Source organism: Scardinius erythrophthalmus, assembly GCF_964197995.2.
Source record: "Scardinius erythrophthalmus genome assembly, chromosome: 23".
Lineage (NCBI taxonomy): Eukaryota > Metazoa > Chordata > Actinopteri > Cypriniformes > Leuciscidae > Scardinius > Scardinius erythrophthalmus.
This window is the reverse complement of record NC_138243.1, coordinates 27,278,348-27,400,243: the sequence shown is the minus strand read 5'-3', so window position 1 is coordinate 27,400,243 and position 121,896 is coordinate 27,278,348. Positions and strand designations below refer to the sequence as shown.

The following is a 121,896-nucleotide window of genomic DNA, read 5'->3' as shown; positions in this document are numbered from 1 at the left end:
TGTGGACAGGATTTGTTAATGGCCTAAATATGATCGCCAAATATGAAGCGCTCTATTTGAAAAACTCATAAATCAGTGAAATATTCTGATATCAACAGGTTCAAGATTATTGAGATTCATTCTAATGGACAACACACAGATTTAACTCTACACTGAGGACAGTTGAAGCAATTGCAGTGTGCAGTGATTATTTCTATCACATGGGGGCGCTCAAGTTTCATGTCCTAATTCTGGTGATGCATACCCTATGTTTTTAAGTGATTAAAATGTATGCTTGGAAAAACAACTGGCGTCATCTTTCCCTACATGTTTGGAAGGGAACAAGTTATCAACCTTTATCATGTGTGTGTTTTTTATATGTTGATAAGACATCCTGTTCAATTGAAGGTCTAATGATCTGATCAACTCGACAACATGTAACGGTTTAACTCATAGGTTTATTTCGTAACAAAAATCAAGTACAAAACAAGTTTGATTTAAATACATTTAAAATACTTTTAAAATAAATATTAAATATCGTTTCAATTTATGGATGTAGTCAAAAATAAATATTAAATATCGTTACAATTTATGGATATAGTCAATCATAATACTTTTAAGAATTCAATGTGAATTTTCTATTTCCAAAATAAAATCTCCACATAGTGCAAAAACTAAAACCAGACATCGAGTCTAATAGGTTTGGACCAATAAATAAATCCAGATTATAAACTGTACTTGGTACATACTCTCTGAAGATATTTACGGAATCAAATTAGATCCTTAACTCTGGATTAGTTTTTGCTTCTCAGCGTGAAGGTTGTGCATCGGTCCTTTGACGCGATCTGGCTCATTTCCACTGCCTTGGATTCATTATAATCCGTGCTGATAAACCATCCAGGATACTTCACGGATTCAAACATGTTATTGGCCACACCGGTCTCTTTCCTGAAGAACAGGAGGTTGTCATGCTGGTCACCAACTTTAATGGTGTTTAGGGATTCAGTGATCTCCTGGAATAAAAATCTTTAGTTTACAATGTGGATCAAATAAAAAAAGCAATAATATGGTTGTGAAACTTGGAGTGGGGAACAAACCTTCAAGACCAGTTGGGGGGAAGAATTGTCCGGCTTGGTACAAGCAAGGTAGAGATTGGTCTCGGAGATTCCCAAGCACAAAGGCTGGGATGAATTGGAGGTGGCGCTCGGTGATGAATACAGCGACAGATTGAAATCAACTGGAAATAAAGAAATGTGGAGGTTAAGAGAGAATCATATAGAACATTTTGGATTTAGATTTCATTCATGCTTTAATCCATCATTCTCAGATTTTTAGGAATTTAGCAGTTCGTAAACACTATCAATATTAAAAGACTCTTCTGCTTACATAAAACCTTTTTGACATAAATTGAGTCAACAGTTGGATTTAGATCCACTTTTTTGTAAGAGTGATGAGATTTACCTTTGTATTGAGCGGCTCCGTCTCTCAGCGTGACGGCCAGCAGACGAGGAGATCCGCTGCTTTTCACCAGAGTCTTCTTGAACTGATCACAAATGTTGCACTGCAACATCTGGTTGATGCTTTTGTAAGATGGTGTCATCTCAACCCGTTCCATCCGACGCTCTGTGGAGGTAAAAAAACATTAGTGAATGTCAGCAACCAAAAAAGCAATGCAAATGCTTAATGTCTGGTCAGTTATTTTAGGTCAAGTCACATGCATTTATTTATATAGTGCTTTATACAATACAGATGATTATAATGAGATTTAGGAAATATTGTGATTGAGCTTTACCTCATGAAAACACAATGCTTTGATCAAATTCAATACGCCCATAGAAATGTGTAAAAACAGTGGCCAGTAACACACACAAAAATAACCAGAATACTTATAATTGCTTCTAAATGGGAGTGAAGGTTATCTTACTCTGGTTATTGGAAATAATCACATTTTCAGAGCACATGCAAACATAGTCACTGATGCAAACTACAGCAAATATTAAACAAATTCAAATTTTGCTGTCGTGATTCAGCTCTGTTCAGTTTGGGCTCATTACTATTCTTTGGTACGGTATTGCAAATGCATAATATTATAGTGGTTTCACTGGACAAACTAGGTCATATGGTAACTGGAACACAGTAACTGGTTTGCTGTAGCCCACCAGCTCTAACCATCTCAACCAATGTGGTTTACCAGTCGTTCAATGCACAATCAAACCGCCAGAAGCTAGTTTCAGCTGCATGAAAGTTTGGTGGTAGTACCTTCAATCACACTATCCATGATGATGTTGAGCACCTCTTCTTCACCAAACTCTGAAGACTTTGTTTTGATGTGCTTCATCCTCCTCAGGGCGATGATGATGTTCACCACCTGCTTCATGCTGGAAGAATGCTTCCACATTTCCAAATTGACACCCTCATCCATGTTGCACTGGCAGGTCTGGAGAGAAATGATTTTTAGAGCTATGTTTTAGATGACTTAAATGAATTAGTCCACATTTATGAGCATATTTAAAAGCAACCCACCTTGGATGGTTGATCTGCGCAGTCCATCTCGTCAGATTCGGCACTGTCAGAGTAAATTGCACTGTCTGTCTCAGATAAACTGTTCAGGAAACAAATCAAATCTTGAATCAGACGAGTTTTAGGCATACTATTTCAAATAAAACCAGAGCAAATTCAAGAAGTAGGCTAACAGACGCATCATTCCGTCTTCGAGAGCCGTTTCATAATGCAGTAATAATATGAAAACGTTTAATGTGGTAATACTTACTCATCATAAGAAAAAGTTATGTCATATCCATCGTATGCCATCGTTCTAAAATAAAGCAGAAAACGGGTTAAACACTGAGAAAATAAAAATCTTTCTGTTTTGAAAATCGGAATTTTAAAGATGCCAAGATTCAATTGCATGCCACATAGGCTACCTGTCGTTTGGTTCAGTTCCTTCTCTAGAATTAGTGAGTTGGTTCTTTCTCTTGTGAGATTCTTTGGTTGATGCCTTAGTGAGAGTAGACGTTTGGCTTTTATAGATCCTCCTTGAAATGGGAATTTCCCCTGAATAAGGAAGTAAAATGACGTTTTTCGTCATTTCGGACTAGACAGCAGGTGCGCCACGCGGGGAATCCTGTAAAGACCCAAAGGAACTCAATTAAACTTACTTTTCTTTGTTAGACTTTAAACTATTAAACATAATTATTTAAATGTTCTCCTAATAAAACAATGTCAGGACGCTAGCGCTAGGATGTGCTCAAACTCCCGTGCACTCACAATGACGCAATGCTCATGTTTTTATTTTAATTATTATTATTATATATTTTTATTGAATTTTCTAAATTACAGAATTCAATATCAAGTTTTTGACAAATTTCTTTTACACATTTTCAAATTTCACAGTATCGCAATGCATATTATTAAATTTTGTAAGTAGCCTATCGCAATGCTCATGTTGCTGTCCGGATCTAATCATTTATTACAAAATGTATATGAAAAATGCTGTTTAAACAGAATAACTTAAACAACACTTCTTTTATGATCATGTTTTCACCTAATTAAAAGTCAGTTTGACAGATTAAGTAGGCTAGTTTGGCATTATATTTTATTATTATTTCTTTAAAGTAAGCAGAGAGAAGCATTTGTTTTAATAGTAAAAAGTAATTACAAAATGAAAACATTCATTTAAAAAAATTGTTTTGAAAGTAGCATTTTTTTATGTGACATGAAAACCATAAAAGAAAGTTTTTTTTTTTTATAAACCCATTGTTTTGATCAGCAATTCAAATTGTAATTACGCCAGCTGGTTTTTTTTTCTTTTGGTCACTTGTTTCTTTAACAGCTTTTGCAATAATATGATGTAACTTAAGTTGTAGCTTGTAGGGAAAAAAAAATAAATAAAAAAAAAATATCCTAATTTGCAACAGTTTTGAACTGTTCATAAAAAAAAGTACTTATGAAACTGAAAACATTAAGATAGTCTAACCTATGTGACAACTAGCCCCGGTCTCCTCTGAGTGCATGGCTGCTGTGACAAAATGAGCAAACAATTTTACACTCATCTTTGAGATTTACTTCTATGTAAAAAAAAAATAGGATTTCAGCAGGGTCCAAAGGTTTCGAATGTTTCTACAAATTATATCATGTGCATAACAATATGAGTGAAAAGTTGAACTGAAACATTTACAAGAAAATCTGGCTTTTAGTTAAAAGGAATTCACATGATTTTCACATGACCACACATTTGACTAAAATGTCAATAAATTCCAAACTTTGCATTACTGCATTGCTATTTACTTTCTAAATCTCATATCAATAAAAAGATAGACATGCAACTGCTCTTTCAAATAAATAAATAAATAAAAACTGCATTAAATAAATCCACTATGGTTTAGTAAGTAATCCCTATTACTTGTAATGCATTACACCCAACACTGTTCCAGTGCACGTTTGACCATGAGTACGGATGGACGTGTTCAGCGCATGCATGTTCACTATCTAGTGGACATATTTTTGAACATTCAAATCACTTGTGCAGATGAAAAATCACTTGTGCAGATGATGAAAAATATGCGGACAGGATGCTTTTTAAGATTAAAAGCTTTTATTTAAAGTCATAAAAATACAAAACCCCTTTTAGTTTCTCAAACGCCCCCTAAATAACTGTGCAGATGAAACCATGGCATCAGTCGGCATCATGCAGTGGTTTGCCTCTGACCTCAAAGACAGAACCTTCTCAGTGAGCATTGGGAAGTTTTCTTCGTCATTTTCCCTATTACCCACAGGTCCATTCTAGGCCCTCTTCTCTTTTACTTTATATGCTACCATTGGGTGCCTTTAAGAAATATAAGATAGCATTGCTATGCTGACGATACACAGTTTTATCTACCAGCTAAAACTGACATGTTTTTATCCTTTGGACGTGCTCTGCAACTGTTTTGAGGAGATCAAATGTTGGATGGCTAATCATTTTTTGCAATTAGGCTAAATGAAAGCAAAAGGGAAATTCTCATCCATCTTCATCTTTTTAATATAGATCCTATTGCCGCCAGTGTTCAACCTCATGTAAGGAATCTTGGGGTTACATTTGAGTCATCACTAAATTGAGAAACAAATTAGTACAGTGGTAAAGATCATTAGAGATCAGTAGCAAAATTAAAACAGTTTCTACCTCCAAAAGATTTGGAGACCGTAATCCATGCTCTTGTGGCAGCTTCAAATAGTGGTACACTAAAAGGTTTAGTCAATTCTTCTTAACCTGCACGTTAGCATGGATAAACAGGCCACATAATATGGTGGGCTGCTACAAAGTTACCGACTACTACGCCACCCCGGGGCCTATTTCTGGGGAACTAAGAACAAGGCTCTCAGGTTCGTTGCGGCTGAGTCAGGTATCAGACATGGGTCGAGTACAAAATTAGAAAACTTTTATTCTCAATAAGGATATCCAACTTAATTTAACATACAAAAATCTTTGAAAAGTTACCACTTCAGAATTGGGTACTGGCACTCCTTGACAGGAAGGACACAGCAATCATAGGAGCACACTCAGACCATGGCACAACACTGTGAGCACAGCATTCAGGCAAAGAACCACAACACTTCTCCTCTGCAGCTGGCCACCCCCAATTCTGAAGGAAAATACAGAAAAGAAAAAAAAAACCCTTAAACCAATTAAAACACAGTAACAGGGCTACATGCGTCTTACAACAGTAAGAAGTTAACAATGTCAGTTCGGCCCATCTGATCGAGGTACCGCGTCAGGCAACGACAAATTTCTTGACTGATAGACAAAAAAAAAAAAAGTTTACAAAAATCACCGGTCCAGCTGATCCTGCATGTTAAACACTGCAAACGCAAACAGTTAGGAAGGGAACAGCCTACACACGTGGAAACAAACGAGTTAATAGCGCTTGTCTGCCAGTCTAATCCAACAGCGAATCGTACCATCCAGCCTCAGTCACACAGTCTCAGTCACAGATCAAGTGAAGCAGACAGCTAAACAGGCATCCAGACAGAAGTTTAGACACAAACCAAAGCCCACTGTAACGTCCCTTGCACGTTGACCCACACCCTAAAAATAAAATAGAAACACATAAGATATGAATTTAACCAACCAGGCTGCTAACGATTATGGTTATAAGCAGTGTTGGGTAAGTTACTTTAAAAAAGTAATTAGTTATAGTTACTAGTTACTTCTCACAAAAAGTAACTGCGTTAGTAACTGAATTACATCATTACAAAAGTAACTAATTACCAGGGAAAGTAACTATTGCGTTACTTAAAAAAAAAAAAAAAGTTTAAACATAAGAAATTTCTTGGATACCCCCAATATGAAAATGTTAAATGAATTAAATTGACACAAAATAGAACATTTTATTATTATAAAACATTGTACACTAATCTATTTTAATGTTGATGTGGGACAATGGGAGAGACTAACTTAAATATTAAAATATTATCACTACTATAGTGGAACAACAATGGTTTAGAACTTTTAATATTTATTGCACAGACCACAACTGGCCAACAAAAAGTCTAAAAATAAATCATGCTTCTTGAGAAATGTACCAAAAATAAATAAATATCATTAAAAAATATACATACACTAGTGCATATAATTAAAATTATAAAACTCACACACCTTTACAACTGGTAGACATTCTGTATAGCCTACTTGAAGTATTTTCTTCCTCACAATAGTTTAACAAAAAGTGCTCTCAATATAATACTGAACAATGTACCAACATAAATAATAATAATAAAATATAATCTTTTGGGGGTTTATTTTTATAACTTACAGAGAACGTCATCATCAGAGGTTATTTTAGCCAAATTCTAGTCATGTTTGCAGCACGTGTGTTTGAACGTTCGAATGTGTTTGAATGTTTGAACGTTCGAATGTGTTTGAATGTTTGAACGTTCGAATGTGTTTGAATGTTTGAACGTTCCCTGCAGGTTATTTTGGAGTTTATGTTATAAACTAATTAAAACATTTAATATGATACCATCATACCAATATGCTACAGAGACGTTCTAATGTTGAAATGTGTAATTTATTTATAAATAAAGTATTTATGCTCGGACACACTCGGTCTCTCTCGGGCAGAGTCGAGCGCGCTCTCGGCGTTCGCCTCGGTTATGTCCAGTCCGGCGCCTCATAAACACACACAGAAAAAACTGTGCAGCTCATATGGCTGAGAGAGAGCCTACTCGGATTAAAACCGCTTCAGTGAGCTCAATCATAACGCCGCATTTTTATTGACAGTAACGGTAACGGCGTTAGCGGAGGAAATAGTAGTTTGATTACTCGTTACTGAAAAAAATAACGCCGTTAGTAACGCCGTATATTTATAACGCCGTTATTCCCATCACTGGTTATAAGCTCAGTCAAAACAGGCCTACCTGTAATGCGTCTCACGCGGCACCGAAACTGTTGTATGAACGCATATCCACTGGAACGGATGGAACTGAAGGCATCCCGCAAAGCTCCTCGCTCCCCTTTTGACAACAACTGACTCATGAAACCTGGGACGACAAACCAAAAATTGAACAGCTCTCTGAACAGCATGACTCGCTCTCTGACCAGGCGAAGACGCACACACACACAGCGTCACTGGCCACTACCACCTAAAGGGCACAATTAAACCCCCCTTTCTTATTAAGGGATTACGTCAGAGGTAGAAAGTACTGCTATACTCTCATAACATCAAGTCTGGCCTACTGTAATTCCATGTACTGTTGCCTGCCTCAAACTGCAATCTCTCACCTGAAACTAACTTATTACCGGCGCAAAAAAAGAGATATCACGATATCATAATTTTAGCAACTTTACATTGGCTTCCTGTAAAGTTTAGAATTGATTTTAAAATAGCTGTACAAGGCTTTATCTGGCATTGCACCAAAATGTCCTTATGCCCTTAAATGTGAGGTCTTCTCCTTCATTAGCCAGTTTTAAAGCTCTTAAATCTTATTTGTTCTCTCTGGCTTTTGATTAGATTAGATTAGTTCAAGGTTTTTAATTTGATTTGTATTGCATTTTGTTTCATGCTGCATGGTTTCTTTTTTATGCTTTCTTTTTAAATGCTCAATGATTTATTGTACAGCACTTCAGTGCAACTCCTGTACCTGGAAGTTGCATCTTTTCTTCCATATTGTGACGCATATCCAGGTGAAACAGCTTCTCTAACAAGAAAAAATGTAGATTTTGTGCATGGGGAATTGATTGGATGTGGGTTGCAATTGGTCAATGTCATGTGAGTGACAGATTGCCCCGCCCACCAGTAAACACATCATCAGAGAAGTGATGTCACTGCAAGAGAGAGGGGAAATTATTCCGAGTAAAGATTATGACCACACATGAATTAAAAATAATAATAATGATGATAAATCATAATTAATACTGAAATTTTCCATAACAAATGATACATTTTTGATTTCATGGTGACTTTAATTAGGCCTACTTGTGAAATCTCTGATTCACCAATGGACTATGAGAATAGAAGAGATACGTAAACTTATTAACTTTCGTTTTCACATTGGTAAAATACAGAAAAATTTTACGATTAATTAATTGGCTATTCCAGTGAAAGAATATCCACAATTGGGTTATTAGGAAATATGTTGTTCAAAAGTGAGGATTTTTGTAATCTCCATTCATTCACAACCAGTGAGTGTACAGCAGAACTTCTGCACTTATGCAACTTCCTCATCTATAGGTCCTGTTTAGGTACGCAGGTCCTGTCCCCATGAAAGCAGCTGATGTAGTATAAGATGACTCACTATAATTCGTGTCAGAGTATGTAAACAGTAGTAAAGTACAGGATGTGACAAAATTAAGACCAGTGTCCACACCTGTTTTACCCAGTCTATCCAGTTTGTTAGTGTAATTGCTTCCTGTGATGTAATCTTCAATAGGCATGTTGTATCGGAAGCATAACCGGTGTTGCATCATGCTAGATAACCTCAAGCTTTATAGTAGCATCATACAACCAGTATTACAGGGATCTGAATGGGTGTGTGAAGGAAAAAATAGGGATAAAATAACATGAAAATAACAGGTTTAGTATAAGCTATAACATTTTATATTGGCTAAATTGCTGCCATTCAAAAGTTTGGGGTCAGGAAAATGTTTATTATTTTATTTAGTGAGAAATTAAAACTTTTGTTCAGCAAGGATGCATTCAATTGAAAAAAAGTGACAGTAATGACATTTGAAAATGTTTCAAAAAATGTAGGCTATGTCAAATAAAAGCTGTTTAAAAAAAAACAAAAACAATTATTCATCAAAGAGTCCTGGAAAAAATGTATATGGTTTCCACAACAGCAGCACAAATGTTTTCCACATTAAAATTTAGAAATGTTTCATGAGCAGCAAATCCGATTTCTGAAAGAATCTGGGACACGGAAGACTGGAGTAAAGATGCTGAAAATTCAGCTTTGATCACAGAAATAAATTACATTTTAAAGTCTATTTTCAACATTAATAATATTTCACAACGTTTTAATCAAATATGCAGCCTTGGTGAACTTTTCAGGCGGTTGTATTTCCACTTCCAAATATGGTCTTCTGCCATTCGCCTGCCGGTAGAAGGAAGTTCATTGGCCACAAGGATGTAAAAAACAACATCAAAAAAACCAGCCACACCACAACTACTCATAGATAAATAACCATTAATAGCCTTACATTTAAGCCTTAAATGCTTACAGATTAAAGAATCGTTCAAAAAATTCTCAAATGTTTTTGTTTTCACATAATTATTTCAAATATTGTAATATTTTGACTGCATGCATCTTCCTTGAAATTGATACTAAAAGTGTATTAATGTTCAGAAATATTGTAACAAAAACACCCCAAACATTTATTATGCTTTAAATAAATCATGCTTAATGTTATGTGCAGCAACTCATGTGCTTGATCAAAAATATTACAACAGAGGCATGACAACCACAAATGAGCAATGTAGTGGCTTTTTGAGCAAATTCCTTAGAAATGTAACTTACAATACAATACAATAGAATATTTATTTTATAAAGCACATTTAAAAACAACCAAGGCTGACCAAAGTGCTGTACAGAACAGAAAAAATAAAACCAATAAAGAAACACAAAACAATAGATAAACAATAATCATACCTAAATCAAGGAGTATCAAAAAGCCAAAGAAAATAAATAAGTAGATTTGAAGGTGGAAACAAATCTAAAGAAGAGAGGAAAACTGTTCAAAAGTTTTGGGCCTGCAGTCGCAAAAGCGCATTCGCCTCGTTTTCTAGAAGGAGTGTGTAGATCGGTCAGGTACTGAGAGGCCAATTTGTTGAGAGCTTTATAAACGAATAATATTTTTTTTATTCTAATAAAATTTTTCATAGGGAGAGGGAAGACTGAGAGACACCAATATAAAGTGATTCACGATATAGACGAGTTGTTACGAAAGCATGAATCACTGTTTGAAAGTTACTCTAGGTTAAAAAAAGTTTCAGTTCAGTTGGTCGAAAATAAAAAAAAGCATGATTTTACAACAGTACTGATCTGTTTATCAAATTTTAGGTTGTGATCAAACAGAAAACCCGGATGAGTTTCATATGCGGCAAGAGAACCACGGTCAACATCAAGCACACAGGTTTCCTTGGGCCCAAATAGAATTATTATTTGCGTTTAAATTTAGACAATTACTTGAAAGCCAAAGCTTAAGCTCATTTAAACAGGCCAACAGGAGTTGCAAACCACGTTTATCATTATGTTTAAAGGAAAATAGATCTGAGTATCATCAGCGTATAGATGAAAGGATACTCCGTATTTATTAAAAATGGAAGCCAGAGGTAACATGTACAGGGTAAACAATACCGGCCCGAGGACTGAGCCCTGTGGGACACCACAGTTTAGAGGTACACTAAAACATCTGTTGGTCAGATAAGAACAAAACCAATGTAAGACTACGCCACGAAAGCCCACAGGTATCTCCAGACGTCTCAACAGGACCTCATGGTCAACTAAAGCACTCAGATCTAATAAACTAAAGCCATAGATTTCCCAGAATCAGTTTCTGTGAAAATATCGCTTGAAACTCTTAAAAGGGCAGATTTAGTACTGCATGTGTAAAGCTTAAAAACCAGATTGAAACGTTTCATGGAGAGAATTTACAGGCAAGTATGAGTGAGTCAGTGCAACTCTCTCAACCCAGTAAACAATTACTGTCTTTCAACGTTGAAATATGGTTGAAAATAAGTCGGCCCGTCTTGGACTGGTTTACTACGTGATTTCAACTAAGTAGTTTCGGCCGGACTGTTTGACTACGTGTTTTCAACTCATAATCTAAGACAGGATAAGTCTGTTATACATGCTAAAATAATGGAAAAAAACCAAACTACCAAAGAGTTTTACATATTTCATCAAGACGTTGAAGATCGACCTGTTTTCAATGTTGAAAAGTCGTAATTAGACGTTTAAGATTTACGTCTATTCAACGTCTAATACGACTTTTTGCAAGCTGGGAAGGATCTTCGAAATAAAAGGCAGATTAGAAATAGGTCGGAAGTTAGAAAGAGAGAAAGTCTTTATCAGTAAGTGTGATTCTTATAAACATTGCAAGACATGAGCCGTCATTTTTCTAACAAATAGCCGTAACAGAGAGCATTTGGACAATTAAATCACACTTAGAAATAATGTCTGTATCTGCTCAAACGATGCAGCATCTATCCTCAGAACGATCTTCATTGACATTAAGACACTGTACTGTACGTGTCCACCGTATATTGAAGCTGCTGAGAGGTTCAAAGCCAGAATTCAGATTGCATTTTCATTTATGTTTCCACTGATTATGAACTTATTCAAGGGGCTAAAAGTCTCATTAATTAATAGACAATGTTTGAGACCAAAGACCTTCCATGATTTCGCAATAGCGTCTGGCTCCATACAAATTTTAATCTATGATATATAATATGTTTATCTACTTATGCACAGCTTACTCTTTGTATTAGGCCTAACATTAACTTTATAGTCTAACTAGACAACCATGAAACCACTCACTGTCTTGAATACATAAACTAAACTGTTTGATAAAGTGGTATAAACTGCCTTATATAGGCCTATGTCTTACCATGGCTTACACACCGCAACGTTTACTGTTACTAACAAAAGTTGTTTTAGGTGCATTACACTTTTTAGCTGACTAATAGGGGCACAAACACATTCATATTTTTCCTTCAAATAAACATTAGAAAGTACTGTTTTGAAATAATTTGTGCTCAGAAAACCACTATAAGTTGATGATGCCAAAAAGATTTGCATGCACAGGATAAGATTTGTGTATACATAAGATTTTAAGTGTAAATTAAATTTGCATGTGCAAGAGAAGCTTTGTAAATGGGGAAATCTCGTTAACTTGTTGCCACATACGTATCCAAGTTATTTAGACATTTGCACATAGTTGATGTCATGAATCTAAAAGTATTCTGTCAAACTGAAGCAGAAGAACGTACACAATGTGTAGACCTGATCATTTCCTTGTATCCTTGATGATCGTTAGCTTTGCTGTGATATTAACAGTCGTTGCCTACTTGAATGCTAAATAAATGATATAACATAGCCTAATATTTGATATAACATATAACATAATGATACAACACAAGCTGCAAAAAATAACTTTTAGGGGAACTTATGTAACTGAGTGTGCAAGTCTGAGTGCAATTTCCTTTTCTTTCTTGTTAAGTGTGATATGTTCTTCTGATGTAATATGGAAGTTATCCCTGTCCATGCTATTTGTAAAAATAAAATAAAAATAAAGTCTGAGTGCAAGTCCGAGCGTGCAAGTGCAAGTCTGCAGCCAGATTTAGGTTGTCTGTGAAAGCCTCAGGAGTGTTTTATTTGTATTTTTATTACAGACAGAACAAGTATTACAAAACAAAGTGTGGCATTAATTGGTAACGGGAAATCCAAAAATGGTATGCCTCAGGAATGTTTGCTAGAGAAACTAAAGGATGTGACGTTTGTGCGCGCTCCCGAGAAACTCCCTTCCGTTCAGTGACATATGAAATGAATGACAGGATAATGTAATGATGATGTCACGCAAAAAGAAAAAAAGAAGGGATCAAGTCAAACTAGTCTCGCATAGCCAGATATAGTTTCAAATAGGCTACTTTATACTAGTCTACTTTTATACTATAACAGTGTCATTTTTAATACATCACCTGTCGACATGAGGCCGGTGAATTGCAGAGCGGGTGTAAACATATCCACATAGCTATGATCAGATGCTTTCTTAACGTTGTTTTCTCAACGCCCTTTTCACAAGATGTAAAATAAGTCTCTGATGTCCCCAGAGTGTGTATGTGAAGTTTTAGCTCAAAATACCCCACAGATATTTGTATATCGCATGTTAAAGTTGTCACTTTTTGAGGGTGAGCAAAAACGCACCGTTTTGTGTCTGTTCCTTTAAATGCAAATGGCTCCCGGCACAGGGGGCGGAGCTTTAACAGCTTGCACTCACACAGACATGCACTGAAAATTTCAAAAACTTTTAGCCTTTTATGTTCAAACCGGAGTCAGACAATGATGGGGAGACTCAAGAAGTGACAACATGTAGAAGCAACAGGACATTTCTGAATGGTTAGTTGATGAATTTATGTTGCTGATATGTAGTTATCTTCTAGTCATTGATTAGCATATTCTGTCATGATAATCTATAAATCGTGTTTAGGGGGCGGGGTTTATGTAAATTCTAGGGTTGGTGATGTCACTAACCCGGGAGGAATGTGGTGTAGTCTCTACCAGCCGTTTGTTGAAGTCCTTAAAAAGTGATTTCTTTAAAAGCAAATATCTCCCTTTGCTCTGAGCTTCATAACTTTGCAGGTGTTGTTTATGCTCAAACAGCAACATTACACACTAACTAAAGTCAGAAAAGTGAAATCATAATCAACCACGCCTTTAAGTTGTCTTGAGAAAGCCGGGCCACGCCAGATAGTTTGAAGAAGTGATTCTAGTCAGCACCGGATTGTTGTTGTCAGCGCGAAACACGTCAATGCTGATTCTAGTCAGCGCTGGTATGACTGGAAAAATAATAGAGTCGTTGCAAAAGAAATAATAGCTTAGGCTATATGTTGCATTAAACCGGCAGATTTTAGAATGTTGTAGGCAATTATTTTGCAAGTAATTACATGTTTAATCTAGTCTTGCCTGGATCTTTGGTGTAAACCGTGTAAACTCCCCCCTTTCAAAAATCTTGCCTGTTGTTCTCTGTTCGCCCGTTGAGAACCGCTTCTCTAGATCTATTAAATGTTTAATCTACAAGTCATTACCATGTACGGAGCTCAGCAACACGCACTGGAAACAGAATACAAAATGAAAGACAATCATTTTAGCAGTAGTTTGTGTTTATTTCCTATGAAACAGCTGATATCAAGAGGATTCGACGGCTCATATACAATAATACAGAGAAGATCTGAATCTCAAAAATGGCTGGTCAGAAGTAAAAGTGTGTTCGAGTCCCCGGTAACATGTTTGTACCTGAAGAATTGTCATTGCCAGGAACTGTTCCAATTTAACCTCTGTCTCAGAAGCTTCATATTAATTTACAGTCATCTCAACCTATACAAAAACCCAGCTTTTCTCTCAATAGAATAAGACAAGAAAGGTATTTTTAATATGTGTTTGTGTATACATTATTTATATATATATATATATATATATATATATATATATACACACACATTCATTATTTTGTGACCATATACTTTTACAACAGAAAAAACAATACAAGATTTTTAACAGCAGAAAAATATTTACTTCGGTGCAGTCAGTTTTTAGCAGATGGGTTATAATGAAGACAACATAAATATGCACACTTGTAAAATACTACTAAAAATAGCATCATAACATCATGATTATTTGCATCAGTAAAACTGAACAAGGCTGAATGAAGGCTTGAATTTCTTGAACACAAAAGAAGGTCTTTCCTTTCACTCAGTTCCTCAAATCTCACGACTTTCTTTGCACAACAAAACCCAAAGTTCACACTTAAACCATTCAAATGTTTGGGGTCAGTAAGACTTTAAGAAATCAAAAATAATAATTAAATTGATCAAAAAGGACAGTAAAGACATTTATGATGTTACAAAAATGCTGTTCTTTTGAACATTCTATTTTTCAAAGATTTTATCCTGAGAAAAGAAAAAAGGAAAACATTAGAAACAATTATCAACATTGATAATAATAAGAAATTCTTGAACAGCAAATTAGCATATTAGAATGATTTCTGAAGGATCATGACACTGAAGACTGGAGTAATGATGATAAATTACATTTTTAAAAAATATTACAATAAAAAACAGCTATTATAAGTTATAATGTTATTTTACAATATTACTGTATTTTTGATCAAATAAATGCAGCCTTGGTGAGCCGAAGAGACATTGAAATCTTTCCAACCCCAGACTTTTGAATGGTTCGCTGGAATGTCATAAAGAGTGTTTAAAAACTCGATTTCCAAGCATCTTCTCTGACAAGCAGATGGAACGGATATAGAATTCATTACAACAGAAAACCATGGAATGAAAAAATAAATAAAAAATGTAATAGATGAAAAAAATTATAGAATCATTAATAAAAACAGTTTAGTTTAATTAACCATCTACACAATGTTTCTATGTTTCAAAATTGGGATTTTTAATATTGCTAAGATCTATTTTTCCGGTTATTCCGATGGAATGGTCATTATAGCTCCAGTTTGGGAAATGTTCGATATTTTTCATTTATAGTTAGCTATATCACTACAGTCAAGCAAGGCATCTAGTCACCTAATATTATTCAAATGTTTCTGAGATGCAGAGTTGAAAGGCAGCCGAATGCAGGCATGCAGAGGAGAATGGGTCGGGATCACACAGAAATCAGCGCGGCGAGTTTCAATGTCACTCTCCAAATGATGTTTTTCAGCAAATAATCAGAAAGTACCAAGTATAGACATTTCTAAAACCTCGGCATCTAACATCTTATATATATGATCTAAAGACACTCCAAACCTTTGTTTGGAAAACATTAATTTTGTAATCATGATTAATCTTTCCCTAGGTATGAAATCATATTCATGTTCAGATTTGATGACATTATGCCATGGTTTCCAGTTCAAATATGTATGGAGAATGATATTTGATTGTGTCAATGAAGTAGTTACAAAATTATTTAAACTTAAAAAAATTAAGTTTAGTCAACTTGAAATATGTATTAGAGATACATTGGATATTTGGGTTCTCAAGTTTAAATGACTGTGATAGCTAAAGGCAACAATCTTCAGAGCTTCAGATTTACAATCTTGACAGCTGTAGCCACTATGAAATGCCATTGTATGGTGAGAGAGCTGCGAAAATATGTTGTTCATTGAAAACACAAGCTCGTGTGTTTGGAACGAGGGTGAGAAAATGAGTATTTTCTGTCGCTCTGAACTCATTTTGGCACATTAGGGCTTGACAATATGGAGACGTTGGGCTGTAATACTGCTATGATATGACAGGAATAGTAAGATCTTGGCACAACACCATTTAATTTAGTAGTACATATGCACACATATACATCTTAAGAAAATAAGTGAACTCAAACAGAGCGTACAGAGGAAGTGACATCAGAGGCGACGGCTGAATAAGCAGGAGAGCGAGAACTGATCCCATCTGACCAGAAAGACACGTCTCCTCATGTTTTCCTCAACAGTCCCTCCATCTGGCTCAATCGCTGCATTCCAGGAGTAAAAGATTCATATGAGAAGGCAACAAACAAATTAGTTGTCATAATAAAATCCTTGTGAGTTCTCGAGGAAGGTTAGGTAGAAGGTCAAAACGCTCCTCTCTGGCTGTGAAGCTCCTCGTCTGTGCTAGATTCCTGGCTCTTGCTCACACCTGCAGATCCCAGGAAACCAGAACGAAAACCATCCGTCAAAAACACGCATTCATCTCTCATGTTCTGACATCATTCACTGGAGCGTGTCCAAAGTGACCAAAATACTGTGGTTGAGGTTTCAAAAGTGTTTGCAAATTGTAGATTGAGAAACAACTTCCATTTAATTTTAAGACCAGTGAATGATTGTAACTTTGAGACATCTGTCATATATTAGTAGCTTATTTATTATCGGAAGACAACATTACAGAGATGCAATGAGGTTTCCTGTGAAAGAAAAAAGTTCAACAAAAAAATAAAGCTTTAGATGCATCAATTTAGACACTTTGTCTGATACTGATTATTACATTATGATATTATTCACAGCCAATTTTTCCCAATCTAAAATGACTGTTTATAACAGACTTTTCTAACCTGACAAAGAGAGTACTGGTGACCACAAAAACATATTTCATACCCGAAATTGAAATAAATGTTAATTTGATCTATTTACCTTTTATTTTATATATAATAAAAATATATATTTTGCAGAAAAATTAAGAAAATGAGGCATATTTTGGGGCCATTTAGTTTTTTTGTAATTTTTCACATTATTTTTATGACAATTTAGCCCTTGTGAAATTATATTAAGTGTAAAAATGACTTTATTACAGTAATGAGAATCTAATGAGAATAGAAAATAACTCAAAAGTAAGTTATTTTCTATTCTCATTAGATTCTCATTACTGTAATAAAGTCATTTTACATTACTTAATGTTGCTGCTTTTAGGTGAATACTAATACTAATCTGATGTTTACATATTTTACAATTGAAATATGTATATCAGTTTTTTTATAGTATTATTATAGTAATTAGAATGGCAAGATAATGTGCATAAGCTGTAACTGTTGCAACTTTATTTACACTAATATAATTTCTTATTTATTTCATTTGATTTTGGAGTGAAATATGGTCACATATTCCTTTACAGGTTTTGTGAGATTCACCCATTTACTATTTGAATTGTAAATAGTTATGTAAGTAAATAAATACTGTTAATATAGGCTTCCAATATATGCCTACTATATTAAAAGGGAATTGTACAAAGCATCTTTGGCCAAACTTTATTTATTAATTGGCTCAAAAACAGCTGTAATTAGTTGCCAGTTTGCTAGAGTAAAGGAAAATTCATAAGAAGACTTACCTGGACATTTATATCCTGTCTGAGAGTTTAATGTGGGGGTGCCAACAGACAGCATTAATATAGAAGAGGGTTATTAGGGGAAAAGTTAGGGGAAAAAAGACTGACATAAGCTCATATCAGTGATGCGTTCAAATGTAACCGCTATCCGTATCATTTGGCATGCACTGATGTATCATACCAACCACCTGGTGGCGCTCTGTGAAGCCTCGAGTGCTGATGGGATACACGTTTCAAACTTAACGTATCATGCTTATCACTTGCATTTACCTCATGCAAAGTACACTAACAGTAGTTGTCAATAGCGTCAAAGAATGAATAGTGGAGCTGAAAGTCTAATGGAGACAAAAAGAAGGAGAAAATGAAGGGAAGGAGAAATGAAGGGAAGGAGAGAAAAAGACAGAGAGAGAGAACACAGTCTTAGTTCAGCAGAAGAGAGGGATTTAGACTGAAGCCTCTCGTTTAACACACTTTTATAGAGATTCCCGGCTGACTTGTTCTTGCATGTTTAGACGCCGCAACATTCCAGTGCTAGCCAATTACAGCGCAGAATACAAAGCACAGAGTCACACAATGTTGTGGTGTGTTTCGTGCACGTGTGCTGCTGTGTTCCTGCCACGCACCTTGAGTAGTGTTTTTCTCGTTCAGGAGTTTGGTTTGACTGTTGGGCAGGATCTTAATTTCAGGAGGGTCGGGGCTCTGGGCGACCCGGGACGCCATCAAGGCGTTGAGGTACTGCAGACGGGTCACCTGTGGGACACGGGACGGATTTAACAGCAGGAAAAGAAAGGTCACGCAAGAACATTAGCCATGTGCGACGAAAAAGTCAAATAATCTTCCTAAAAAATTCTTCAATGACAAGTTCCAAAGTAAAAACCTCACTTCACAACATTACAAACTTTGATTTGAAGCAAAAAATGTCTGAGAAAACAATGCAACGCTGTGCACGTCAAATCTTTCATGAGGGAAATGAACTACAATTACATACATCAAATCAAAAAATAAAACAGTACAATATAAAACTGTTGACTTATATTCCAAGGTTATATGTACAATAATAATATTTCATGTGTACTGCAAAATATTCAAATAGTTAAGCAAATTATCTGAGGTTGTAAGAGACTCAATTATGTAATTTGCACACATCAGAGCTAATGGTAGGTCTGTCTCGAAAAACCTTTATCTATAAAAAAACTACTCTAATTGCTATTTTTTTTGTATTTAATATATAATTTTAAATGTTAAAATATCAACAAATCAAAAATAGTAATGAAATTACCAATGTTTGAGCATTTAAATATATTTAAAAATATTTTTAAATGTTAAAATTATAATAATACAAATAACTATTTAATATAATATATAATCTTATATTAATATATTAAATATTCAATTTTAAATGTTAAAATAACATTATCAACAACAATAGTAATTCAATTAGCAATGTTTGAGTATTTAAAAAATGTAAAATACTTATTTTTTTTAAATACTTACATTTTATTTAATAATAAATATAAATATTTAACATAATATTTAATTATATTAATATGTTATTATATATATTTATTTAACATTACATTTTAAATGTCAAAATAACAACATCAACAATAGTAATTACATTATTAATGTTTGAGTATTTAATCATATAATCTTTTTTTTTATTATATTTTACCAGAAAATAAAAAAATCTATTTCTATATTGAGAAAAATAGAAAAACACATCAGCTGAAAAGATGGAGCAAGATTTTTTTTATTAAAATGAGGGAGAAACATTTTAATTTTTTTTTAAAATGCATTGAGGAATCATGCACAATTAAGACTTGGAACATGTATTATGAAAGTAAATAGGGTCAATTTGATTCATAATCAATGCTCAGTGATTGATCAACTACATACTAATGTCAACTTATTGCAAAAAAAAAAAAAAAAAAAAAAAGGAAGCACAAAAGAAGTAAAAGGAACGTTGTGCGCTCACCTTGATGAACTGCAGGTCTGTGAGGGCTCGCACTGTGTAGTCGGGACAGTAGCTGGACGGGCTGGTGGCTTCTCCCAGCTCAAAGGGGTCTCTGGGGGACTGATGCTGCGTGGACACCGGAGACTGGTGGACTGAACACACCCACACTCTTTACGGTCAATATATCACGACATGGACTGCTGACATTCATGGTGGAGCAATAACACTGTGGACCTAATCAGGCGTTACGCAATAAAACAACAGGTGATAAATCTTATCACTTACTCTGATGTTTATCTGGGTTTGTGTCTTAACCAACCGCTACTGCTAAAATTTATCAATTGTCACATGGGTCAATTTTTTGCAACTGAGATTTATACATCATCTGAAAGCTGAAGAAATAAGCTTTCCATTGATGTATGGTTTGTTAGGATAGGACAATATTTGGCAAACTATTTGAAAAATAGGTGCAAAAAAATCGAAACATTGAGAAAATCACCTTTAAAGTTGTTCATTTATGTTCACGATTGTGCAGCATTCACTCACAAAAATACATGTTTTATATATTTACGGTAGGAAATTTACAAAATATCTTCATGGAACATGATCTTTACTTAATATCCTAATGATTTTTGGCATGAAAGAAAAATCGATCATTTTGACCCATACAATGTATTGTTGGCTATTGCCACAGATACACCCGTGTGACTCGTGACTGGTTTTGTGATCCAGGGTCACATTTTTGCTGTTAAGTTGGTAGCCCCGCCCACAGTAAAATCTCATTGGTTTAAAATTCCAATCCACTGAACTGTGCATTAATCAACAAATATGTTCTAATTGGATGCAAACTTGCCACTTGGTGCAGCATGTTACTCTCAGCGAGGACAGAACAACGCTAAGTTTGTGGCATGACTGGTTAGGTGAAACATCAACATTTAAACAATAGTCCCATATGGCTGTTTTGCTTCCAAAACACAAAAGGCTTGCAGAATCAGCCGTTTTTTGTTTTGCTGCCCTCCAGCTTACAGAATGTCTTTGACTATCATGAATTTTGAAGCCAGCATTCTTGAGTCAGCGTTCTTTGTTTTTGTTAAGCAGCATTATAAGTAGATGATCAGAATGATGGATTTATTCTCATAAATCCCGTACCTGAGGAGGGAGCTGTGAGCGCTGAGACGCCGTAGTAAGTGAACGCGCCGTTTTCAAACTTTAATCCCTCTTTTCCGATCTCCACCTCCACACGGCCCTACACACACACAAAAACATGCACACAAATATATGTCACACAAATATCTTGCCCAAAAAAATACAAACTTGTATCTTATATATTAATTTCAATTAATATAAATAAGCTATTTAATATTTTGTCATAAAAATTATGATATATTATCATTATTTTACGTTTGCATGACCTATTTTTTTATTTTAGGCTGAAATATGGCCAGACAAACTCTCCCTTGTATAAATGGATCAAGAATGTGTTCTTATAATAAGAAATTTAGCTCTTCTAAAGCTACTACTACTAACACATTCCAACAGATTATAAATCATAAATAATTCATTTTTCAATGTTTAAATATTTATTTAAGGTAAAATGTAATGTAACATGTAATACATTAAATATAATTTAAATAGTTAAAATATAGTAATTATTAGTGAATTTTAGCATTATTGTTATGATTCATTATTATTAATTATTAATATTAGGGCCCATTCACACCAAGAACTATAACTACATTAGTGTCCACAGCAGCAGACGATATCGCTCTGTTTACTCGAAGCGCGCGCTGTAGTTTTGTCGTCTGTCTCTTTAAATGCTCGAGCTCTTTAAAGCAGGATGGATTCTGATTGGCTGTCAGTGTTTTTAATCGTTCATCAGCGGGAAAATATCGTTCTGAAAGCGATTCCAACAGTATAATTTCTCTGTCATTATCGCTATAGTTGTGTTGTGCACAATTTTTTTTTTTTACATACATGTATATATTTTTAGAACTATATCCTTATAATTATCCTTGGTGTGAAGGGGCGTTTATTATTAAATTAGCAATGTTAAAATGATCAAATATTGAAATTTCAAATGTTGTTTTAAATAATATTTTAATAATAAAAAATACTACAACTACTACTAATATCATATTTAGATATTGTATATTTATTAACAATATTATTTACACCCGTGCTTATAAAGTGCCTTACATACACTATGATCAAGAATGTGAATTTATCTTAAGAAATTTTATTTAAAAAACACCATTTACAAATTCTGACAGGTTAATACTAATACATAATTTAAATATTTACTTATTTGTAAAATATTTTAAATATAACTATAATTTTCAAAATAATATTAATAATAATAACAGAAATTATAATCAATGTCAAACACTGACGAAGGCAGACAGCCGAAACCTTTGCACTGTTTTTATCTCATGCTTTAACCTAATAAAAATATTTTTAGAGTGCAGACATTTTTGCATTTTCATCTACTGATATATATGTCTAAGCAAAATATAATTACTAATTACTACTACTAATACTATAATATCATATTTAGATATTGTATTTATGAGCATTACCAGCTTATAAAGTGCCTAACATGGAACACATGTCCATGAACGAGTGTGTGTGTCCTGTGATGTGTGTGTCTCGCACCTGCAGCAGCAGAATGAAGTAATCCACAGGGTGGTTCCGCGTGTACAGGTAGTGATCAGGACTGAGCCGGTTCCCGGGGTCAAACTTCACTTCTTGGTTGACGCTGGGGTGCCGCAGCAGATGAAATAAGACTCTCTCTGACACGCGCTGAGGGCTGAAATGTTCCACCTCTGAAACAGACAGAGAGACGCAGTGTTTACTGGCGGATGAAATCACCTCCATTAACCGGCACATAACAAGCACAAACCGTCCCGCCACTGATCCGAGAGACTGGGAATGTCCTTTAAAAGTGGAGCACTTCCTTCTTGTCAGGCTAACAAATATACCGTTTGGGGCCTGTAAGATATGTTTTTGAAAGGCTTGCATCAACACTGAAAAAAATTATTCGTTGAATTTAAAGGGTAAGTTCGGTATTTTACACTTAAAGCCCTGTTTACAGATCGTTTCTGATGAAATAGAACGGTTAAGATTAAAATTTGGACACATGCTGCTGTCCCGAGAATTTTAGGTTTCTTTCGCTTTCCCCAAAACCTCTAGAATGGGTGTATAGGTGCAATGGAACAATCCTTCCTAAAACGCATTAAACTTTCGATTACAAAGACCTGAAACTCACCGAGTGGTCAGGGGTGTTCACTGATATGCTCACACAAAAATCGCTGCAAAAGATGCTTTCCAACAGGTTTTATCGGAGTTTTTGTCCAAATCCATTGACTTGTATTGAAAGAGCTGTGTGCGGTACGGTATTACTCCACCGCTTCTTCTTCTGCTTCTTCTGTGTATTCAATCATAGACAGTAAAAGAAATGGACACAGCGACCCCATTGGGACTCAATTGAGACAAGTGAAGCCCATTTTTAGCGATTTCTTAGCACTTCCTTTCCTGACGCGCAGACTCAAATCGAGCAAAGCGTTACACGGACCACGTGAGCAACCCGTCTGTCTTCTAGTAGCTGTGCCAAGAGAAATCTGAATCATTCCCTTCCGAATCTTGCAGAGACGGAGAGTGTAAGTAGGAATTGTCCATGAGCATGGAGCAGGATCAACTTTTGCTAGGTATTCTCATTAATTATATTGTCATTTTGCCTCTACGTCCCCCCGATTGCCCGCGAGCTTCTCCTCCCGTCCATACGGTAATCTCTCTAATGTGCGACAAAGAGTCGCTTGGTTATGACGCAATCGTTAGCCTACTTTTACAAAAACTGCTTCTACGGGGCCATAACATAAGCTACAAGGTAATGGAGCATTTTATACATTGTCGTGTTTCTTTAGAAATAAAAAAGGTACAAATGGAGTCTTCAAACGCCTCAGATGTAAAGTTATTCGCTGTCAAAGTGACGCCAAAATGAATGGAAGTCAATGGGATTGCTAACGCAAGTGAAGTTCCGCTCAAGATGGCGGCACCCGGCCGACTTCAACTTCCGGTCGACTTCCTTTCCGCTTGTATTCAATGAAATACCAGTGGTTTGCTTGCAATTGGCAAAGGTGCATTATCGCCACCAACTGGGCTGGAGTGTCTATTATTCAAGCTCTCAACAGAAGAATCTACGGGTGTGAGACGTTTGGAAAAATAGATCCACAGTTTTACAACGAATGGTAAAACACCTGTTGGAAAGCAAGTTTTGCAGTGATTTTTGTGTGAGCATATCAGTGAACACCCCTGACCACTCGGTGAGTTTCACGTCTTTGTAAACGAAAGTTTAATGCGCTTTATGAATGATTTTTGCAGTGCACCAATACACCCATTCTAGAGGTTTTGGGGAAAGCGAAAGAAACCTAAAATTCTCGGGACAGCAGCATTTGTCCAAATTTTAATCTTAACCGTTCTATTTCATCAGAAACGATCTGTAAACAGGGCTTTAAGTGTAAAATACCGAACTTACCCTTTAATAGAAAAAATGTATGGTAAGTGGTTGCACACAATTGATTTTAGCTACATTTAAACAAATGCATTAAGTTGAACTAAAATTGATTAAGTTCAACTTAATGCATTTGTTTAAATGTAGCTAAAATCAATTGTGTGCACCCACTTACCATACATTTTTTTTATTAAATTCAACAAATACTTTTTTTCAGTGAAATACAGTACATTAAAAATTAAAATTTAGTTTTCTATTTGAATATATTTTAACGTGCGATTTATTCCTGTGATCAAAGCTGAATTTTCAGCATCATTACTCCAGTCTTCAGTGTCACATGATCCTTCAGAAATCATTCTGATATGATGATTTGCTGCTCATGAAACATTTCTGATTACTCTCAATAAAAACAGTTGTGCTGCTTAATATTTTGTAGAAACTGTGATATATTTTTTGTTACATTATAAATGTCTTTACAGAAACTTTTGATCAATTAAATGCATCCTTGGAGAATAAAAGTACCATTTTGACATTTTGAACAGTAGTGTATATTGTATATAAACATAACAGTAGATAAAGAGAGTGATTTAAAAGTGATTCAGCTCCAACATCGGATGACCCACGCTTGAAGATCTGACCACACATCAGTAGAATTATATAAATATGACAAGTTGCTTTGACAGTGTTAAAGGGATAGTGTATGTATGCATTTGTTTACTGATTAATTTTATTGATTATTTGCTCAATGGCTATGTAATGGCCAATGCTTTGGCAATACTGTACAAGTCATGCCAATAAAGCTCATTTGAATTGAATTGAATTGAATATAGTGTCATCATTTACTCAGCCTCAAGTTGAACCAAACCTGTGTGAGTTTCTTTCTTCTGTTGAACACAAAAGAAGATATTTTGAAGAATGTCTATTATTGCCCTGTTACACACACATCTTTATTTAAATGTTATATTCCCTTACCCCTATTCAACCCTAAAAGGGACGTAACAGTAACCAAACAGTTGATTTGGTTGAACCAATGAGTTTTTTTTTCTCCATCCTATGAAAATCAATGGAGTCCATCAACTGTTTGGCTTCTAACATTCTTCAAAATATCTTCTTTTGTGTTCAACAGAAGAAAGAAACTCATACAGGTTTGGAACAATTTCAGGATGAGTAAACAATGACAGAATTTTCATTTGTGGGTGAACAATCGCTTTAACTAACGATAGTGTGATTTTTGTTGTTGAGATTATGATTATTATTAAAGCATTTTTTAGAATGGCTATCTTTTATCTGTTATACGATTTATAAAATAATTTTTGTTATTTTACATTTTACCCTAGCCTGGGAAAACCCAGACAACTTCCGGCAAATTTAGATTTGCTCTGCAAGTAAGTCTGGCAAAGAGCTCATTCAAGTCCATTTCCCCATGCCGAGAAATCAAGGCACCAATCAAAAACGTTGAGGTGGGCTTTACACATGACGATCGCTCTGATTGGTTTTAGGTCTAGCCTATCGCGCCCAGAGGCATTTGAGTGACGTCCGTTGGTGAAGCGCACCAACTTTTAAATGCATTATTATATTCAAATTGCAAACACATGAGGACAGTCTCCATGAAAGACCCACTGGCAGATGAACGTGCTACTACATTTCTCTCCGAAACTGTAGGAAATTAAATTAGATTTAATAGAGGATTTTAACTGTGACAAGATGATTGACAGGGCAGTTTACATGACGGGATGCACGCGACAGATCCGTCCGATAAAGATGACGAAGTAGTATGTCCCAAAGTTGCCTACTTTTTTGCTACACATTCAAAAGTAAATACCTTTTCTTCACAAAAAGAGTACATATGGCGTAGTGTAACATAGGCGAATTGGGACGCAGCATTTGGCTTTACACATGACGATCTCTGATTGGTTTTAGGAGTTTTAGGTCTATCCAATTGCACCCAGAGGCATTTGAGCGACGTCCGTTGGTGACGCCCCTTTGGAAATGAGTTATTAAAGGAGCTTTGCCAGACCATAACTCAGTTACTACTGAGAATGGTCTGGTTTTAACCAGGCTAATTTTACCCTTGAGAAGAATAAGAATAAGAATGAGTACTAATGATTTTACCATCCAAAAGCACTGAAGGGTTCCCTTCTGACCAATGCATTTCCATTATTTTGTTGTTGTTCATGAATACTGGATAAGGATTGTAAAAGTAATTTTACACAGATCACACAAAGAACAATTTCTAGTTATTTTATAGCGGAGATCAACTAGAAAATTAAAAACCTTAAAGGGTTACTTCAGGATTTAGCATTAAGCTTTGTATTAGTAGAAAACCTGTAGTATTTTCGAACTACCATGCTTTCCCCCCTCATATCCCCCTGAGAGGAGAGATTTATGTATTTTTTGTCTGGAAAAAATCCTCCGATGACGCAAAAATCGTCTTTTTGCGTCATCGGAGGATTTTCTGTCCAGAGGCTAAAGACTACAGCCAGTAGATGGCGTTGTTCCGCATGTTTTCAGCCCGCCCATAGAGGGTGGGATCTCACTCACAGAATGTACACAGTATCAGCCGTCTTTCTTTGGAAGCTAAGCTAGCATGCTCTTGTTCTGTGGAGAAAGCTGAATAATAGGAGAAAGCTGAGTAAGTAGGGGTTACCATCTTCCTTTTCCCGGACTTGTCCGGCGGGTGAGACTGTTAAAAATGTCCGGGATTCGGCTTTTGCGTTCTGCGGTCGCCATTCATTGTTTACATGCACACCTCTCGTTTCAATCTAACTGAATTAATTCCGATCGGTGAATCTGACTGTACTGTTTACATGAACGCTAAACAAGTGATCGGTTGATGTGCGCTTTACCATTGCTAAGAAAATTTCCGCTCCTCCGTGAGAGATGCGAGACCCGGCGCGTCTCAGTAATGACGCCACCGGCCTCGCGCCGTTCTCCCGCGGCCCTCAGCCTCGTCCTGCTCGCCAGAGTAAACATGATGAATGGCGACTGTAGAACGCAAAAGCCGAATCCCGGACATTTTGGGTCTCTAAATCCCTGAAAACTCATCACTTACTTAGGCTAGCCTTGTTGTTTTCAACTGTGCTCTCTAACCGGTAGGCGTGGCCTCCTAAGGCAGCGAAGCAAGTGCATTCTGGGAGTTGTTGTCTTTCATCCACATAAGCCAAAAATACATTTTCTGGCTTTTCTCAGTCTAGAAAGCTCCAAATTCAAAAATTTCTCCACATTTCTTCTACTTAAATGACCTATTTTTAAATACACATTCATCTTCCCAGAGGTGAAGTATCCCTTTAATGATAAACAGGTTCATATTGCAGCAGACAGACCTCGGGATAGGAAGCGGTGGGTGGCCAGCAACAGTTGAGGAGAGGTGCGGATCTTCGGTTCGCCCTCTGGAGGTTTAAAGATGGAGAACTCGTCATGAACGCTGCGCGGCTCCAGGGGAATCTCCAACGGGGCCATCGGACGCTTCACCTTCATGTCCACTGTGGAATGAGACCAAACACATTATAATTCAGATCAAATGATGCAACAGGTATCACCTCAGAAACCCAGCATGCAGCTACTCACTGTAACCATCAGACTCGTCCAGGATCTCAGATTTGATGATCTCCTCAATAACGTCCTCCAGCGTGACCAGCCCCAGAACCTCGTAGAACGGATCTCCTTCGCCCTCATTATTCACCTTCTGAACGATGGCCAGGTGTGAGTTTCCTGTGAGGACAGACAGAGAACATCTGCTTTAGAGGAAGCAGCTTTGCAATGACTTTGTTTTACTCTTTAAGTTTCTAAAATTGCATTGTTTTGGTAATACAGGGCTTGAAATTCAGCGTGGGATTGAGCATAATTTTACTAATACCCGCAGATTTTGTGCTCTCACCCAAAGTGCATTCACATAAAGCCACCTCTCAGTACTAAATTGAGTTCTTTCTCGCTGCTTATTGCACTTAAACAATCAAATACACACAAAAAAATGTAAAAATGCAGATCTTGGCGAGTATTAATGTTAAATTAGTATTAGTATTAATTAACACAGTCAGTTATGTTTTAAGTGAATGTAAAGAAAACGCATGTGTAACAGTATAACGGATCCGTGCATCAGGTCTTAAAGTGACAGCAGCCTAATATTCCTGCTGCCAATTTATGAGATAATATTAAAAATATCTATATGCCAGTTTTTTTCCATGGTATCAGTCAAAATTGTCGCCAGTGAAAATGCTGAGTGACTAGTAACTTTGGAAAACCACTAGCCATAGTGGCGTTAATGTTAAGTATACAATAAATATGAATTGTCACAGTTTTTTTGAAAAAATAAATAAATAAATGCAGTGATCTGAATCAACTATTAAAGAAAGATGTGCAATAAACACTGATATTATAAACACTTTTATATATGTATTATGAAAAAGAACAATAAGATATAAAATAAAATATTTAATAAAAAGTTTTGCGAAAATAAAAGCCTGAATATTTAATGCAATCAATAACGTCCTAATCATGCCAAACAAAAATACTTGCAGATAATTGTTAAAATATAGGTTGCACACCCATACACCTTGTTTTAAGGCATCTGATTATGATTATCAAATTATCAAGACACTACTAACCCATTATGACAGATTAATAACAATAATAAAAACATACACATTAAAATATATTATTTACTATATTATTATACACTGTCCGGACAAAAATAAGTCACTGTTTGGATTTAAAGAGTAAATGATTGGATCATTATTTCAGTGATTAATGTTTCTAGCATGTTATATGTTTGGCAACAGTTCTTCTAACCCTCATTGATGGAGTGTGTAGCTTTTCATTTCTTAAACAACCATGTAGGAAAAATGAATGCACCTCTTGATGGTAGTAGCATCACAACATTTATTGCCATTAAGAGGTGCATTAATTTTTGGTCAAGACCTTGAATTGTCAATGCAAGAGTCCAGCACTGTGTAAAGTCTCCTCCAGCACATCCCAAAGACTTTCAGTGAATTTAAGCTCTGGACTCAGAGGAGAAGATTCATGTGTGAAAATGATTCTTCATGATCCTCACAACCATTCTTTCACAATCTGAGCCTGATGAATCTTGACATTGTCACCCTGGAATATGGCCATGAAGTGTCTCATACATGGCTGTTTAAGAAATGAAAAGCTACACACTCCATCAATGAGGGTTAGAAGAACTGTTGCCAAACACATAACATGCTAGAAACATAATAATCACAGAAATACTGATCTAATCATTGACACATTGGCCTATTTAAATCCAAATAGTGACTTTTTTTTGTCCGGGCAGTGTAAAATAATAAGTATTAATACTTGAATAAATAAAAAATAAAATGTTTGATGAAAATAAAACCCCAAATATTACATGCATTCAATATGGGCCAAAGTCAAATAAAGGTCGAACACCGCTACATGTAGCTTGAAGGCATCTGCTTAGGATTTGACATGCCTTTTTTGAATTCTTCCAGCATTGCATCCAGCTTGGTGTCATTAAAAACATAATGCAGAGGATGGTTGTAGAACTTCGTGATGGTGGTCATGGGAGTGCGGTCCTCTGGATCAACCAACGCCAAGTCTTTCACGTACAGGATCTCAATGATATTGGACCTCTCCTCTTCGTACACAGGGACGCGAGTGTATCCGCTCTGCATGATCTCAGACATGGTGCTGAAGTCCAGATTGGCCGTGGAAGGCAGCATGAAGCAATCTTTCAGAGGGGTCAAGATATCCTCCACGGTTTTGGTCCTGAGAGCGCCCTTACTGAACTCCACCTTGACAAACTCATTATACGGATCGTTCACACTAGTCCGAATCATTTCCATGGTTTTCTCGCGGATGCCGCAGGTGCTCACGTCCCGGTGGAGGATCAAGTCCAGCAGGAGTCCGAGAGGACAGGAAAGCGGACACGTCAGGATGAGACAGATCTGGGCCAGCCATATCAAACCCGGTGCCATCTGGAACCCATAGCCCGAACACACAATGTGAGGAACCAACTCAGCCAGGAGGAATATGAGGAAGCCGCTAGTGAACACGGCGGGGAGGATGGACCCATAGAGGCGGTACAACAGAACACCGAGCACAGAGTGACCCAATGCACAAATGAACAGGAGCGAGCACACCAAAACGTTTCCTCTCCTCCGGATGGGCTTGAGGCGCTTGGCCGCCCGCTTCTCATCCTCTGAACCACAGCTGTGCAGAACATACAGCTCCAGTGGGTCCAGCCACAGCAAACTCAGATTCAAGCATCTGACCACACAGCAAATCAAAACCAGGAGTACAAGCACCAAAACCAAACCCCATAACGGAATGAAATCAGATGGTAACGTTACACCCGGGTCCTTAATGAGAAACTTGTCCGACCCGAATGACACCCACGTCTGGCCCTTTAAGACGCAGATGTGATGGAAAACAGGCTCTGCATCTTTATTCGTCGTCTCGGATGCTGCAGGCTTGGTATAGACTTCTATAAGCCTGCTGTTTTCCTCCTGTGTCTCAACCAAGCGGTGCACCTTGAACGCAGCGGAACCGCGACTATTCTCCGACGCGCACGGGTCAACCGAACCGTCTCCAGGCGCGGCGAACTCGACCCACGGCCAGGTCTCATTGGACAGGTAGGACCCAAACAACCTGAGCGTGAAATTGGTCCCGTGTGGAGCTACGATGACCCGTTCGCGCAGGTACACCAGCTCGCTGGCGTCCTCCAGGCGCAGCCCGAAAACCTGCACTTCTTGAGGACTGCAGGCTCCGAACCCGCACAGGAACGATATGATCAACGGGAGACGCAGCTCCGCCAAGCTGACCACCATATTGGAACTGGACAGCCTGGCTTTATGTATCATGTGACGCTGCTGATGTTGTTGCTGCTACCCTCCTACTTTTTCTCTTGTTTTCATATAAAACGGTGAGGGAAACTGGCTAGGTCCGGCCGCCATGTTGGCTCGGAGATTCTTAAGAAACAGGCACAGACGTGGCCCCGAACTGTGGAGCCACAATGAACACAGTTTCTTTTTCGAACGGACGCTACGTCGTGTCACTGATGGACCAATGGCAGAACGGGAAGTTCGCGCTTGACCAATCGGAGAACGGACTGGCATGGGAAACCACGCCTACAACGGCACTGAGGAGCGTCAGCCTGTGAGATTAGCATCTTCTCAAGGCTCTTCGAAAAAATAAATAAACGCCTTTATCTGGTTGTGCAGTCGAAAACAGAGAGGGTTTATTTAAACATTTACAGGTTTTAAACGATTCTAGCATAGAGTAGCAAAGAAACAGTTTATAAATTAAAAACTGACCGCAATGTTTTACAGCTCGCAAAATGTTTTTGCCACTGGAATAAATGCACTGCACAGACAGACTGAGCAAGAGGTGTTTATTAGAGAAATATCTCTTCTTAGATATACATCATAAGAATTCAAATAGAAATACAAAATACTATATACACATTGCTTTAAATACGATTGTGTTCTTGGGAGGTACAGTACATTTACGTTTTGCATTTCCCTTTAAAGAGGAGCAACTTGAGGATAGGAAAAAGCGTCGGGAAAATCATTAATAGTTTGTTTTTTAAAAAATAAATATGAAAAAACTCATACCTCATTCTTTTTCATTATTTCACTTGTGTAATGGAAGACAAGAGTGTTCTCACACTTTAGTGAACCCAAAACAAAGTGTGCTTAGTATGCAATACAACAGCCTGAACTGTTTGAAAGGTCAATATAGGTCATGACCCCGAAAAGTAAATAAATGCAGAGTTGAAAATCCAACCATGCATCCTGAAAACTCACATTTGTAATCTTTAACCTCCACAGTGGTCTAATGATCAAACAAGGGGAACTTGCACAGCATCTCTACCGTACAGTTCCTCAGCAGAAACTACGGAGAACATTAAAAGCAGATTACGGAGCTGGGATGGAAATCCCAGCAGCACGCTCAAAGGAATTTCATTAGTTTCAAGCAGCAACAGCATCCCCACCCCCACAAAACAGAGTCTCTGTGCAATAAGAGAGGAACATGAGAATTAAACAGACAAATCAAAGTGCAAAAGGCTTTGGCCAATGTGTTCACTCACAAATTTAATTCCATGTGTTGCAACTTTGGTTATGATACAACATCTTACGGCGCAGTACAAAGCTCGCAATGCCCATGTTTTGGTTTCAGTTGAAGTATATACTAGTCAAATATCATATACAAGAATGTCAGTTGAGGTAAAATTAGTGCTGTCAAATCGATTAATCGCGATTAATCGCATCTAACATAAAAGTTTTTGTTTATATATGTGTATATATGTATATATATATATGTGTGTGTGTGTGTGTGTGTGTGTACAGTATCGGTCAAGTTTGGAAACATATATAAACAAAAACTTATGTTAGATGAGATTAATCGCGATTAATCGATTTGACGGCACTAGGTAAAATGCAACTTATTTCTTCTCTCAAGTGTGTAATTGTACATTAAACATTGTAAAAAAGAAACAAAGAACTATTTATTGCTTTAGATTTAAATCTCTTGTAAAGGCAACAAAACATTTATAAATAATATTATTATAATATGAATAATCATCATACACAAGTTAATTTAATACTCTTCAATGAGTAAAACAATTATAACAACAATCCAATGCTATTCTTCAGAGTAATTCGTTCTAATACTTTTTACTCAGTAACTCACTGGGATATTCATACAATTTATGAAATAAAAGAACACTTTAACGCTGAAACCTTTATGCATGCACTGCATAGCGTACTTACAGCATGCCATGAATACACCAGAATAAGGTTTTTAAATAGTTTCTAATGTCAGCTCAGCATGAGGAACACAATGGAAAAATCACTGTGATCTCCGAAACGTGATCTCAGGACAGAACTGGCTTTATGGTCACTGCAAGAAGATCTAGAAAATCTTAATATAGTGCAAGGAAAGAGGCTTTAGTTTGTTAACTGCTCACTTTGAACTCTAGAGGCTTATAACAAACCAAACCGTACTGGTTACCTCAGGAAGAGATGCTGAAGATCCAATAGTGTACAAGTATGAAAATGATTGTATGGTTTCACTTCAGTTCACAGTGAATTCTGTTTAAGCATCTCTGTATCCGAGGACAGGAATGTTGGTGGAAACATCATTTGAGTTGTTTAATGGACCTTTGAGATAAGAACGATACACCAAGAACGATAACTATATTAGTTACCAGCAGACGATATCGTTCTGTTTACTCTAGCGCGTGACAGTTTTGTCGTCTGTCACTTTAAATGCTCGAGCTCTTTAAAGCAGGATGGATTCTGATTGGCTGTCAATGTTTTTAATCGTTCATATGCGGGAAAATCGTTCTGAAAGCGATTCCAACGATATTGTTTTTCTGTGTCGTTACAGTTGTGGTGTGGACTCTGATATTCTTTTATATTTAGAATGATATTTAGAACTATCTTTTTCGATATACATTATCGTTATAGTTATTGTTCTTGGTGGGCCTTAAATCTCACAAAATTTCAGATCATATTTCACCCCAAAATGAAAATTAATAAAGACCATGAAGATTTTTTGCATTCTGATATTTCTTAGTATTTTCATTACTGTGAGGTGAAAAAAAATTAAGTATTGCTACATTATGAGTGCATTAGCTGTACTGACTTAATAAAAAAAACAATTAAAATTAACAATTGTAGTACAGAAACACGACTCTAACGAGAATCATTGAGAATGAGAATTACAAAACCTCCAGAAAAGTACAGTAATGAGAATTTGTCAAGAAAATCAGCGTAATTGCCATGAAAATAACGCATAACATCATGCAAAAAATCTTAATGGTATATATAGGCTTTATTTCTTCGAATAAATGTTGTGAAATATAACTCTTGTGAGATTCATCCAGGGGACGAATTACAATTAGGTAAAAAAAAAAAAAAAAAGATTATACAAAATACTGATGAAATATACATACATAATTTAGACAAAAAAAATAAATACATTAATCTTTAAATAAACTATTTTATCATAATTAGAATTTCATAATCACAGGTCTGGGTTTTTCAGTGGTAAAAGCTCAATGGTTTTTTTTGCTATAAAAGTCACCACGTTGGGTTCTCCAAACCACATCTGTGTCAGCAAATTTCATATCTTCAAACTATATTTACAAAGTTTTCCTTCACGTTTGTCACGTAGAGCTACAATTTCATCACGGCTACATCACGCAGCCACTCGAAACCCTGGCAAATAACCAAATAAACTAGACCAGTCTCTCTGAAAGGTTAGTTGTACACAAACAAGTCCAATAATAGCTTATGAGACTCAAAGTGCTCTTATGCTCATAATCTCAGAAAACTACAGCACACAAATGTATGCTGCTGGTCAGAGACATCATAAGAAGTGCATATCGTACAATAACTTTGTTATATACTGATGAATTATTCTATAATGCCTATAAACAGGCATATTTGTAGCATTAACATAATTTACAGAAAACATTAAGATAGTGTCTACGTGATTACATGTCTACATGATTAGCATGCAACACAGGTCATAAGTAACTTGTCATAAAGACTTCAACGTCGGACCGAACCCGCAGCCCCTAAAATCACAGTGAGATCACGTCCAACATTGAAGACGATGCACCTTTTTTTTGGAGTTCTATAAAACACCTTTGGCCTCTCGAAATGAGAGATCAGGCCATAGATGTAGTGTAGTTTCTAGCAGGTTTTGAGAAAGACATCGTCAAGTGTAAATGTGCTTGTGCGATCGCATTCGTTCAACTCTGGAGCTGCGCAAGGGCCCCAGATTAGTGTCGTCAAATGGTGCTCTCGGTGTGCGCGTGCGTGAACATGTGCACATGATGCGCGTGAGGGTTGGGGAAAGGCGTCGGGCTGCTGTTGCCGTGGGGATGAGGGGTGGGGCTGCTGTTGCCGTGGGGATGGGGGGCAGGGCTGGAGTTGGAGTTGATGTTGGTGTTCAGGTGCGACTGGTTTTGAGGGTGGCCGTGGCTCGGCTGGCGTTTGGACAGGCTGTTCTTGTCGTTGAGCAGCGAGGTGGTCTCATCCGGCCCGTTCTCTCTGGGAGCCGTGGGCGCCGTGGTGTGGTTCGCGCTGACGGCAGGGGTAGGGGTAGGAGGAGGCGGGAGAGGGCCGGTATCCAGACGCGTATGGCTGCTTTCAGGGGACTGAGGAGTGCTGTCCAGCTTTGAAGCCAGGAGGCCGTTTTGGTACTGAGAACGAGTGATCTGAAAAAGACAATAAAAAACGGATAAAAAAGGTATCCGTACTTTTATTCAGCAAGGTTGCATGACATTGATCATAACTGACAATAAAGACATTTATAATGTTACAAAAGATTCCGTTTCAAATTATTTTAAAACTAACTTTATAACTAAAATCTAAAATATATATATATGAAGAGTTCAGATGCAAAAGCCTCTAAGTGCCATCAGAAATTTTCTTCTAGAATGATAATTTTTATCAAGCTTGTATATTTGAAGTTAAATAATTTCACTTAAATGACAATTAATAGGTAATCTTCATTGCCATTTAAGTGAAATTACTGAACTTAAATATACGAGCTTGATAAAAATTATCATTCTAGAAGAAAATTTCAAATGGCACTTAGAGGCTTTTGCATCTGAACTCTTCATATATATATATATATATATATATATATATATATATATATATATATATATATATATATATATATAAAAATTGAGATATATATGCTGCACCCGAAATCGAATACTTCCCTACTATATAGTATACAAAAACCAGTGGGCAAAAAGTACCCGGATGACCTTTCTAAAGTGAGCATTCAATATACACTTTACTATCCCATGAGGCCACGGGAGATGATTTGTGATTGGAAGTGAAGCGAAGCAACTGACGCCGTAGGTCACATGATAATGACAACATGGCTGATGTAGTACGTTCGAATTTCATACATACTACACACACGCACACTATCTAGAACATACTTTTTTAACGGTCGCTAATTCAAATGTTGAATGCAATTTTGGACGCACCGATAGTATTTTTATGTTGTGTTGCTGGTCAGTAAGGATAGAAACATGACTTAAACTCATTAGACATGCTGATGAGACCCCTCAGACAACTTCGATGATATTGGAAAATGACCTTAGTATTTGGACTATGTAATAGCCATAAAGGGACAAGATGAAGAGAAAAAAATATGAGATGGGAGGAAAAATTACGTCAATGAATTTGTGCTCTCCCGCAAATGTTTTGCGTTCCCCTGAGAGGAGGAGCATGACTTCAAATTTCTAAGGAGGAGCGCAAAGGTTTTGCAAGCGAACGCAAAGGTTTTGCAAGCGAACGGAAAAGCATCGAAATACATTTTCTTCATCACCACATCCCTTTGAGGCTCTGCAATACACCGAATATCTGCTGAAAATAGTCTGAGACTGGACAGGCTGGTCAAAATATTTGAATATAAATAAATATATATTTTTTAAATATTAAAGATATTAAAATAATTATGTGTGTGTATATATATATACACATACATACATATGTATATATACATATACACAGTATATATATATATATATATATATATATATATATATATATATATATATATATATATATATATATATATAATTAATATTATATATTATTATATTATACACATATATAAAAATATTATGTGTATATATATAAAGTGTGTATGTTTTTTATATATATATATATATATATATATGTGTGTATATGTATATATGTATGTATGTTTGTATGCATGTATGTGTGTGTGTATATATATGTATATGTATGTGTGTGTGGGTGTATATATATACATATATATATATATATATAGTAAATTTAAATCGTATTTATATATTAATAATATTATTACAGTTTTTACTGTATTTTTCAGTAAGGTTTTGCAAGCGAACGCAAAGGTTTTGCAAGTGAATGGAAAAACATCGAAATACATTTTCTTCATCACCACATCCCTTTGAGGCTCTGCAATACACCGAATATCTGCTGAAAAAAGTCTGAGACTGGACAGGCTGGTCAAAATATTTGAACATAAATAAATATATATTTTTTTAAATATTAAAGATATTAAAATAATTAGATGTGTGTATATATACACATACATACATACATATATATATACATATATATATATATATACATACAGTATATAAACTTCTGTTAAACATGAAGAAGTCCTGCTGCATGGTGTTTTCCACGATACAAAATCGCCGTTGTGCTTCCTGTTTTGAAATAAAGTTTTTAGATGGGTCCCTTATGCAGATTGTGGAGGAATTTAAATATTTGGGCCTCTGGCTCGATTCCAACCTTACCTTTAAGATACACATTGATAATATCATTAGGAAAGTATATGGATGTCTTAACACTCTGTACAGATCAACTAATTGTTTTTCGACTCAAGTCAGGAAAAAAATTATTTCTCAACTGGTAATACTAGGGGTGTAACGATACACCAATGCCACGGTTCGGTTCATATCACGGTTTTGGAGCCACGGTTCGGTTCGGTTCGGTTCGGTTCTGTTTGCTGTGGGGGCAGGGTTCATGGCAGGGAACCAGCAATAATAACACTAGATTAGCTTTTAACTTAATAAAAACAACAACAAAAATAATTTAACTTATTAACTTTAACTTTATTAACTTAACTTTATACAGTGGCTTCACGTTTTCTTTAGAGCAGTTAGCACACCTGAGTTAACTAAAATGAAATAAATGCCTCCACTGACTAGTCAGAAATAAACTGCACACCTGAGTAGGGTTGCCAACTTCAGAAAAGTCAAATGCAGGACAATCATGGTTCTTTATAGGAAAACAAGGGACCCTCAAAATATTTGTACTGTATCGCACAATGTACATCATTTCAGTGTCTGCAGACAGTTAAGTATGTTTAAAAGGTTATCAGACAAACACATTTGTATTGCTTAACCTATTTATGTAGGTTACAATTTAATTCCAAAAATAATTGTAATGTCATACAAACAAAATGTCACATTACAAACAAACCACCATTCAAAATAACAGCATTTATCTGAAATAGAAAGCTTTTTTAACATTATACATAGGCCTACAGTTCAAAAGTTTGAGGTTAGTAAGATTTTTTTTTTGGGAAAGAAATTAAAGAAAGTAATTGACTACTTTTATTCAGCAAGGATGCTTTACATTAATCAAAAGTGACAGTACATTTATAGTGTTACACAAGCTTTCTATTTCAAATAAATCTCTTAAGATCTTTATACATTCTTCAAAGAATCCTGGGGCAAAAAAACAAAACAGTTTTAAACATTAATAATAATCAGAAATGTTTTGTGAGCATATTATTCGCTCAGGTAGATCACATGTTTTCTTGCGTGGCTGGAATGTTGAACAATAATCACATTGTTTGCATTCGCCAAAATTGATTTGCCGAAATCAAAACGTGGACAGTGAAAAGGAATTACCGTTAGCGCGAGAGCGGCGAGACGAGTCCGGCTTGAAGCGAAAGCGACGAGATGGCAGAGGATTATGTTCGCAAAACAAACAATGATTTGTCTCAAAACGATGATTAAAAAAAGCTGTGATATGTCATCATATTGGATGATGACAGGTGTCGGTGATCATTCTCAAGTGTCGTGATAAGCACTGCTGCTGCTGTTGCTGTTGTATCAGTCAGTGGTTGTGACCGGAGGGTCTTCAATCTCAATATGCCGCGGAGTTGCCATCCTGAAGTGCGTATGTAAACTCCCGAGCATGATCGATCACCCAAATCACTTGACATGCACTTTATTTAGTAAATAATATTATAATAATATTTAGTAAAACTACAGCTCTTATTAGTTGTTAAAAGTGTACTCATTAATAACTATTTAATCAAATGTCAAGGAAGAAAAAAATATTTTTGTGACAAAGTGATGTGAGAGTTGGGCCGGGGCAGCAGGGGGCGGGGCGCGTTCAGTTCGACATGAGAGTATCGCGGTTCGAACCGTGGCTGTTGTATCGCGGTTTTTCGGTCCGGTTTGAATATCGTTACACCCCTAGGTAATACCAATTATTGATTATGCAGACATAGTTTACACTAATACCTTTGAGTCCAATCTTAAACCCCTTAATGTTGTATTCAATTCTCTTTGCAGATTTATATTGAACTGTCCATTTAAAACTCATCATTGTTTTATGTATGATTCACTACACTGGTTGCAACCGAAACCACGTAGGGATTACCACTGGATTCTGTTTATTTTTAAACGTGTTCATTCCAATTGTCCTGCATACCTTAAACAGCACTTAATACCCTATTGCTCAACATACTCACTTAGACACCTCCAATGTCCAACATTTTTTTTGGTACCAAGGTTACTTTCTGTAGCTGGTAGGAGAGCATTCCGATGTAAAGCCCCTTATGACTGGAATAACCTTCCTCTTTTTTTAAGGTCTATTTCTACATTTGGGTTATTCAAATCGTTTCTTTTTTCTTTTCTTAAAACTACATGTTCTTGTAATTAGGGACACCAATGGTATTACATATAATTAAAACATTTAGTAATATGTGTACAATTATGACTTTCTTTGTTATTTTCTTTATCTTGATTTTCTTTTACATTTCCATGTGAGATGTGACGTTATCCTGTATGTTACATTTTGTCATAAGGCATATTGATAATTGATTTATTATTATTATTATTATTTTTTATTTTTTTATGTATTTGGTTGATTATTTGTGAATATACTTTAATATGTGTGCTATATAAAAAAAATAAAAAATTAAATAATATATATATATATGTGTGTGTGTGTGTACATATATGTGTATGTATGTATGTATATATATATATATATATATACACACACACACACACACACACGCACACACATACATGCATACAAACATACATACACATATACATACATATGTACATATAAACATACACACTTTATATATATATATATATATATATATATATATATATATATATATACATACATAAAATGTATATTATATATATATATAAAAATATTATGTGTATATATATATAAAGTGTGTATGTTTATATATATATTTTTATATATATATATATATATATATATATATAAAGTGTGTATGTTTATATGTACATATGTATGTATATGTGTATGTATGTATGTGTATATATATGTGTGTATATATATATATATATATATATATATATATATATATATATATATATATATATATATATATATATATACACATATATATATATAGTAAATTTAAATCGTATTTATATATTAATAATATTATTATAGTTTTTACTGTATTTTTCAAAAATGAATGCAGCATAAGAGACTTCTTTTGAAAAACATTTAAAAATATTACCAATCCCGAACCTTTAATCGTTAGTGTCTGATGTACACACTCATTGCTAAAATGTTCCAACAAATATGTTTTTTTTCTTTAAGTGCTAATGCCAAAATCTAGAGAGCAGGGTGACTGATACAATGCAGATAAGCATTTATAATACAGTTGCCATTAGACATACAATAACAGCTCAAATTAAAAATATAGTTGATACAACCCATGTCTTCTGAAGTCATACACAGGAGCATGACTTCAAATTTCAGGAGCAGACCGGCTCACAAGCCACAAGAACATTTATGGACATGACATACCTTCACAAACTGTACGTCAGTGATGGCCCGCACATTAAAATCAGGGACGTACTGTGCGACGGGGCTGTGATTGAGCTGACTGCTACTGCCGCCGATGGACAGAGAATCCACTCTCTCCGCGCAGCTCAGAGACACAGAGCGGTTCAAGCCGCTTACGTGAGACGGCGAGCGAAACTCTGGAATGCACATGAAATCCATCAGTTCATGTCGTGGCACGTCTGCTTACACACACATACACACACAGACACAGATGAAACAGTTTCAGTGAAAATACACACTAACACAAATGGGGCACTACAACAGTGAGATAATGTCATCGATGAGAGGGAAAGCACAACAACTGACAAGGAGCAACAAAGAAACACATATGACTTTGAAATGAATGGAAAGACTATTGCAAATGATTGGATGGTCGTTTCAGGCTTGTGTATGAGCAGCATTAGTTCAGTTATATTGGAGAACAATAGATTATACTATACGGAAGTATTATATTAGTATGTGATTATAAAGAGAAGAGGATGTACATAACCTGGATGACTATACTGTCAAAACAAAACCATGTGTGATGAGCACTAGATGTTCTGACTGTAATAATATTAACACACTAGCGCCATCTAGAGGTGTTATGAACTACCTTCAGTGGTCACTGCAGTGACAGGTTTTACTGCGACAAATAACAGACAATGCATGAATGCTGAATGATGCGGATAAAAGCACACAAACATTTCACTTCATCCCATTGACTCAGAAGCGCATGGTTACTAATAAAAGCATTGGAGATCTTTCTCTGTGTTAACAGGGTTAATAACTATGGCAAGCCATTTTGACTTTTATTCAGTCGCAGGATATGAAATCTTGATATCAACAATTCTATTTTCGCTTGATATCAGGAATAAGATTTCAACTAGTAATAACTTTAATTCTTGATATCTGTAAATGTATTTTCACTAGTTAAATGTCACCATAGGCTGCCAATTCAGTTATTGATATCAATAATTGATTTCTTAATAGTTGAAATTCCAATTTCACATATCAGAAGTACAATTCTTACTAGTAAAAATCATTATTTTTCAAATCAATAACTAGGTGGTTACTAGTGCAAATGTCTTCTTGAAATCAACAATTGAATTGCTACTAGTAAAAGTTATTATTTATATCAATAATTTGATTGACACTATTGCGACAATGTTAATTTTTGATATCATGAACGTGATTGTTATATTACTAGTAAGACGCCATTTTAGATATCTGAAAGTACTCTGCTAATTATTGATATCAGAAACACATCAAATACCAGAAATAACATATGTAGGATAGCACGTTGAAATACATTTACAGATATCAAGAAGTAACATTTCAACCAGTGACAATTAAGTTATTGATATTAGAATTATATTTCTACTATAGTAACCACGTAATTATTGATTAAAAAAGTATGACTTTTACTAGTAAGAATTGTATATCTGATATGTGAAATTACAATTACAGACGTCAAGAATTAGTTTTTTACTAGTTGAAAATTAATTCTTGATACCAAGAATTTGCATTTCTCCAAGTGATTATGTCATTGTTGATATCAAGAATTAAAATTTGAGTTAGTGGAAATGTAATTCCTGATATAAAAAAAAGGACCAGTTCCAAGTAGAAATCGAATTCCTGATATCTAGAATTTGCATTTTAACTAGTGAAAATGTAATTGTTGATATCAATATAAGCTACTGAATTGAATAAAAGTCAAAACTGCTTGCCATACATTCGTTGAAGCGTTATATTGTTTACTCTGTGAGCGACGCGACGTGATAAACTACAACTCTCCTGTTATAATCAATGAAATCACCCACACTGCAAAACATGCAAAGTTTGTAGATAATAACAGAATCGATGTAGTATTTCCGTCTCGTGTCGCTCACGTGCTCTCGGTGTAGTATTCATGACGGAACCAATCATCACAGCGATATCAGAGAATTGATGATATCGGAAAATTGCCTTAGTATTTGACTATACATTGCACTCCAGCCAGAAGCGTCTGAGAACGTACAGGTTGGTCAAAGTATCTTAACATTTTTATTCAGAAAATAACTAACACGCTACTAGATGGGCAAACACCACTTTACATAATTAATATTCATAACCCAAACCACGCCTTAACGGTCTCTGTTCCTGAGGAGAATAGACGTAAACATTGTTAGAAAAACAAATGAGTCCATCACCAAATTATCTTAGTGTTTAATAATATATTAATTCGTTTTTTATTACGTTTTCATTTTCGTTTGTTAAAGATTTTTTTGCATTTGACGGTTTTTAAATGTCTACTTAGTTTTTATCATTTTAGAACTTTTACTGAAATGTTTAATTTATTTCAATGAACATATTTATTTTTAGTTTAAGTTTTAGTTAATGGTAGCAAGACTGCACTGCACTTACGTACACTTAGTATGATTGATCCTGTACATAGTATAATTTACTGTATAAAGTATATTTTATCCAAACAACGACGTAGTTCATCATGACGTCATGAACCAATCTTCAATGATCATGTCAGAAGCAGAGCACGTGTGCTGGTATATTCTGATACTAAGGCAGGACTGTATTTTCAGGGTGGTGTTCAAATGCATGAGGTCAGGTGTGATGGACAGGAAGTGATGTGGGCAGCGGGGTGAGTGTGTTAGTGGTTAGAAAAGAAGAGCTCTCCAAAGATTGAACTCATGAGGTCAATGCCAGAACCAACTATCCAGCAAGCTTCCATTTTACTAACAGTCATTTACATCAACGTACAGTGTATATGTCTTATGCCATGTTGCGCATATAAGTTAATGCTTACAGTAGTTAGTGCTAAGCTAATAAATCAAAACTAGGGCTGCGTCTGAAATCGCATTCTTAAGTAGGTCTCGCTATAGTATTAATATTACATAAATAAATTCAGCATGTTTTCACACTTTTATAGTGATCGTCACATCCTGTTTGTAACTTGAAAGGACTAAAAAGTAAAAGTGGTTCATACACTATATGTCAGTTCTTTTGAATGCTAATTCAAATTTAGATTTTTTTTAAATATTTGAATTTAAAATTATTTCTTAAAATTCTCTGTAGCTTACGAATCTCAATTATGCTTGCATACATTCAAACCTGCCACCTCGAGACTTGTTGCGCTAAGTGTGAAGTCAATGGCGTCAAACATTTTGTTCTTGCGCGTCTTGTGGATAATTGCATCAATTTTGAATGTCTTGAATGAATGCAAGCACAAACTTGATTTGAAAATATAGTGAATATAAATAGTGAATGTTTCATAAAAACCACAAAAAAAATCTATCAATGCAGTACTGAAATTGCTGAATAGGCTTTTGGAACAGAGTTTTAAAATAAAATTAAATAAAATTTGCTGGACACCGGTTCATGACATGATAAAAGGTTATTTTTTTAATTTTAAACTAGTTCTTGTCCCGCACCACCCCCATGTTAGCTCCCCTTCATTGCAGAGTTAGCCCCCCACATGCAGGGGATTTTACCTGGGAAACGCGAGAACAGAGAAAACCTCTTAAGCGAAAGGCGGCGCGGACGAGGCGACACCACGGCAGGAGAGAGAGGGGGGGTGACAGCTGGGGGGGGGGGGGGGAGCCAGAGCAGAGGAGAGACAGAGAAGCTCTTTAAACACGGCACACATTAACATCCTGTGGAAAGCTGCTGAAGGTGAAGATCCCTCATTATGATGCACTATGGGAACTTTGTATTTTCCTTGAAGGGGTAATTTTAAGCTACTAGTCTTGCTTTTCTAAGTTAAACATTTTCTGGTGACATTAAAGGCATGTTTCACCTAAAACCCGTCGCTATCGTTCCAAACCTGCATGACTTCAGTGGAAATCAAATGTAGATATTTAGCAGAATGTCCAAGCTGTACAAGGAAAGGACTCCATTATAAAAGGTAATTTATGCCTGTGTTCAAAGCTGAATTTTCAGCATCATTACTCCAGTCTTCAGTGTCACATGATCCTTCAGAAATCATTCTAATATGCAATGTAGAAAAAATGGAAATTAATACTTTTATGCAGCAAGGACATTAAATGACTGTAAAGACCTTCGATTTAAAATAAATGCTGTTCTTTTGAACTTTATATTCATCAAAGAATAATGAAAAAAAATGTTTTACAATTTCCACAAAAAAATACCAAGCAGCAAAAACGGTTTTCAACACTGATAATAATAATAATAACCATTATTAATAAGAACGGAGAACATATAACAATTGATAATAGCAAATCAGCATATTAGAATGATTTCTGAAAGATCATGTGACACTGAAGACTGGAGTAATTGATCACAGGAATAAATACATCTTCAAATATATTCATATAGAAAAATAGTTATTTCAAATTGCAATAATATATTTTACAATATTATTTTAATAAAATAAATGCAGCCTCAGTCAATATATGGGACTACTTCCACAATATTTAATATATTCACAAGATTTACAACATTTTTGTTTGAGTAACAGTCCGAAAATTAAGTCGTCATTTAATTATTATAAATTTAATTAAATTAGCCAACAGTGGGCTGAACTGCATCAAATTATTGCATGCAATGTTTTGGAAGCTAATTTTAAGTCTGTTCATTGCAAAAAACATAATTGTCTTCAGAATTACCAACCAATAGTGTTGTGCTGAGAAAATCAGCTTGGACATTCTGCTAAATATCTCCTTTTGGGTTTCAAGGCTTAAAAAAAATACAGGCTTTGGAAGGAGCAGAGGACAAGTAAAATACCAATGGATCAGTCACATGACCTTTGGTCTCTTATACAGTGTTTCTCAAAGCACATGCAGGCACACATTCAGACACATGCTAAGCACATAAATGTGACGTTTGGCACATGGATGGACTGCGGCACAGCTGGAGGTGAAGGAACAGAATCAGACAGCATCATTACACATAGTGACACTCGGCCAGCAGATGTCCCTGCGGTCAAATGTGTCCGTACAGTCCCCTACCGGCAGCGTCAGTGTTGTTACGTAACGCCAGACTAAACTTACAATGACAGATCATGAGAAAGTGCTTGTGTCTGCGCTTGGAGACTAAAAAAAAAACACAACGCTGGCCATTGATGGCTGGGAAGCAAACATTAACAGACACATCATCTTTACCATAAATCAACCTGATTTACACATAATTTCAGTCGGTTTCTTGCAATTATTATAGTATTGCTGTATTATATGGCGCTTTTTGCATCCTTTGTGAAACTTGAAAAGTTCAGTCCAGATTTATTGATATTCCATCCAAAAGATCATGGAACATCTTTAACTCGTCTCAGTTCTTGTTCTGTAATTCATTCGGGTTTGGGACAGCATAAGGGTGAGTAAATGATGACCGTTTTCATCTTTAAAGAGATTGTTCAGTAATACAATAATAATTCTGTCATCATTTAATCACACTAGTCTAGAACAAAGTAAGATAAGATAACTGAGTGTTTTTGTCAATAGGCTCCAAGATTTTTCAAAATATCTTATTTTTTGTTGCACAGAAGAAGAAAAAAGGAACATCATGAGGGCGAGTAAATTATGACAAAACTTTCATTTATGGATTGAGTAATCCTGTAAGTGGGAATATATCACACTCTTCGATTAGAGAATAAGTAATAAATAAATACTCACCCAGGCATGGTGTGTTCAGTGCCATGACTCCGTAATAAGAGAAAGGACCGGCCTCAAACTTCATATTCTCGTTTCCAGCCTCAACTTCCACTCGGCCCTGAAGGACAGAGGTGGGTTTAATAGTTAAAGTGCCCCTATTATGATTTTTCAAATATTACCTTTTATGCAACGTGTAATATAGCTGTTTGTGAATGTAAAAGGTCTGCAAAGTTACAAATAAACGACAAATAAAGTTATATTCTCCTAAAAGAAAGAATCAATTCTGAACTGCCGAAATGAGTCATCAGAAATTACAGTCTCACTTTCTGTTACAAACCTACACAACAATGAAACAAATTTGCATAATGCCAGCCTATGCTCTTCATTGGCTGCCTGCAAACAACGTCTTCTTTGCCCCGCCCTCAAACACTGTAGTTGTAGCTGAGACTGGAAGAGTTTGGTTCGTGTTGTTGTCATGTAGAAAAGACGCTGATTTCTGCGCTGTGAAAGCAAATCCTCTTTGCTAGACTTCCAAAGGATGACGACTCATGCTGGAATTTAATTCAGCTATGGTAATGGGCTTTTCGTTTTGACATGCGCTGTAGGCGGTAGACCAGTCACAACAGACTGGGCCAACCAATCAGAGCAGAGGAGACCAATCACAACAGACTGGGCCGACCAATCAGAGCAGAGCAGACCAATCACAACAGACTGGGCCGACCAATCAGAGCAGAGTAGACCAATCACAACAGACTGGGCCGTCTGACCAATAAGAGCAGAGTAGACCAATCACAACAGACTGGGCCGACCAATCAGAGCTGAGTAAACCAAACACAACAGACTGGGCCGACCAATCAGAGCTAAGTAAACCAAACAACAGAACAGACTGGGCCATCTGACCAATCGGAGCAGAGTAGACCAATCACAACAGACTGGGCCGACCAATCAGAGCTGAGTAAACCAAACACAACAGACTGGGCCGACCAATCAGAGCTAAGTAAACCAAACAACAGACTGGGCCATCTGACCAATCAGAGCAGAGTAGATCAATCACAACAGACTGGGCCGTCTGACCAATCAGAGCAGAGTAGACCAAACAACAGACTGGGCAATCTGACCAATCGGAGCAGAGTAGACCAATCACAACAGACTGGGCCGACCAATCAGAGCAGAGTAGACAAAACAACAGACTGGGCCGTCTGACCAATCAGAGCAGAGTAGCTCTTTTCCAATAGTGTCAGTGCAGTCAAATCACGACAATCATAAAGATACAACCACAAAAACACAAACTGCTTAATATCAAATAAATACATTGGCAATAAAAAGCATTGTGTGATTTCTTCAAGATACTGAAACCAAAAATTAAACAGCGTTTTTAAAAACACTTTTATGTCAAACGCGACTTATTTTGAAATCTTAACCGGCTTCCTTGAAGAACAACCAGTTGCGTCTCCATTATTAAAGACAGAACGACACACAACCCAACCAAAACTCCCACGAGGACGGTGAGGTTTGCACATTTAATACTTTGAAACCAGGACACGTCATGTGCTAAACTACATTCGAGAGGACACACAAATTTTCCAAACTCTCAGGCGTCATATTTGCCCCATTTTCTGCCCCAATGGAGAGGACAACCATTCCTCTCATTCTCAGAAAAACGTTACCAGATCTGTGGCGCTCGGATTGCATGAACACGGACCCTGTCACTCTATCTGAGTCTCCTCTGCTCTGGTGTCTATATTCAGGTGGACACTAAATACAAACAGAGCTGGACTAGTTATACCAGCAAATAAGCTTTCATAAAATAAAACAAAACTACTACTAAACAAATATTTACATTTACACTCTACAATGATACACTATCATTCAAAAGTTGTTGTTTTTTTATTTTGGAAAGTTGAAAATAATTATTTTATTGAGGAAGAACACATTATATTGATGAAAAAAATGCTGAATATTTTTTGAATATAGAATTTTGAATATTCTATTCATCAAAGAAAAATGTATCATGGTTTCCACAAAAATATTAAGCAGCACAACTGTTTTCATCACTGAATATAATAAGAAATGTTTCTATTTGGGGATATTTAATTTAATTAATCAACCAACGATACTATTGATCAGCATTACCAAACGTGGACGTTCCACTAGAAACATTGATGTATTGTTTTAATTTATTAATGTGAAGCTGCTTTGATACAATCCGTGTTGTGAAAAGCGCTATATAAATAAACTTGACTTGAGCAGCAAAACATCATATTAGAATGATTTCTGAATGATCATGTGACACTGAAGACTGGAGCAATGCATCACAGGAATAAATTACATTTTAAAATATATTCAAATAGAAAACAGTTATTTTAAATTGTAATAATATTCAACAATATAATGTTTTACTGTATTTTTTAGTCAAATAAATGCAGTCTTGTTTGAGCATAAGAGACTTATCAATCAGTAACAATTTACAGGTTCAGTTAATTAACATTAGGTATTATAAAGCAACAAAGACAACTTTTACATAATTTTATAATCTAGGTTATCTAGAATGTGCAAAGTTAAAATCATTAGTTAATGAATTATGAATAAACATTAATTGTCAATGAGCAATGGTATATTTAATAATTAACCTACATTAATGTGTAAATGCTAAACAAGTTTGTTGTTTATGTTAGCATTATTGTTAATGCTTTCTTGTAAAGTACTACCAACAAATCATCACTCATCGATTGCTAAAACTTACTAAATTCCTAAACTACTAAAATAATAATAAATTATTAATATATTTAATACATTTAAATTAAAGTTTATTTTCTAATAATTTAATTTAAATATATTTAAATACTCTATTAAATATGTATTTATCTAATAGACTGAATATATTTAAATAAAAGTGTAAGAACATACATATATACACATACATACATATTATATATATATATATATGTATGAAATATATGATTAAATACAATTAAGTATAAAACAAACAAAACAATAAACCCTTATTGTTATAATGGTTGCACTTTATTTTACAGTACCTGCACTTACATCATTTATACCCAAGAGAGTACTGGGTAATATAAGGTAACTAAACGGGTTAAGGTTAGGTTTAGGGGTAGGTTCAGGGTTAGTAAGTAGTTTTTACCTAGTTATTGTATTTACTATAATAAGTACATACATAGTATGTACATTTGGAACAGGACTGTAAAATAAAGTGATACCATTATAGTTTATATTTGTTATCTAATTTATTTGATCATTTTGAAAATTAATTTATACTATTATATTTTAAATGATTTTAAAACTCAGGCAGATTCAGTCTGCAAATTAGCAGATGAGAGGAGTTTGGTGAATTTAAGCAGACATGCGTTTTGATGGCCAGTGTGACATAACGCTCCATGACACACGGCGTTCATGCTTCGTATGACAATGTGCCGCGGGGATGATTACGACTGTGATAAACACGGTCACACTGACGTTCTGAAAGAGTTAACCTTGTCCTGGCTGACCCCCCCGTCGAGAACACAACAAATCCAGGATGTGATTTACTGATCCCGAGGGGGGCCCCGTGCGCCAATTCAGCCCTGTCCCGACACGGCTCGCCCTACCATGACCATCTTCAAACTTAAGCCACGCTAAGTAAGCAGTGGCACAGATATTCATTCAGATGACTGGAAAGTGTGCATAAGGTCGCGCTGATATGTTGATCCCCGTATGAGTTCACATACAAGTCAATATCTATATATGTAACGTGTGCATGGACATCCAAGAGTCTTTCCATCAATCTCACTTCTGATTGGACTGTTTTTTAAAACAGGGTCATGGACAGCTTTGATTGGTTGTGTATACGATCGTGTGTGTGTGTGAGCTGGCAGAAAGAGGGTGGGATTAGAGCTGCTATGCTCAGGATCCCTTTCTTATGTAAGAGGGATCAATTAGTGAAGGACAGGCCTACCCGATGCTGGCCTCTTCTGGTTAAACCAACAGTGAGGTCACAGACGCTCCGAACAGACCAGGACGCCTCAACTGAGGGGCACGAACGAGACACAATGTACACGCCAAGCACAAAAGAGCTTGAAAATGTTAACCAGCATCACTTTAACTCCTGAGTAATTCATGAATTACCTCTGTGTGTAACTCATCCTGTGCTCGGAGTGTTACGGGCAAGAATGACACCTCAAAATTGTGCAGAGAGGTGTGCTGTTACTTCGCCAAGTGATCTGGCTTGGGATTTTGACTCGGCAGACAGAAAAAACAGACTTAAGTTCTTCCTTTGAAAGTTTTCTCCTTTGACAAGTACGATCACGGCGAACATTCAGATCTGTATTGGCGCTGCCGCTGATACAGAGTGAGCCGTTGGCATGGATAGGTATGAAACAGCTTCACAAACTCTTTTCAACCACATAGTATCATTTTTCTGTTTTATAATAATTCAAAATATCACAGAAGTACTGAGATACAAACACTGATGTCTATGGTAGGGATCAAAATAGAGTAAATTACCTTTTGCACATATACATGCTTTAAATAACAATTGTATCAATTGCATGATTACACCAGTAGGTGGCGACAAGTGACTTTTTTTTTGGCTGCATCCGAAAACACAAACTTCCCTACTATATGGTAGGCAAAAAACAGTGTGTGACAATGTCCAAATTCACAGCACTCATAGGCAAAAATTACCCGGATGACCTACATCTTCTGGCGAGATACTGAAGTGTGCATACGATAGACATTTTACAATCCCATGAGGCCAAGGGACAGGATTTGTGAATGGAAGAGACTGACACTGGTAGGTCACGTGACAATGACAGCATGGCAACATGTAGTATGCCCAGATTACATTTATACTACACACACTCATACTATATAGAACATACTTTTTAGCGGCCGAATTACTTATTCAAAATAAGTAACTACTCAAGAGAGTGATTTCAGACGCAGCCCTAGTCATTGAATCATTCAATTAAAGGGATGGTTCAGAGTAAAATCAACCTAGGGTCCTTTGCACCATGACATCGAGTCAAACGCCCCCCCCCCAGAAGTCTTTTTTCCCCTTGGTCGAACATTATTAAAGTTAGAGCTTATTTAGAGATATCAGCCGAATGGCTTAGTGCAGGCGCTAATGGATCCAAATTTGTATCTCGTAAATTACCCCACTAATAATGCCCAGAATGGTACCAAACTTCTACAGTAGTACAAATAGGTTCTGTACTTATAAAAGTCCTGGCAGAAAGTGATGCATAAGGATGTAGTGTAACGACGCCCAGTTCCAGGAATGCACTGATATTTTGCTGGTAGTGGCAGTTTATAACAATTATTATTAGTTAACACTAAGATGTCAACACTTCGGAAAAAATAATAATTTGTTGTTACACTACATCCTTATGCATCGCTTTCAGTCAGGACTTTTACATGCTTTTCTCAACTCACTGAAGTGACGTCGGTGTCCACGTTAGCGGTAGCATGAGCCGTCAGGCAAGTGTTTTTTAAATAAACTCCTGATGTACTTACAAACTTTCCAATGCCTCGTTTTATGAGTACAGAACCTATTTGTACGACTGTAGAAGTTTGGTGCCATTCTGGGCATTATTAGTGGGGTAATTTATGAGATACAACCTTGGATCCATTAGCGCCTGCACTAAGCCATTCGGCTGATATCTCTAAATAAGCTCTAACTAGGGGTGTGCGATATGACGATTTTTAATCGTGGACGATTAAAATGTCTCCACGATCTGCTTTTTAAGAAATATCGTAGTATCGTGCATCTATCAATTGCAGTTCTGGCGCCTTTGTCCCACTGAACAACGCGACGTATATTCACATAAAAAGTTTACGCAGTGGAACGGGACACAGCAGTTAACAAAAGTTCATAATTTGCATGTGCAATAATGACTTGTCGGTTAAACATTTAATTCGCGTGCTGATGCGCGTTTCTCAGTGCTTACGTTAAGTTACATGTGAAGCTCACATGCACTAAAAGCCTGTCTACCAGCGCCTGGATACTGGACTAAAAGTTATCTTTCGAGTCTTATTATGCTAATACTGTCAAATACACACAAGGTTTACATAAACAACGTCGGTTATGTCTAAAGTGAAAGCAAACTTGAGAAAATTGAGAGAAAATCTGCTTGTCAAATGGGTGTATATTACACGCGTCGCGCGCAGCTCTTAAAGAGACAGTAGCAATAGTAAACACGCTGCCGCTTGTCCTTAAAGGGATAGTTCACCCAAAAATAAAAAAATATCACATTATTTACGCACTTGTTGTTCCAAACCTGTATTCATTTCCTTCTAATATTTTTCTAATATTAATATTTTGAAGAATGTGGCTCAGTAACTTTTATTTTCAACAGAAGAAAGAAACTTATTCGAGTTTAAAACAACTTGAAAGTAAATTATGACAATTTGAATTTATAGAAGAACTATCCCTTTAATGTTAATAAAACAACAAAATGCAAAGAGAAAATCACTCACTGCTCTTGACTGATAACTTTAATAGTAGCTTTAATAAGTATCAATGTATAATTTATACAGTGAACTCTTTTGTTTTATGTTCATATTTGTTCATTTAATTACTTTCTGCAATGCTACTGTTAAATACACCCACTGTAGCTGAAAACAAAGCACTGTTTATTTAATTTGTATATTAAGTTGTGTATGTGTAATGTGTATCTTTGATCTTAATATTTAATAACAAAGAAAATAATGACAAATATTTTTTATCTTCGCCCCTGTCTGCCATTCTTTTTTTATTTTATATTTTGTTACCTAAGGCTTTGTTTTTAAAATATGGACATTAGTTTGGCTGTAATGCTGTCACAAAATAGTAAAACCAACATAAAAAAAAAAGAATCGTGATAAAATCGTTAATCGTGATTTTTCTGAAAAAAATCGTGATATGATATTTTTCCCATATCGCCCACCCCTAGCTCTAACTTTAATAATATTCGACCGTTTGACTCGATGTCATGGTGCAAAGGACCCTAGATTGATTTTACTCTGAACCATCCCTTTAAGAGACTTGTTCAAAAACACTGATTCATCTAGTACTAAAACAAGTTAAGTCATTACAAGCGAGTCATTGAATCATTCACTCAAACTGTTTTTTTTTTATAATTACAATTAATTAAGTTTTATAGTTTAAATATTTGTTTATTTTGTTTAGCCATCTTTTCAGAATTGTGGGAGAACCGTGATCTCAGTTTCAAACCAAAAAATCGTGATTCTCAATTTATCCAGAATCGCACAGCTCTACAGTAGAGTGCACACTTTTAACATGGAAAGTAAAAACCACCTAGCAACCACCCAGAGCACCCTAGTAACAGCATAGCAATGCCCTGGAAACCACCTACAACACCTTAGCAAACATCCACCAAATACACCTTAGCAACTGCATAACAAACACCATGGAAACCACCTAAAACACCTTAGCAACTACATAGCAATACCCTGGCAACCATTTAAAAAGCAACACATAGCAATGCGATGGCAAACCACCTAGAGCAGTTTTAGTGGGTTGCTATGTGATTGCTAGGGTGTTCTGGTTTGTTGCCAGTGCATTGCAGTGTGGTTACTAGAGCCTTCTGTGTTGTTGCCAGGGCTAGTTCTCAGCAACTGCATAGCAACACCTTAACAACCACATAGCAATACCTTTAAAAACATCTAGAAGTTAGCCTGCTCTAGGTAGCTAGACTTGTTCTATATGCCTTAGCAACCACTTAAAACATCCTAGCAACCACATAGCAATGCCCTAGTCACAACATCCCAGCATCATGGCAGTAAGTTTTGCACAGGCAAGCATCCCTCATATTTTCCTCAGAAAAATCCAGTCTATTTTGGGATACATCTAATCCTGTAAGTACTAAGAATTCTGACAGACAGAGAGAGATATTTGTGGATGGTTACAGCTGACGTCCCTGGAGCAATGTCATGGGGACTCCACAAGGTCAAATGGTGAGGAATTATATGGGATGCAATCATGGGGTGAATCACATGGTACCAGCCATGGGGAACAGGCAACTTCTCTGACCTTTTCTCCTTCTCTCAGACCAAACCATCCCTCAAAACAAACTCTAATGCAATAAAACGCTATGTTTTATAATCTATGTAAGAGTGTTTGTCTTGAGTAGAAATGAATACAAGGCAATTCAGTTGGCCTTTAAGCAATAGTAATAATGATATTCGCTTTAGCAAGCCCCGCTAACAGGAGACTATGGAAGCTTGTTTCCGCCACTGAATAATAAATAAATAGCGACTTTTTATCTCACAACTCTGACTTTTTTTCTCACAATTGCGATATATCAAGTCAGAATTGTGACTTTTTTTCCTCAGAATTGCAAGATATGAAGTCAGAATTCTGAGAAAGAGTCGCAATTCTGAGAAATAAGTTGCAATTCTGAGAAATAAAGTCGCAATTGGGAGATAAGTCAGAATTGCATGATATCAAGTCGCAATTATGTGTTATAAAGTCAGAATTGCGTGATATAAAGTCGCAATTGCGAGAAAAAAAGTCAGAATTCTTTCTGTTTTGATTTAAAGGCACTTTTTCAAACTAGCCTAAATATTTAATAAACACAAACGCAGTGTAGACATTAGTGGGCATCAAGTCTACAGAGCTTTCTGCTGAATTGTCATTACAGGCCCACCGATCAGTTTCACTTACCTGAAGGATGAGGATGAAGAAGTCGACAGGCTTTCCACGTTGATATAAATGGTGCAGTAGCGAACGCTTGTCGCTCTCGTTGAACTTGATCTCCTGAATGACATCCGGATGCCTGAGGATTCGCAGTAACACCTTGTCTTTGATCTGAAGTGGACTGAAAATGCTCACCTCTATGGAAAGATGGGTCAGCAAAAATTGCCTGTTATTTGCAAAAAGCGTGAGAAGATAATCAGTGTCTTATAAACGCAACAGCTCACCAGTAGCGAGGAAACGATGCGCTGCTAGCATTAGTTGCGGGGATATCTTGACTTTAGATTCGCTCTCATGTTTGAACGCAGAAAAGTCCCTCTTGTTCTTGTTGGGATCCACTTTCTTTTTGTTACGATTGTCAGCTAGCAGACAAAAAAAAAAAAACACAAAATCATTAATCACTCAACCAATCACTCATCTTGTTTCCCAAAAGCATCTTAAGCCTAAGTTGATCATAGAAGCCACTGGCACCAATAGTCTCTATGATCTACTTAGGCTTACAATGCTTTTAGGAAATGCAGCCCAGATCTATAAATCAATAATTGAACCAATTAATCAATTATTAGACCATTAGATTAGACTGGATAAGATTTAACCCTCTGTTGCTCCTCATTTAGTTATCACACTCACACTCCTCCCGGTCAAAAGTGGCCGAACTTTCTTTTTCAGTAAAATCTATGTAATATATTTTTGTTCAATAATATTTTTTATTTAATATTTTGTATTTGAGAGAATTTTATGGTACTAAGTAATAGTTATTTATGCAATAATTATAATACATTTGTTTCCACAATTTGTACAATACAATACAATACAATACAATACAATACAATGAATTAACCCATACATTTTTAGGCCCTGTTTTTTCTAATTTCTAAGTAACCCCTTCATTGCTGTGTGTTTTTTTTTTCTGTATCGTGACTGATTTGTAGGTTTTTGTCATTTTAAATGTTTTTTTTATGTCCTATTAATTTCTATGTTGGTCATTTTTATCCGCTAGGAGTACAAGTGTGACTATTTTTAGGATGATTTTTTCACTTTTTTGAAGTGCCATAAGTCACCAAGTGTCCTACCATTCTTATGAAGTCAAATTTTCAGTCAAAAGTGACCGAAGTACAATGTGTAGGACTTGTACTTATAACATCTACTAATGAGGGCAGGGGGGAGGTTTTGTTTCTGACACTTATTGTAGAACATATTGTGATTGTTATTAATGTTTCCTTGTTTACGAAAAGCTAAATAAAAATATAAAAAATAAAAGTGACCGAAAAGCATCAGAGGGTTTTAAAAATCCATGATATTTCCATGAAAAATGAGAAAACAAATCACTATCTTGAACATACTGTAGAGATCAGACTCGTCCAGGATCTCAGATTTGATGATCTCCTCAATAACGTCCTCCAGCGTGACCAGCCCCAGAACCTCGTAGAACGGATCTCCTTCGCCCTCACTATTCACCTTCTGAACGATGGCCAGGTGGGATTTACCTGTGGACAAAAACACCCAAGCCAAAAATAATTAAATGCACTTTATTTTAGTTTTTATACTTAAGTCTTCTAATTCCAATTAGAATGGCTGTTTAACCCTTAAAGCAACACTAAGGAACTTTTCCTCTTCGGTCGCCCTACAGGTTGGAAGCGGAATTGTCCATTACCGCTGTCGTAAATAATTTCGCTACTGTCACACACACACTCACTGTTTATCTTGTACCGGCTTTGGAATGAACGATGTCCACAGACAAGGTAGAGTATGTTGCATGATTTCATGAAAGTATGATGTATTGCGACATCAGAAACGAAGGAAAACTAAATAATGATTATTGCAACGCTTTACATAAAGCAAGTCAAATTTGTAGTTTTCCTATGTCTCATTCGAACTACAGTAATGCGACCCGGTTTGGCAAACTTGCATAGTGTGGTTATAGCAGATATAGGGCTGCAAAGCGAATCCAGAAGTGCCTTTCACCCTGTTACGACTTGATGAACCACTGATACGATTTTGGAAACATTATTTTAAGGTAAAAAAAATTCCTTAGTGTTGCTTTAAAACAAAAAAAATTGTCATCATTTACTCACCCTAAAGATGTTCCAAAACAAACAGTTGACAGTAGCCACTGACTTCCATTGAATTTTTTTCCTAATATGGAAGTCAATGGCTACCATCAACTGTCTGGTTACCAACATTCTTTAAACTATTTTCTTTTTGAGTTCAACAGAATGAAGAAATTCATACAAGTTTGGAACAACTTGAGTGTGAGTAAATGATGAACTATCCCTTTAACACAGATTTAGTTCACACGAGGCCAGGAAACCCACTGAGTGAGTGTAGAATAATTCAAACCATATTCATATATTGAAGCACTGCATGGACATGCATATTAATGAGCCGTATTCTCACTACAGAATCTGAAAACCCTATGAATTATTCATCATATTTTATCTGAGGGGCCAGATCAATCATAACCATTTAAGCAAATACTGGACCATTTGCGTTTCATGTTCCAAAAGAGAGTCAGATCAGAATTCCTACTAAACTTAGAGCTTAAAGCGCTTAAGAGGGGGAGATGACGGAGACGTATGGGGATTACAAACAGAAAGCGAAAAGGCAAGGATGGAGCAAGACAGGACCAGAAGACACTTTGACAGGATTAAAAGTTAAGAGGGAAATATGCAAAACACTGTAAAATCAACATTACTGGACATAAACTGCTAAAACATGAAATCTGTGTAATACTTGGTGAATGCTCAAATCTGAATAAAAATACATGGATGCACCAATATAGAAATTCTGGCCAATACTGACAACAAATTATTATTTTTATGTTATATGTTAATGCCTGTTTTTTTTCCAAACTAAATTTGAGCTGCAATTAAAATACAAGTATAATCAGGCATCAAAACATTATTTATTTTCAATTTCAGCCAATTCAAACTCAACCACAAATTAAGCACAAAGCTTAAAACTTTATGTTCAAATCACCCTAAAACCGATCTACAGTCCGCAACACTTAATATGGCTAATATCATACATCAGTAAAAATTATCCTAAATGTAGAAAATGAAAGAAAATATGCAGATTTTTTTTCTTGAAATCCGTTTTCCTCAGGGGAATTTTAAAGTACATGATCAAGCCTAACATTATAATACGGAAAGCTTTAGACAAGCAGTCTCCAATGCTCCTGAGGGATCGGCATTTAGCAAATCACCCACATTTACTTATTTGCATACTCATAAGCTTATTTACATACATTCATAGCCCGCTGGAGCTCATTTTAAACCAACAGCAAAAACACATTTAAATGAAGTGCAGAGAATTTCTACAAAATTGTCATCAAATGCAGCAAAAGCAATGTCCGCTTTGGACAAAACAGTGCATGTCACATGGGGTTTGTGGCACCTCTGCAGAGCTGCAGTGATTGATATGAGAAAAATAAAGTGGGAGGGGCTTGAAACTGCCAATCATTCCAAAACACCGCCCACAAAACTCATCTTTAAACTATTATGAGGCAAATTTGTGTTTTACACACATGCACTTTGAAATTTGCTTCAACCGTCATGCATCATGATTAAAGCCAATAAAGTAAGATTAATCTTTGCAAAAATTAGAATTGTAGTTCATTGATAGTTTAACAAATGTAAGTAACTATGTTAACAAATAAGTGTTTCCAATACCAATGTAAAGAATAATCTGAATATTAACAGGAATATTACAGCCCTGAATCTGAAGGTAAATGTGGCAAAACATTACGAGTCTGCAAACTCTGATGGACCGGATGATGATGTGTATTTTTAAATGAGTGACAGGTGCTTTTGGCAGCATCGGATTCCTCCGCCATTTCCAGAAGAGCTGCATATTGATCGGAGGCTGATACAGGGAGCATATGGTTATTGATTTGGCTCTCAGGGGGACACATCATAATCAATAGGAGGGTGAAAACAACTGTGCATGGAGATAAACCCTTTGCTTCCTGTGAGCACAGCACATTCTGGAGCACAGAACACATAAAACACTAACCTTTTTTAAACTCCTCCAACATGGCATCCAACTTAGTGTCGTGGAAGACAAAATGCACTGGGCGGTTGTAGAACTTGGTGACCGTTTTAAGCGTAGTGCAATCATCCGGGTCAACAAAGGCCAGGTCCTTGACGTACAGGATGTCCACGATGTTGGAGCGCTCGCTGTCGAACACGGGTATCCGCGTGTAGCCGCTTTCCATGATTTCAGACATGGTGCTGAAGTCGAGCACGGCGTCGATGTGAATCATGAAGCAGTTGCCCAGCGGCGTCATCACATCCTCCACCGTCTTGGTTCTGAGTTCGAGAGCACCTTGTATGATGTTCAGCTCTTCTCTGACCAGGTCGTTGTAGGGCTCTGTGACCTTCAGCATCCCCACCAACTTCTCTCGGTTGTAGACGGTGCCGATTTCCTGCCCGAGGATGACATCCAAAAGCTTACTGATGGGGAATGACAACGGGAAGGTCAGTAGCATGAAGAATTTGGTCAGCACGATGGTGTTGGCGCCTACGGCCAAACCGTGGCGCGAGCAGAGCGCTTGTGGCACGATTTCACCAAATATGACAATGCCAACCGTGGATGCCGCCACGGCTCCCAACCCTGACCCGATCAAATCATCTAGTAGGATCGTCAAAGTTGTGTTGACCAGCACGTTACCCAACAATAACGAGCAAAGCAGATAGTTGCCCTTGCTTCGAATGGGTTCGATTTTGCGTGCATACTTCTTCTCCTTGTTAGTGCCGCAACTTTGCACAATGCGAAGCTCCATTGGATCTAACGCCATGAGCCCCAGGTTGAGTCCACTGAACATGCCGGACAACGCAAGCAAGCTTGACACCAGGATGATTTGGAACCAAAGAGGTAGAAGAGATCCTTTCTCCTCTAAGACTACCAATCTACCATCATTATCAGGCAAATGGACCCATTTATCTCCCAAATCCTGTCTGACACATAGGCTGTAGATCTTCTCTCGTTCACTTTTACGCATTGGCTTTACATACACACTCACCAGACCTGATGTGCCCCTGCTGCTCACGTTCATGTAGCTGCCGATGCTCATGTCTTTAGTGAAATCCTCACAAGTCCTGTTCAACGCGTCACTACTCCCTGTATCCACATACTCCGTAAACCTGATGTGGGATGCTGCGCCCGGGGTCAGGTGGACACCATAAAACCGGAGCACGACGCTGCTCTCCTCCGTTACCTGGATGAGCCCGTCCTCCGTCGTGCTGGCCGCTTTATCGCTCCTCTCCAGCCGCATGCCCAGGATCTGACTCCGGGAACTCTGGCTCGAGGTCTCCGTTCGCCCGCCGACAGAGCTCCAGAGGAACACGATGAAAGTTAGAAGACACCCCTGCCCGCTCCGCTCTGTCGCCATGTTTGTTGCGCTCTCTCCGCAAGGCTGGACCTTACGTCACGTCATCGCTCCCACACGCGGACCCCACCCCCTCATTTGCATAGTGCACAATTGCGCAACGCCCACTTTCAATACAGTGGAAAACTTATGTGGAACGTTGAATGAAATGGTAAAAATATATTATTAAAAAAAATAAAAATCACGTTTGGACTAATAAACGTCTCCATGACGCCTCATGGCACCATGAGGTAATGTTTTTATATAATAAATTGTAGTATTAAGTATAAATAAATGTAAGAATCTAACAGGTTTCCAATTAAAAATGATACACTATATAAATAAATAAATTAATATATATATATATGAAGACTTTAGATGCAAAAGCCTCTAAGTCCGTCTAAAGTTTTTGTTTAACATTAACATTTTTTATCAGGCTCCTATGTATAGGTTTCTACCCAAGTACCGGCATTTCTGAATGGGCTGAGGCTAGGATTTAGTGAGTTTGAAGTGAAAGTATTTGATGAGCGTATATACTATGTGTAGAGGGAATTCACTCAATATTAATATCTCATTATTGACAGAGGTGGCTTTTAGAGGCTGTTGCATCGGAGGTCTTCATATATGCCACAGTGTTGTGTTATGTAGGCTAATAGCACGAGCCTAGTGTCCTCTTCACCATACACAGTGATGAATTTAATCACAAAATCAATTGGTATCAAATACATTTCAAATAAAGAAGATAATTTTTGCAGTATTTAGATGCACATTTTCCCTCAATGTCCGTTACTGTAACGCTTATCAGTAAGGAAGTAGCTACAATAAATAACATATAAATACTATAATTTGAATAATATATTGTTCTTGTATTACAGTAATAAAAAAATAAATTAATCAACGACAATGGTCTGCCGTACTGTACGTGGCTTTGTTGTTTGTGGATGCGTGTGTCTATTGACTACATCTCATCCAGATGAATCTGTGCAGAATGTGATACAAGTGCGTCCTCTAGTGTTACAGATAAACATAGACTCATCAACATCGTGTGTTTTATTCTCATTTTAGTGCATAATCATGTGCACATTTAAAATATAGCCTAGATTATACAAGAGGTTGCTATTACTACATTTAACAAGGATTATTACAATCCTCCTATAATAGTATTTAATGCTGACATGAGTTCAATTTTATGATAATTGCTGTGATTCGATGCAATTCAGTGACATATTCATTGAGACATAATCTCATTAGGCCATAATTATAATTATTTCACATAAAGAAAGGAAGTTCTCTATACTGACCGAATAGTCCCCATCAGTCTTTATCTGCTTCCATTTGTCATACACAATTGTAATTCAAATATCGGAAACAGTTCATTCAACATCTTTTCAGGAACGGTCTGTGTGCAATCGCTTTTCATAATTATCTATAATAATACTCATTTTATAAAATTATCTATAAACTGTGAAATTAAAAACGCTAATGTAGTACTTCTAATTTCCTGTGGTCAATGAGATCCACACATTGTAGCCTAGCAGTGACGTAATCTTATTTAATGCTGGATATATGTCTGATTCCAGTCTGGCTTTATGCCTGTTTCCCTGTGTGTTCCTCAGGTAGAAGCACATCCACGGTGAAGCTGACCTTCTTTGAATGGATCACACTGTAAGTGTTGTCAAATCGAACCACATCTATAGAGAGAAAAGGATTGTTTTAAGCATACAGCACAACTTGTGGGCAAATTCATGCTTTTATTAGGCTATCATTCAATTGCTCAGAATAGCACCAAGAACTTAAATGTAAAATTCAAAACAAACATACAGATGCCTGGTTCTTCACAGGTGTAGGATCCATCCTCCGGGACTAGATGGGCATTGTAACGTTCGGTAGGCAGTATTTCCAGCATGGCTTCCACTTTATTTGTTTCATTCCCTTTTGTCTTCAGGTAAATTCCAAAACCGATATCAGACCCTTCGCTTGCAAACTGCCATCTAGATTGAGAAAAAACAATGATGACTACTGGTTATGGTCAGAATGGAATAGTAGCATCATCTATATGGAGTATATTGCATGCTATCGCTCTTAAAACAAATTACAAAGGGGGGTTTTCACAGCGATGCCATGGAAGAACCATTTTAGGTTTCCCTATAGAACCTTTCAGTTAACAGTTCTTAAAAGAACCAAAATCTAAAGAACCTTTTTCCACTATAACGAACCCTTTGTGGAATGCAAAGGTTCCATGGATGTTAAAGGTACACTATGTAACTTTTGGCCCTCTAGTGGTAAAAAAACAAAACTGCATGCATTTTGCGGAAGAACATTGGTTTGGTTGTGCTTCGCCTACGTGACATTAAAGGCCCGTTCACATCAAGGACGATAACTATAAAGATAACGATAAAGATATAATTCTAAAAATCGTTCTCCATATTAAAGAATAACAGAGTTCACACCACAACTATAACGATAAAGATATGAGGAACGATATCGTTGGGATCACTTTCAGAACGATTTTTTTCCAGCTGTCAAACGATAAAACACTGACAGCCAATCAGAATCCATTCTAGCAGGTCATCCATTTTCGCTACTTTGAAACCGCAGCGCGGGCGCGCGCGTGCTTAGAATAAAAAGACCGTTATCGGTCGTTGGTGTGGACGCATATATAGTTATCTTTATCTTTATAGTTATCGTGCTTGGTGTGAACGGGCCTTAACACCCGCCAACCCGTGGGTGTATTTCAGCAGTGGTGTGTAACGCAGTCACTCCTAATAGCCACTTTGGCAGGTTGAATTATCTACAATATATACATTTTTCAATTGTAGTCTTTTAAAAAGGAATCTGAAATAATAAATTAAGTGTTGCCAAAAATATAGATTTTTCGATAGATATCGATACTAAAATATCTAAAACGCTTCCCATACTCATTACTATCAGCGCCTTTTCTCTCTCTTATCTCTCCGACAGCGAGAGACACACAAACCCGCCTCTCCTCACTCAATCGATTAATTTGCTCTGGATGAATATTGTTGGTGCTACAGGGCTTGAATTTCGGCATGGGATTGTGTGTATTGCGTATAATTTTACTCATTCCCGCAGATTTTGTGCTCACACCCAAAATGCGCTTACATAAAGCAAAAAATTCACATTTTTTCATAGCAAAATCGCGTTCTGTGTGAACCAGCCCTAAGAGTATATTGTGCAAAACAGCCATGCATAACTATTAGCACTGAAAAATGGTACTTACCGTAGCAAGCAGTTTGGAAAGAGCACCTCATAATCTAGCTGGTATGAAGAGCCACGGCTAATGGTGACGCACTGGTCATACTGCACTTTGACAGAGTCTCGTACATAGTAGGACTTTGGCACTACACCACCATAATGTAACTGGGAGGAAGAGTCAAATGGGTAAAGACAACTAAATATTGGTGTACAGTACCATTCAATCAGTAAGATTTTTAATGTTTCTTATGCTTGCCAAGGCTGCATTTATTTGATCAAAAATATAGTAAAAACAGTAATATTGTGAAATATTATCACGATTTTAAATAACTGTTTGCTATTCGAATATATTTTAAAACTTAATTTATTCCTGTGATGCAAAGCTGAATTTTCAGTATCATTATTCCATTGTTCAGTGTCACATGATCCTTATTAGAAATCATTATAATATGCTAATTTGCTCAAGAAAATATTCTTATGATTATCAATGTTGAAAAAAGACCAGCATTTGTTTGAAATAGAAATATTTTGTAACAATATTTACTGTCAATTTTGGGCAATTGAATGCATCCCTGATGCTGAATAAAAGTATTAATTTCTTTCAAAACGGAAGTGTATGTGAATCTCCTGTTGGCTCGTAAATCTCACCATGGTCTTACAGAGAGGGTCTCCATCAGGATCAGTCATGGAGCCTCCATAAGCCACAGGTAACTGATCTGCATCCACATAGTTCCTCAACACCTCTTTCCAGTTGGCTGGAAGATGGAGATCAAAAGAGAAATTCCCATTCGTGAGGTGTCAGGATGAGTAACACACCGCAGTAAATCATAATCATGATGTTTGCCTTAACAAACAGTACTATAGTTAGACAGCTTACAACCCAGCACAGCAATCTTCTGCCTTGTTTCCTCACGCAAGAAGTGTTTGACCAAGTTGTATGCAATAGGGAAGAGTTTTGGGGCTGTAGAAAGGAGAATTAAAGCATTAAAATATTTCAAAACTGTTTAACAGCATCAGTGATGTGATTTTACTGGTGTAACAATGACTCACCTTTGATTAAAAGCACCTTTTTTAGGCTCTCAGGATAATTCTCTTCATGCATAGTCAGAATCTGCAATCAGAAAAGGCAAAAGTAATATACCGGTATCACAATATTACCGTTTTAGCTTGACAACAAGTGTGGAAACAGATTATTAACATGTCAAGATGGATCTTGAGGGAAGATGTATTATTTAATTAGTCACATTTGTCAAATGATGACAGAATTGTTGTTTTTGGGTGAACTATCCCTTTAACGCTGCGATGAAGTGTGCAACATACCACACTTTGTCTTTTCTGTTAATAAAGTGCATCATCCACTTATTTAAAGTACTCTTTCTTTTTCAGTGTGAACACACTACTTGCACTATTTATACTACAAAACGGCATAGAATAGTGCATAAGTACGCGGATTGGGACCTATGATTGGGACGCACTTTATGTTTCCGAGCATGTGTGCTAACTGCTAAGCCACACTGATAAAAAATGATTTTGTGGTGAAGTAAATACTACAGAAAAATACAATGCAATTTACATGAAAAAGTTAGTTATAAATTCTATATTAGTACTCAATTCAAGCGCGTAGAAATGAAAGTGTAAATATCAACTTTACAAAATTAAGTAAAATTACTCAACTTTTCTGATACTGGTGTTCCCATCATGCACTGGGCCTTGAATAATTAATGAGGCTGATTTTTCACTTTTCCAGCTGTATTTACACTGTTTTATCATTGTTTTTGTTGTTAGGATTAGTAACGTGCCATTTTGTGACATTTGGAGTTCATTTTCCACTCAAAATGACACATTCAAACACAAAAACGATCCATCAAATGTTACCGTCATTGTGTATTGTCTACCAAGTATTGAGGTCTCTGCATTCACATAATGTATAACTTCTTAAATGTAGAATGTCTATTGTATTAATTACTTAGATGTTTCTAAGTAAAACATATACTTTAAAAGTGTGGTTTATTCAATATTATATTTTATGAGTTAAATGTATTGCAAAGGGAATTTCAACTAAATAGATATTACTCAACCTTTTACTAGCCAAGTTAATTAAAATGACTTATTTACTTTGATGCTTTCACTTAACTTAATTAAGTAGAGTTTACTTAATTTCATGTGAAATTTACTTAAAAAATATTCGTGCAAAAACTTGCCAAAAAAAATTAAGTTTTTTTTTCTCTCAACCTTTTCAAAAAAAAAAAAAAAAAAAAGTAATTTTTTTTTTGGTGCACAGTGATAAACAAACAATTCTATATAGAAATGTTATAAGTTTGTGTCTTATTATTGGGCTTCAGAATGACCAAGCTCAACTGAAAGCATCGTGTTCCTACCTCACCGTACAACTCAACAGCTGGCTTCCAGAGGTGTTTCATGCCAAGCCCTTCACAGTCATAAATGATGGTGATTGAATCAATGTGCTTGTCAAGCTGATGAATAAAATCACCCAAAAACAACAGTAAACAATCACAAACACCAACACTGCGGCAAATTAATGTGAACGTTCAGATAATAAAATATCTGACATCAGATATTAATGTCACAGTTTTTGCACAGCAAAAAAATAGATTTTTGTTTTCTTTTTCAGTACAAATATCTAAACATTCTTAAAGGGTTAGTTCACCCAAAAATGAAACTTCTGTCAGTAATTACTCTCCCTCATGTTGTTCCAACCCCGTAAGACTTTCGTTCATCTTCGGAAAACAAATTAAGATATTTTTGATGAAATCTGAGAGCTGGATCACTCCTCCAGCAGGCTTATGGACACCTTAACTTGCTGGCCCAGAAAATGTATTAAAGACATTGTTAATATAGTCCAAGTGACTCCAGTGGCTCAATCTTAAGTTTATAAAGCGACAAGAATACTTTTTGTGCGCAAAAACAAACAAAAATAACGACTTTATTCCACTTTTCATTTCCTTCTCTCTGGACCTCGAGTCTTTTTACGTAGTGTAATAGCGTAGCGCGTCTGTGTTGCACGTCACACGTAGGCTCACTATTGGGCGACTCTGGTCATGTGTCACACGTGGTGTCGTGCAACACAGACCCGCTACGCTATTACACTACGTAAAAAAAATCGAGGTCCAGAGAGAAGGAAAGGAAAAGTGGAATAAAGTCGTTATTTTTGTTTGTTTTTGCGACCAAAAAGTATTCTCGTCGCTTTATAAACTTAAGATTGAGCCACTGGAGTCACTTGGACTATATTAACAATGTCTTTAATACATTTTCTGGGCCAGCAAGTTAAGGTGTCCATAAGCCTGCAGGAGGAGTGATCCAGCTCTCAGATTTCATCAAAAATATCTTAATTTGTGTTCTGAAGATGAACGAAAGTCTTACGGGGTTGGAACAACATGAGGGAGAGTAATTACTGACAGAAGTTTCATTTTTGGGTGAACTAACCCTTTAAATCAAGATAGATTTACCAGAGAAGCAAAATGACAGATAATGAGTATTGCTTTCTGAATTAAAAAAAAAAAAAATTAAACGAGTTTATGCTTAAAACAAGAAAAAAAAAATCTTCCAAATTAGGTCAGAAAAATAATCAAGTTTATTAAGTTTATTTTTCTCACCTCACTGTAAAAAAACAATTTCATGATTAATCACAACATTTTTATGTGGTTCAGATAACGTAATATTTTGAGTTTCCAATCTCCTTGGTTGTATTAACTCAAATTTTTTAATTTTGATGAACTCAAAATTTTAAGGCAACCAGGTTACTTGAAATAAATGTCTCGTTAGTTTAATTTAGTTAATGTTGCTTCTGTCTATGTGCAATCATTCTTGGGCTCTTGGGATTCCAATGGAGTCTTGTTGCATTTATTTACTTTTCTCACACAACTGAGACTCCTGTGTATAATAACATCCCAGCATAGCCAAAAGAATAGTGAGGGATGAATCACTGTGGACGGCATCTAGCTGAGATTCTTCTGAATTTTGCTAATGCACCATCTGGCCCTCACCATCACTCACATGGTTTTGTTTTAAGGAAAAAAATACTATGGAAGTCAATGAGTGCTGCCATCTGTCTGGTTACCAACAATCTTTAAAATATCTTCTTTCGTGTTCAACAGAAGAAAGAAACTCATACAGGTTTGGAACAACTTGTGAGTGAGTAAATGATGAACTATCTCTTTAACAGAAATGATCCAAGATGTCGACCATTGACAGATATTTTGTTTTAAGCATAAAAACACTTAAATTTTGCTTCTCAAGTAAGTGTATCTTGATTTAAGAATATTTCGATATTTGAACTTTTTTCCCCAGTTTGGCATTTATTCTTAGTCATTTGGTCTTTATTTGACAGATGGTACCTTTTTAGACTGCTTCTCACACTCCTGTCGTAGAAGTTCAGCATCTCTGACTTTGGTCCTAAGGCAGTCTTGTTTGCTAGCCGACAGTAAGAGGCCTTTCGGATCAAGAGGCCCGATGATATCGTACCAGATTGGACTTCCTTCACGATCATAGCCACACATTCCCCCGGCCACATAGCGCTCGATGACCTGGACAGAGAACAATATATGTGTGTGTTATAGCAGGGCATTTTCCATTCTAAATGTGTTAGTTGTACTGTACTGATATACCTCAGGCGGCCTCCAGTCGTCAATGATCGTGTCTACTTTCATATGCTTGCGAAACTCCAGATGCTGGAATACAAAGTGATTTGTGTAAGCCAAATGAGAAAAACTTTATAGAATTCTGGGGTTTAATTTAGTTCCTCTAATTTATTTTTCAAAGTGGCCTCCATTTTGTCATCATTTACTCACCCTCAAGTTTTTCCAAACCTGTATGAATTTCTGGTAACACTTTAGTTTAGGGTCCAATTCTCACTATTAACTAGTTGCTTATTAGCATGCATATTACTATGATATTGGCTGTTTATTAGTACTTTTAAAGCACAAATGAATGGATTATTCTGCATGAACATATTCTACATCCCTTAACCCACCCAATACCTAAACTTAACAACTACCTTACTAACTATTAATTAACAGTAGTTAGGAGTTTATTGAGGCCAACGTTGTAGTTAATAGTTAGTTAATAGTGAGAATTGGACCCTAAAGTGAGACTGTATTTCTTTCTTCTGCTGAACACAAAAGAAGATATTTTGAAGAATGTCTTCTCTACAAGTGAAGATTTTGTGAATATTACTAAGTGATATTATAGCTGTTTTCTTTTTTTGATATATTTTCAAGTTTCATTTATTCCTGTGAGGATTTTTAGCAGCAGTGTCACATGATCCTTCAGAAATCATTCTAATATGCTGATTTGCAGCATTATTTATTATTATTATCAATGTTGAAAAGAACAGACTGGTAATTTTACTTAGAATTTCAATGAAATGTTTGGGGTCAGTATGATTTTTTTTTAAAGAAATGAATAGGCCTACATTTATTAAGCAGGGGTACATTAAATTGGCCAAAAGTGTCAATAAAAGATATTTATGGTATACTATTACAAAAGATGTATACTGTATATCCAAACAGACAGATTATGAGTTAAGAGGTGTTTGTGATATTACCTTTCTAAGCATTGCCTCAGCCTTTGGGACATTGAAGCTTCTAGCTGCAAACAAGATATAAGACCAAACTTTAAAATCTAGGTATGCTGCATTATTCTACAGTCTTGATTTACTTTGTAAGAAAATGCGAGAGAGAGAGAGAGAGAGAGAGAGAGAGAGAGAGAGAGAGAGATACAGTACATGCCAGACTACTATTGCTCTTTCCTAGATGAGGACTGTAGAATATTATACAATAATGTAGGCAAATGAGAGCAAATAATTCTGCAACGGTCAAAAATCACAGGTAAAGAGAGATACATATTGACACATACATTCACAAGAATGTAACCTTGAACCTCTCACTCAAAAAAAAAAAAAGTCAGCAGATGGTTTTGGGATGTTCTATCTCAACAGAAAATATTGATTTCTAGATAAAACTGGTTAAGATAAAGCAATCGGTAAAGACAAACTACATAAATCTTAGAAATAACTCTGTGTTTTTTTCATGGAAGAGTACTTGCATATATCGTCCTCCATATAATCACAAGTGTTTTCTGAAGATTATTGTTGATCTGGCATTCTGTTAATCAACACACAGGTTCATGAGGTCATAAGGTCATCCGATATGACCACGCAGTCAGAGATCATTTAGTTAAAAGCAGGTCTCCGCTATATTCATATTAAAGTTCACCTGAAATCAAACTCCCAGAAAAGTAAATGTTACGAGAACCATGTTGTTTGCGTTATTAAATCTTGATTAAAAAAGAAATCTGTCCTCACCTCTTAGCCACCGGAGAAGGTAATGGTCGGTTTGATTGGACAGTTGATCCAACACATCTGCTATTTTCTCCCGAAACTGACCAAACAAATGACATTTAAATATAATAACATTTCTTTGACTTGCAGTGTTAACTCTGAAGATTAGTTTTGTATGCTGCATAAAATTTTTATATAATGATAACACTACTGTTCAAAGGTTTGGGGTCGGTAAGATTTTCTCACCAAGGTTGCGTTTATTTGATCCAGTGAAAACAGTTATATTGCGAATGCGAAACATCATTACAATTAAAAATTGTTGTAATATTACTGTAATATTGTAATAATGCACCTTAAAATGTAATGTATTCCTGTGATCAAAGCTGAATTTTCAGCATCATTACTCCAGTCTTTAGTGTCACATGATGATTTGCTGCTCAAGAAACATTTATCATTATTATTAATGTTAAAAACAGTGGTGCTGCTTAATATTTGTGTGAAAACTGTGATACCTTTTTTTCAGGATTCTTTGATGAAGAAAAAGTACTTTTAAAGAAATCTTACTAGCCCCACACTTTTGAACGGTAGTGTATCATAGATTATAGGCTATTAAATCTGACATGGTGCATGTGTTTTAAACGAAACTATGACTGACACTCAAAATACTAAGTGAAAATATCTTGAAATTCAGGAATACATTTTTTAAAACAAATAGATTTTGTGCATTTACTTGCCTGTGCTAAAGCCTCGGTTTGTTTGGGACTGAGGTCTCCTACTCGTCCGCTCATGTTGTCAGCATCAATAGCGCTCGTGCACTGAGTTCTCGAGCTCGTGCACCTGTAATTTATACCCGGTCACGAGAGGCGCGCGTCGCTAAGGTAATGAATGCAAGGTGCATTGTCATTCTGAAACAATCCATAGAAACAAATCCTTTGATATTACTCTGCAATCAAACACTACAGCCAGCAGTTGATTCAACAGACAGACTGATTTCAAACAGAAAATTATAAGTTCCTCCTTTGAATATCTATTTAATTCCCTCAAAGATAATCAAATACACTTATTTTATGTGTTCTAAAAGGCTACTAGTTATTTATAAACATGTCTATTTGGAAGTAGGGCCTACTGGGTAAGTGTATGTAGGCTATTGTCTTTTCAGAATTACAAGAGAAATGGACTGTGATCACCAAACAAAGAATTGATGACCAAGCAAGGCTGAGAAAATAGAAAAACAAACAGACAGACATCACAATCCATTTAAGCTAATTATTTAGATTTAAAACGCTTTATCACAACGGAAATTCCCGTTATTATATTTAAATATTTGAGGTGTGTGGACCAATAATAATCTTCCAACACGTGATTGACATCCATATAATTATTTTCAGAATTGATCCAATAACCGAGAAGGTGGGCGGGGTCATTAAAAAAAAAAAAAAAAAAAACGGCATCCAAATCAGAATTATTATTAGGCTATCAATTTTCTTTCTACTATAGTATTTACGTATTTACATTAAACCACCTTAATTTGTCAGTATTCGAAAAAGTTAAACCAACGCTCTTTCTTCTTTTCAGATTTATAAGCTTCACTTTAATCAATCATATAATGCGTAATGATCAAATTAAACGATCAATGATTAAACGAGTAAGGCAAAAAACAAAACAAACAAAAAAAAAAAACCTTTTTGACTTTGTAATTAAAGGTACCGTATGTAGGATTGTGGACAAAACTGGTACTGCAATCACTTTAAAAATACTGTAGAGCCGTGTATCCCCTCCCCCTCCCCCCTGACTCGAGGTTGCCAGATAAGCTGCAGGATTCAGCAGAAACGTAGGCTGCTTCAATGAGCTTCCAATGGCAAGTGATGACGAGACGTACACAGTAAGTTTTTTTTTTCTGCTAATTGTGTTTATGCTTTATGAGAGATATTTTGATGAGTAATTACTTATTTTAAAAAATTACTAATTGTTGAGGTGCTGGGGCCATAATAGCTGAAGAGATAAGCGTTTTTGATTTGATATTTAATTTGATTTGATTTCTTTATTTTGAACATATAAATACAATTACAATTCAAAAAAAATCTGAGAAAAAAAAAGGATAATAGTAAAAGAAAACAAAAAAACATATAGACTTAAACAACAAAATAATACTTCCTTAATTTTCAATACGAAAAAAAACCCTTGATTTACAAGTGCTAAAGTTTTTGTCATATTATAGGCTAAAAACAGAATAAACATTTGCAACAGAAATTATAACACGGGACAAATTCAATATCACCAATGGCTATCACAGGGTTGTTTTCAGTCCCATCAGAAAATATTGTTAGAGTAACTAAATTACATTAGCAATGGTCATACAGGTCAACTTGCAGCATGTGTAACTTAGTCCACGATATACGTGAAGAACGAATGACGAATATTTTTTTCTGAGGTAAAGTTAGGCTTGTCTCAATTACGTTTCAAATTGCCATAATGGTCGTGCTAATGTTTTCATCAGCGTCTCAGCATAATGACAGAGAAACGGGCTCCTATAATGCATTGCAAATGCATACGTCCATGTGAGCTAACGTTACGTTGCTTGAACACGCATAACTTTGTTCGACTGTCATAAATATATGAAATGTCCATTGACATCCAGTACAAGTTAGCCAAGCATAGATGAATCTTACCTGTCTAGGAGAAAATTAGCAACGTTGGCGTCTGTGTTCAAATTCTTCTCCGTTTTCAGCCGTCTCCATCTTTCAAAAGCATCTCCTATACAAATTCTGGTTTTATTTCGGACTTTGTCACAACGAATTTCTGAATTATAACGAGGTCTTTTTGATTTAGTAACGTTAGACATTTTTATCCGACTAGAGTTAGGGTAGGTTAGGTTAGAGCAAAGCTGGCAACCCGGATCCCGAAACACTACTGACTTCGTGATTGGTAGATAGGTGGAGGGAGGCGCTCAGGCCAAAACACAAAATGACAACATCAACATCAGTTGAGGGCTGCAAGTCCACTTTTTAAATGACAATATCCTAGCCATACTACTGTTGTCAGTGATATAAGTATTTGAAATGAACATGATTTCTTAATGTCTAGTGACACATCAGGGCAATTTTATGATTAATTGAAATAGATTTCTTACATACAGCTCCTTTAATTTGATTACATTTTTCAGCGAGTCTAACTTATCTCCATTCATGTGGGTCAGGCGGGAGCTCAGATCGGTAACGCTTGCTGGGAGCTGTAGGCCTAGCCTACTGTCTCGAGCACGGCATTCAGGCGGACGGACACAAGCCCAGCGACCAGACCACCTCAGGCGGAGATCAATCCTTCAACACCTTCTTCAGCGAGACCGGCGCCGGGAAACATGTTCCCAGAGCCGTGTTCGTGGACCTCGAACCCACTGTCGTTGGTAAGGAGACATTTACACTTCACTACCTTTTTAGACTTTAACAAAAAATAAAAAAATACCACACTAGTGTAACTACTGTAAATCATAATAAAATTGACTAATATCAAGTTACCAAATTGTATTGTTGTAAAAGTGATTAACCTGATTTGTTGATCAACAAACAATCAACCAATCAGATTTGAGGGACAATTTACAGTTAAAGGGTTAGTTCACCCAAAAATGAAAATTCCGTCAGTAATTACCTTTATTGAGAGGCTGCAGACAGAAAATGTTATTTTATATTTTCTGTTTTCAAATTTGAGTTGAATTTTTAGTAATTTTTATGTGTATTCATTATTCAATTAAAAATTGTCAATTTTGATTGCATGGTGACTTAAATAGTGAGAAAATGAAAATTCTGTCATAATTTTCTCACCCTCAAGTTTTTTAGACTGAACCTGTTGTATGAATTTCTACGCTGTTTTCTTATGAAGAATATGGGTAACCAAACAGTTGTTGGGGCCCACTTCCACAGTATTTTTAGCGCAATTTTCCACCGGACAAAATTGCGATTGTTAACTCAAGATTTCTGTTCTGTGCGTCTGTGCGCATCAATCTTGTACTTACTATCTACTCCTCAACCAGACCACCTAGAGACTTCGGGTTTTCGGCATAAGGTCTAATCTCGGGAATGCACAAAAAAAATCCAGGAAAAGATTTACTATCTCTTAGTGTTGTGATCCCATGAGGTGAGAAAATTGCGCTAAAACACTCACCGAGTTTTTATTACTTGTTTTCCATACTATGGAAGTCAATGTACATCAACTGTTTGATTACCCATATTCTTTAAATTATCTTCTTTTGTCTTCTTTTTTCCCATTCAGATGAGGTTCGAACTGGAACATACAGACAGCCGTTTCACCCAGAGGCCATTACACCATTGGCAAGGAAATCATAGACCTGGTAATTGACCGCATACGCAAACTGGTAAGACAATTTTTCTCTGTTTGGTTATACTGCTTATACTTCTTTATAGATGAATTAATAGTTTATACCTTTGTTTTTAGTGTGATCAGTGCACATCTTCCTCATCTTCCACAGCTTTGGCGTTGGAACTGGATCGGGTTTTACTTCATTGTTGATGGAGAGGTTGTCCCTTGAAGCTTGAGTTTGCCATTTACCCTTCATGTAAGGTACCATATTTTTAAAATTGGGTTCCCTTCACTTTAAAGTCGCAATGAAACCGTAGTACCGTCAGATATTTTCTTATAAATTGTGACCTGCATGCGAGTGAAATGGATTATTGAAAAAGGAAAAATGATGGCAGGCTACTAGGCTCAATCTGTCAGCAGAAGCTTGCAATTGTAAGAATGGGGCGGGGTTTAAGTGGACTAAATGATTGGAGAAGTCCAGCATACATCACCAGAGAAAGGTCTGTCATTTCACCGGAATATCGAGTTATGATTTAAAATAAATAAATAAATAATGGTGCAAAAAACGAAATATATGCAAGGATGAATCATTCACAATAAGATCCATAACATGCGTTTTTAAATTAAAAACAGACGTAAACATGCCGGATTATAGCCACAGGGCTAATTTACATAATATACAGTTAGGAAAATAGATGATGACTTTAATGAGCAAGACTGGTTTGAATCATTTTTGTGGAAAGAGTTAAAAGGTGCAGATGGACACAGATCTTAGTGATCAAACCAGTATTCTTACTGCGAGACACTACTGGTGAATAGGGTAAAAATTTTAGATAACAGATATCACCATGAAACTTCCTCAGTTGATTACTTACACAAGTATATAAAAACAATGTATTACAAGTTTTTGAAATATGTATGTTTAATTATGCAAATTAGGCATCATCTCATTAAATATGTGTGATTTTGCATATATTTTTGGTAGATAGATCTGAACATATAATAAAGCAAGTGCACAATTATTTTTTCATTTTGTTTAAACACAAGATGAAAAAAAAAATTCAGAGGGATTTCAGGATATATGCTTTCATTACCTAGGAACTCAAAATATATTGTCCATAGCCTTAAAAAAATCTATTTTTGCCATATTTTTTTGAATAAAATGTCAAATAAATCAGGCCAGGAATGATTTATTAACAAATCCCTGTGAAAATATCTTCAGAATACTGCTAAGTGTATAACTGGAGAGTTTGGTGTTCATAGGTGCTACATAGGCTGAGATGTTTGTACTGGAGAATGACAAAAAAACGAATTTTGAGAAAACGGCATTTAAAGATTTAATAGCTCTAAATGAGATTTTGTCGTTAGCTTTAAATCCCCCTTTGGACATTCACAATTGGTTACTGATAGAAAGGAAATGCCCATATTTGGGTTACATAGCGCTGTGCAGGAGACTCAGAGCTTTACAGCGATACCGGTCATGACAGACTTCAGTGAACAGACGGATTTGGCGTGTCGTGTTGGAATACTAACTTTTTGGTAAATTCGGGAGAAACTTACTGCCGCAAGTAAACAAAACGTAATAAAATAAACATCTTAATGTATATTTTCAACGTTTTCTTTATAGCAACTTGAAAGAACATATATTGAAGGAGTAAACTAGCCCAAAATCTCAAAACTGACCACTGCATGAAAAACCAATGTTTTTGCCTGCCGTGTCTCGCCTTAACTCCGTTGTTCTGCAGACATGAATGAAACCACGTAAAACACCTTATCAAACACGTAGCAATGTCCTGGAAACCCCCTGTAACACACTCAAGAACAACTCACTTTTTTCCCAGAAAAAGTCAAATTGAGGTTGATTATGAAAAACATTACAAATACAACAAACTGTTTTCTGTGCGTTTTTTCTTGAGGTTTCCACCGCAGTGGTCGAGCCCTACAATTCCATTCTAACCACACACACCACCCTCGAGCACTCACTGCGCTTTCATGATGGACAACGAGGCCATCTTTGATATCTGCTGCCGTAACCTGGACATACACCAACCTCAACCGCCTCATCGGCCAGATCGTGTCATCCATCACTGCGTCGACCTGACAGAGCTCCAAACCAACCTGGTGCCGTACCCTCGCATCCACTCTCCCCTGGTCACTGATGATCTCCGCCGAGAAGGCATACCACGAGAAGCTGTCCGTCATGGAAATCACCAACGCTTGCTTTGAGCCGGCCATTCAGATGGTGAAGTGTGACCCCCGGCACGGGAAGTACATGGCTTGCTGAATGCTGTACCGTGGAGACGTGGTACCAAAGGATGCCGACACTTCATTGGGTTTTGTTGGATCAGTGGGTTACCCGACGGCGTCTGTTGGCAGTGGTCAGCGCTGGTTTTCAACATTCAATCTGGGTTTGTTGGATTGTAGAAAGTCTGAGAAATTACGTACTGCAATTAAGAGTTGTAGACTTGCCTGATAAACATATGATAGACAGCAGTAAAGATCATGTGACACTGAAGACTGGAGTAATGATGCTGAAAATTCAGTTTCGATCACAGGAATAAATTACATTCTAAAATATATTAAGATAATATTTCACAATATTACAGTTTTTATTGTGGTTCAAATAGATGCAGCCTTGGTGAGCAGAAGAGACATCTTTCAGAAACATTTTAAAAATCTCACAGACCCCACACTTTTAAACAGTATTGTAAACATTTGCATGACGTGTGGAAAAATGTGTTTCTTAAACTGCTTTTCTTCTTACTATAATCAGGTCGGTATCAGCTATCAGCCGCCAACTGTGGTTCCAGGAGGTGATCTGGCCAAAGTTCAAAGGGCAGTCTGTACGTTGAGCAACACCACAGCCATCGCCGAGGCACGTCTGGATCACGAGTTTGATCTAATGTACGCGGAGAGAGCCTTCGTGCACCGGTACGTTGGAGAAGGAACGGAGGATAGCCGCTCTCGAGAAAGATTACGAAGTCCCGACGGAGAAGGTGAGGAGGGAGAAGAATAAATGGGATTTACACAGCAATAAATATTGACATTTGACTTTAGTTAGTATTTTGTTTATTAATCAGCATAAAAAAAATCTAGTCACCAATAACCACTAATCCAAACAGCTACAATGTACAGTACTTTACATAAGGAGTGTTACAGGTTACCACACTATAGATAAAACAGTTCAAAAGGGTTCTGCACCATTAATTGTCTTCAGAAACAGAAAGTTGTAGATGGCTTCGAAGATTCATCAAAGCGCAGCGACGGCGTGATTAAATGCTTTCTTCATTAAACATCACTTGTTTGTTCTGTTGCAAGGCACATTTTGATTTCTTTTACCTGTACTTACACCAGACTCTCTAACGTTACAGACTTGCATAATAACATCCTTCATAGAAAATGTGCACAAGAACTGTCACAACCCAGCATGACAACTTTTACATCAAAGTACCTGAACTTCTCTGCAAAGACAGATACAGTGCCAAAATAGATCACTTCACATCTCGGAAACGTTGTAAACGGTGTTCTGATTATTTTAACAATATAATCTTCTGTTTAATATGGTAGCTGTTTAAGGATAGTTTGATTCAGTTTAGGATAATTAAACTGTTTAGTCTGATTAACACCACGGAAGTCTTTCTATAGCAGACCTACAGTCAGGCTGGTCTGTTAATGCCATTTATTGTTTAATGAAAACAAAAATCAAAGGTTAAGTCGAAACAAAACTATATTCCAAACCAGTTAACGGAGCGCTCATGGAACAGGTGGAGTGCATCTTTGGTCAGTTTTTAAACCAGTTAAATATCGTCCCATTATCGTTACAGTGACGATAGGAAGGTTTCCTCACAAAAGTACACAGTAAAATTGTCTTATTTGTGCATAAGGATCTTTTTTCTGCCGTTTTTTGAGTGTCAAATCCATTTCATTATCATTTTCAGTCGAATAGGGATAGTTACATACCCCCCATTGTTAATAAGTCATTTACATTACTCACTATTGATTCTGAATCACAGTCTTAATGCATCTCATAGCATTTAAACTGATATTAATATATTGTTAAGCATCAAGTTGGTCCACACAAAATCTGCTGATTATGGGGGGAAAAGACCAAATTATGTGGACTGGATTTAAATGCGTTAAATTAGAGATAATTACATCTGCCTAAATATTTAATACATACAACTGGCAGAGAATGTGCAGATATCTGCAGAGTTCTGTGTGGACCTGCTAATGAGTCAGAAACCCACAGCGGTTTAAGAACAAAGTGCATCTAAAGAAAAAGGGGGAGAAAATGGCGTTTCACATTCTAATGGAAGGGATCAGGCAGAAGAACATCATTGCATTATAAACCCTGCCTGTGGAGGAAGACCAGCGCTGGGGCCTTGAGGGTATGGACATGAATATGATGGCACCATGTTTGGCAGAGGAGCACTGACGCTCTGAGAGTTGTAAGGGTGTGACGTGGCTGATGGTCTTACGTGAGCTGGAGAACCATTAGCTAGCCTTTGGAAAGGTGCGCTGGAGTTAAGGGTCTCCTGAGCTTGTGAAGGATCATTACGGGAACCCTGAGGAAGATGAACACCCTTCAGCACCATCTCCTGTAGCTTATCGATCTTCACGCGCCTCAGATGCGCCAGCGTCCTCTTGCTCTGGTAGTCGTCAACGAAGCTGTCCAGAGGCAACGATCCATCCAAGAATGAATCGGCCATGTTCTAGAAAACACGTGGGAGAATCTTACGACGTTACACATCTCGTAAGAGTTAAAAATCAGCAAATGAGGTTCTGCATTTCTGAAAATAGGAAAAACGTCCTCACCTCTGTTTCTTCCTCGATCTTGGCTCCTTCGGTTTGCAAAAGAGCCAACAACGTGTCTAGTGAACTGTTTCCTGAAAAAGATCAGATTTGAAAAAAATCATGATTACCTACAGAACAAACTTAAATATTTTGAAATGCTGAAATTCACCAAGTGGCAGATGTCTCTCATTAATATTGCATTCTTTAACTGGACAGTTATCTTAGCATTTTTGTCAATCTGATCAAACAATAAATCATGGAGGGATAATTAACAGGGCTGGGTATTGACGCAAATTTCACAATTCGATTCGATTTTGATTCACAAGCTTGCAATTCGATTCGATTTCGATTCAATTCAGTATTAATTATTTTGGATATCAGGTACAATACATTGCAAATTTTCTCAAGGAAAACAAATCTTAACTATTTTCTTAACTTAACTTTCTTAAGTTCACCGAGTTCACGCGCATAGGTTTAGTTACCTATGATCACGCGCGTGAACTCGGCAATCGACTACTTTGGACTTCAGCCGAAAACAGGATGTAAATACAGGTATTTGCGCTGGCTTAAATAACATCATTTTTATTCATATCTTTCACATCTACTGCAGTCAGATTCACTCGTGTTCACTCTGAAGGAATCACTCACATTTTCTGTGCACTTGTAATGACACATCAAGGATGTTAAGAGGCTAAAAGCAGGTTTAGTATTTGCCCCATTGAAGTCAACAGGGTGCACATTTTAAAAATAGAATAACTCGGTGTAGGCAACACCGATTTTTGTCATTGTTCTCTGTATTGACAGCACTCCAAATGTACAAAAAAATGAGCTCAATGTTAAAATTGACCGGAGTTCTCCTTTAACTATAATCTTAAAGGCAAGGCAAGGCAAGGCAAGGCAAGTTTATTTATATAGCACATTTCATACACAATGGCAATTCAAAGTGCTTTACATAAAAGAAATTAAAATAATAAAAAGAAATAAGAATAATTAAAACAGTTAAGAAAAATAAAAAAAATAAAATACAGTACAGTACAAACAGTCGGACGAACATTGGCACAGTGCTCATTCAGTAAATGCATAGCTAAACAGAAGTGTTTTGAGTCTAGATTTGAATGTGACTACTGTAGGAGCACGTCTGATCTCCTCTGGAAGCTGGTTCCAGCTGCGGCTGGCATAATAGCTAAAAGCAGATTCACCATGCTTTGAGTGAACCCTTGGTATTTCTAGCTGATATGATCCTAGTGATCTGAGTGATCTGTTGGGTTTATATTCAGTGAGCATATCTGCAATGTATTGAGGTCCTAGGTGCTGTATGTAGTTTTTAGCGGCCTCTAGCGGTGATGTTTCAGATTGCAACCAATAAGTTTACAAGCGCGTGCTCTTACGCGTGCTCGAATTTAATTCTGTCACTGCAAGCACCACTTCACATTTTTTTCAGGAAATGTACATTCTAGGTTTGTAGATAAGGTTTCTCCATTATTCAAATGCACTGCCGATGTTGATCCGTGTTTTTTACCCGAAGTTCATCCGATTCACGTCTGACCTTACGAGCTTCAGCAGAAATTTTTTTAAATTTGTTTTATCAATATGTGGAGTTTGTGTTGGAGTCTGTGTTTTGCTGGGCGCAGGTCGTTTCTTAGTGTTATCAGACATGTCATAAGTTGCACAAGTCATAAGTCCATGTCATAAGTTGCAGTGTCGTCGCTGTTGAGTGCAAAGTCAGAAAGCTAGGCAAGGCGAGAGGCTCAGGAGCGCGTGTACAGGTGACGTCACTGGCGGTAAATCCGACCCGGGACCTTCACATAAAAATAAGAATACTTGCTTTCAGAGGTAATAGCAAAACCCGCAAAGTGGATCATTTTAATGTGAGATTACAACCCCTTCACACACAGGCAATAAAAAAATGATTCGTTTTGTTAGAAAAGCTACATACAGCACCTTTAACTATTATTGTATGTAAACTATGGCAGTCAGTTGTAGCCTATAGGCTTCATTAGCCTACTATAATATTGAAGGTAAAAATTAACTGATTTGTATACAAACACTTAAAATACACTTATTTATTTTTATAATAATAAAGTTATATGAAATTATATAAAAATCTAAATGGTGGCTGTCATAAAAAACTTTCCAGATTTATTCAAACATGCATTAAATATTGAAGAACATTAGAAATGATCATGAGTATGTAATAAGGTGCATATATTTAACAAAATGCTCCTCTCTAGAGTTAAATTAACAGTTATCTTAGCATTTTTGTCAATTTTGTGTAAAACATCTGATCAAAAATAAATCATGGAGGGATAATTAAGGTTCACATTCGAAACAGAAGATCAAGTTGTGCATAGAAAAGTCATGTCACTGCATCCTTTAAAGGGCTCATATACAGTCTGTGATGGAGGAAATCCTCATAATATGGGTGTGTTTTGCATAGTGTGGTATAACTTTACATCAGTGTGGTTTCTTTTGGAAATTATTCTTTGTATTGCCGAAACTCTAGTCGGTCTGTCGTATCCTAGTGACCCTGATAAACACGATTACTTTCAAAACTTTTGCTCAGGTAAACTGATACTGTATGGAGAAAGCTGGATGGACAGAGCCTTCCACAGAGACATTTGTGTGTCAATCTGAGCTGACATGATCAGTATCCAGTGCAGCTCAAGAGAGCAGCAAATCTCCTTCTATAAAAAGGAAGCATTATGTGGCCAAACTGGTTCATCGGGATGTTTTATTGTTTTACACCAAAGGAGGAAGACAAAAGAAGTTTGGATATAAAAAGGTGTGTTCTTTTATGTTCCCGTCTACACTGGAATATCTGAATTATTTAAAGCTTTCAAAGTATTTGGATACTTAAATCACGCTTATGTAATTGCATGTGTGTCAAATGCTTCAGGATCTTCACTCTTCACTAACTTCACTTTTCTTTATCAATTTTGAGTCGTTTCTGTGATTTTCAGTGCATGCATGAAGTCGGTTCTCCCCAATTTCACACAGGTGTTCTATTAGACGAACCGGACCCAAATAACTATTAACAAAATCTTCATTTTCAACGATTTGATCATTTTAAACAGAACACAGGTCCGAAGAGTGTGGTGTTCATGTCACCTAGCGTGGACTTGCGGATCTGATAGGACTCGTGCAGATCTTGTAAACAGCAGTAGCGTTTGGTCAGCTGGATCTTCTGATGGTCCAGTTCAGGCTGAAGGCTCAGGTTCTGCTCGGCCAGGCTGCGGTTACTGGCGATCGTCAGCTCTTTGTTCTGTTGCATTTCCTGCATCTGTGACGGCAACAAAGTCACAAACAAGAGAAGCTAGTCAAACCTCTGGTCTCCGAGGTGAAATCAATGTGCAACGTATGGGAAAAAAATACCCTAATATGGAATTCACAAAGTAAAATAAACACAATAAATAATTCCTGCGTCAACTTTGGGTCTTCCTGACCAGACCAGTTATATAAATGAAAACCACTGCAAGATTATTTATACAGCAAATATACAATAAAGTGGAATAAAGACAAATGTCAAGAACTTAAAGAAACATACATAGGCTACACACACACACACACACACACACACACACACACACACACATATATTATATATATATATATATATATATATAAGAATGGACTGAAGACAACATAATAAATCATTTTAAAATCAAAGGTTACATGAAACATTAATAATTAATAATCCCTTGAAGGTAATATCAGCATTGTTATACATAGAAGAGAAGAGATTTACATGTTTGTTTGACAGCATCTGTCTGTTCATACACAATACATACTGTACATGCCAGTGTACATGATATTTTTGTCTATTTTAAATGAGCAGTTCCATTCTGAACTACAGTATAACACTGTTTTCATGCCTTCTCCGTATCCTGCCCCTCCTTCCGTCAACAACACTTTTAATTCAACCAATATTGACGCAGTCAAAGGTGAAAGGTCTCCATTCAAGATAATAATAAATGAACACAACAGCAGCAGTGAAATCAAAGCTCGCGCACCTGTCACTGACCTACACTCACTGTCAGGAGAAACTATGATCATATTTCAGGATAAAACGAGCGTTTCGTGGCTGACATGTATGCGGTCACCCACCTCGTCCATCTCCCTGACGATTTTCCGGAGCTTGTCATCGTCCTCCAGCAGTTCGTGTAGCTGTGAGTCGGAGTACGAGTGAAATCTGTTCTCGAAGCCTGACATTTCTCCCATGGCTTTGTTATTGTGTGTCAGTCTCCTCCGCTACCGCAGGGAAGTCTCTTGTGTTTCTCCTCGACCGGAAGTCGAGTAATTCCCGACAAATCAGCGCCTGTGAATGGACGTGACGTCGCGCGCGTGGACGTGTGAGCGACGTCAAGAGGCCATTCATGGAAAAAGGATTTGGCAAATATAGTTTTATTATATAATTTGTATATAAATATAATTCGGTTAACATCTTTACGTTTATACATTCACATACATTTTTCTAGAATGTTTTTCATTTATATTATTAGACATTATTATTTAATTATATTATATATAATTAAATGTTTTAATAATTGTTTCCAATTAAAATCACAATAATTTTAGTGTATCACTTCTGTTTCTTTATTTAAGCATCTGTTTTATTTTTCTTAAAGGGATAGTTCACCCAAAAATAAAAATTCTGTCATTGATTACTCACCCTCATGTCGTTCCAAACACAAGCCTTTCTTTCATCTTCGAAGCTCAAATTAAGATGTTTTTATGAAATCTGAGAGCTTTCTGTCCCTCCATTGACGGCTACGCAACTACCACTACACACAAAAGCTCATTAAGAGATCATAAAACTATATGAATTGAGCGGTTTAGTCCACATTTTCTGAAGAGACACGATCGCTTTATATGATGAACGGACTGAATTTAGGCTTTTATTCACATATAAACATTCATCGACTCACACATCAGTTGTGGTAAATGGAAGCTCAAGCATGTTCGCTTGACGTGTGAGAACCAATGAGGTTCATTGGTTGAGCTGCTGTTAATGTCCACTGATCAATGTTTATGTGAATAAAAGACTAAATTCGATCATGTAAAGCGATTGTGTCTCTTCAGAAAATTTGGACTAAACTGCTCAATTCATATGGATTAGTTTTATGATCTCTTTTTGAACTTTTTGAAGCGTCAAAGTGGTAGTTATCTATCTGTCAATGGAGGGACAGAAATTTCTCAAATTTCATCAAAAACATCATTTGCATTTCATAAGAAAATTATTTCATTTCCTTATTGATTTAACCCACATATTAACCATAGTTTCTGCCACAAAAAATAATAAGTTACAACCGATAATAAATAAATGAGACCATTATCTCAGAATACTTTGGTCTTTTATTATTATTTTTTTGCCAGTGGTGGCTATGGTCCTTTGATTGATATTTAGCATGGTACCGAATGATTGTTTTTAAATTATATTCATATATAATGGTATTTAAGGCCCGTTCACAATAACGATAAAGATATAGTTCTAAAAATCTTTCTAAATATATCAGAGTCCCCACCACAACTATTGAGAATGAGGACATGCGTCACGGTAGCTTGCTGTCACGTGATGAATTGAGCCCGCCCACCATTTTGGGAGGATACGCTATCGGTTGCTAGGGGCAACAGTGTAAGAGCGATACAGAGACGGATACAAATTGTAACGGATATATGGATAGAAAGTACGAGAAAATTAGGAAGAAATGGATAAGAATGTGGCAAAAGAAAAGGGTCATTACAGGGAGAAACTTACTACCAATGTCAAACAGAGGTATTTAGAGAAGCTGGCTGATATTAAAAACGTCGACTCATACGAGCTGCCTGCAGCTGAATGGAACAGAGACCTAGTGCTAGACTCTTTACCACCTTGCACTTATATGGAAATAGCTAATTACTTGGTTTTTGGCATCAGCTATAACGAAAAAACTGTAACAAATGGTTCCTACGGTTTCCACGACAATCGTGTGAGACACCGGAGCAGTTTTTACACAGCAGTGTTTTCCAGGCATTCTAAAATAGTGCGACAACTCTACTACCAATACAAACAATGAACGGTGCTGGCGGGTATCCTCCCAAAATGGCGGAAAGGGGAGGAGACGCGGTCTCTGGGGGCGGGGCGCTGTGTCGTGACGACATCTCCTCATTCTCAATAACAATAACTGCTCAGCTCAGAGAAAGAATACAATCACTTTCAGAACGATTTTTTTCCCCGCTGATGAACGATAAAAACATTGACAGCCAATCAGAATCCATCCTGCTGTAACGAGCACGAGCATTTAAAGTGACAGACGACAAAACTGCAGCTCGCGCTTAGAATAAACAGAACGATATCGTGCGTTGGTGTGGACCCTAAGTTAGTTATCATTATCTTGATAGTTATCGTTCTTGGTGTGAACGGGCTTTTACATGCTACTCCAAAGGACCCAATAGATGTTACCATTCTAAATGTTACCATAAATGTTAGTGTCCAAAAAGCTGTGGCACAGCACAACACATGTAAATCTATACATGGGGAAACTACGTGTTGACAGAACGAAAAATGACAATGAAAATACATTCATCCCTCTTTTATTCTTTATTTGAAGAAAATACAAATGAACAAACAAAATCTAAATAAAACAAAACCTGTGCGTTGTTCTCAAGGACCATAGAGACCCATTCACGACTGTCTGAAAACATTTTCAACATTCCTCAATTACACATTTCTGATTTTTAAATACAAAATTCTACAGTATGAACTCAAAATCTATTTCTGGAATATATATATTAATTGTAATGCAATACAACAAATTTAATCCAACTGAACTCTATTAGATAAACTGTTTTGCTAGCTATAATTCAATTTATTTATGTCTCACTAGATTCTATGAAATCCATATTTAATATCATACAGTTCGAATATATTTATACAATGATAATGAAATCATAAACCTAGTTTAACCTCTTCCACTTATTTTTGTTCTTCTCTGAATAGGGTTTCACAGTTTACATGCATGAATCTTATCTTAACACGCAGCAAATAAGCTCAAACTGGCACAGCGCTGTAGATCTAATTGAAGAATCTTGAGTAAAATCCAAGGGCTGAATGACTCACGCGCAATATGGTCAATGTGGGTTTGGAAACGTGCGTCACTTGCTGCGTTGGTAAGGTACGTAAAAATATCATACATCTGTGAGTCTCGTGTGTTTGGGAAACTGCCAATGATGCTGCGCCTGTGACTCAGATCGTATCTCGTCGTAAGTGTGAGGACAAACATGGTTTGTGTGTGTTTGATCAGCCGGATGCTTCAGGTTCATGTGAGGGATGAGACACGTGTCGGGATACGTCCAAATCCAGGTCTGACTCGCCTGGGGTGCAAGTAGAACAAGGATGATACATCTACTCAAACACAAATATAAAAGAAACAAGTGGAAAAAATATATAAAGATGAGTTTGACATGTCAAACAGTCATTTGCTTATGGAAATGTTTTGCATCACAGGACTCACGGTTAGGCCGAGGGGTCAGAGTTAGAGGGGTTTGGACAACATGCTGAAGGTTTGATCGGCTCCAGAGGAATCTTCACTGACGGGAGGGAGTCTTTGGGACACTTTGACTGGGAGAAGACGACACCATTGCAACAGACAATATGCATGCAGGAACACTAACACTCAGAAGTTTGGGCTCAGTGCGATACTTTAATCAGAAATGTAATCAAATCATCATAGAATGATTTCTGAAGGATCATGAGATGCTGAATTCAGCTTTGATCACAGGAATAAATTACATTTTAAAACATTTAAATAGAAAACAGTTTTTTTCAATTATAATAATATTGTACTAAATTACTGTTTTTACTGTGTTTTTGAACAAATAAATGCAGCTTTGGTGAGCAGAAGACTTCATTCAAAAACATAAAACAATCTTAACAACCCCAAACTTGTATATTTTATAAGTGTCAGCAAGGCCAAGTGTTAATTCTGGACCCTGAATGAATAAATATTTCATGCAAAATCATCATTCAGAACTGTACAAATGACCACAAACTACACAATAAAGGCAGGCTGTAATAAAGGACCAAGAGACGAGAGGACAACTCTGGCTATGCTAAGTGTTGCACAAGAGGGAGAATTTAGCAGGGACTTAAATGGTAATAAGTGTTATACAGTGCCTTTTCAGCAACACTGTGGAATTAAAAGATAAAATATGAAAGATTAAATCACAACACACACACACAACATGAGATCTCCGTGTTCATGAGTGTATCAGCATGATAACATCTCGCACATCTGTTTGTTCTTACCTCTTCATCGCTGTTGTTGTGTTCATCCGCTTTGGCTTTTTTCTTCTCTTTCTTTTTCTTCTCGTCCTCCTTCTTCTTCTTGTCCTTGTCAGGCAGGATGTCGTCGAGCCAGGCCAGGTCATGCTGAGAGAAGATCAGGTCCAACATCCTCCTCACGACCATCAGGCCCAGAATCTGACGGAGGAACAAGTCACTTGGCATTTGTGCGAGCGAATAGTATTCAAATACAAAAAGTGAACGACATACTAATAATCTGGGTGAGTCACATATGATCTCACAAACACTTCAGGCCATCTTTCTTCCATACACACATACGCACAAATTCCAATAATCTGTGTAGAGAAAATAAAGCCTATTTTAAGACTGTTTAAATGTTTTTGCATTTACATGAAAATTAAGCATATTTTCAAGAATTTAATTTAATAAAATAAAATATTTTTTAAAGATCTTCCGTCATTATCATTTATTTGCCTTATGACATTTTCAGAATAAAAATATTATAAAATATATATATTGTTTTTATTTTATATATTTTATATTATTTTATATTAATATAGATAAATATAAATATAGATACAATTTTAAGAATAAAAATAATACATAAAAATAAATATAATAATAATAATATATATATATATTTATATTATATTATATTGCATTATTTTGAAGAAAATTTTGAATATTTTCTGATTTGTTTCTTTATATTTTGGGGTAAAATATGATCCAAACATCCCTTCATGAGATTCACCTAAACACCACATTAGCTTGTGTTTTAAACACATTTCTAGTGATTGGTCCAGAGAAGCAGAGCATGTGGAGAGCTCGCACCATGACAGGGAAGATGATGGCGGCCACAGTGGACTTGAGGATCCAGAGGACGGCCAAGCAGATGATCTGCACCAGGGTGAAGAGATGCACGCGCCGCAGGGGGACGTGCCGCAGGAATGCGAAATCTGGCTGGTGCTTGGCTGGCATGAGGTACAGCTTCATCCTCTCCCAAAACTAAGTAGAAAAGTAAAATCTACTGAAGTATACATACATACATATGTAATAGTTTAAGGCCATTTTTTTAACCCTGTATTATTTTTTTCCCAAACAAAAGACTCTTTTATGATACTCTAATGCTTTCTAAAGCTTCACTGTTTAAATAATCCTCCATTTTTGTTGTATGGAAATGAGCAGCTCAGATATTCTCCTTTTAAGCTTCACAAAAGCAAGAACGTAATACAGGCTCGTAACATAAGGGAAAATAATTTTAAGTGCACCTATTATGCTCTTTTAAAGACTCCTAATTTTGTTTTGGAGTCTCCCGCAGTAAGTTTACATGCATCCAAGGTCAAAAAACACTTTAATTTTCTCATAATATACACTGCAGCATCAGCTCTTTTCTCAAAGAGTCTAAAACAGTTTAATAAAGGATTCAGTCTCTCTAAATCCCGCCTTTCCGAGAGCTACTCTGCTCTGATTGGTCATATGGCCCAGTCTGTTGTGATTGGTCTAATGCTTAGAGTGCATGTCAAAAACGAAAGGCCATTACTCTATCTGAACTTCAGCTCCAGATCTTCCTCAGCACTAGATACACAGTGATACGAACAGTAAAGATAGCATCCGTTTTACTGTATCGATTCCAGCACAGGTCGTCATCCTTTGGAAGAGCGTGTAAAGCAGATTTGCTTTCACAGCGCAGAAAACAGCGTCTTCTCTACATGTCGACCACACAAACCAAACTCCAGTCTCAGCTACAACTACCGCGTTTAAAAGCGGGACAAAGTAGATGTTGTTCGCTTGCAGCCTATGAAGATCACAGGCGGGCATTATGCAAATTCGTTACAAACCTACGTAGGTTAGTGCAGAAAGTAAACCGATAATAACTGACGACTCGTTCAGAATCACTTCTTTCTTTTAGGACACAATAACTTTATTTAGACCTTAGACCTTTTAAATTCACAAACAGCTATATTACACATTACATGAAAGGTAATATTCGAAAAATATGGAGTTAATATTGTGCCATAAATCCAGCATTTTGCAAACAAACTCGATCTGCTTTGCAAAGAAAAGTTTGCAAAAGAAAACCTCAAAAAGGTTAATTATAGATAAATTAAGACAGAAACTCGCCTGTTGACCGATCATTTTCCTCAGCTGTAGGCAAAGGCAAGTTTCAAATCAGTGCTTCTCCCGGGAGTCTAGCGCTAAATTAATCCCCTAGCTTAGCGCCATCTACTGTTTTAGAAGAGGAAGTTGCTCAACTGCATTTGTGAGAAAATCTGCCTGGACACATTTGTGAGAAAATCGAGCCGAGAGATCTCATAAAAAGCCAAGTGTCTCACAATCATAACAGATAGATGTGCATTTGTATGCACTAGATTTGGTATTTGTTCAAAGGTTACATGCAATTTGTAGGATGGTTTGTATTTATTTGTGAAATATTATCTAGGCTCATTTATTTATATTTGTAAAACACAATACATAGTTGTTACTCCACTGCATTTTTGCTCAAATTGACCTTTGTACTTGCACATTGCTTTCTGTTTGTTTGCGAGTCGAGTTTTCCTTTGCAAAGCAGATCGAGTTTGCTTGCAAAATGCTGGATTTGTTTGTTTAATTATGGCACAATATAACTCCATAGAAAAAGCATAATAGGGGCACTTTCATTTTTGGGGGAACCATTTGTTTAATACAGCAGAGCAGCGATCTGAACAGTTTTTACAGAGTGACGTGTACCTGAATGCCATGGAGAGAAGCGACACCCATGTACAGGAACACACCATACAACACAGGCATTGGGATGTACTGTGGAGAAATACAAACAATTATTTGTACAGCTTCTAAATTGCACTAAAGCTCTATTCGGATGGTTATTTTTTCTCATGGGGACATCTGTAAAAATACACTTTCATGGCACCTCAGTGATAAAAATGTATGCGTTTGTTTGGCGATTTATTCACGGTGGAGTTCTTGCTGCTCACATGTTCAGTCACATGATTGACAGCTGTAAACAAAATGTCTGTTATTGCTTGGACAGTTAATAAATTCATATTTAATTTAATTCTAGAAAAATAATATCCTTTTTCATTATTTGAATATTTAAATATATTTAAAAAATAAGACATTTTGCACACTACAGTTTCAATGGTTATGCTGCCTTCACGTGCTAAAGGAAATATTTTGTAAATACGAGTTTCCTAGTCAGAAATTGGACATTCTCAAGTCATATTTACTACTGGGAAACTCTGAGATAATTTTGATACCCAAGTTCCTGAGTTGGGGTTCCATGAACTTTAAAAAAGAACAAGAACGATTTCTGATGTGACTGCTATTCTTTATTAGTTTTCTCCACTGTACCTACATCGCCTTGTCTTTTTGTTAAAGCAGTGCATATTTACATACACTCACCTAAAGGATTATTAGGAACACCATACTAATACTGTGTTTGACCCCCTTTCGCCTTCAGAACTGCCTTAATTCTACGTGGCATTGATTCAACAAGGTGCTGAAAGCATTCTTTAGAAATGTTGGCCCATATTGATAGGATAGCATCTTGCAGTTGATGGAGATTTGTGGGATGCACATCCAGGGCACAAAGCTCCCGTTCCACCACATCCCACAGATGCTCTATTGGGCTGAGATCTGGTGACTGTGGGGGCCATTTTAGTACAGTGAACTCATTGTCATGTTCAAGAAACCAATTTGAAATGATTCGAGCTTTGTGACATTGCGCATTATCCTGCTGGAAGTAGCCATCAGAGGATGGGTACATGGTGGTCATAAAGGGATGGACATGGTCAGAAACAATGCTCAGGTAGGCCGTGGCATTTAAACGATGCCCAATTGGCACTAAGGGGCCTAAAGTGTGCCAAGAAAACATCCCCCACACCATTACACCACCACCACCAGCCTGCACAGTGGTAACAAGGCATGATGGATCCATGTTCTCATTCTGTTTACGCCAAATTCTGACTCTACCATCTGAATGTCTCAACAGAAATCGAGACTCATCAGACCAGGCAACATTTTTCCAGTCTTCAACTGTCCAATTTTGGTGAGCTCGTGCAAATTGTAGCCTCTTTTTCCTATTTGTAGTGGAGATGAGTGGTACCCGGTGGGGTCTTCTGCTGTTGTAGCCCATCCGCCTCAAGGTTGTGCGTGTTGTGGCTTCACAAATGCTTTGCTGCATACCTCGGTTGTAACGAGTGGTTATTTCAGTCAAAGTTGCTCTTCTATCAGCTTGAATCAGTCGGCCCATTCTCCTCTGACCTCTAGCATCAACAAGGCATTTTCGCCCACAGGACTGCCGCATACTCAATGTTTTTCCCTTTTCACACCATTCTTTGCAAACCCTAGAAATGGTTGTGCGTGAAAATCCCAGTAACTGAGCAGATTGTGAAATACTCAGACCGGCCCGTCTGGCACCAACAACCATGCCACGCTCAAAATTGCTTAAATCACCTTTCTTTCCCATTCTGACATTCAGTTTGGAGTTCAGGAGATTGTCTTGACCAGGACCACACCCCTAAATGCATTGAAGCAACTGCCATGTGATTGGTTGATTAGATAATTGCATTAATGAGAAATTGAACAGGTGTTCCTAATGATCCTTTAGGTGAGTGTGTATGAATAATAATTTGAAGCATATTGTATGTGTATACACAGCGAAAATAGCCTGTATTTGACAGAAATTCCAGAATCTAGATAGCGCAGTGAATGTTTATATGGTTGCCAATGAATGGGACGCTACATTTTATCCAAAATTAAATATCTTTAATAAAGTTTGGCTTTAATAAGATTTCCCCAAAAAATAGGCAAGAATAAACCTGGGCTGCATTTCTCAAAAGCATTATAAGCACCAATGATCAACAGCTCACAAATAATTTTGAGAAACGTCCCAGTCCAAGCTCGCAATCATGACTTCAGAAGTGGGATGTAGGCAATTTCTGAAAGCAAGTGAAGGCAGCATTAATTAGGCTGGGGATTTATACATGGGTGGTGAGAGAAAAACACTCTGGATTCGGGCGGTAATAAAACTACAGACTAAGGGGCCTATTTTAACAATCTAAGCGCATGGTCTAAAGCGCAGGGTGCAAGTGCACTTAGGGCGTGTCCGAATCCACTTTTGCTAGTTTAACGACGGGAAAAATTGTCGGCGTGCCCAGCGCAGTGTCGAAAAGAATTGTCTCTATTCTCTTAATGAGTAATGGGTGTGTTTTGGGATTTACGTGTGTTAAACCAATCAGAGTCTCATCTCCCATTCACTTTAAATGCCAGTTGCACTCACACCATGGCGGATTCGCTATTTAATGACGGAATTTGATAGTGGAAAGACCGAACGCGTCTCCAGAGCGCAAACGGATCTGCTCGTGCACGAGGTAAAAGTGCGCAAGCAGAACATCTACAGGACAAGCCGGATTCACCTTATCTTTATGTACACAATAATAATCTTTTACATTATAATCCTTTTATTTGAAATATTTGGCATGTTTGTGTGCTGCTGTGCGTCCCTGTGTGTTTAATAAGCAGTGTATGCGTTTTGTGGACCCGCCTATATGCGCACATTACTAACGCACTCTTTAAATAACAAAAAAAAATATTGCACCATTGACTTTAGACCAGGTTTTAGTTGTTCAATGGCGCAGTCTATTTCTGTTCCTCAAAATAGAAACACGCCAACAATGCGCCAGAACACACCTCGTTTTCAGACCAGCAGCCCATGGGCGCACAAATGGGCACAAATGCATTTGCTATTTAAACAACATGGCGCAGGACGTGAAAATGAAAACTGCGTCAGGCTGAAACTAGCAAAAAATACTTGCGTCGCGCTTGACGCTGCATTGCGCCGGGTGTAAGATAGGGCCCTAAATGTTCAATAATATTAATATTCAGCAATGCTACTGATTTAACTGCACTGAGACTATTATGACATCACTGTTTTCTGCACAGCTGCTTTAAAGCTGAATTGAACTCATCTCATAATTGATGTACTTTACACAGTTATTGTACCGAAATGAATCAACACTGAACTGATTTCAAAATAATAATGACTGTCTTTTCAGAGCTGCTTTATTTGAATTGAATTCTGTTTGCATCATTGAATCTGTATTTTCCTGTTTATCCCTGTAAAGCTGCTTTTTATAAAGTGCTATAGAAATAAAGGTGACTTGACTTGAAATGTTGGAATTACCTTACATCCCCATGAGAAACAATTACTGACTCCAAATAGTGCTTAAGTGACAAAAAACAAGCATGATTTTATAAAAGTAAAGTGCAGTTTTGATTACCTGTAGGACTGGTGCAAGGAAGACAGACACTCCAGTGAGGACAAACACCAATATGCCTGTGAATCTCTGTTCCCTACGATAAACACAAACGGAATAATTCTCATACTAATATTTACGCTTAAATCTTACAGAAAAGGTCTTGATTTGACTTACCGCACACCAAGAAACTGTGGCTGCTCACCCGGAGCACTGGACTCACTTTCCATCCTCAGAGAGTCGATGTGTGCGATGGAAATGACCGTGGCCGCTACGTACCAGGGCAAACCCATGAAGGAGCAAACGGCCATGAGGATGCCCACCCAGAACAGGTCCAGGTGATAACCACAACCTTTCTGCTCCAGGGAAAATGGGGAAAAGACATTTTGCAATGCTAGATGGAACAACATGGACATGCATATTACATAATCATAACTCAACATTATGGTGCTGGGGGATTGCGGTTGGTCACCAGTGGGTGCTATCCAGTGTTATTTTAGTATTATTTATATACTATTATAATATTTATTATAAGTTTTATTAATTTGAATAAGTTTTATTAATTTGGTTATGTGCTTTTGTAATTTTTCTTAGTTTTTTATATATTTATATTTAGTTTTATTTCTTAGAACTTCAACTTTAATATTATTACAGATAGTTTTTTAGAAAATTGTCTCTTTTTTGTTTTTGTTTAAGTTTAACCCTGTAAAGCCTGACATGAAATAATAGTCCTAAAAATCAAATTTTGCCCAAACTGAGCAAAAATATGCAATTTCATGCCGTTGCTGATATCTTCTATAAAATGCATATAAATATCAGTCGTCACTCTATATCTGCCAATAATATGTCTTAGTAAGATGATATTTAAATGCTGAGTTTTTTTTAATCAAAACTCTGTAGTTTTTATTGTAGGGGCAAAACATATAATGCAACGTGATTCAATGATGAACAAATAAATGTTCCTCAAAAGCCTGTTGTATATTTGATACATACATTTTAACATGATTTAAAAAATAATTATGTATGGATAATCAAGTAAACCTTCAGTCAAAATAAATGTTCACCTTGACATATTGCTAACAATATAACAATTATCCTTATGTTTACTTTATAAAAATCATTAAATATTTCACAACAAAAATACACATGTAACCTGAAGGGGGACATTTTTAGAATTATACTAAAAGGCCTTTTACTTACTTTTGCTTTACAGTTTTTCATCAAATATTTATATTTTTTTATGCAAAGTACCAAAAATGATTTTAATTTATTTATTTATTTATTCGATACAGTGGTTCTGATTGGTTGCTAGAGTGTGAGAACGAGTGCTGATGTAGTGTGTTGTTAAAAGCTAATAAGTTTCATAGGTGACGCCCAGCACCTTTAGTTTGTTTTCTTTTCGGTTGACGATGACTGCTGTGATCTGCTGATCCATGAAGATGAGGATGGTGACCAGCAGAGCAGGTACAAAACTGGCCATGCTCATCCACCACGGGTTCTTCCCTAAAGGCATGACGAACCAGCCGCGATCCGGCCGTGTCGGCTACACACACAGAACAACACTCAAGAAAGTCAGCATAGCAAAAACCAGTGGTGAAATCACATGTAAAGCACATTGAATTAATGTGATATTAGTACATAATCATGAAGAAAAAGCTCAAATAAATGCAAATGGGAGGGTAAAGAAAGATACGTGTGTATCCATTGCACAACGTACCTTAAATTCGGTTGGCACAATCAGTTTAGGTGTTTTAAGCCCCATTAACATATCAAGACCCACAAATGTCATGATTGACGTGAAGATTGCAAAATCACTGATGAGTTTCCGAAGCTGCACAATTTGCAGAGGAAAAAGAAAGATAAAGACAGAGAAAACTAGAGACAACTAAATAAGAACAAGAGACGATCAAAGGCTTTATAAGACAAAAGTGCAATAGATTTAAAAATGCTAAATCTTTTTAAGAGTAGCATGTTTGATGCCTTCAAGTCTCTCTGAGAAGTTTAAATATGATGTGATTTGTTTGTGCTCCGCAACACGAGAATGAACCTCATTGGTTCTCGCACGGCAAGCAAACATGCTTGAGCTTGATGAATGTTTATATGTGAATAAACATTAAATCTGTTCATCATGAAAAGCAATTGTGTCTCTTCAGAAAATCTGGATTAGTTTTACGATCTCTTTATGAACTTTTTGAAGCGTCAAGTGGTAGTTGCTCTGGATTTCATCAAAAAGATCTTCATTTGTGTTCCAAAGGATTAACATGAGGGTGAGTAATTCATGTCAGAATTATTATTTTTGGGTGAACTAACCCTTTATCTCAGCGGCTATGTTTATGCAAGAACTTACCACTATTCAACATTGTGGTGGTGTTCATGTGTGCTCTTAGCCTGGAAATCCAGACCTAAATCTGAAAGATTAATGGTCTGGCATCAACTAATGAAAATCGGCCAGCTCGAGGGGCGGACCCAAGTATGCTTTTGAAAATCTCACTGCATGCAATTGGATAACACTACGACCAATCACAACAAGCCCCATACGCTTAGCTACGAGCAGAGGTAGATAAGACTAACTGGTAGATTAGACTCTTGCCTTATCCGGTCGGCAAAACAGCAAAAACGTCCTTCTTGCAAAGGAACGATTCGAGCGCCATCTTCTGTTTCTCTTTTAGATAGAAGCCAAGTCTAAAGGCCCGTTCACACCAAGGACGATAACTATAAAGATAACGATAAAGAGAACTATATATGTGTCCACACCAGCGACCGATAACGGTCTTTTTATTCTAAGCATGCGCGCGCCCGGATGATCCAGATCCATTTTAAATGCGCGAGACCTTTAAAATTAGAATGGATCCTGATTGGCTGTCAGTGTTTTATTGTTCGACAGCTGGAAAAAAAACGTTCTGAAAGTGATCCCAACGATATCGTTCCTCATATCTTTATCGTTATAGTTGTGGTGTGAACTCTGTTATTCTTTAATATGGAGAACGATTTTTAGAATTATATCTTTATCGTTATCTTTATAGTTATCGTCCTTGGTGTGAACGGGCCTTAACTCGTTCATTGTAGCGGCCAAAGCCGTTTCAAACAACTGGTGTTCATCCATAGCCATCTTGCAATGTTTACTAATGACTTCGACGTCGCAGCGCTGTCGTCATCTGTTTAGCTCGCCTCTGGCCCGCCTATATCAGATAACCCGATGTGATTGGTGCAGCTCAGATCGAGGGGCATATTTAATGAGCATAATTACTCGACGCCAGAGTAACTCACTGAGCAAATTCAACTCTGGATTTCCAGGGGAGTGTGCTTTTTCCCTATAAACAACATGATGAAGACTTGAAGGCAGCATTTCATTCAAATATAACCAACATATAACCAACGTATAACATCAAGATGACACATTATAGACCTTTATCTGGGTGGGTACATGCAGTTTGGGAGTATCCAAGGACAGCACATAATCCAGAGCACAGAAGACCAGGATGGATATAATTATGGAAAAATCTGCTATCAAGGCGCGACACTTGGAGAAAAACAGAAGCAAGTTGGGGAGAGAGAGAGGTAAATACAATATGGATTAGGATAAGAAAAAACTGTCTCCATACGGTCTGAACCAGAGAATACAGAAGCAGGCGTGTTGACATACATGGGAAATACATGTGAAAATGCTCAACACAGTGTCCCAACCTTGGTGGGGAAGTAACGGCTGGACTTGAACTTCTTGAGCGAGATGGTCATGGAGTAAGTGCCGAAGAACAGGATGAAAGACAGCATGGCCAGATCTGGGACGTATTTGCAGGATTTGCCCACCAGGGAACCGCCAAATCTCAAGCACTCTTTCTTAGTCATTTGACTCCAGTCCAGAGCCGTGAAGTTGTACTGGGAGGAGGAGTGAGATTGTGTGTGTGCGCACCGACCACAAAACGGAAAAAAAGTATGGTAAAAGTAATAGTGATATCTTTTGTGAAGAAAAACTTATGAAATACATAAGAGTTTCAACTCACCATAGAGTAATCAGAGATGTTTTCAAGGCCTAATGGAGAGGACGTGTTGAAAGCCACTACAACAGAAGGTAAAGGTGCTTATTGACATACATATCATACAATAACATCTTATATAGACGTTCAAGGGGTGTCAAGAATTGTAACAGCATGCCAGTAGACGGTACTTACTCCAATCAGCAGCCAAATCGAGTATGGGTGGCAGAAACAAATATGATACACATAAGTTGCAGTGGTCAGACGTGACAAACCAATATGTCATCCAAAAACCAGAAAAGTCAACAGAACATTTTAGTATGGAAAACACTTTTGCTCCATTAATGAAAGCAAATATTCAGCAGAAAATATTTTGGATCAAGAACAGTGAGCGAATGCAGGATTGCAGTGATTTGTGGAGAGTAAAAATTAAAAGATTAATTGTAGTCATTTTAGTTGATAAAAAATAAATGCCATTTTAGTAAAATTGACACAAATTAATTAATGCAACACAAAACACTGACTAAATTGTAATGATATTTTCATCAAAAGACAAATAATTATGACTAAATAAATTTTATTTTATTAAAAAACAATGACTATTATTCATAATAAAAATATTATTATCATTATTACATTAATTATTAATAATAATTACAATAACAATAAATGTTATTATTTTGAATATTAATTATGTTTGAATAATTTATTTTAAAACATAGTAACAATACATTTTTTTAAATATGTCAGCCAAAAGTATTTTTATTATTCATAATAACAAAATTGTATTATTTATAACAATTATGATACTAATATTGATAATTGTATCATTGAATAATAATTGTATTATTGAATAATAATAATAATTACTTTTGAATAACATATTAAAAACAAACATTATTATTATTATTATTCATAACAACATCAAATAGTATCAATTATTAATAATACTTTTATTATTTTTAAATGAACTAATTTAATAAATTATGATCTTTATAATAGAACTAAATCAACACTGAACTGACTTCAGCTGTACAGTCGAAATGAACTCTGTTTGCATCACTGAATCATATTCCTGTTATCACTGTAAAGCTGCTTCGAAACAATCTGTATTGTATAAAGCGCTATATAAATAAAGGTGACTTGACTATTATATATATATATATATTTTTTTTTTTTTTTTGGGGGGGGGGGGGGGGGGATAACATGCACTGGGTGAATGAAAAGTCAGGAAAATGTAAGAAGAAAGTAAATAGGGTCAGTTTTTATTTCACAGAATAATATAATCCCACAAAGTGTTTTTCACTGGGTCGAGGGGTCAGACTCACCTTGATCAGGAGCCTGGCACTCACACTTGTAGCTGGTGATGTAATCTGGCTTGAAGTCTCGATTGATGGGGTAATAATTGAAGGTGCCCATCATTTTCTTAAGGGCATCAGAGATGAAGATGAAGGAGATGAGGCTGGAGAAGCCCTCCTCGGTGAAGCGCGTCATGTATTTGATGATGTAGCTGGCGTCTGTGGCCACCAGGATCAGACACTGGAGGCAGGAGTGCAAGCCGATCCAGAGCCGGATCTCCATGTAGTCAATTTCATTGTTTCTGAACACAGACGACAATTCAGTTAAAGAATCAAACTCAACGGAAGACTGCTGCTGACTCACATATTTCCATGTTTTTTAACTTTACTAAATCACAGGATGTCACACTCACATGCTGAATTCATAAAGCAGTTTTTCAAAGATCAGTATCGGTCCCGTAGAGCTGAGGATGATGAGCGGCTGACCGCCGAAAAAACAGAAGACCGCGCCGGCCAAAGCCGTGCCCAAAAAGCTTTCCATCACACCCTGAAAGTCAATGAGACACAGCAAAAAATAATGGAGCAAATAATGAAACAGAAAAAGTTCAAACACTGAATGCACTTTCAATAAATACAATTTTGACTTAATATTGTGATAAGAAATTTTAAGAAGCCCGCTTCTTATGGGAGCCCATTTCCGCCACATAAGAAAACAAATCATGCTTTGGTAAATCATAATTATGACATATAAAGTTAAAATTATGAGATACTGTATCGTAATTTCAAGATAAAAAGTAAAAAAATTATGACAAAATGCTGTAATTACAAGAAAAGTATGACACAAAAAGTCAAAATAAGATACTAAGTCATAGTTAGTCTTAATCTTGACTTTTTGTATATTTTGTCATAGCATAATATTAACGACTATTTGTCATAATTGTCTCATAATTTAGAAAATCACAATTATATGGAAGCTTGTTTCCGCCACTGAATAAAAAATAAATAATAATAATTGCGACTTTTTATTTCACAATTCTGACTTTTTTTCTCAGAATTGCGAGATATAAAGTCGCAATTCTAAGAAATAAAGTCGCAATTCTGAGAAATAAAGTCGCAATTGTGAGATATAAAGTTGCAATTCTGAGAAATAAAGTCGCAACTAGGAGATATAAAGTCAGAATTGCATGATATAAAGTCGCAATTGCGTATTATAAAGTCAGAATTGTGAGAAATAAACTATTCTGAGAAAAAAAAAAGTGTCTTTTTTTTCCTTAGAATTGGACTTTATATCTCACAGTTGTGAGTTTATATCTCACAATTCTGAGAAAAGATGTCAGAATTGCGAGATATAAACTCGCAATTATGTGTTATAAAGTCAGAATTGCGTGATATAAAGTTGCAATTGCGAGAAAAAAAGTCAGAATTCTGACTTTATAAGACGTAATTGCGACTTTATTTCACGCAATTCTGACTTTATAATCTCGCAATTCTGAGATTGTAAACTCGCAATTGTGAGATAAAAAGTCGCAATTATCTTTTAAATTGTTTTATTCTGTGGCGGAAACAAGCTTCCATACAATTATGATTTTTTTATCTCATGAATACAAATTTTTACTCAAAATTATGACATTATAAGTCATTATTATGATTTACTAATGCATTATTAAGTGGCAGAAATGGGCATCTGTGTGTTTCTGCCTCAGACTAAAAAATAAAAAGGTGATTATGTCTCACAGCTGCAACTTTTTTTCTTGTAATTGTGACCTTATATCATCACACAATTGCACCTATATTTCTTACATACAGTACATTTTCTTCCATTTATTTTATATTATAAAATGTCTTATTTTTAAACTTTCTCTCACTTTCTCCTTTTTTTAAAATTTGCACTCTAAAATAGAAATTGTTTACTGGCCAGGCCACCTAATTGCTTCATATTTGGCTGTTTTGAGATTATTGTATGGGCATTATGTCAATTATTATGTCAATTATATTAAAATATGGGCATTATATCCAAACATTAGTGTCTAGGAGGTGAATTACTTGGTAGTTGTCCGTGGCGTCCCCCAGCAGTCCCCCAAAGGTGATGGCATTGGTGATGCAGCCCAGGTAAATGAAGAGCACCGCAGAGATCGACTGGATGTGGAAGCCGTCGTAGAAGTCACTGAGACACCAGGGCGCTTTACGCTTGATGTCCAGCCACAGTCCTCCGCAAAATCTGCACAAACAGAAAGAGTCTCAGAGGTCACGTAAGGTCAGTCTAAAACCCTATCACTAGCAGGTGAGCAGGCTCAGCGGACACTACCGGCCAGTGAATTTCAGCTCCTCTCCAAGCTCATGCGGCGCTGGCATTTCCTCGTCTTCGGCAGACGCTCCGCCTCCTCCTGCGTTCCCATTCGGCTGCCCCAGCTCATTTAGAGTTAAAACTGACTTCCTGCAGAAACAAACACAATGAACTCTGTGCAAAATGCAAAATCTTAATTGAAAGTAATATTTAATATGACGGAATAAATATTAAATCATATATTTTCACTTGAATAAAGCCAGTTAATTGGATGCTACCACATAAAGTACATGTTTTAGGTTACAAAATATTTTTCACAGTGTGCTTTTAATGATAATGCAGTGTGTAAACGGTACAGTGTGTCTATTATGTTGACAAATCTGTTTTCAATTTTTCACTGTTTTGAGAGAAATCTCACCAAGGCTGCATTAATTTGATCAGTGAAAATGGTAATATTGTGAAATATTATTACAATTTTCTATTTGAATATATCTTTAAATGTAATTTATTCTTGTGATCAAAGCTGAATTTTCAGCATCATTACTCCAGTCTTCAGAGTCACATGATCCTTCAGAAATCATTCTAATATGATGATTTGCTGCTCAAGAAACATTTCTGATTATTATCGATGTTGAAAACAGTTGTGCTGCCATGATACAGTTTTTTTCTGTATTCTTTGACGAATAGAAAGTACAGCATTTACAATGTTACTATTTCAAATAAAGGTCTTTACTGTCACTTTTGATCAATTTAATGCGTCCTTGCTGAATGAAAGTATTCATTTGTTGAAATATACTGACCCCAGACTGGTAATATACATAGACTCATGATTTAATACCTCATATCTGCTGAAGGCAGTTTCTTTGGGGGTTCGATGCGGATCTTGGGATCCCATTCTCCAGGAGGAAGAACTATCACCTCATCCAAAAACTCATCAATCCCAGCAATCAAGTCGTCACGATCTCTGGCTTTATAGGCCACGTCACTGAAGAGCTAAAGATGGTGACAGATACACACGCGTCAACAAATACTGTGATGATACTAAACTCTGAGGTACAGAATTACTAAGACTTTCTCTTACATCGTCAACCATGAGTGTGGCCATGGCCCGACCGATCTCATTGTAGGATTTGGCTTTGCCAGTGGGACCGAGCAGCACGAAGAGAAACCTGGATACAGCACAAAGAAAATTCACATTGTATTTGATTACAATTTGAAGCAATTACAAATCACATCGGAAATGTAGTCTTTCTCTTTCTGTAAAATGGATCAAAAATATGATTAAAACGTGATGATCTCACCCCCTAAATTAGAACTTTGACCACACTTATTTTTATTTCCCTTTTTGTCTTGTCTTCCAGTAAAACGTATATATCCAAACTTTCTTATCAGATTTACTAGAAAAGCTAAATTAACCTCAATATAAGACTTGTTTTCAGAGAATATATTACATTTACTTAATTCTTTAATTGTTACTAACTTTTTTCCACCAATCGTGTTGAAAAACATAAAATTGAACTGAATAAACCTAAATAAAGTTTGTCAGATTTACTTAAAATAATAATAATAATAAACAATTTATGAGTCAGTTGAGGTGGAAAAAATATTCTCTGAGAAAAAGTTATATTTATCTAAAATAAATATATATATATATATATATATATAATATATATCCATAATATATATATATATATACATACATGAAGAGTTCAGATGCAAAAGCCTCTAAATGCCATCTGAAATTTTCTCATAGAATGATCATTTTTATCAAGCTCATATATTTAAGTTCAGTAAGTGAAATTATTGAATTTATTTGAATTGATAAAAATGATCATTCTATGAGAAAATTTCAGATGGCATTTAGAGGCTTTTGCATCTGAACTCTTCATATATATATATATATGAAATGCAGAAATCATCATTTGTCTTTGGTCGCACAAACACTTGTATTTCCAATCATTTGCAAATGAAATATCTAGAATTTATGGTAGAAGTCAAGTGCGGTTTTGCCAGACTGTAACATAAAACTAAAGGCTATTGGCTATTTAAACAGCCAATAAACATATGCAAGATGTTTGGGAATGATCACCTGGTTGGCACAGGGACTTCAGTAAGGCCTCCTAGCGTTGCGGCTTGAGCCAGACGTACGAAGGCCACCAACGGCTTGTCTAAAAAATCCACCTCTCCAATCAGCACGTTAGACGCCTCAGCATCTCTGGGGATCTTCTTCATAAATTTATTCTTCAGCTGGTGGGTGAGATGACAATGCAGTTAGGCATCATGGGTGAGTGGGTTTAAAATTAGACCACATAGTCTGTGTCAGATGCTTAGGTCATGAAATTTCCATGTTGGAAAGAGTGTGTGCCTCATTCATGCCTCTTTCATGATACTAGTATCAATATGCGCTCCATTATCAATGTCTGACGTGCATGCATGCGATGGAAATGGGAAGCGTCAAATTTTTTCCAATGGCAGATCGATAAAGTTACGCAACCACACCGGGAAAACCAAGCAATGCACACACACGAACCAATAAAAACACCCGATCGGCCACGGTGGCCTCAAAGAACACGTGGATATGGAATGGTCTGTGCTTATGGTCAGAATCAGCTTTTAATCTTTTAATGCCACTTTCAGAGTCAATTCACTTTCTGCCACAAATAAACAAGCTCCCTTCTCACATCCAAAAATTATATAAACACTCATAGGTCTCACTTAGAAGTTGACCTTCTGGTAGTGTTGTAGTCAAGACCACCTAAAGAGACCAAGACAAGACCAGCAAGATCTCATACAAGTCCTTTTTTGAATAATTAGACATTTTGTTGTCATTTTTGGCACAATCCCTCGATCTTTGAACCAGCACAAGAATAATTCAAATTGGAAATAAGTTAATGATTTCATTTGAAGCAGGAAGTATTACATCCAATCAAATCTTCGCAGTTGTGGTCTTGACCAGTAAATCAAATCCTAAATTCTCTTAGTCTGAGACCGAAACAAGACCAAGACCTTCAAAAAATGGTCTTGTGACCAAGACTGCTTTCACATACTACAACACTACTTTCTGACTAAATGCTACTGCTTTTCTCTAAACTAAATTACATTTTTTGCAAAGACGCTTAAACAACTGGCTCAAGGATCCTCTCATTTCAAACCTATAACAAACAACTTTTAGGAAAGATTTTGCTTGAAAATTGTGCTATCTTTCTTGAAAAAGCAATTATACTTGGTTCGACGTTTTGTTATCTAATGCAATAACATTCATACATTTTTAAAGGTGGATCAAGTGTCTAAATTTATTTTGGGGCTCCTGCATCTAAACCTGTATATTAATCAATCAAAGAGCTTTGTAATGCCTGAATAAATGCAAATCTGCATGTACTGACATCAATCCTCCCATAATTCCTGGGACCCTTGACTTTCAAACTCAGCATGCTCCCGTAGGCCCTAAATGAAACCTATTGAGGGCAGTGACCACATGAAAGTCAGCCGTGGGTGTCATTATAAGCAGAGAAACTCATTAAAGTGGACTCAGAATTGGCTCACTTTGAAGTCTAGTGAGCCGACAGTGGCGGCACCGTTCGCCTCAAAATACTTAGGCAAAAATAAGAGCTTTATTGTGTATTTCATAATTGTGCTTCATTGTTTTCGTTTTTGCACCACAAAACCAGTGATCAAATGAAAGAAAATATTACAAAAAGACTAATGAGGGCTGGCAGCACTTGAGTGACTTTAGCCGGGTTCACACTGTACGATTTATAATAGTCCTGTACGATTGCTGCATGTCAGACTGCACGAACATGATCCCGCTGTAAGCCATGTCACACTGTAGGATCTCAGATGTTATTAATGTCAGACTGTACAGAAGTCAAGAAACGTTAAGAACGGACGCACGCAAGAACACTCATCTTGGGTTTTACATCATCAATCCGTGACATGTTCAATGACTGCATTACATTACTTGTATTGAAAAAGCTGTCGGTGAACATGTCAAACTAGCGATCAAAGACTCCAGATATTTGTCTAGGATCCGAGGAATCTTTTGGGATTCTCAACATTTGTCTCAGATGGCCAAATCGTGGCAAAATCATACAGTGTGAACCCAGCTTTATATGGAGATTATCCCCTCAGCACTTAATTATGGCTCATATCTGTCTGGCACATATTGCATAAATGCTCAGGAATGAGTCGTTGCCCCAGATGCAGTGCTTTTGTTTCTAAAATCATCTTGTTTACTCTTTGCTAATGAAAAAGTACATTTTCTATGTATTTTAATATGTTCATGTGAAAAAATTTTAGGAATACTAATGGAAAACTGTTGTACCTGGTCGGAGCTGGGCGTGACGGAAATATCATTCATGCTGCGGCACTGAGAAGGATCTGAGAAGCACAGATGAAACACTTTGATTATTAATTGAATCAGTGTTGTTATTGTTAACTCAAACTAAAAGTATTAAATTAAAAATAATAAAGCTGAAATAGAAATATTAGATGAAAAACTCAAAATTAGAAATGTTGCCTTGGCAAATAACTCAAATAAAATAAGTTAAAGGCAAAGTACTAAAATTACTTAAATAAAAATAAAATAAAGCTAAATAGAAATTGAAAAAAACTGGTAAAAATGTCAAAAGCACATGACTAAATTACTAAAACTAAAATTGAAATAAGAACTGAAATTATAAAATAAAAGCTCATAAAATATTAATAAATAGTATATACATAACGTTAAAATAATACAGAATTGTATTATGATTTCAGTGTCAAATGCATGCCAAATACATATAACACATTCATCACATATTATTTTGCAAGCAAAAACAATGGGACATTGTCACCCCATACCAAAAAAGATACTTTGATAATATACCATGTTACTTTATGATTATAATATTCATGTACAATACATCTTAAACTTCCAAAAGTCACATTCGCTTGGAAAGTTTTTGAACAGTCCCAATTTTGCTTAGAGATAGGGATGTCCATGTGACAAAACTGGGCCTTTTATACACCCATGTTTTTTTTTTTACAAATTACAGCAAAATATGTGCTGCTTTATGTTTAAAAGACACACACAACTGGTCAAAAGTCTGAATTAATTAAGATTTTTTTTATTGTTTATGAAAGGAGTCTCTTATGCTCACCAATGCTTTATTTGTTTGATCAAAAACAAAATTTGAATATATTATACTGTAAAATGTAATTTATTCCTGTGATGGCAAAACATTTCTTCTTATTATCATTGTTAAAAACAGTGGATAAAAAAACTGTTATTTAATAAATATTATATATATTTATAATAAATAATTCACAATATTACTGCAGCCTTGGTGAGCATTAGAGACTTCTTTCAAAAACATAAAAAACGTCTTAATTATTCCAAACTTTTTACTGATTGTATGTTTTTTGGAACCTTTTCCCTAAAAGACAAGAAAAAGATTGTTGTTTTTCTGGCCTAAAGTACCCAGAGTACAGAAACAGATCGTGACAAACAAGAATGGAAAACCAAAGTCAAGACCTTTCTAATAATCTCTAATCCTCAGAACAATGGCAAAAATGCACTGTTGCATACTTGAGAAATGTTGCAACTACACACAGTTAGTCAGTGGATGATGCTATGTGAAGTAAAAGGTTGTTGCAGGGTCATGCATTTTGATGGGTGTGGGTGATTTAGGGTAACGAAACTTGAGACAGTAGGAAAGCTTATTAGAAAACCAAAAGTTCATCTTAAGGGATGCCAGAGTGAACTTAAGATCTGGAAGAGGTTGAAGATGAATCAATGGAAGGGAGAAGACCCAGAAGCTCAGACTCACGCAGTTTGCTTAGGCCGCCGCTCTGATGACCTCGCAGGTCCTCGGTGGAGCGATGGAGACCCGACCCAGAGCGAGGACTCGGGCTCAGACTGCGGTCTGATACAGACCCGAGATCAGACACAGAGAAAGACATGATAAAGACGGCAGGACAGGTGAAAGAATAAAGTGGAAACTCAAGAAATTAAAGTGCTTTTATTATGCTTTTTCAGGTATTACTTTTCATGCAGTGTGTGATATAGCTGTTTGTAAAAAGTAAAAGGTCTGCAATGTTTTAAAGGTCAAAGTGCATGACAAATAAAGTCATATTCTCCTAAATGAAAGAATCAATTCTGAACTGCCTAAACGAGTCGTCAGTAATTCCAGTCTCACTTCCTGTTACAAACCTACACAACAATGTAATTAATTTGCATAATGCCAGCCTATGCTCTTCATTGGCTGCCTGCGAAAAGTTGGCGGGCCAACTGACCAATCAGAGCAGGGTAGCTCTCGGAAAGGCGGGGCTTAGAAAGACTGAATCTTCAAACGAGTCGTTTTCAGACTCTTTGAGAAATGAGGTGATGTGCAATGTATGTTAAGAGAAAATTAAAGTGTTTTTTGAGCTTTGATGCATGTAAACCTGTTGTAGGAGACTCCAAAACATAAAAATAGCATAATAGGGGCACTTTAAGAAAAATAAGTTTATTGGAAATGATTTGAAAATCAAGTGTCAGAGAGAGACAGGGGATTCTGGGAAAATCACTGACTGTGGGGCAGGTTACATGGTGGACTCTTACTCGAGGGGCTGGGTTTTCCGAGGTCAGCCAGGGAGCGGTGGATCGGCTTCTTGGTCTGGTGACGGTGCTTCCGCAAGAGGACGAAACTGACCTTCTCACGGATCTCTGGAGCTATAAGACCCTCCTGCACCTGCTTCTCAATGATGTCATCTGTGAAAGAGAGAAAAACACACACAAATGCATTAAAATCCATATTTAAATGGTTCTCTTGAGTATAGAGACTCCAGTAATCTCACTCTGTCTCCTCTAGGTCTCAACAATGTCTCAAGCTGCTCAGATTTGCTAACATGGCATAATCTGCAATCAGAGTCTGAGATCTAAATATGAACGTTTCTTATCAAATTTTCCCAAAACCAACTGATCTGAGCTGCTTTCTTCATTGTATATATCTATATATTTAACAGTATACAGTATATCCATATGTGACTGTGGAAAGCTAGTAAGAGCTGTGCGGGTAAACCTCACTCCCCTGGTCTCAAGAGGCACATCAGTGACTGAAGCTAGAGACTGTGGTCACAAAGTCGATACTTTAATTAAACATTTCTCAGAACCCCATTAAATATCCTAAAAGAGCAACATTGAGCAATATAAATATTACTTCTGCATGCTATAATTGTTGAATTTTTATCTGCACTAATTTTAATGGAAAAAAATTGGAATTCTGTTTAATTTATTTAAATGTGGTAAAATATGAAAGTACTGCACTCGTATTAATAGCAAAATTAATAATTAGCCAATAAAAAACTACCATTCAAAAGTTTGGGGTCGGTAAGATTTTTTAAAATGTATTTAAAAGAAGACTTTTCTCCCCAAAAAGGATGCATTTATTTGATTAAAACACAGAAAAAGTATTGTGCAATATTGTTTCAATTTAAAAGATGAATACATTATAAAATGTAATTTATTCCTGTGATCAAAGCTGAATTTTCAGCATCATTACTCCAGTCTTCAGTGTCACATGATCCTTCAGAAATCATTCTAATATGCTGATTTGATGCTCAAGAAACATTTCTGATTATCATCAATTTTAAAAACAGTTGTGCTGCTTCATATTTTTGAGTAAATAAAAATCTTTTGTAACATTATAAATGTATTTGCCATCACTTTTGATCAATTTAATGCATCCTTGCTGAATAAAAGTATAAATTTCTTTAAAAAAATAAAAATAAAATTTGACCAGTATTGCAATATATTTATGAAACGGAAAATTAAATAGAACTTTGTGAATGATGTGTGTTCAAAGTGGAGTCCCAAATTAAAGGTGGTTCTGTTCTTGGCTCTTTATGTACTGACCCACTATCTGTGGCAGTGAGTATCCCTCCAGGTCCAGCAGGATACAGCCCGTCTGCAGACAGGTGCGCAGCTCGAACAGGCTGTGCAGAGACAGCGTGGACACATGCGGTTTGCTCCACCTCTCTCCACCCTCCTCCACCTTCTCCTCAAACTTAACCCACCTGATGCAACACACAGAAGACACAACATTACTTCACTTGACAACACACTTTTCTTCCCATGTACCAACAGATGGATGAAACACTTTTAGGTTTTGTAAATTAAAATCATTGCAACATGGTCAATTAATCCCTTTAAAATCAATAAATCTCATTAGTTAACGAATTAACTGACATTAACTTACGAGCAATACATTTGTTACAGTATTTACTAATCTTTGTAAACGTTAGTTCATTAAAACCACTGTTTATTGTTAGTTCATGTTAACTCTGGTAATATAAAATATTAAGAGACAACTGATTTAATGTATTAGTAAATGTTGAAATTAACATTAAAGGAGAACTCCGGTCAATTTTAACATTGAGCTAATTTTTTTGTAAATTTGGAGTGCTGTCAGTACAGAGAACAACGACAAAAATCGGTGTTGCCTACACCATGTTATCCTCTTTTTAAAATTTGCACCCTGTTGACTTCAATCGGGCAAGTTTTAAACCTGCTTTTAGCCTCTTAACATCCAGCGCCAGCGCACATACCTGTATTTACATCCTGTTTTCGGTCGAAGTCCATAGTAGTCGATTGTCGGCTACTATGGACTTCGACCGAAAACAGGATGTAAATACAGGTATGAGCGCTGGCAGAATTAACTTCATTTTTATTCATATCTTTCACATCTACTGCAGTCAGATTCACCCGTGATCACTCTGAAGGAATCACTCACATTAGCTGTGCACTTGTAATGACACATCAAGGATGTTAAGAGGCTAAAAGCAGGTTTAATACTTGTCCCACTGAAGTCAACAGGGTGCACATTTTAAAAAGAGGATAACTCGGTGTAGGCAACACAGATTTTTGTCGTTGTTCTCTGTGCTGACAGCACTCCAAATTTACAAAAAAATGAGCTCAATGTTAAAATTGACCGGAGTTCTCCTTTAAAGGGATACAATAGGGATATAATAATGTAACTGAACAGAAACTAATTTTAGATTTATAATATACATTTTTCAGAGAATAAATTATTTAAATTTTAGGGTGGGGGTCCCTCATAACAAGGATGATCATATTTGGGGTCAATGACATCTAAAAGATTGAAAACCCCTGATTTAAATAATGTCACAAAAGCCTTCAGAAGTGTACGGGTGCTTCTCAATACTCAAATTGATGCTTCCTCGTTTCCTCGCTCCTCCGTCCTCCAGCCTGTGACCCGGAAACTCGGCCATCTTGAAGCACATCTCAATTCTCTAATTGCACCGTGAAAAGGCGAGGAACGAGGAAGCTTTCTGAGGAGACATGAGCGAGGATACACAGGTACACTCGCATCACTGTAAACCCTAACGCTCAAAATAATTAATTGGTTTGAGTAGGACAAACTTAAATTAAACTAATTAGTTCAGTCAAATTAACTTTTATGAGTATTTAGCACTTTCTTTTTCTTTCAAGTTCACATAACTGATATATTTTAAGTAAACTGAACTGTTTCATTGTTTTGAGTTTTTTGAAATTATTTCTTTTCATTTAAACGAACTTAAAGGAGCATTCCGTAAGTTCGGAAATTTCTAACCGTTACTGACACCAGTGGCCGTTAGAGGAACTGCAGCCAGTCTCATGCTCGTTCTCGGTGCGCACGCTCATACGAGCACGACCACATTAACCAGGGTTGCCGCGGCAACCACTGACGGCTCATCGAGATTCACCACTCACCAGCATAATGTTTGAGGTAAGAAAAGTTACAGTACTGTAAGGTTATTGTTTGACAGACCATATTTTAGTAAAATGTTGCAGTGCTGCTTAATATTATCAACTAAAGTCTACTTCTAAAAGTATTTTAACACAACACTGTAACACACACTCCCAGCACTCACAGACCCCTTATTTTGACTATTGTAGAGTAACGCTTTTTTTTTTACACTTCCGAGGAGTGTCCGTGGGTGTCTGAGTTGTGCTGGGGGCTGGTCGCTTCTTTCCATCCGCAGAGTCCATTTGAAAACACAGATTGCCGCTGCTTACTATAATGGCTGCCGTGCCGTACAGTTGTAAGCCCAAGTAGACGAGAACGCGCATGACGTCACATTTTGTGAATTTTCGCGCCGATTTGGGCCCGACTCCTCCACACACGATTGAGTTTACAGGCTGATAGAGGCAACCGTGGTGGACAGTCGAGGTGTCATTCTTTTTATTACATCATGGTTGGCTCAAACATGTACAAATGAAAACTCTATCTTAAAGATTTTTTTAAGTAAAAACCTACGCAATGCTCCTTTAAGGTTAACTGAAATGGCTGGGATGTCCATTTCCCAGCATGCTTTGCCAATGGCACTCGAAAGGGAGAGTAAACGCTAAAATTAAGTGTAATATAATGCTTTTTTTGTGTAAGATTGTTAAGTGGGAGATTTAGTAGTGATTAATGTTTTGTTGTGCTAATTTAGAATAATTTCTGTTAATGTTGGTTATAGGATAATTACCATCATGGTGACAAGTGGTGCATAGAGCATGATTTGAGAGCAAATAAAACCTTTATATTGCTGCACTCATACATCAAGTGCTACTGTATAACATTCTATTGTTAATATGTTAACAAATTAGTATGTTAGCAAACTAGCTTGTTAAAGCTAGCTAAGTTTAGACTAATAAAAGTGTTCACATTGAAATCACATGAAAGTTTTAAGTAAAATGTATGAATTAGTGTACTCAAACATTTCAAGTTAAAGCAACAACATGGAACTTTTCCTCTGCGGTCGCCCTACAGGTTGGAAGCGGAATTGTCCATTACCGCTGTCGTAAAATGATTTACGGTTACTGTATGAAGCATGCAGGTTTTTTTCATATGGGCAATGATAATATTATTAATCTTCCCCCTTTCATAATTTATACATGTTTAGTAGACTAAACATTTTAACTCAAACATTTGCGATTTGCATGTCGATTGCAATGCTCAAATCTGAACGAGAATGATAGCGATAGCATCCTAACCATCTAAAACTACCATGTTAGTGTTTACTAGCTACCAGATTGATAATTCGCTCATCTACTAGCTGATTCATGAAGATAAATGGAGGACCAGATAGTTTCCGTAACGTAGCCAGGCAGACAACAGATTAGAAAAACTAAAGATAGTATGCAAGCAATTTACAGTTACTTACTAGTTCAACAGCATGACGGCCAAGTCAGCATCGGTCTGGTAACTCTCCTCCTCCATAAGCTAACGCCAGCGAGCAAACGCTCGACCAATATTGATCCTCGTCCTGCCTTTCAGTTTATCACTCTCCCTTTTCCTCTTCCGACTCTACTCCGACAAAACCTTGGACTTCTTACGTTTCGCTGCTGCTTCAGCCATGACGAAAACAGACGTACGAAAACAAACGCGCTGGTTGGCCACATTTGAGGAAGTGGTGGGCGAAGTGACGTATGCCGTAAAGCAGTCGAATTTTGTAGTTCTTTTTGAGCGCTGGTTACTACCCGCACCCCGAAGTTACATAGTGCCAGTAAAAGCGATACAGACCCCGTCAGGCTCTGGCAGACGTCTCATTCAACCTATTGTAAGTCGATGTACTGTCACAAGGGTCTTGGAAATATATTATGAAGGTTGAAAAGTTACATGTTGTTACTTTAAGAACAATTAAAATGTATAAGTAAAAAATTACTTTATTAAACTTTCCATTTCTTAACTTAAAAAAATTGTGGCAACTAATTGCCTTACATTTTTTGAGTTTTGCCAACTTATTCAGGTTTACAGTGTAAGGGTGGAGCTGAAAGGAAGTGAAGAAAGGAAACAAGGATGCACAATAAGAAATGAGAAGCGCCCTATGTGTTATGCGATCTTGTTTGTATCACCTGGCCGACTCTTTCCACTCCATCTCTCCGCCCTCATGCTGCAGTGTGTCCATCTCAGTGAAGAGGGTGGGTGTGGGCTCATCTTCCTCCCTGAGGATGTGGCGTAGTCTCTCAGCAGCAGGGGACACTGTCACACACACACACACACACACACACACACACACACACACACACACACACACACACACACACACACACACACACACACACACACACACACACACACACAAACAAACAAAGCGTAAAAGACATGTATTTATGTTAAAATGCAAAGGAGTAGTATTTGTAGTATATGTAGTATTTGAGCAATGCAAGTAAGCCAAACAAGAGTCAGAACTTTACATGCTCCAATACACTGAATTCCTCACTGGGTGAGGTAAGTTTGAATCTTGCTTGCAACCATCTCTGATTCGACCTCTCATTTTCCCCATCACTTCCTGTATTCTCTCTACTATGCTATAATCTGATATATATATATACACTATCATTCAAAACTGTGGGGTCGCAAGATTTGAATTGTTTTGAAAGAAGTCTCTTAGGCTCACAAAGGCAAATTTAAATGTACAATTTAAAGTAACAATTTTCTATTCTAATAAATTATAAAATGTAATTTATTCCTGCAAAATTTCTGAATTTTCAGCATCATTACTCATCATTAGTCATTAGTGTCACATGATCCTTCAGAAATCATTCTAATATGCTGATTTGATGCTCAAGAAACATTTCTGATTATTATCAATGTTGAAAACAGTTGTGCTGCTTCAAATATTGGTGGAAACAGTGATACATTGTATTTTTTAGGATTGTTTGATTAATAGAAATTTCTAAAGAACAACATTTGTTTGAAATAGAATTCTTTTGTAAAATCATAAATGTCTTTACTGTTAAAAGCTTTTACTGTCTCTTTAGATCAATTTAATGAATCCTTGCTGAATAAAAGTATTAATAATAAAAACAAATAAAACTTTTGAACAGCAGTGTTGCTAGTGTGTTGAGAATGGTTGCCAGGGTGTTGCTAAGGTGCTGTGGGTGGTATGTATGGCTCGGGTCCTTCTTTCAATCTAAAGATATTGTATTTTTTCACCTGTTGTATAAACTGCCATGTGAAAATCATGTAACTTTGAAAAGAAAATGCAGATGTTCGATCATGCAGGTTTGCACTGCACAACATCCGGAAGATCAGGCCTTTCCTAACTGAGCATGCAACACAACTTCTCGTCCAGGCCCTGGTCATTTCTAAGCTTGACTACTGCAATGCTCTTCTGGCTGGACTTCCATCATGTGCAACTAAACCTCTACAAATGATTCAGAACGCTGCAGCTCGTCTTGTCTTCAACGAGCCAAAAAGAGTCACTCCTCTGTTCATCTCTCTGCACTGGCTACCTCTCGCTGCTCGCATCAAGATCAAGGCATTGACGCTTACAGATCTACCACAGGCTCAGCTCCCTCCTACTTTCACTCACTCCTACGAGTCTACATCCCTACCAGAAGCAAACGATCGGTCAACGAGCGTCGTCTCGTGGTTCAATCACAGAGAGCCACAAAATCACTCTCCAGAACATTCTCATTCACGGCTCCATGCTGGTGGAACGCTCTCCCCACACTCATCCGGAATGCAGAATCCCTGACAACATTCAAGACAACTGAAAACATCTCTTCCGTGAGCACCTAATCTCATAAGAAAATAAATTAAAATTCTTTCCTTTTCCTTTAATCCTCCCTTATCGGGCTTATGCTACTCTGAACAATGCCTGAACTTCGTATTTTGAGCACTTCTTGCGTTGTTTTTGCCTCTTCACGATGACTCGCTTAATTTAGTCCTAATTTGTAAGTCGCTTTGGACAAAAGCGTCTGCTAAATGACTAAATGTAAATGCTTATATCCAAATCAACTTAGAAATTATGATCATTGCAAGCAATAAAGCATTAAGAAAAAATAAAGAAGCAAATAAAAAATGTCCATGCAAATGTGACTGGAGCTCAACACACCCTAATAGTACAACCGAGTTTGATTCTTTGCATTAAACAGAAGCCTACTGGACTGTAAGTCGAATAAGTCTGGCTGTTGTTTTGCCTTCAGCTCAATCTTAATTGACCCTGCTTGAAATGAAATCTGAATATGACAGAGCAAGACCATTACGATGCACGACTCCCTAAGGCCATCAATGATTCGATCATAATTCATGTATCTAATCAGAACGAGAATTCGCCGAGCTTTCGGATCTGAGAATGCAGTGAATCCGGCTCAAACTCTTCACTCGAGTCATGCATCAGCCGATAAAGTCAGAATCAAATCAACAGGATTGTTTAAAGATAAGTATCTTAATAATCTTCCTTTGAAGATTAATATCTTAGTCAGATATCTGAAAGCATATCAAACAAATTTGTTCAGTAGATTATCTTAAATAACCACATGACAGTGGCTTAATCTAATCTGATGTACAATGCCAGAATCAATATCTAATGTCAATAGACCTGTACTGATTTAATCAAAATGATCGACTTTATATTTTAGGTAAAGTCAGCTTACATAAGTTCCAGTGGAGGTTACTAAAACCTGTTCACAATCTAATGTTATGTGTATTAAATCTGAAGTTTAGAGCAATCTATTGAAAACTCAAGGAGCAAGTCTGTGCCTGTGAGCTCAAGCATGACGATCTTTTTGTGAACTTCCTCGCAATCTATGGCTTTTCCTCAGGATTATTAGCACGTGGGTGTTTTTCTCCATGTAATCCTTCTAATCCTAAAGTAAAAATCACAAATACGTGTGGTTGTAGAATGCCAATGCAGAGTAGAGTACAACGCATCAGCTTATTTATAGCTCATACACTTCACTCAAACTTTGATAGAGTCAGGTTAGCTGTTGATATACTGTACATGTTGCCGTAGAATTCATCGACAATGAATTTCTTTATGTCAGTCTTTACTTAGTATTTACTTTGACTCCAATAAAAGCAGATGTTAAATCCTGAGATTTCTTCTTGAGAAGAACCTTACAGAAACATGCATTCCCAACGGAATAAAATTTTGATGTGTTTCAGAATTTAAATAGATGCATTTAATGCAAAATCATGCCAATATGGACACTACTGAGCATTTAAACAAAGTTTGACGCAAATTATTATTGAAGGTTGTAGACTGATCTCAGAAATGTGTCTTTACATCCAGCGGCAATGAGTGAATCTCATTAAACCTGATGTGTGGCTCATTTTGCATATCCAAATTAAAAGAAAAAAGTAAATAATAATACGAATAAATGGTAACACTTTATTTTACAGTGTCCTTGTTACACGTTACATGTAGTAATAACTATAAATTATGCATAATTACATGCAACTATCCCTAAACCAAACCCCAATTCTAACCCTAACCCTACATGTAGTTAATTATTATTACACATGAAATGAAAAACAGTAATATACAAATATATATATATACAGTATATATATATATATATATATATATATATATATATATATATATATATATATATATATTAAAATATAGCATAAAAAGGAAGTGCATTAAGTGCTATCCTGATGTACTTTACAATTTAAATAGTTTATCATTATTCGCATTACAGAAAAGTTATTTTGGGAGTAAATGTGCTTAAATGTCATGAAAAGTCACACTGGAACAAACAAAAACAAAAAAAGAGAAAAGAAAAAGATTGTCCTAGGCTTCACAAGGATTTAAAAAAAAAAACCCTACTACAATCATCAACCAACCTTGTGACTTCAGTACTGTTATTACTGTATCAGCAAAAAACTAATGCTAATAGTCCAACAGACTCAACAAGGTCATGATTAACCAGTATCAAACTCCAAACCAAATGTGCTCTGACGATTCAAACTCTCTGGGAGAAAACACGTAAGAATAATGTCAGCACTAGTAAGGAAAAGAGCTGAAGAGCACCTGTACCTGTGCAGCTGCTCAGGAGAGTGTTCTGAGAGCCCAGACTGGACGTCAGTGACTGTATAGAGTCCTGAATACTGAACGAGCCCGTCAACCTACGCTGTTCCTGCTCCATCCTTCAGTAAATCTCACGTTTATTGTTTCATTGAAAGAAAAAGATCCACAATAACTATTCTGGAATGTCCACCTGTTGACTTCAGCCTCTTTCGATGAATCCGTTAGGCCTTTTCCCTCATTTTATATGCACCTTCCCTGTGAGCAAGTGCTCTTGTTATTGAACTTTTCTCCTCAGCGATGTTGCTCTTTCCTGAAAACTAAAGCAGGGCAAAGTGCCACACGCATGAAAGGCCCAACAAGTGTTTTTCTTCTCCTCCAGCTTTGCTGATCCCTCCCTTTCTCTCTCTCTCTCTCTCTCTCTCTCTCTCTCTCTCTCTCTCTCTCTCTCTCTCTCTCTCTCTCTCTCTCTCTCTCTCTCTCTCACTTCAGAATTTAATTTTAAATCCTCAAACAACTCTCAGACATGTTTCCATCAATAATCCTCAATGATGCATGTTATTTTAAAGCAGTAACTGTGTGACGTAAGGTGACGCAGTTACATTGTACTTACTCAAATGAGTACTGAGTAATATTTCTTAACCACATGTAATAATAATAATAATAATAATTCGTTACATTTATATAGCGCTTTATCTGAGACCTCAAAGCGCTTTACATAGAAGGGGGGAATCTCCTCAACCACCACCGATGTGCAGCATCCACCTGGATGATGCGACGGCAGCCATATTGCGCCAGAACGCCATGTACTTACTATAGAGTTATGCTTAATCTTAGGGTTTGGTTTAGGGTTAGTTACTTGTAATTGTGCATAATTTACTGTTATTACTGTAGTTAGTACATACAGTAACGTGTAACTACGTCACCTTAAAATAAAGTTACCATATAGTTAACTAAAAATAAAAGCATGAAAAAAATGTGTTGAATTAAGTAATTATTTTATTTATTTCAGCTAGTTGCCAAAGCAACACTGTTCATTTTAAGTTAGTTTAACTTGATGTACTAACTACATAATAATAAATAAAAAAATATATAGAAAGCATATTTAAAAAACAATAAATAATGGCAAAAACACACAACAAAATTGCTAAAATTTTAACCAAATTTAAAATGAAAACGGAGAATACAAAAATAAAACTAATAAAAAAATTAAATATGTAATTAAATATGTAATTATGTAAGAAAATATGTAACATTAGTGGAATGTCTAAAGTGGACTATCGAAATAAGTAACTTTGCAACTACATGTCAACTACCATTACAGGATTAGTGGACTGTCTGCTTAATATCTGCTAACACTTCATTGTGATGATTCCCTAACATTTACAAGTACATTTCAACTTATTCTACTAACCCTAGCAGTCTAGTAATACTCTAATGAGAGTTAGTTGACATGTAGTTGTAAAGTTACTTATAGTTAGTAGTATAATGTCTAAAGTGGACTATCGAAATAACCAAAAGCTATAATGGTATCTCACTGATGCTATATATGATTTATTGTATTTTGATAGAAACTATAGACTTTTTTGTTATGTCAAGAATAATAATGTTTAAGAGAAGCTCACTGGTGAAGTTGATGTCGGAGAGCTCGTTTGAATCCTGCTCCCCTTCATCTGCATCACATGGTTCCTCTCGATCCTGATGTTCGTAATGGTTGTTGTGTTTCTCCCTGCCGTCACTCGCGTGGGAATGTCGTGATGTGCGTCTGTGATGCCTGCGCTTCCTTCTGTAGCTCCGTGGCACTGGGACGCCAATGTAGACGGACTCTAAAACCAGAGAATGAAAGACCTGTGAGTTACTATTTTATATATTAGTACTCCGATTCACAGCCCAGTAAGATTCATTTTCAGCAAATAAGTTCATTCTGGTTCAAAAGCGATACAATGATTCATTTGATTCATCACCCTTGCATATATGCACATACATACATCAGGCTCAGATTGTGAAAGAATGGTTGTGAGGAGCATGAAGAATCATTTACACACATGAATCTTCTCCTCTGAGTCCAGAGCTTAAATTCACTGAAAGTCTTTGGGATGTGCTGGAGGAGACTTTACACAGTGCATTGACAATACAAGATCTTGATCAAAAACTGATGTACCTCTTGATGGAAATAACATCACAACATTTATTTCCATCAAGAGGTGCATACATTTTTGGTATAATATAATATAATATAATATAATATAATATAATATAATATAATATAATATAATATAATATAATATATGAAAACATAATATAATATATATTTCTATATCTTTACATGTTTGTATGTCTATGTTATTTATGTTATATTTGTTTCTGTGACAAATATTGAAAATATATAAATAAGTAAAAAATGTAAAAATAATTGTACAATTTGATCATTGGAATTTTTATTATTACTTTCTTTATCAAAAATTGGTTTGTAGGTCAGGTACATCTGCCAATAAATAATGTAAAAAAATGCCCATCCTCTCACCATCCTCATCCTCATTGTGTCTGCTGCGGTGACCACTTTTCCTGCTGCCGTGCGACTCATGGTCCATCCTGAAAGGAAAAAATAGTAGAGTAAAATATATACTATTAAGGCAAGACAGTACAGGCAAAACTTTTTTCATGCCCTGGTCAGTTTTGAGATTGAAGACACATCTAAAAGACACATTTAAGGGATTTTGAAGTATTTTATTACACTGTATCTATTTGAGTCACTAGATTTCAATTGCATTTACATTTCATGCGTTTGGCAGATGCTTTTATCCAAAGCGAAATACATTGCATTTCAAGGTACACAATTACACTCTTATCAGTTCTTGCTTTCCCTGGGAATCGAACCCATTGTCATGATTCCTGTCTTGTGTTCCCCTTTTCTTGTGTGCACTTTTGTTATTTCCTGTTCTGTGCCATGTTTTGTAGTCCTTTATAGTTTTTTTTGTTATTTAGTCATTGAGTTAATTTGTCCCAGCTGTGTCTCGTTTCCCTGATCTGTTCTCGGTGTATTTAAGCCCTGTGTTTTAGTCTGTTCCTTGTCTGCCGTTGTCATGTTATTATGTTTGGTTGTTCTGTTCCCGAGTCCTGTTCCCTAGCCTGAGTCTTTATTTGTCTAGTTTTGAGTTTGTTTAAATAAAAGCTCCTGCAAGTAGATCCTCCATCCTTCCCTGCTTCAACCTGCATTTGTGACCTTGGCATTGCAAGCGCCAACGCTCTACAATTTTAAAAATTCCCTCTAAGTCTAATATGTCAACAAAATTTCTGTTTTGGAAATGTATGCAAATTAGGGGATATTTTTGATTTTTGACAAGATAATGCCACATTTGCATACTTAAACAACATTTCAGAAAACTATAGAATTGTCAATAGAATTGTCTTAATGTACTGTGGTAGCATGGTTGAAGTAACTATTGAAGTATGGTGATATCTATTTTGTAAGCTTCTACCTAATTAAAGTTAGAAAAGCACTTTATATGACCTCAGTGTATTTACACTAGGGGTGGGCGATATCTCGATATTTACGATATATCGAGATATTTTTTAAACTCGATATGGATTTTGACATATCGTATATATCGATATATTGTTTATATTTAATTCTGATTTCGCCAATTTGCTTGTTTGCCTTCTCTGTGCTGTGCTCGCCCCCGCCCTCGCGTGTTGTCTCATTCAAGTCCCCCGAGTCCGGTCAGGCACATCAATCTTTCCCCGCCCAGCGAGTGCTTGAAGTGCGTCAGAAACAGTGCGCGCGCGATCAGTTGTTGTTGGTATTTTTTTGTGTAGCGTCGCCTCTCGCCGCATTGCTTTTGTTTGAGGGCGCTTAACACTCACACTTAACATGCTCCCCTAGAAACGGGCCTGGCAGCTCGCGCCAGCTCTAGACACGTTGAAAGTTTCCTGATTGTGACGGATGGCCGAATTTACATGACACATTATAAATTAGCATTAGCCTAAGTTACCTATTCTGCTATATACAGTGCCGAAAAGAAGAGAAGAAGATAAAGGTGGATAAAGACAGAGGTAAAGTGATGTAATGAATGAACAGTTTATCTAATTGCATAGTAGTCAGATACTATAATTTAATGGCAGTTATTTTTACCTTAAACTTTATGCTAGCAGTTGTTCTGAGTTCCCCAGAGGCCCCAGACAGTGTTATTTTGTAACAATCATGTCAATTTTTAGATGCATTTTTATCACTTTTTTTTTTAATTAATGTTTTACTCTACAGTTGTGCAGTTTTTGGGGGATATATGGCATTTTTTTTTATTTATTTGCCAAAATTAGTAATGATATTTCTATACAGGTTTATTAAAAATAGTACAATATGTATTATTTCTTCCTTTATTTTACAGTTAAATTATTATTTTTGTATACAGGGATTTTTTTTTTTATGCTGCAGAAGCACTTTGTTCCTACATGAACAGCCTACCTATTTGCACTTCAATAAAAAAAGACTGTGGTATTTGGCATGTTTGTTTTTGCAGTAGTTTTTGGGGGGTTATTTTTCCTGTAAAGATATCGAGATATATATCGTATATCGAGATATAGCAAAATATATCGAGATATATTTTTTGCTCCATATCGCCCAGCCCTAATTT

At 36.5% G+C, this 121,896-nt stretch overlaps 7 protein-coding genes across 10 annotated transcripts; 1 reads left to right on the top strand and 6 right to left on the bottom strand.

Annotated features, from left to right (window-relative positions):
• Positions 1-418: 418 nt before the first annotated feature.
• Positions 419-3,242, bottom strand: il1b (interleukin 1, beta). Its single transcript, XM_081354922.1, has 7 exons — positions 2,904-3,242; positions 2,750-2,794; positions 2,503-2,581; positions 2,239-2,416; positions 1,441-1,602; positions 1,077-1,216; positions 419-992 (listed from the first exon to the last, which is right to left on the bottom strand). Exons 1-7 carry the CDS (start codon positions 3,065-3,067, stop codon positions 774-776), a joined length of 987 nt encoding a protein of 328 aa, XP_081211048.1. The 5' UTR covers positions 3,068-3,242; the 3' UTR covers positions 419-773.
• An 11,486-nt stretch (positions 3,243-14,728) lies between these two features.
• Positions 14,729-32,049, bottom strand: cnnm3 (cyclin and CBS domain divalent metal cation transport mediator 3). 2 transcript variants are annotated; one of them, XM_081354892.1, is made up of 9 exons: positions 29,940-32,049; positions 28,055-28,198; positions 27,811-27,969; positions 22,633-22,802; positions 21,130-21,226; positions 20,002-20,132; positions 18,650-18,776; positions 18,297-18,361; positions 16,479-16,847 (listed from the first exon to the last, which is right to left on the bottom strand). In XM_081354892.1, the coding sequence occupies exons 1-8, from the start codon at positions 31,327-31,329 to the stop codon at positions 18,312-18,314; spliced, it is 2,268 nt and encodes a 755-aa protein (XP_081211018.1). In that variant the 5' UTR covers positions 31,330-32,049; the 3' UTR covers positions 16,479-16,847; positions 18,297-18,311. The 2 variants fall into 2 exon arrangements, with proteins under 2 accessions (XP_081211017.1, XP_081211018.1); XM_081354891.1 differs by lacking the exon at positions 18,297-18,361 and having other exon boundaries at positions 14,729-16,847.
• Positions 32,050-34,289: 2,240 nt separating this feature from the next.
• LOC308683961 (metal transporter CNNM4) lies at positions 34,290-60,828 on the bottom strand. Of its 2 annotated transcripts, none has more exons than XM_081354889.1 (7): positions 59,434-60,828; positions 56,763-56,906; positions 55,647-55,781; positions 55,390-55,559; positions 46,746-46,842; positions 41,104-41,279; positions 34,290-35,699 (listed from the first exon to the last, which is right to left on the bottom strand). In XM_081354889.1, exons 1-7 carry the CDS (start codon positions 60,809-60,811, stop codon positions 35,271-35,273), a joined length of 2,529 nt encoding a protein of 842 aa, XP_081211015.1. In that variant the 5' UTR covers positions 60,812-60,828; the 3' UTR covers positions 34,290-35,270. The 2 variants fall into 2 exon arrangements, with proteins under 2 accessions (XP_081211015.1, XP_081211014.1); XM_081354888.1 differs by having other exon boundaries at positions 41,104-41,321; positions 59,434-60,820.
• A 635-nt stretch (positions 60,829-61,463) lies between these two features.
• sec14l7 (SEC14-like lipid binding 7) lies at positions 61,464-71,112 on the bottom strand. Of its 2 annotated transcripts, XM_081354156.1 has the most exons (12): positions 71,036-71,112; positions 70,326-70,401; positions 69,567-69,610; positions 68,629-68,691; positions 68,359-68,547; positions 66,382-66,477; positions 65,054-65,114; positions 64,881-64,964; positions 64,652-64,758; positions 64,029-64,168; positions 62,609-62,778; positions 61,464-62,478 (listed from the first exon to the last, which is right to left on the bottom strand). In XM_081354156.1, exons 1-12 carry the CDS (start codon positions 71,087-71,089, stop codon positions 62,375-62,377), a joined length of 1,188 nt encoding a protein of 395 aa, XP_081210282.1. In that variant the 5' UTR covers positions 71,090-71,112; the 3' UTR covers positions 61,464-62,374. The 2 variants fall into 2 exon arrangements, with proteins under 2 accessions (XP_081210282.1, XP_081210283.1); XM_081354157.1 differs by lacking the exon at positions 66,382-66,477 and having other exon boundaries at positions 61,821-62,478.
• A 2,361-nt stretch (positions 71,113-73,473) lies between these two features.
• On the top strand, positions 73,474-77,628 carry tuba7l (tubulin, alpha 7 like; the record flags this gene model as incomplete). The annotated part of the gene is given in 15 exon segments (XM_081353949.1): positions 73,474-73,533; positions 73,537-73,539; positions 73,545-73,701; positions 74,565-74,600; positions 74,603-74,667; positions 74,748-74,760; positions 74,763-74,838; positions 74,840-74,873; positions 76,529-76,593; positions 76,595-76,651; positions 76,653-76,699; positions 76,702-76,768; positions 76,770-76,893; positions 76,897-76,959; positions 77,386-77,628. Coding segments are annotated over 15 exon segments (1,110 nt in total), but the record flags the coding sequence as incomplete, so codon positions are not given.
• vps37bb (VPS37B subunit of ESCRT-I b) lies at positions 77,625-83,698 on the bottom strand. Its single transcript, XM_081353633.1, has 4 exons — positions 83,511-83,698; positions 82,515-82,686; positions 79,428-79,498; positions 77,625-79,324 (listed from the first exon to the last, which is right to left on the bottom strand). Exons 1-4 carry the CDS (start codon positions 83,622-83,624, stop codon positions 78,947-78,949), a joined length of 735 nt encoding a protein of 244 aa, XP_081209759.1. The 5' UTR covers positions 83,625-83,698; the 3' UTR covers positions 77,625-78,946.
• A 3,200-nt stretch (positions 83,699-86,898) lies between these two features.
• On the bottom strand, positions 86,899-113,425 carry slc4a5b (solute carrier family 4 member 5b; the record flags this gene model as incomplete). Its single annotated transcript, XM_081354022.1, has 22 exons — positions 113,358-113,425; positions 109,371-109,531; positions 108,078-108,227; positions 107,305-107,400; positions 105,819-105,874; positions 103,587-103,744; positions 102,579-102,666; positions 102,336-102,490; positions 101,519-101,647; positions 101,257-101,431; positions 99,627-99,760; positions 99,244-99,515; positions 97,943-97,998; positions 97,626-97,817; positions 95,659-95,772; positions 95,323-95,484; positions 94,119-94,297; positions 93,966-94,038; positions 90,415-90,483; positions 88,519-88,692; positions 87,691-87,864; positions 86,899-87,003 (listed from the first exon to the last, which is right to left on the bottom strand). Exons 1-22 carry the CDS (start codon positions 113,408-113,410, stop codon positions 86,899-86,901), a joined length of 2,925 nt encoding a protein of 974 aa, XP_081210148.1. The 5' UTR covers positions 113,411-113,425.
• Between the last annotated feature and the right edge of the window lie 8,471 nt (positions 113,426-121,896).

What these genes read in the sequence shown, in the direction of transcription:
- il1b (XM_081354922.1), bottom strand. Translation starts at nt 3,067, where the DNA reads ATGACGAAAAACGTCATTTTACTTCCTTATTCAGGGGAAATTCCCATT. An exon ending in ATAACTTTTTCTTATGATGA is followed by an intron (nt 2,582 to 2,749) that starts GTAAGTATTACC and finishes TTTCCTGAACAG; the next exon opens with TTTATCTGAGACAGACAGTG. An exon ending in GCGCAGATCAACCATCCAAG is followed by an intron (nt 2,417 to 2,502) that starts GTGGGTTGCTTT and finishes ATTTCTCTCCAG; the next exon opens with ACCTGCCAGTGCAACATGGA.
- cnnm3 (XM_081354891.1), bottom strand. Translation starts at nt 31,329, where the DNA reads ATGATACATAAAGCCAGGCTGTCCAGTTCCAATATGGTGGTCAGCTTG. An exon ending in CAGACCTGCAGTTCATCAAG is followed by an intron (nt 18,777 to 20,001) that starts GTGAGCGCACAA and finishes CGTGTCCCACAG; the next exon opens with GTGACCCGTCTGCAGTACCT. An exon ending in CGAGAAAAACACTACTCAAG is followed by an intron (nt 16,848 to 18,649) that starts GTGCGTGGCAGG and finishes TGGGATCTGCAG; the next exon opens with GTGTGAGCAAGAGCCAGGAA.
- LOC308683961 (XM_081354888.1), bottom strand. Translation starts at nt 60,811, where the DNA reads ATGGCGACAGAGCGGAGCGGGCAGGGGTGTCTTCTAACTTTCATCGTG. An exon ending in GTTGGAGGAGTTTAAAAAAG is followed by an intron (nt 56,907 to 59,433) that starts GTTAGTGTTTTA and finishes TTTTGTCCACAG; the next exon opens with GTAAATCCCACCTGGCCATC. An exon ending in ACTGAACACACCATGCCTGG is followed by an intron (nt 41,322 to 46,745) that starts GTGAGTATTTAT and finishes GTGTGTAAGCAG; the next exon opens with ACGTGCCACGACATGAACTG.
- sec14l7 (XM_081354156.1), bottom strand. Translation starts at nt 71,089, where the DNA reads ATGAGCGGACGAGTAGGAGACCTCAGTCCCAAACAAACCGAGGCTTTA. An exon ending in ACGACTGGAGGCCGCCTGAG is followed by an intron (nt 68,548 to 68,628) that starts GTATATCAGTAC and finishes TTCTCTGTCCAG; the next exon opens with GTCATCGAGCGCTATGTGGC. An exon ending in GAAGATTGCTGTGCTGGGTT is followed by an intron (nt 64,759 to 64,880) that starts GTAAGCTGTCTA and finishes TCCATCTTCCAG; the next exon opens with CCAACTGGAAAGAGGTGTTG.
- vps37bb (XM_081353633.1), bottom strand. Translation starts at nt 83,624, where the DNA reads ATGGGAGAAATGTCAGGCTTCGAGAACAGATTTCACTCGTACTCCGAC. An exon ending in GATCCGCAAGTCCACGCTAG is followed by an intron (nt 79,499 to 82,514) that starts GTGACATGAACA and finishes GATCTTTTTCAG; the next exon opens with GAAACAGTTCACTAGACACG. An exon ending in AGATCGAGGAAGAAACAGAG is followed by an intron (nt 79,325 to 79,427) that starts GTGAGGACGTTT and finishes CGTGTTTTCTAG; the next exon opens with AACATGGCCGATTCATTCTT.